The sequence below is a fragment of the Tenrec ecaudatus genome, unplaced genomic scaffold (assembly GCF_050624435.1).
Source record: "Tenrec ecaudatus isolate mTenEca1 unplaced genomic scaffold, mTenEca1.hap1 Scaffold_146, whole genome shotgun sequence".
Lineage (NCBI taxonomy): Eukaryota > Metazoa > Chordata > Mammalia > Afrosoricida > Tenrecidae > Tenrec > Tenrec ecaudatus.
Window position 1 is genome coordinate 47,555 of NW_027457943.1, and position 144,179 is coordinate 191,733.

Here is a 144,179-nt window from a genome sequence, read left to right on the forward strand (position 1 = left end):
TTTTTCCTTGGTAGGTTTTTGATGACACTCTCTATTTCTTCCTTCGCTATGGGTTTGTTGAGGTTCTTGATCTCTGTCTCAGATAATCTAGGGATAGATTGTTTTTCTAAATATTTATCCATGTCTTCCAGGTTTCCGAATTCATTAGAATACAAACCTTCATAGTACTTTGTGATTATCCTTTTTATCTCATTGGGGTCTGTTGTTATTGCCCCCGATTCATCCCTTATCCTGGCTATTGATGATTGTTCCTTTCTATCTTTGGTAAGCTTTGCCAGGGGAGTGTCAATTTTATTAATTCGTTCATAAAACCAGCTTCTAGTTGCGTTAATCCTTTGCATTGTTCTTTTGTCTTCCCACTGGTTTAACTCCGCCCTGATTTTTATTATTTCTTTTCTCTTGCTATTGGAGGGGTAGTTCTGTTGACTCTGTTCTAGTTGTTGGAGGTTTTGTGTTAACATATCTGTCATACGCCTTTCTTCTTTTTTCATGTATGCATTCAGTGATATCAAGCTACCTCTGATAACTGCCTTTGCAGTGTCCCATAAGTTTTGATATGTTGTATGCTCGTTCTCATTAGTTTCTAGAAATTTCCTGATATCCTCTCTGATCTGGACCTTAACCCATTCATGTCGCAGGAGATCGTTGTTTATTCTCCAATTGGTGACCCTTGCTTTTCTGGGTGCCCTCCTATTAATCTCCAGCTTTATGGCATGGTGGTCTGAGAAAGACGTCTGGATAATATCTATGTGTTTGAATTTACTCAGGCTGGCCTTGTGCCCCAGCATGTGATCTATTCTTGAGAAAGATCCGTGTGGATTGGAGAAGAATGTGAAACCTTTTGCTTTTGGATGAAAGGCTCTATAGATGTCTATCAGGCCCTGTTGCCTAATTACATTGTTTAGCTCTCTGGCCTCTTTGCTGAGCTTCTTTCCCTGTGACCTGTCTTTCTCTGATAGTGCAGTGTTGAAGTCCCCCACTATTATTGTTGTTTCCGTGATTTCTTCTGTCATTTTTTTAATAGTTTGTTTGACGAAATTTGCCGCACCATTATTAGGTGCGTAAATATTCAGTATGCTTATTGCTTCCTGGTTTACTGAGCCTTTGAGCATTATGTAATGTCCCTCTTTGTCTCTTTTTATGTTTTGGATCTTGAGATCCATTTTGTCAGAGATTAAGATAGCCACTTAAACTTTCTGCCAGCCCTTTATTCTCAGCATATGCTTGTCTGCTTGCTTAAGGTGTGTCTCTTGCAGGCAGCAGATTGATGGGTTATGTTTTCTAATCCAATCCTCCAGCCTCTTTCTTTTAACATATGAATTGAGCCCATTTGTATTCAAAGTGATTATTACAATCTCTGGCTTCATGGTTGCCATATTCTGTTTTGTGTTTTGGGTCTTTGCCTATCTTCCTTCATATCAGTGTACTGCGTTTGAGTGGAGGGTTTCTATCCTGTCCTCTTTTCCATCTGAGACCGTGTTGTCCTGGTACGTGTTGCTGGCATGTTGGCTTCTAGATGGAGATGGGCTATATGGTGGTCTCCTGGAGGTTCTAGTTGGAGCTTGATCTTCTGGCCATAGTGAGTCAGCCAGTATGTTCTGCAGGGTCGGGTGACTTGCAGTATATTTTTTGAGTTCTTCCTTGTCCTGGAAGACCCTTATCTTACCCTCTATCTTAATGGATAACTTGGCAGGGTATAGGATTCTGGGGGAGGCATTTTCATCTTTCAGTTTTTGGAAGATGTTGCTCCATTCTCTCCTCCTCTTCATGGTTTCAGCTGATAAGTCTGAGCATAACCTTACCTGCGCTCCTTTGTATGTGACTGTCTTCCTTTCTGTTGATGCTCGTAGAATTTTCTCTTTTTCCTCTAAGTTGGATAATTTTACAATTATATGCCTTGGCGTGTTCTTCTTGGTGTTTAGCTTAGCCGGCGTCCTCTCTGCTTCCTGTATGAGAGTCGGATTCTCCTTTGTTAGGTTGGGGAAATTTTCTTCCAGGAATTCCTTTGCTATCTTGACGGTCAATTTGTGTGTTATGTTGTGTTCCGGTAGACCGATTATTCGAATATTATTCCTCTTCATAGCATCTGTCATTGATCTCAGGCTGTCTTCTGTTTCTTTAATTTTCCTATCTGATTGTTTTTCTCGCTTGCTTCGTTTGGTTTCAGCGTCCTCGAGTTCACTGATACGGTTCTCAGCCTCCTCAAGCCTAGATATAGCTTCTGTGACCTTTTGTGTGGCCTCTGCTACCTCCTCTGTTAGTTTCTGCAGTTCCTTTTGGTGGATAGTATTCATCCCCTCTATTGTGGACTTCATCCCCTCTATTGTGCATTTCATCCCTTCTATCGTTGCATCCTTATTTTGGTTTGCTTCTCTTAGCTCCTGTATTACTGCAAGCAGAGTTCTGAAGATTTCCTTTTGTGGCTGATCTATATCTGTTTCTTCTATGAGTGACGTTAGGTCTGTTAAAGTGCCTCGTTTTTCTGATTTTTTTGTTGGGAGTGATGTGGTCTGTTGATTTTTCCTTGATCCTTTAATAGGCCCCATGCTTCTGGGAGACAGGAGTAACCTTATTGTGTGGAGGCTCAGGCCACTGTGCCGTCTCCTGGGGTGGCTGGGGCGGGCTGCGGCAGGCTTAGGGCTGGCACTGGGGACCCAACAGGGCCCCAGGTGGTGAGAGCTGGCTGGAGCTCACTGACGGCTCCTCAGGGACTGCAAAGCCGAGACCCAGGCTCCACTGCAGGTGGAGTGTTTGATCTGCCCGGGCTGTGAGCGGGCGCGGGGAGGCCCCTTGGATAGCTGCTCAGGCAGCTGCGGGACACTGCAGGGAACAATGGTGTTCGCTCTCGGCCCTTTTGGCGCGAAACCGCAGGGGGCAATGGCGCACTTCCTATGCTCAGGCTCAGAGTCGGGGCCGCCAGGGTCCCCGCAGCACCCTGGGGAGGGCACCTACTCTTGTGCCTTGCGCAGGGGGTGGCCCTTGGTGGGCAGACTCAACAGCGCGGGGCGCGGCGCTCCGCGGAAGCTCAGGGTCTGGGACAGGCGCGGGTTGGGCTATGGCTCCTGTTGGCGGGAAGTGCTCAGCGCAGGGTCCCCTACAGGAGTGGAGCTGGCGCTAGGCTGCCAGGGGCTGGCGGGGGCGGGCGGGGGTGGGAGGCCAGCGCACGGAGGGCAGGTGGAGAGGTCCGCGGCAGCGGTGCGGGTGGATGGTCCCCCGTGGGGGTCGCCAGACAATCCGCGGGTCCGCTCCCCTGAGCTTGGATGAATGGAGGGAGGGACGTGGGCCCGAGGGCAGATCGCTGCCCTGCGGGGAGAGGGGAACTGCGGGAGAGGAAAGCTTCTCTCCCAGTGGAGATCCGCGAGTGGGGAGTGGGGAGTGGGCCGCTGGAGTAGGCAGGGCAAGCGAGCGGCTCTGGGCTGGCGTCCGGTTTGGGGATGGAGCCTAAGCCGGTCGCCAGTGAGCTCACGGCAGCTTAGTGGCCAGAGATGTCCCACTAGTCCGGTCCTCTTTCACCTAGACCCCTGCTCCGGACAAATACGTGGGGTAGGACTGGGGTGCTGTCCCAGGGGGATATTTCACTCACCAGACTCTTACTATTCAGCTACCTGGTCGCCAATCCCGCTTTGTTTGGAGGAGCTCTCAGAGTATGCGGGTGTCCCTGTCGGCCATCTTCCCCCTCTCCGACTTTCAGTTTTCTTACACATTACTCCCCACTCTATCTAGGATCATGTACCATGATCCCTTTCAGAGCAGCTGTTTGTGATAGGCAGGCACCATTTAGTTCTTCTGACCTTAGCATCATAGAGGCTGAGGTACGCATAGTCCATTACTGATTTGGACTAATTGTTGCCAGGCATCTTGAGCTTCTTCAACGTTATTTGCTCCAGACAGGGTGCAATAGTTTATTGTGCCAGCCTGGCCGATAAACACAAGTAGGATTAATCGAAGTGCAGAGGGATAAATGGCTTCGTGAGCCTCACCTTGCTTGTTCTGTGCCTCAATTTAAAGGGGTACACTGTCTGTGGGATGCCTAGCTTGTGGACTGTGTCGCTGTAAGTTGAGGTCCATTTAATCCCACAGGATTGTAATGTTCGTCTCTGGAGCTGGGGACCGACAGTTGGTGACAGTTGGTGACTTGCCTTGCTGTTTGCTGCCTGGGTATATATAACCCAACTCTCTCTACAGAAAGGGACTGGCAACTGGCGGCTCTCAGCCTTAAAGGACTGCTAGTGCCTCACTGTTTTATAATTTAACTGTTAGTTTCTTGTGTTATCTATCTGTATATAATTTAGTGGTTCATTTCTTGTATTGAATATCTAGCTTTATAAATATATTTATATATAATTACTAGCAATATGGTTTTGTCTCTCTAGAGAACCCTGTCCAACACATAGGGTGAGACCAAGAACCGACTTTTAGTTTGCTACTCACTAGCTTTTGAAGACCCCAGTCACTTCCCTGATGGATACAGAACATTGTCTTTGTGAGCTAGTTTGTACCAATTGACCTTGGGGTCTCTCAGAGCTATGTTCCTGATCCCCGATATTTAGGACACGCTCCCTCAAGGGGTTTTGTTCTAGCTAAGACATTTTCATAACTATGCCTCCTGGATGCACTATTATATTCATGGTCATATTTGTAGTATATGCTAATATGTATATAGAACTATTCTCTGGCAAACCTATATTTATTCATGGGGCTAGTCCCATTCTCCTTCCCACAACTGCTCAGATTTTGTGGTTTTTCTATCTATCTATTTATCTCTCTATCTATCCTTGTATGTTATTGTTATTATTGGAGTATTTATCTCTGTTGCCTTTAATGCTTGTAGTCTACTGAGAAAGGATAGTGTTTTGATGTTCCAAATATTTCCCCATTTTCTGGGTTACATGACACAAACCAATAGAAGAAGAGAAAAGAAAAAAAATTTAACCCAAGTAATAACACCAACAATAAAACCAATTTAATCTTTTGGTTAAGAATTAGTCAGACTTTCCCACTCCTTGGCTAACCCTTGAAAGAAAACGAATGAGACAAAAGACCATAGGGAGGAAGAAAGGAGAGTGGGAGGCAAGGGAATAAAGAAAGCAGGTGGCAGGGTTGTGTGAACAATTAATGTGGACCTTCTTTGATGTGTATTAAAAATAATATTGACTGGTTTTTTCAATACTCACCAAAAATTATTTATATCAATCAAGAAAACCTCACTACCCTGGAATCAATTCTGACATATAGCAACCCTTTGGACAGAGTATAGAACTGCCCCTGTGGGTTTCCAAGGCTGTAAATCTTTACAGGAGTAGAAAATCTCATCTTTCTCTTAGGGAGTGGGGGTGGGGGGAGTTTCGAACTTCTGATCTTGCAGTTAGAAGTCCAACTCATAATCTACCTCACCAACAGGGCTCCTCCTTTCATCATTAATCTAGACTGTTTGACCTTCTTGGCTTACTGGGTTTGATTTTCTCGCTTTGGAAGACATGGTACCAAAATACACACCATTTCCTAGCCCCCCCAAAAAATCAAAAGTAAGCAAAACAAAACAGGAAAAACTAGCAACCCAATCCAAACCAACTAACCTATTTAGCCATATAGATAAACGATACTTTTAGCCAACCTCTGTGTTGGGGGCAATAGGGATAGATGGGGACTGTGGTTAACAGGCACGTGTCAGCTCATCCACAGGGGACATTCAAATTCTAGCTCCAGACTGTTGTTGCCTTGGGGATATGCAAGGATTTTAAGGCCTGATTTTCTGTTTGTAACTGAGATGCTGAGAATATAAAATTCGATGTGAAATCGTCAACTTTTCAAATATTGGATCACATTAGTTAAAACCACTTTTCAGGCTGCTCATCATCATACTAGCACATCATTAGGCTAAAATCATATCAAAGACGTCTGGTTTGTCCCTTGTGCCCTTTAAGGACAACTGAAACATAAGGACGGGAATGGGACATTCATTCTTCCTCTAGACCCTCACCCTTTGCCTCCATCGGCTGGCGTTCATAGAAGAGGCAGACGGTTTTGTTCAACTTCAGCATAATCAGAGTCCTGAGAGTTAAACACAATACATATATAATTTCATACTAGTCGTTTTAATATTAGCCCAAACAAAACCATCAAAAACCCAACCCGTTGCTGTTATGTTGGTTCTGGTTCCTGAGGACCCCCTGGGTGCCAGGGAGAAACTACACATCACAGGATTCTCAAGCCTGTGGGCTTCTAGAAGCAGGCCATTAGTTATTTCTTCTGAGGGGTGCAACTGCCCACCTCTTGATACGTTGAGTCCTTAACCATTTGTGCCACCCAGGGTTTCCCAGTCTTCGTATGTGACCCCCAAATTCCTTGACAGGCTACCTATAGGAAGGTAGAGTCTATGCCCTTTGCCCTTAAATTGGGATGTTTCATGACCTCTGTGACCAATAGATTATGGAGAAGATGACACAGTGACATCTAGTTTGGGCAACCCCCTTCCCTCCCACAAAGTGCTTCACAGCTTCTGAAAAATCCCTTCAAAGACTTCTTCTTGAGTGCTCACCCTTAGAATGTCCAGCCTCCACGTGCTACCTCTCAGGACACTTCTCAGCACCCGGACACTATGCTGAAAGAAGCCTGAGCTGCCTGGAAAGGTCACGTGGAGACACTCCAACCAACAACCCAGCTAAGCACCCAGCTAACGGCCAGCTTCAGCTGCCAGCCCTCTGAATGCACGTGTAGGCACTGGAGTCACCAGAGGCCCCTGAACCAGCTCCCATGTGACTGCCAACTCATGGGAGACTCCAAGCACGACGCAGTGGCCTCCCAGCAACCACAAGATGATGGTCCTTGTTTGAAGCCACTGCGTTTGGGGAGGGGGCGTTTCTTGCCCAGCCACAGGGATGAGAACCTGCATCTCAACAACATGCAGGTGGTTGAGGGGGCCGTCTTTCAAGCAAGGCAGCCTCCCTTCTTGTCAACTGCTGGGGATTTTTGTTGTTCTTGCCATTGCTGCCCCAATTCCCCAGGAGCTAGTGGAAGGCAGTCAGCAGGCCTCAGGTGGCCAGGAGGCAAGAGCCTCTGTGGGATGCAGTTACAATGGGAGACATAACCTTAAAGGCAGGAGCCTGACTTTACCTTTGCCTCCTGGAGATTTGGGATGCAGTACACCTGTCAAATCCCATCTTCTGTCCAACCATGATCATATGTCTGTCTTATGTTTGCACACAGGACGCAGACTTGTGAACACCCAAAGAACAGGGTCTGGTGCCAAGAAACCAGCGCCACAAGGAACTGATGTTTCTCCTGCAATGGGGATGGGTGGGATGAGAGGAAGAAAGGAGTACAAATCACTGGATCAAAACAAGGTGGGGAAAAGAAGGAGCAAAGGGAGAGAGTGAAGGAGGGAGACTGGGAGGCTGAAGGGAAAAGGCAGAGAAGGAAAGGAGAAAGGTGGCAGTGGGGAGAGAGGAGCGAAGAAGAAATGGAGGAGTGTGGGAGGGAAGATGGAAGGTGAAGGCAGGCAGGAAGACGTGAGCAAAGGGAGGGAAGGAAGAAAAGAGAAAGAGAAGGGCAAGAAGAAGAAAGGAAGGTAGGGAAGAAAGGAAGAAAATGAGAAACCTAATGTCAATGGCACCCTCTATGTTTTTATTTCCTGTTTTTCTGAGGTAGCCTCTTCAGCAGAAGCAAATGGGCTGAATCGCCTGAAACTCCACCTAGGTAGTAAGCACGGGTTTCATTTCGCCAGAGCCTGTGAAAATGTTTGAACTGAGCAGCATTAACACGGAGACAGCGATTACCCCACGTGGCTGTTGCGCTCTGATGATACCAAGGCAACGGGAATGGGGGGCTCATTATTTCACCAGGTGACAAAAAATTGTATTTTGACGTTTAACCCTGGACGTGGGGAAGGGGTGCGTGGGGGAGGAATCAGGGGCTCTTTGTGGAGTCTCCTCTTGCCATTGTGATGCCCCTTGGCCTGCCAACAACCTGAGGTCCTGCACGCTGCCAGTGAGGGGCTTGGCTGCAGGCCCTAGCCCAGCATTTCTTATCAGATTTACTGTGACAAGTGATGGGAGAAAAGCAAGATGCTGTTAACAGCGCATCCGTTCAGACCCTGCTATTTAGAAATTTGGATTTATATTTTGTCAGCTAGAAGTAGCACTGATGTTAATCTTTGCACTACCCTTGGAAAAGAATCATTCATAATCTTATAACAATAATCCATAGCATTTGAGGAGCTCTGAGAACCAAGGGATGGTCAGAAGCATTTTTAGACAGATGTCTCATTTCATCTTCAAAGCAACCCAGTGAGGAATAAGAAAAGTTGGCTTATGACTTCCCTTTTGGAAAGTGAATCTTTGGAAGCACAGAGAGGTCCAGGTTTGCCCAAGGTCACATAGTCAATAAGTTAGAGAGCCTGGATTTGAACCTGAGCGGTCTGCTGCCAGAGGTACTTTTTTTGCTCGTGTTTATTAAGGCAACTTGGAGCTATGGCAAGGATTCAGATAGAATTGAGGATAATTTTTTTAACAATTTATTAGGGGCTCATACAACTCTTATCACAGTTCATACATATACATACATCAATTTTATAAAGCACATCTGTACAGTCTTTGCCCTAATCATTCTTTTCTCCTCTTTTCTTTTTTTACATTTTATTAGGGACTCATACAACTCTTATCACAATCCATACATATTCATACATCAATTGTATAAAGCACATCCATACATTCCCTACCCCAATCATTCTCAAAGCATCAGGTCCTCTTTTTTCCCCCTCCCTCCCCTTTCCCCCCTCCCTCATGTGCCCTTGGTAATTTATACATCGTTATTTTGTCATATCTTGCCCTATCCAGAGTCTCCCTTCCCCGGTTCTCTGCTGTCCCTCTCCCAGGGAAGAGGTCACATGTGGATCCTTGTAATCAGTTCCCCCTTTCCAGCCCACTCACCCTCCACTCTCCCTGCATCGCCCCTCACACCCTTGGTCCTGAAGGTATCGTCCACCCTGGATTCCCTGTACCTCCAGCCCTCATATATACCAGTGTACAGCCTCTGCCCTATCCAGCCCTAACAGTGCTTCTCTCTATCCTTGTGGAGCCCTGGTGATGGGCTGGGCAGCTAAGTAGTAGCTTAAAGAGGCTTTCCCCTCCTGTGAAAAGTTACACTCTCGGGAAACTCACGGGTGCCAGTTCTACCCTGTCGTCCAGGGTTGTTCTGAATCAATGTCAACTCAATGGCAGTGAGTTTGGCTTTTTAATGTCTCTCCCTGTTGTTGTTGTTGTTGTTGTTGTTGTTGTTGTTGTTAGTTTGCCATCCAGTTGGTTCTGGTCCATGGCAAACCTATTCACAGCAGAATGTAACAATAACAGCACCTCCTCCATCCACCCAAGTGTTCCTATGCTCAGTCCTCTTGTTGTAGTCACTGTGTCAATCCAGCTCTTCTAGGGCCTTCAACCTTTTTTCACAGCCCTTCCATTTTTCTAAGCATGATGCCTCTCCAGGGACTGGTCTCCACTGACAACATGTCCAAAGTCTCACCATATTTACTTCTAATGGGAATTCTGGCCGTACTTCCAAGACAGATTTTGTTTGTTCTTTTGGCAGTCCATGGTACTTTCAGTATTCTTTGCCAGTACCATGGTTCAAATTCATACAGTTTACCTGGGTCTTCTTCACTCAATGGCAAGCTTTTCACATGCAGATGAGGCAAATGAAAATACCATGTTTTGGATCAGGTGTACTTCCTGCTTAAAGTAACATCCTAACTTTTCAACATTCTAAAGAGCTCTTATGCAGCAGATCTACCCAGTGCAATGTATCTTTTCATCTCTTGACTGCTGCTTCCAGGAGCATTGCTTGTGGATCCAGACAAGACAAAATCCTTGACAACTTCAAGTTTTTCTCGATTTATCATCATGTTACCTATTGGTTCAGTTGTGAGGATTTTGGTTTTCTTTGTGTTGAGTTGTATCCCACATTGAAGGCTGCAATCCTTGATCTTCACCAGCAAGTGCTTCAAGTCCCCCATCCTTGTCACCAAGCCAAACTGTGTCGTCTGCATATAGCAGGTTGTTAATAATATTTCCTCCAAATCTGATTCTGTGTTCTTCTTCATATAATTTGGCTTCCCTGATTATTTGTTCACCATACAGATTGAAAAAGTTTAATAAGCGGGTGCAACCTGGATGCACACCTTTCTTGATTCTTAAACCGTGCAATCTACCCTTGTTCTATTTGTGCTACTGCTTCTTAATCCATGTACAAGGTTCACATGAGCAAGACAAAGTGTTCTGCAATTCCCTTCTCAAAACTATCCATGTTTTCTTATGATCCACACAGTCAGATAGCTTGGGTGTTAATAAAACATAAGTAAACATCTTTAGGGTATTCACTGCTTTCAGGCAAGATCCATCTGATATCTGATATCCTTTGTTCCACATCCTCTTCTGAATCTGGCTTAAATCTCTGGGAAACCAAACTCACTGCCTTGTAGTTGATGACAACTCATCCTGACCCTATAGTGTAGGGTAGAACTAACTGCCCCTGTGAGTTTCTGAGACTGTAACTCATTATGGGAGTAGAAAACCTTGCCTTTCTCCCACGGAGTGACTGGTGGTTTTGAACTTCTGACCTTGGGGTTTGCAATTCAACCTGTAACCACTGTGCCACGATGGCTCTTGAATGCTGAATATGGTAACTTTCTGTCAATGAATTAATGCAACTGTTGTTGTATTAGCTTCAGTACAATTTGACTCACATGTGATGCCAATGATAGTGTTACATTATTTGACCATTCCGTTGGTCTCCCTTCTTTGATATGTATACACATATGGATCTCTTCCAGACTGTAAGCCAAGTAGCTGTATTCCAAATTTCCTGACATAGATGAGTGAGTGCTGCCAGTGCTTTATCAGCTTGTGGAAACATTTCAATAGATATTCCAGCAATTCCTGGCATCTTGTTTTGGGCTAGTGCTTTCCATGCATCTTGAATTTCTTCTTTCCTGACCATTGGTTCTTGCTCATATGTTACCTCCTGAAATGGTTGAATGTTGGTCTATTCTTTTTGATACAGTGACTCCATATTGTTTCCATCTTCCTCAGATGTTTCTTTCATCATTCAATATTTTGCCCATAGAATTTTTTAATATTGCACCTCGAGACTTGACATTTTTCTTCAGTTCTTTCAGTTTAAGATATGCTGAATATGTTCTGTTTTGGTTTTCTAACTCTAGGCCTTTGCACATTTTGTGATAATATTTTACTTTGTATTCTCAAGTTGTCCTTTGAAATTTTCTTTTTAGCTCTTTACTTCATCATTTCTTCCATTTGCCTTAGCTACTCTCTGATTAAGAGTAAGTTTCAGAGTCTCTTCTGACATGCACTTGTATCTTTTCTTTATTTCCATTTTTTAAATGATACTGTGCTTTATTCAGAGATGTTCTCAAAATTTGGTGGGTTATTATCAAGGTTGTATATTGACTCTCGTGTACTTGTTTGCATTTTCTTGAGCTCACATATGAACAATTGCTGATCTGTTCCACAATCAGTCCCTGGACTGGTTTCAGTTGCTGATATTGAGCTTCTTTTATTGTCTCTTCCCACAGGTGTAGTCAATTTGATTTCCGTGTATTCCATCTGGAGAAGTCCACATTTATGGTCACATTTTTTGTTGTTGATCAAATGTTTGAAGAAATCATTAATCATGCAAAATTCTAACATACAATCAAGATAAATTGGTAATTATTGGTGATTGGAGTGCAAATGTTGGAACCAAAGAGGAAAGAACAGAAGTTGGAAAATATAGTATATGCTATCAGCAATTTATTGGTTTGCAAACTCTGTCATGCGATCTCCAGCTTGGTTTCTATCACCAAGACCATATTTTTCAACTACTGATCCTTCCTCTTTGTTTTCAACTTTTGCATTCCAATAGCATTTTGATAGCAAGTCTGACAAATTTGGGACTGAATATGGTGGTAGAATTATTCAATTTCTGCATCACCAGCTTTGGGTGGTTGGTGCATAAATTTGAACAATAGTTGTATTGATTGTTTCTCCTTGAAGGGGGCTAGATAGCATCCTATCAAAGATAGCATTGTACATTAAAATAGATCTTAAAATGTCCTTTTGATGATGAATGCAATGTTGGTTCTCTTGATTATGTCATTCCCATCAGAGTAAACCATAAGATTTTCTGTTTCAAAATGGTCAATATCAGTCCATTTCAGCTAACTAATGCTTACAATATCAATCTTTATGTATTCCATTACATTTTTAATGACTTTCAAGGTCCCTAGATTCATATTACATACATCACAAGTTTCAATTATTAATGACGATTTGAACTGTTTCTCCTCATTTTGAGTTGTGCCCCATCAGCAAATGAAGGTCCTGATGGCTATACTCGATTTGCATCATTATGGTCGACTTGCCTATGAAAAGTCAGCTCTTCCTCTTCCTCAGCCGTATTTTGAGTACTTTCCAAGTTGAAGAGCTCATCTTCTGGCACACGTTCTGACAATGTTCTTCTGTTGTTCATGGGGGGTCTAGTAACTGACAGTGTTGCTGCTATCCATAGGGTTTTCAATGGCTCATTCTTCCCATGCAGGCAGCCAATTCCTTCTTCATTGTCTGTTCTTTGTCTGGAAGCTCTTTGGGTGACCCTGCTGGTATATGAAATGCCAATCACATAGCTCCCTGTATCTCACAAAACAAAAGTCACCACAGTACCACAAAATGCCAGACAAGTGATGGACCTCTATTTTTAGTGAGGCGTGGCCTGGTGGGAGGAGTGTGTCCTTAGGTGGTTCTGATCCACTTACTGGAACACATACTGTTAGTTCTTATTTAATAAATGTGAAATGCATAAAAGAGACCCCCCCAAAATATCCTCCAATTCAGACTTTCTGCCTTTTAAAAGAGGATAACCCACTCTGATTCAAAGTCATTGAGGTGTTTTGTTTTCCCCTCCCTCTGAGACTAGACTAGACTAATCACAGCTGTGGTGGAGCGACTGAAATGACTTAAAGCACCAGCTAGACTGGCTTTCAGAAGCAGCTACAGTCAACAGCTACAGACTGACAGAGCTGCTCAGCCAAGAGCTGAGGGTCCTCAACTCCCACTTCTACTGATGGGCACAGCCAGTGGCCTCTGGGAGTTGACTGGAACCCAGCAGCCAGCTGTGAGGAGCAAGCTAATTCATCTCAGCCTGGCCCAGGTCATCAAGTCACTGAAGGAGTACCGGGAAAGAGGGAAGAAATTTGGGGTCCCACATTTGGCCACAGACAAAAGTTGTTCTGTGTTTAGACAGTAGTTCTGGGCCTGAGTTTGGGGCAAGTGTGATGAAGGAAAGTCGGCTCCTTCTCTGCATCTAGGAACAGATGGTGGGGCTGCCCTGGAAACAGCAGGCCAGTCAGCTGGAGCAAAAAAGGCTCGGCCTCTAAAGCCCTGGCAGGGCAGACTGAAGCTACCTGGACTGTTTTTTCTTAACCCAATGGCTCCTGCTACCCTCACCACCCCCAACTAGGTAAAAGGGAAGAAAGATGCATTTTCTTTACAGAGGCAACTTTCTAGAAAGGAGACCAGCCCACCAGCTGTGAAAGGTCCCCTTAAACCATTTTACTTTGAGCATGGGGAAGAAATGTTGAGATACCTAGAGCCACGTGGAATTGTGGATCCTCTAGTTTAGATTCCAGTGATGCCAGATCGATTTTTCTAGAGAACGTCAAAATTCCTGTTTTCTTAAAAAGCTCCTGATTTTTTCAAAGGCGATTCAATAACATTGGATGGAAGCCAAGTAGGCCAAAGGGCCCTGATGGCATAGTGGGTTATGTGTTGGGCAGCTAACTAGAAGGTCAGTAGTTTGAAACCACCAGTCACACTGGGGGAGCGGGGGGTGGGGGATAGGGTGGGGGGCTGTGCAGAGATGAGACCTTCTAGTCCATATAGAATTTCAGCCTCAGAAACCCACAGGGGCAGTTCCGCTCGGTCTTACAGGGTCACTGTGAGTTGGAATCTTCTAGATGGCAGTGAATAAGCAGGCCAACCAGAGTCCACACAGGTCCTCATTTGGCCATGGGAGTCCCCAGTCTGTGACCCTCACAGAATCGACCTTTGTGTATCGATGTTAAAAGTGAGATCCAGAGAGGGGAGCGCCTGTCCCCTTGAGGAGCACCGAGTTGACTTTCCAGTCTCCAATCTGTAGCAGACATTCCGGGTGCTCCTTCTCTTCATTCCCAAATTCCTGATTCCGTGTACTCGCCTCAGTCAGCAAGGGCCAGCTCTGAAGGTCCCTTTTCTGGTGCTGGCTGAATGTGCTGAGGAACATATGCCCCTGGGAACAGCCCTGACCAGGCCCCTCACTCCTTGGATGGCAAAACTCTGAGAGGCGTGTGCTACACCTACCCCTGGAGACTTCCTAAGTGATTAAGCAGCAGGTTCCCAGGTTTGTAATTGGATTCACAATCTATTTGTTATCGGTGGCCTTCCCTCCACTGGCTCACAATGCCACATCATTACCTGCATGCTCAGAGTTTCCTAAATAAGCTCATTGCCTTTAAGTCTTTGGCCAGGGTCTGCTTCAGTGAGAACCCAAACTAAGCCCAGGTCTGAATCGTTATGTGTCCTTCTTGCCATCCAGTTGATGCCGACTCATGGCGAATCTATAGGATAGTGTAGAACTGCACCTGAGAGTTTCTCTGACTGGAACACTTTTTTTTTTTTAAACATTTTATTAGGGGCTCATACAACTCTTATTACAATCCATACATATACCTACATCAATTGTATAAAGCATATCCGTACATTCTTTGCCCTAATCACTCTCAAAGCATTTGCTCTCCACTTAAGCCCTTTGCATCAGGTCCTCTTTTTTTTTACCCTCCCTCCCGCTCCCCACTCCCTCATGAGCCCTTGATAATCCACAGATTGTTATTTTGTCATATCTTTCCCTCTCCGGAGTCTCCCTCCCCCCGTTCTCTGCCGTCTGTCTCCCAGGGAGGAGGTTACATGTGGATCCTTGTAATCTGTTCCCCGTTTCCAACCCACTCACCCTCTACTCTCCCAGTATCGCCCCTCACACTCCTGGTCCTGAAGGTATCATCCACCCTGGATTCCCTGTGCCTCCAGCTCCTATATGTACCAGTGTACAACCTCTGCCCTAACCAGTCCTGCAAGGTAGAATACGGCGCATGGTAGTTGGGGGGAGGAAGCATCCAGGATCTGGGGGAAAGCTGTGTTTTTCATCGGTACTACATCGCACACTGACTGACCCATCTCCTCTCCTAAACCCCTCTGTGAGGGGATCTCCAGTGGCCAGCAAATGGGCTTTGGGTCTCCACTCTGCACTTCCCCCTTCATTCACTATTATGTGTATATATATATCATATATATACCATATATATACCATATATATCGTATATATATATATTTTTCATAATGCCTTATACCTGGTCCCTTTGGCACCTTGTGATCGCACAGGCTGGTGTGCTTCTTCCATGTGGGCTTTTTTGCTTCTGAGCTAGATGGCCGCTTGTTCAACTTCAAGCCTTTAAGACCCCAGACACTATCTCTTTTGATAGCCGGGCACCATCAGCATTCTTCGCCACATTTGCTTATGCACAAGTTTGTCTTTGGCAATCGTATCATGGAGGTGTGCAGCCAATGCTGTGATTTTTTTTATTTTTCGATGCCGGATAACTGATCCCTTCGGGACCTCGTGATCACACAGGCTGGTGTGCTCTTCCATGTGGGCTTTGTTGCTTCTGAGCTAGATGGCCTCTTGTTTATCTTCAAGTCTTTAAGATCCCATACACTATCTCTTTTGATAGCCGGGCACCATCAGCTTTCTTCACCACATTTACTTGTTCAACCAGCTTTGGCTTCAGCAGTTGTGTCTGGAGGATGAGCATTGTAGAGTGCCAATTTAATAAAAGAAAGTATTCATGCATTGAGGGAGTGCTTGAGTTAAGGCCCAAGGTCCTGCCGCCACCTTAATACTAAACCTATAAATTTAGACACATAGATCTATTTCCCCATCCATATATATATATATATATATCCATATATATATTTGCATGCACATGTCTTTGTCTAGACCTCTATAAATGCACTTTGACTCCTAGCTCTTTCCTCCATCTCCCTTGACTTTCCTCCTGTCCCACTACCATGCTCCGTCCCCACCTGGGTTACAGCTATACCTCTTCTTTACGTAACCTTACCCTTGATCATTCCCTACCAGGCCTGCCACTTCCCCCTCACTACCATTTCGAGTCCCATGTTGTTCCCTTGTCCCTGTGTTTGTTAACACCACTTCCTTACCTCCCGCACCTCCCCCTATCCCAAGTGCCCCCGGAACTGTCGGTCCTGTTGTTTTTCCTCCAGATAGTTCATCCAGCCTCTCTTATTTAGACAGACCTGTGGAGACACTAACATGCACGAAAACAAGACAGAGGAAAACAAAGCAACAGTATACAACCAGACAACAAAACAACAAAAACTAACCACTGACAAAGAACAAAACAAAACACATCAAGAAAGAAGAGCTTGTAGTTAGTTCAAGGATCATTTGTTGGACCTTAGGAGTGTTTTCCAATCCAGTCTGTTGAGGCACCACAACCTGGCCCCAAACTCCACTTTCAGCATTCCCTGGGGACCTTGCCACTCCATTCCCTTGCTGTTCCACTGCACTCCACCACACTTTGCCTCGGTGTGGTGGAATCAGGTTAGGTGCAATTCGCACACTGTGTCTCCAGTGCTGTCCCCTGTATCACCCTTGGTAACTGAGGGGCATCTTGTCTCATAGTGGGGCCAGCCATGTTGTTCTCTTTGTGGACTGGCTGCTCTGAGACTGGAACTCTTTAGGGGAGTAGAAAGCCTCATCTTTCTCCCTTGGAGTGGCTTGGGATTTCAAATTTTCCATTTCAGACATTGCGTTTAGCAGCCCAACACATAACCCCTATACCCCACCATAGCTACAGAAAACAATAAAGAAACAAAATCCAACAACACTCATTGCCATTGGGTGCATAACAATCCAATCGAGAAAAAATACTGCGGCCTCCTGGGTTTCCAAGATTATAACTCTTTGTAAAAATAAAATTGTGTTATGTTTTCAGTGAAAATTTACATAACCGATTAGATTTTCATTTAACAAATTCTCTACTTGTTTAGTGACATTAGTTAATTTTTCAATAAAAAGGAAAGCAGAAAATTAAAAAAAGAACAAATGAAAAACGTGTTAAGAGTAAAGACAAATGATAAGATGTTAATTTTTAACCTAATCATATCTGCAACAATACACTTTCTGATGTACTGATGTTGAGCAGGGTTTAATCCCATCCCTGGTGAATGGTCCCAGGGGATTTAATGGAGGCTTATTCTCTGTGGAATCTCTGCCAATGCATTTTGAGTTTTTATACTCATCTAAGGTTATAACTCTTTATGGGAGAAGAAAGCCTCATCTTTCTCCAAAGGAGCGACTGGTGAATTCCAACTGCTGACCTTGCAGTTAATAGCCCAACACATAACCCATTATGCCACCAGAAGAGAGATTTGTATCTGGGTGCCTTCCAATTAAAGCACTACAATTATGCAAGGAGGATATTTTTTCTGTACTGGAGCCAGGTCAAGTCAGAACCAGTGTGTCCATGGTTTGCAGCGAAGTCAGAGGAAGAAGAGGGTAGACTGTCTATAACTTCTCATAGCCCAGGGAAATACTAGGCCTGGAAGGGGGCATGTGGCTCAACCATATTCAGAAAATCTGCACACTAACCTCCCCGGCTCAAATAATTACCAGCACCATGTCTCTGAATATCACCTGAAAGCAAAATAGTGAAAGCACCATTTCCATTTCATAATACTTTTATTAAAAGTAAAGTTCAATTCAGTGATGTGAAGAAGCTGGGAAAATTATCTTTTCATTTCTTTCTTTTTCTTTCCCTCCCTTTCCCCTTCTTCTCCACAGAACTGAGAGGCAGAAGGAATAAAGGCAGCATGGCACCAGCTGGAGGACACCGTGGGGTCAGGGTCACCATTTAACTCATGCTACTCCAGTTTGGAGGGGCAACTGGATGTCCTCATTTGTGAATTTGCTTATTAATCTTTTTGAGTTAACAAGGTCATGGTAAAAAATGATTGTTGGTGTTTTTGTTAGGAACCTTCTAGTCCAGTCCAACTCATAGTGACTCAATGCATCAGTGCCGAGCTCTCTAGACCAATGGTTCTCAACCTGTGGGACCCTTGCAAAGGGTGACTGTAACAAAATTACAGTTATGAAGCAGCAATGAGAATATTTTTATAGTTGTGGAGGTCACCACAACATGAGGAACTGTATGAAAGGGTTGTGGCATTAGGAAGTTTGAGAACCACTGCTCTAGGCTTTTCTATGCTGTAATCTTTACAAGAATGAGTTGCCTGGTTTTTCTTCCAAGAACAGAGCCACTGGTGGGTTCAAACCTTCAACCTTTTGGATAGCAGCTGAGCACTTAACCATTGTGCCTCCAGGGCTCTTTGATAAACTCTATCAGAGGGTCTTAACCATTGCAACCCCATGGATCCTTTTGGCATTTAGGAAAGGCTATGGAACACCTGCCCACTCCCCAGAATAATATTTCCAAATACCTCCAATGAAATACAGAATCACAAAGGCACAAATTGTATTGAAATGCAGTGATAAAAATAAGACATTGGATTTGTGGCAAATATACATGTTAATAAATACATTAAATATGATCTGATGGTGGGTCTAATAAACCAAACCCACACCATTGAGTTGATCCTGACTCACTGTGACCCTATATAAAATTCCTCAGGCTAAATCTTGACAGGAGCAGATCATCTCACCTTCCTCTCAGAGAACAACTGGTGTCTTTGAACTGCCAACCTTGAGGTTACCTGCCCAACGGCTCACCCACAGCGTCACCGTGAGTTCTAGATAGTGATGAGCATGAACTGTACTCAACGATGGCTGCAACGACTAGCATGGGGTGTGAAAGCATGTAGAATTTCTCTCGGTGGTAATCGCATGGCTATTCAGAACACAGCTGTGGACATGCTAAACTGCTCTAGGAGCTTAGGGGAACTAACTCAACCAGGATTGTCCCTCATCCAATTTGACATTGCTCCCCAGCCTGCTGGGGCTCAGTGGTTCAGTGTTAGGGTCCCTTGTCTAGATACCAGGGCTGGCATGGAGAAAGTCATTCCTCTGCAGCCTTCTAGTGTGTGTGGGAAGATATTAGTATTAAGACTTGGCAGGAAATTGCTGGATTTTCCTGGCAGCCATATTCTTAATAACCATTTACTGGATACTTATTATATTCTGAGGGTAAATTGTGGTTCAGTTGTAGAATTCTCCTTTTTCATGTGGGAGATCTGGGTTTGAGTCCAAGACAATGCAACTCATGTGCATCCAACACTCATTTGTCAGGGGGATGCTTGGTTATTGCTGTGGTACTGAACTGATTTCTGTATTGCTATGATACTGAAATGGGGAAGCTTGGTTGGGTGCGGCTATGAGACTGAACCTGTTTCTGTGATGTGTCCAGACTAAGATGAGCGATGAAGAAGAGCCTGGTATTCTACTTCTGAAAACCAATTAACGAAAACCCCTGTGAATCACAATCTGATGCACAACCAAAGAGATGGTGCAGGACCAGGGAGAATATTGCCCATGGAGTCACTGGGAGCTGGTTGTCACAGTGAGTTGGACTGGAGGCTGACTCAACAGCAGCTAACAACCATTGTGTTCCAGGCACTCGATTTGCTTTAAAAATCTAGCTCAGCCTTCTGGTACAGGGAAGTGATTAATCATGCCTACTTTATAGCACACAGTGAACCCTGATCAATGTCAGGCCCTGCTTGTGTTTTGTCCCTCCTTTTCCACATTCACATCACTTCCATTCCCCTCTTCAGACAAGTACCCCCTGCTGGGTGCTTGGTGTGTGTGTGTCCTTATAGGCATACAGCCATGTGCACTAGACCATGCTGCTTGGTGAATGGGCTTTCAGCTTCCATGAATGGTACTGCAATATAAATCTCATTCAATTTCTGACCTTTTCAACTCCTTGCAATGTCATTAAGAGTTATTGCCATGCTGCATATCAATTGCATGTGCTGCTGCGTGCCACTTGGTCATGAGCAATCATCATCTTTCTTTTTTTTCCTTCTTCAGTTGTCTGTTGATTGGCATCCAATTCGGCTCCAACTCTTCTCTACTGCAGGTATCAGCGTGGTGACCATTCTTTTAAAAATGCCCCAAGGGCCCTGTGAATTGGATAAATAGCTTGGCCTATATACCCAGGAATTATGCGTTGGGCTGCTAACCCCAAGGTGAGCAGTTCCAACCCACCAGCTATTCCATGGAGCAAAGAGAGGCTGTCTGCTGTCGTAAGAATTTAGTTTTGTAAACCTATAGCAGCAATTCTACTGTGCCTTGTAGGGTTGCTAATGAGGAAGAATCAACTGGGGTTTTGTTTGCTTTTATACATCCAGGAGAGAGCTTTGATGGGGGAGATATTAAGTGCTTGGCTGCTAACACAAAGGTCAGTAGTTTGAAGCCGTCTTCCACACACTGTGGGATAAAGGCATGGCTGTCTACTTCCCAATAGAAGCCTTGAAAACATCATGGGACCATTCAGCTTTGTTTGATAGGGTCATGAGGAATGAAAGTCAACTCAGTGATTGCGCTTCTTTGGTTGTACGCCCAGGAGGGGCTCACTAGGTCCTAGGGTACATTCAATGGGCTTTCACTAAGCTCTGCCAGATTGATGTGCTGCAAACCTGCATCATTAGCAGTGTTTCTCTGCTTTCCCCGGATCTCCAATGACACTTGGTATGTTTGTCTTTCTAACTGTTGCCCGTTTGATGGTTTTAAAAGGTCAAGCACAATAAACTCATCTATCCCAGGCACTTTCTGGTTCTGTAGCAGATTCTTAGGATTGTCATGCCACATTCCTTTGACCCATCTCTGACACCATCTCACTGCCTTCCAGTCAATACCGACTCATAGTGATCCTGTGGGACAGTGTACAATTTCCCCCTGCGAGTTTCAAACACTACAACTCTTTTTTTTTTTTAACAATTTATTGGGGCTGATACAATTCTTTTCACAGTTCATACATATACATACATCAATTGTATAAAGCACATCTGTACAGTCTTTGCCCTAATCATTTTTTTTCTCTTTTCTTCTTTTACATTTTATTAGGGACTCCAACAACTCTTACCACAATCCATACATATACATACATCAATTGTATAAAGCACATCCATACATTCCCTGCCCCAATCATTCTCAAGGCATTTGCTCTCCACTTAAGCCCCTTGCATCAGGTCCTCTTTTTTTTTCCCCCCTCCCTCCCATTTCCCCCCTCCCTCATATGCCCTTGGTCATTTATACCTCGTTATTTTGTCATATCTTGCCCTATTCGGGGTCTCCCTTCCCCCCTTCTCTGCTGTCCCTCTCCCAGGGAAGAGGTCACATGTGGCTCCTTGTAATCAGTTCCCCCTTTCCAACCCACTCACCCTCCACTCTCCCAGCATCGTCTCTCACGCCCTTGGTCCTGAAGGTATCATTCACCCTGGATTCCCTGTACCTCCAACCCTCATATGTACCAGTGTACAGCCTCTGTCCTATCCAGCCCTGCAAGGTAGAATTCAGATCATGGTAGTTGGGGGGAGGAAGCATCCAGGATCTGGGGGAAAGCTGTGTTCTTCATCGATACTACCTCACACCCTAGTTAACCCATCTCCTTTCCTAAGCCCCTCTATGAGGGGATCTCCATTGGCCGACACTTGGGCCTTGGGTCTCCACTCTGCACTTCCCCCTTCATTTAATATAATATATATATACACATACATATATACATATACACATATATACACATACATACACACACTTATATCTTTTTTTTTTTTGCATGATGCCTTATATCTGGTCCCTTGGGCACCTCGTGATCGCACTGGCCGGTGTGCTTCTTCCATGTGGGCTTATTTGTTTCTGAGCGAGATGGCCGCTTGTTCACCTTCAAGCCTTTTTTTTTTTTTTGGGGGTCTTTTTTTTTTAATTTTAACAATTTATTGGGGCTCATACAATTCTTTTCACAGTTCATACATATACATGCATCAATTGTATAAAGCACATCTGTACAGTCTTTGCCCTAATCATTTTTTTCTCTTTTCTTCTTTTACATTTTATTAGGGACTCATACAACTCTTACCACAATCCATACATATACATACATCAATTGTATAAAGCACATCCATACATTCCCTGCCCCAATAATTCTCAAGGCATTTGCTCTCCACTTAAGCCCCTTGCATCAGGTCCTCTTTTTTTTCCCCTCCTCCCTCCCCCTTCCCCCCTCCCTCATATGCCCTTGGTCATTTATACATCGTTGTTTTGTCATATCTTGCCCTATCCGGAGTCTCCCTTCCCCCCTTCTCTGCTGTCCCTCTCCCAGGGAAGAGGTCACATGTGGATCCTTGTAATCAGTTCCCCCTTTCCAACCCACTCACCCTCCACTCTCCCAGCATCGTCCCTCACACCCTTGGTCCTGAAGGTATCATCCACCCTGGATTCCCTGTACCTCCAACCCTCATATGCACCAGTGTACAGCCTCTGTCCTATCCAGCCCTGCAAGGTAGAATTCGGATCATGGTAGTTGGGGGGAGGAAGCATCCAGGATCCGGGGGAAAGCTGTGTTCTTCATCGATACTACCTCACACCCTAATTAACCCATCTCCTTTCCTAAACCCCTCTATGAGGGGATCTCCATTGGTCGACACTTGGGCCTTGGGTCTCCACTCTGCACTTCCCCCTTCATTTAATATGATATATATATACACATACATATATACATATACACATATATACACATACATACACACACTTATATCTTTTTTTTTTTGCATGATGCCTTATACCTGCTCCCTTGGGCACCTCGTGATCGCACTGGCCGGGGTGCTTCTTCCATGTGGGCTTATTTGCTTCTGAGCTAGATGGCCGCTTGTTCACCTTCAAGCCTTTAAGACCCCAGACACTATCTCGTTTGATAGCCGGGCACCATCAGCTTTCTTCACCACATTTGCTTGTGCACCCATTTGTCTTCAGCGATCCTATCATGGAGGTGTGTAGTCTATGATATGATTTTTTGTTCTTTGATGCCTGGTAACTGATCCCTTTGGGACCACTCGATCACACAGGCTGGTGTGTTCTTCCATGTGGACTTTGTGGCTTCTGGGCTAGATGGCCGCTTGTTTATCTTCAAGCCTTTAAGACCCCAGTCACTATCTCTTTTGATAGCCGGGCACCATCAGCTTTCTTCACCACATTTACTTGTTCACCCACTTTGGCTCCAGCCGTTGTGTCGGGAGAGTGAGCATCATAGAGTTCCAATTTAATAAAAGAAGATATTCATGCATAGAGGGAGTGTTTGAGTAGAGGCCCAAGGTCCTTCCGCCACCTTAATACTTGACCTATAAATATCGACACAAAGATCTATTTCCCCAACCTCCTATATATATTTGCATGTACATGTCTTTGTCTAGACCTCCATGAATGCCCTTTGACTCCTAGCTCTTTCCTCCATCTCCCTTGACCTTCCTCCTGCCCTACTACCATGCTTCATCGCCACCTGGGCTAGAGTATACCTCTTCTCTAAGCAACCTTACCCTTGATCATTTCCCATCAGGCCTGCCACTCCCCCTTCTCTACCCTTTGGGGTCCCATGTTTTTCCCTTGTCCCTGGGTTTGTTAACACAACTTCCTTACCCCCCCCTACCCCCCACCCCAAGTCCCCCCGGAACTGTCGGTCCCATTGTTTTTCATCCAGATAGTTCATCCAGCCTGTCCTATTCAGACAGACCTGTGGAGTCACTAACATGCACGAAAACTGGACAGAGGAACACAAAGCAACAGTATACAACCAGACAACAAAACAACCAAAACAAACCACTGAAAAAGAACAGAACAAAACAGTTCACAAGAGAAAAGCTTGTAGTTAGTTCAGGGATCTTTGCTGGCCCTTAGGAGCGTTTTCCAGTCCAGTCTGTTGGGGCACCACGCCCTGGCCCCAAAGTCCACTTTCAGCATTCCCTGGGGACCTTGCCACTCCATTCCCTTGCTGTTCCGCTGCACTCCCCCAGTGCTTTGCCTCGGTGTGGTGGGATCAGGTCAGGTGCAATTCCCACACTGTGTCTCCGGTGCTGTCCCCTGTATCGCCCTTAGTCACTGAGGGGCATCATGTCTCATAGTAGGGCCAGCCATGTTGTTCTCTCTGTGGACTGGCTGCTCTACTCAGGAACATCATCATCACGGCCTGGTGTGCCAGGCTGTGCTCCACTCTCTCTTCCTGCCCCTTCATCTGCTCCCGTGTGCTCTGATCAAATATGTCCATCTCCCATAGCTGCAGGGTCAATGTCGTCCTTTGGAACAAGTTCTTTTCGGGGGAGGGGCAGGAATCCACTTAATTTATGGTGCTGGGGCCAGCCTCCCAGACCTCTCCACCGGTTCCGTCCTCCACGCCGGGATATTGCATTCACACCTTGCGACACTGGGTTGAAGTCTGGTTCCACTTTCCCTGTGGAGATATAAACCATACCCTCCCCTTGGGTGGATTAATGCCCCATTTCTGTCATGCTGATTGTACTTACCTCAGGGGACTCATGTTGTACCTGTCCCTTTGGGTCTGGCTTACCTCGCTTAACATAATTCCTTCCAGCTCTTCCCATGAAATAACGTGTTTCATGTGCTCATCGGTGCTTTTTAGTGCTGCATAATACTCCATTGTGTGTATGTGCCAAAGTTTGCTAATCCACTCGTCTATCGATGGAAACTTAGGCTGTTTCCAAGTCTTTGCTATTGTGAATTGTGCCGCAATAAACATTGGAGCGCATATGACTGGTCGTGTTTTATTTGCTGCTTCAACCGGGTATATGCCCAGTAGAGGGATGGCTGGGTCGTAAGGTAGATCAATTTCCATTTTCTTTAGGTATCGCCAGATTGCTTTCCACAGTGTCTGTACAAATCTGCACGACCACCAGCAGTGGAGGAGGGTTCCTATTTCACCACATCCCCTCCAACACTTGTTGCTCTCTGATTTACTGATCTGAGCTAGCCTGAGGGGTGTTAGGTGGTATCTCATGGTTGTTTTGATTTGCATTTCTCTTATGGCAAGGGACTTCGAGCACTTTCTCATATATTTATTGGCCATATTGATCTCCTCTCTAGTGAAAGTTCTTCTCATTTCTTTTGCCCACTTCCTTAGGGGGTTAACTGTTTTCCTCTTTTTGCAGGTCATGATGGTGTTGTAGATTTTAGTAATGAGCCCTTTGTCTGACGTGTCATTACTAAAAATCTTCTCCCAGTCTGTGGGTTGCCTTGTCACCCTCTTGGCAAAGTCTTTCGAGGTGCACAGGTGTTTTATTCTTATTAGATCCCATTTGTCGATTTCCAGATCACCTGTGTGTGTCCCCTTCCCTGTTGCAGTGAGCCTATGTGCTCCCTGGGCCAGTGCTCTGAGATTAGTCCTGATTCCCTCCTTAATGGTCCTGATGGTTTGGGGTTTGACTTCTAGATCTGTGATCCAGCTTGAGTGTATTCTTGTGCATGGGGTGAGGTAGACGTCTTGTTTCAACTTTCTACATGTGGATATCCATTGTTTCCAGCACCACTTATTAAAGAGGGCATCTGCTTCCCACTTGACGTTTTTGGGACCCTTGTCGAAGATCAGTTGTCTATATGCTAATGATTTTACTCCTGGGCTTTCTATTCTTTTCCACTGGTCTGAGTGTCTATCATTGTGCCAGTACCATGCTGTTTTGACCACTGTAGCTATGTAGTAGGCATTAAAATCTGGTAGGGCGAGTCCTCCAATTGTGTCCTTCTTCTTGAGGAGTTCTCTGCTAATTCTGGGTTTCTTCCCTCTCCAAATGAAGTTGGTGGTCAGTTTTTCCAATTCTTTGAAGAAGGTTGATGGTAATTGGATTGGTATAGCATTGAACTTGTAGAGTGCTTTAGGAAGAACTGTCATCTTTACTATGTTCAGCCTACCTAACCATGAGCAGGGGAGCTTCATCCATTTGTGAAGGTCACTTTTGGTTTCCTGTAATAGGGTTTTATAATTATGCTTATATAGGTCTTTAGTATTTTTTGTTAAGTATATTCCTAGGTATTTCAGTTTGTTCTTGGCTACTGTGAAGGGTACTTCCCTCTTAATCGCCTCTTCCATGGCCCTGTCCGATGTGTATAGAAACCCTACCGACTTCTGTTTATTGATCTTGTATCCTGCTACCCTCCCGTATTCCTCTATTGCTGTAAGTATTCCAACTGTGGAGTTTTGGGGGTCTTCAATGTATAGGATCATGTCATCTGCAAATAACGATAGTTTCACCTCCTCCTCTCCCAACTGGATCCCTTTGATGTCCTTCCGCTGTCTTATGTTGTTAGCCAGAACCTTCAAAACGATATTGAATAGAAGAGGGGACAGGGGGCATCCTTGTCTTGTACCCTTTTTCAGTGGTATTGTTCTTGTCTTTTCTCCATTGACTATGATGTTGGCTGTTGGTCTTTCATAGATAGCTTGTATGAGCTTGAGGAACTTACCTTCCAATCCTATCTTCATGAGTGTTTTGCTTAGGAATGGGTGCTGGATGTTGTCAAATGCTTTTTCTGCATCTATGGATATTATCATATGGTTTTTATCCTTTTTCTTCTCGATGTGGTGTATGATATTGATGGATTTTCGGATGTTAAACCATCCCTGCATCGCTGGGATGAATCCTACTTGGTCGTGGTGAATGATATGTTTGATGTTCCTTTGTATTCTATTGGCCAATATTTTGTTAAGGATTTTTGCATCTATGTTCATTAGAGATATTGGTCTATAATTCTCTACACCTGTGGGGTCTTTTCCCTGTTTGGGTATCAAAGTAATGCTGGCTTCGTAAAATGAGTTTGGGAGCTTGCCGTTCTTTTCTATGTTCTGGAATACTTTGTGGAGGATCGGTGTCAGCTCTTCCCTGAATGTTTGGTAAAATTCTGCTGTGTAGCCATCTGGCCCTGGGGCCTTTTTCCTTGGTAGGTTTTTGATGACACTCTCTATTTCTTCCTTCGCTATGGGTTTGTTGAGGTTCTTGATCTCTGTCTCAGATAATCTAGGGATAGATTGTTTTTCTAAATATTTATCCATGTCTTCCAGGTTTCCGAATTCATTAGAATACAAACCTTCATAGTACTTTGTGATTATCCTTTTTATCTCATTGGGGTCTGTTGTTATTGCCCCCGATTCATCCCTTATCCTGGCTATTGATGATTGTTCCTTTCTATCTTTGGTAAGCTTTGCCAGGGGAGTGTCAATTTTATTAATTCGTTCATAAAACCAGCTTCTAGTTGCGTTAATCCTTTGCATTGTTCTTTTGTCTTCCCACTGGTTTAACTCCGCCCTGATTTTTATTATTTCTTTTCTCTTGCTATTGGAGGGGTAGTTCTGTTGACTCTGTTCTAGTTGTTGGAGGTTTTGTGTTAACATATCTGTCATACGCCTTTCTTCTTTTTTCATGTATGCATTCAGTGATATCAAGCTACCTCTGATAACTGCCTTTGCAGTGTCCCATAAGTTTTGATATGTTGTATGCTCGTTCTCATTAGTTTCTAGAAATTTCCTGATATCCTCTCTGATCTGGACCTTAACCCATTCATGTCGCAGGAGATCGTTGTTTATTCTCCAATTGGTGACCCTTGCTTTTCTGGGTGCCCTCCTATTAATCTCCAGCTTTATGGCATGGTGGTCTGAGAAAGACGTCTGGATAATATCTATGTGTTTGAATTTACTCAGGCTGGCCTTGTGCCCCAGCATGTGATCTATTCTTGAGAAAGATCCGTGTGGATTGGAGAAGAATGTGAAACCTTTTGCTTTTGGATGAAAGGCTCTATAGATGTCTATCAGGCCCTGTTGCCTAATTACATTGTTTAGCTCTCTGGCCTCTTTGCTGAGCTTCTTTCCCTGTGACCTGTCTTTCTCTGATAGTGCAGTGTTGAAGTCCCCCACTATTATTGTTGTTTCCGTGATTTCTTCTGTCATTTTTTTAATAGTTTGTTTGACGAAATTTGCCGCACCATTATTAGGTGCGTAAATATTCAGTATGCTTATTGCTTCCTGGTTTACTGAGCCTTTGAGCATTATGTAATGTCCCTCTTTGTCTCTTTTTATGTTTTGGATCTTGAGATCCATTTTGTCAGAGATTAAGATAGCCACTTAAACTTTCTGCCAGCCCTTTATTCTCAGCATATGCTTGTCTGCTTGCTTAAGGTGTGTCTCTTGCAGGCAGCAGATTGATGGGTTATGTTTTCTAATCCAATCCTCCAGCCTCTTTCTTTTAACATATGAATTGAGCCCATTTGTATTCAAAGTGATTATTACAATCTCTGGCTTCATGGTTGCCATATTCTGTTTTGTGTTTTGGGTCTTTGCCTATCTTCCTTCATATCAGTGTACTGCGTTTGAGTGGAGGGTTTCTATCCTGTCCTCTTTTCCATCTGAGACCGTGTTGTCCTGGTACGTGTTGCTGGCATGTTGGCTTCTAGATGGAGATGGGCTATATGGTGGTCTCCTGGAGGTTCTAGTTGGAGCTTGATCTTCTGGCCATAGTGAGTCAGCCAGTATGTTCTGCAGGGTCGGGTGACTTGCAGTATATTTTTTGAGTTCTTCCTTGTCCTGGAAGACCCTTATCTTACCCTCTATCTTAATGGATAACTTGGCAGGGTATAGGATTCTGGGGGAGGCATTTTCATCTTTCAGTTTTTGGAAGATGTTGCTCCATTCTCTCCTCCTCTTCATGGTTTCAGCTGATAAGTCTGAGCATAACCTTACCTGCGCTCCTTTGTATGTGACTGTCTTCCTTTCTGTTGATGCTCGTAGAATTTTCTCTTTTTCCTCTAAGTTGGATAATTTTACAATTATATGCCTTGGCGTGTTCTTCTTGGTGTTTAGCTTAGCCGGCGTCCTCTCTGCTTCCTGTATGAGAGTCGGATTCTCCTTTGTTAGGTTGGGGAAATTTTCTTCCAGGAATTCCTTTGCTATCTTGACGGTCGATTTGTGTGTTATGTTGTGTTCAATTAGACCGATTATTCGAATATTATTCCTCTTGATAGCATCTGTCATTGATCTCAGGCTGTCTTCTGTTTCTTTAATTTTCCTATCTGATTGTTTTTCTCGCTTGCTTCGTTTGGTTTCAGCGTCCTCGAGTTCACTGATACGGTTCTCAGCCTCCTCAAGCCTAGATATAGCTTCTGTGACCTTTTGTGTGGCCTCTGCTACCTCCTCTGTTAGTTTCTGCAGTTCCTTTTGGTGGATAGTATTCATCCCCTCTATTGTGGACTTCATCCCCTCTATTGTGCATTTCATCCCTTCTATCGTTGCATCCTTATTTTGGTTTGCTTCTCTTAGCTCCTGTATTACTGCAAGCAGAGTTCTGAAGATTTCCTTTTGTGGCTGATCTATATCTGTTTCTTCTATGAGTGACGTTAGGTCTGTTAAAGTGCCTCGTTTTTCTGATTTTTTTGTTGGGAGTGATGTGGTCTGTTGATTTTTCCTTGATCCTTTAATAGGCCCCATGCTTCTGGGAGACAGGAGTAACCTTATTGTGTGGAGGCTCAGGCCACTGTGCCGTCTCCTGGGGTGGCTGGGGCGGGCTGCGGCAGGCTTAGGGCTGGCACTGGGGACCCAACAGGGCCCCAGGTGGTGAGAGCTGGCTGGAGCTCACTGACGGCTCCTCAGGGACTGCAAAGCCGAGACCCAGGCTCCACTGCAGGTGGAGTGTTTGATCTGCCCGGGCTGTGAGCGGGCGCGGGGAGGCCCCTTGGATAGCTGCTCAGGCAGCTGCGGGACACTGCAGGGAACAATGGTGTTCGCTCTCGGCCCTTTTGGCGCGAAACCGCAGGGGGTAATGGCGCCGGCAAAGGAGGCTTGGCGCGAAACCGCAGGGGGCAATGGCGCACTTCCTATGCTCAGGCTCAGAGTCGGGGCCGCCAGGGTCCCCGCAGCACCCTGGGGAGGGCACCTACTCTTGTGCCTTGCGCAGGGGGGGGCCCTTGGTGGGCAGACTCAACAGCGCGGGGCGCGGCGCTCCGCGGAAGCTCAGGGTCTGGGACAGGCGCGGGTTGAGCTATGGCTCCTGTTGGCGGGAAGTGCTCAGCGCAGGGTCCCCTACAGGAGTGGAGCTGGCACTAGGCTGCCAGGGGCTGGCGGGGGCGGGCAGGGGTGGGAGGCCAGCGCACAGAGGGCAGGTGGAGAGGTCCGCGGCAGCGGTGCGGGTGGATGGTCCCCCGTGGGGGTCGCCAGACAACCCACGGGTCCGCTCCCCTGAGTTTGGATGAATGGAGGGAGGGACGTGGGCCCGAGGGCAGATTGCTGCCCTGCGGGAAAAAGGAACTGCGGGAGAGGAAAGCTTCTCTCCCAGGGAGATCCGCAAGTGGGGAGTGGGGAGTGGGCCGCTGGAGTAGGCAGGGAAGGCAAGCGGCTCTGGGCTGGCGTCGGGTTTGGGGATGGAGCCTAAGCCGGTCGCCAGTGAGCTCACGGCAGCTTAGTGGCCAGAGATGTCCCACTAGTCCGGTCCTCTTTCACCTAGACCCCTGCTCCGGACAAATACGTGGGGTAGGACTAGGGTGCTGTCCCAGGGGGATATTTCACTCACCAGACTCTTACTATTCAGCTACCTGGTCGCCAATCCCGCTTTGTTTGGAGGAGTTCTCAGAGTATGCGGGTGTCCCTGTCGGCCATCTTCCCCCTCTCTCCACTACAACTCTTTATTGGAGTAGAAAACCCCATCTTTCTTCCTTGGAGCTAGTAGTTTTGAATTGCTGACCTTGAAGTTAGCAAACCAACTTGTAACCACTGCACTTCCAGGGCTCCTCCTGATATCCATCATAGCAGTGACGAACGGCTCTATGTAAGTGCAGGCTCCTGCTGAAATGGTGTCTTATCACAACTGTGCAGCACGCAGCTCTCCATGTCCTTCTGCCTCGAAGCCTTTTCAAAGGCATGGAAAGCCAAACCCAGGAAGGTAGGAGAGGTCACCTTACTAGGAGGAATGCTCAACACCACTACAGGCGAAGAAGAGCCCAGCCTCCTGTTTCTGGTAGACAATTCTAGGACAGAACCCATGTTGCTCAGAAGTCCTGGGGGAATCAAGCCCCTGTATCCTAAATTAAAAGCCTCAACACCCCGTTCCCATTGTGATTGCTTCTCCCCCTAACTCAGTCTTGCGTCTGCTTTCCTATTCCCACTCCCTGCCATCAGATCTCAAATAGACTCCCTGCACCCAGGCCTGAGGAATAAGCTCGGCATGCAAGGGCACTCAATCCAAGACACACACATTACTCTGAATCTCCAAAACAACCCTGTGTGCTACGTGTGTAATCCCCAGTTCACAGATGAGAAATGGATTGAAAAACAGTGACACACCCAAGATCACTCAGGCCAGGGTTCAAGTCTGTGTCTATCAGTTATTCTTTTATTCAAGTATGCCAGAGAAGACTGGGTCTTAACACTTGAGCAATCTTCTTGGAAGAATAAGGCAAACTACAGAAAACACAAAATGAATATCGCTTTTGTTCGTTTATCCATTTGCAAAAGACATAATACCTATAGTGCTAAGAATAGTATTCAAAGTATCTATTACTACCCCCTCAAAGCTTACATACTAGTCACCAAACTCAAACAAATACAATGCTATTAAGTTGATTACAACTTATAGCAACCCCATATAGGGCTTCCAAGACTGTAAATCTTTACAGAAGCAGGGAGCTTCACTTTTCTCCCCCTGAGTGACTGGTGCATTTGAACTACTGACCTTGTGGTTAGCAGCCCATTGCTAAATGATTAGTTCCATAATCATTACGCTTACTTAACTCTACATTCTTTTAATTATTTCTCTATCAGTCCAAATTGCATCTGGCTACATGGGAAAAAACAAACCGACACTAGTGGTCTAATCACAAAAGCTTCATTTTTCTTATATTAACACCAAAAATACCAAACCAGTTGCCACTGAATTGATTCTGATTTACAGTTACCCCATATGATTCAGGGTAGAACTGTGCCCCATGAGGTTTTCAAGGGCTGAATTTTTAAATGTAGATTGCCAGGTTTTTCTTCCAAGGCATCTTTGTCTTAGCAGTGAATTGTGTTAACCCTTTGCACCACACAGGGTTTTGTCTTATACAATAGTAAGTCTTGAAATAGGTAGCCTAGGTCTGGCGTATTTGCTCAGGGACTCATCTTGGATATAGGAGAATGCATGCTTTTTGGTCTGCCAAACTCATGTAACCTATGTGACTCTCTCATCTTTCAATATTCTGACTAGGGAGCATGACAGCAGAAGAGCCAAGGACAAAAATGAAATGGGTTATGCCAGACAAGTGTTTTGCCTTAAACAACAACAAAAACTTTCTTGGGAGTCCTACTCAGTATCTTTAACCTACACATATTTGGCCCAAACTGGGTCAAATGCTTATGCATAGCTGCAAGGGAGCCTAGGAGGGAGCGATTTAAGTAGGTACATTATCACCCTAAACAAAATTGAGCTTCTATTAGTAGTAAGAATGAGAAAAATGGATACTGTTTAGGCATATAGCAGGGTTGGGTAGAATTCTATTTTGTGTCTTAATTTACATTTTGAATGAACTCAGAAAAAGTCATAGAGAGTAGAACAAAGGGATGGATGCGCATCCAACCACCTCAACTACTCATTTCTTTTCATGCTCTCCCTCTAGCTTCCCTGAATAGTTCTTGGTTACACATTGGGCTGCAAATTGCACGGTCGGTATTTTGAAATCACCGGCTGCCCTTCAGGAGAAAGATGGGACTCTACTCTGTAAAGAGGTACAGTCTCAGAACCTCACAGGTACAATTTTACCCATGTCCTGTAGGGTTGATATGAGTTAGCATTGATTCAATGGCAGTGAGCTTGGTTTGGATAGATATGTGGAATCTTAGGATGGAATAGTTTGAATACACAGAAAAAAATTCAGTGGAATCATAACCCTCTAAATAATTACCCTCTAAAGCCACAAAGATCAACTGTGTCCAGCATGGTGACACTTTAGCATATGCCATGGGCACATTGCTCATATCCCAGTGTTGTTAATCAACAAAAACTCACGCACTGCCACTTATAGTGACCCTATGCACAATAGAATAAAAGCCTTTCTAGTCCTGTGACATCCTCACAATGGTCATATTTTAGCCTATTGTTACAGCCACTGTGTTGATCCATCTCATTCAGGGCTTACCTGTTTTTTGACGATGCTCTACCAAGTATTTTGTCCTTTTCTAGGGACTAATTTCTCCTGATACCATGTTCAAAGTATATGAAATGGAGTTTTACCATCCTCACTTCTAAAATACATTCTGGCTGTACTTCTTCCGGCTGTACTTCTTCCGGGATAGACCTCTTTGTTCTGCTGGGCATTCATGGTATATTCAATATTATTTGCAACATCATATTTTAAAGGCATCATATTTTCTTCAGTCTTCCTTATTTATGGTCCATCTTTCACATGCATATGTCAAACATTACCATCAAGTCTATTCTTATTCATAGTGACCATATAGGGTTTCCAAGGCTGTAAATCTTTACAGGGTCAAATAGCTTCCTCTTTCTTCTGTGGAGCAGCAAATGGGTTGAACCACCAACCTTGCTGTTAGTCATTCAACCCATACCAGACACTGAAATTAAGACTCCTTTCACATGCATCTAAGGTGATTAAAAATATCAAGGCTAAAAGCAGGCATAATTTGCTAATCCCCAGAGTAAAACATTTGCTCTTTCACATTTTAAAGAGGTCTTTTACAACAGATTTTTCCAATGAAATACGTTGATTTATTGACTGCTGCTTCTGTGAGTATTGATTGTGGGTCCAAGTAAAATAGAGTTTAGCTACATTTCTCTATTTGTAATGATGTTGTGTGTTTATATTTGTCAAGTTGAGAAGACATTTGTATTCTTAGTGTTGAAGACTAATTCATACTGAAGGTGTACTATATGAGCTTTATCAGTAAGTACTTCAAGGCCTATTGACTTTCAGCCAGCAAGATTGGGTCATCTGCATAATACAGGTTGTTAATGATTCTTCCTCCAAACCAGATGCCTCAACTTCTTCATACAGAGCAGCTTCTCAGATTATTTGAATAAGTATAGTGTGATAGATAGGTAGGTTTATAGTGCCAACCTGGCCAATAAGAACATGTGGGATTAATAAGTTCGCAGTTTGATTCGTGGGCAAAGAGATAAATGGCTCAGCAAGCCACACCTATCTCTCAGTTGCTCTCTGGTGATCAGACCAGTGTGTGGCTGCCTTACCTAGTTCTGCAGTTTGCTGCCTGGCTGTACTGCCATATTTACTGTTGCATGGAAGTGAGTTAAACTGAGTCCTTTGTACTGCTATGTGGACTAATTAGCTGTTATATTCCTTCGTGTTCTATCTATCTATCAAATCATAAATGTCCTGGTTTTGTTTCTCTAGAGAACCCTGTCTAACACATATGGTGAAAGGATATAACCACAACACACACTCTCCTGATTTTAAACCACGCACTATCCACTTGTTCTATTCGAACCACTTCCTGTTGGTTTGTGTACAGGTACCACAGGAGCACAATTAAATGTACGGGAATTCCCATTGTTCTCATATGTATTCATATGCTACCCAAAGTTTGTTATGATACACAGTAAAATCCTCTGCATAGTCAATAGTACATAAGTAAGCATTTTCCTTGTATCCTCTGTTTTCAGCCAAGGTCCATCTGAAACCAGCATTGATATACCTTGCCTCATGCCCTCTTTTAATACAGCCTGGATTTCTGGCAGCTTCCTGTTGACATATTGCTATAACTACTTTTAAAGGTATCGTCAATAAAATTGTACTTGCATGTCATATTAATGTTATTTTAAATTAATTTGCAGATTTTGTTGCGTCATATTTCTTTAGAATGGACACAAATATTAATCACTTCCAGTTGGTTGGCCAGATAGCTATCTTCCAAATTTCTTGACATGGACTATCACTGCATGAGCGTGTTGAAATATTTCCATTCCTATCCCTTCCTTGCTTTTCACTAATGCTTACATTGCAGCTTCAACTTCCTCTTGGCCTTTTGAACTAGTAGAACCTCAACTAATTCTTGGGAACAGAGACTCTGTACACTCCGTCCATATTCTTTGGATTCTCCTTACATCATTCAATAGTTTGATAAATAATCCTTGAACATTGTAATCTGAGGCTTGGATTTTTTCTTCTGTTCTTTCAATTTATGATATGCTGACTGTACTCATTCCTTTTGCTTTCCTAATTCCAGGTCTTTACACGTTACAATATAATTCTTTACTTTATCTTCTCAATCTGGCCTTTCAAATTTTTCTGTTCAACTCTTTTATTTCATCATTTCTTCCATTTGCTTTAACTGCTTTAGGTTCAAGAGCAAGTTTCCCAGTCTCCTCTGATATCCACTGTAGTATTTTCTTTCTTTCCTGTATTATTAATGATCTTTTTGAGGAGCCCCCAATAAAATGATTTATGATAAATAAATAAATAGCCACAGGTGACATGACAAAAAAAAAAAAGATTGATGACCTTTATGCTATTTCACAAGTCTTCTGGTAGCTGATCATTAATGTTCAATATGTCCGAACCATTCTTGATATAGGCTCTAAATTCAGGTGAGATATTGTGATAGTAAGGTTTCGTGTCAATTTAGCTTGACTAGGATCTTCAGAAGGTGCAGCTCACACTCTCCTTGGGGGTATGACCTATTTCATAGCTATAAGTAGACTGTGGAGAATGGGCTCACTCTTTTTCTTCCTGATGAAATGACCCTGGACCCTACGTCTGGCTTCTTGGGATGGCAATCACCATGAGACCTGCTGACCCTAAGAGCTGTCTGTGGCCTGCCAACTGCCTGTTGACATTGGATTCTCCCAACTCTGCTTCCACCAACCTGTGGTTTTCCTGTTTCTTGGGCTATTCCTCCAACAGCTTCAGGAGTCTGGAAGGGCCTCTAGTTTGCATCTGATTTATGGGCTGGAGTTGGACTGGGGTTTCTTGTTGTGTGGACTTCTTAATGTAAAATTCTTTATTGATATAAATTTCCTTCTTCTACATGTATCAGTATCACTGGTTTGTTTCTCTAGAAACCCCAACCGACCACAGATATAATATAGACTGTATTTGGGCTCTTTTGCGTTCTTATTTTAATTTTCTTCAGGTTTGATTTGAACTTGCATATTGGAAATTGATAGTCTTTTACATAGTTGGCCCCCGGTCTTGTTTTGTCTCAATGATATTGAGTTTCTCTATCATGTCTTCCCACAGATTTAATCAATTCCATTCCTGTGTTTTCCACATGTATATATGCCGCTCCTGTTGTTGAATAAAGGTGTTTGCAATGAGGAAGTTATTGCTCTTTCAGAATTCTTTCATGCAGTCTTCTGCTTCTTTTCGATCCCCAAAGCCATAGTTTCTAATTACTCTTCCTTCCTTTTTGTTTCCATGTGTGCATTCCAATTGTCAGCAATTATTAATGCATTTTCAGTACATGTGTGGTCAATTTCAGACTAAAGAAGTTGGTACAATTGTTCATTGGCTTTAGTGGTTTGTGAGAAAATTTGAATAATGGTTCTATTAACCGGCCTTCCTTGTGTATGAAGATAAATATTATTCTGTCACAGGCAGCATTGCACTTCAAGATAGATCTAAAAATGCTCTTTTTGAGGATGAAAGAGACATTCTTTTGAATTTGTCATTGTCAGCATAGTCATTCTTATCATTTTAAGATTCAAAGGGACTATTTCAACTCACCAATGCCTAGGATATTGATCTTTATAGGTCAGATTCCGTTTTTTTATGATTTCCAATTTTCCTAGATTCTTATTTTGCACGTTTCATGTTCTGATTATTAATGAATGGTTGCAATGATTTTTCTCATTTTGAATTATAATCCATTAGCAAATGAAGGTGCCAGAAGAAGCTTTAGTACACTTTGTTGCTAGATGCCTTCAAGTCAGTTCTGTCTCATAATAATGCCTACACAACAGAATGAAACATTGCCTGGTCCTGCCCCATACTCAAAAATTTTGTTATATTTGAGTCCATTGTTGTAGGAATTGTCTCGATCCATTTGATCGGGTGTCTTCCTCTTTTTGCCACCCCTCCACTGTAATGTGTATGATGTCCTCCAGGGACTGGTCTGTCCTGATAACATCTGCAAAGTACATGAGATGAAGTCTCGCCATCCTATCTGCCAAGGAACATTTAGCTGCACTTCTTCTCAGACAGATTTGTTTGTTCTTCTCTCCACCCATGGTACTTTCAGTATTTTTTTGTCAGTACCTTAATTCAAATGCACCAGTTCTCCTTCAGTCGTTCTCATTCAATGTTCAAATTTCACATGCATAAGGTGTGGCGGAAAATGCCATGCCTTGGGCCAGGCGCAACTTAATCCTAAGTGAAATTCTTGATCTTCAGTACTTTAAAGTGGTTATGTGCAGTAGATTTGCCTAATGCAATATGTTATTTGGTTTTTTTGATTGTTGTTTCCATGAGCATTAGCTGTGAATCTAAGCAAGACGAAATCCTTGATAACTTCAATATTTTCTCCATTTATTAGGATGTTATCTACAGCTCCTGTTGTGAGGTTTTGATTTATCATTAAGGTGGACTCTACTTTGAGGAAGCTCTCTTTCTCGGTGATATTTTGATTGTTTTGCAATCTGACGGACTCATTTTCTGGCATTATGTCAGACAATATTTTACTGTTATGCATAAAGTTTTCAATGGTGAATCCCTCAGAAGTGGACTGATTGTTTTGTCGTCCTGTCAGTTCTTAGTCTGGAAGCTGTGTTGAAATCTGTTCACCGTGGGTGATCCTGCCTGGTATTTGAAGTACTAGTGGACTAACTCCCAGCATCACAGCAAAGCACAAGCTACCACAGTGCAGCAAATTGACAGATGGGGCGCGGGAGGGGAGTTGTCATTGTTAGACACTGTTAATTTGGCTCTAACTCATAGCACCCACAGCCTGTTTCCTCACAGTTAATGTTGGAGACCATTTTTGCAACCAGTATGCCAATTCATCCCATTGAGGACCTTCTTCTTTTTTTCACCACTCCACTTTACCAAGTATGATATCCTTCTCTAGGGACTATGCTCAGCTGTTAACATGTCCAAAGTATGTGATATGAAGTCTTGCCATTCTCACGTCTAGGAAGCATTCTGGCTCTACTTACGCCAAGAAAGATTTGTTCCTTCTTCTGAAAGTCCATGGAATATTCAATATTCTTCACCAGCATCATAATTCAAAGACATCAACTTTTATTTTATCTTTCATAATTATTGTCCATTTTCAAGTACATATGAGGTGATTGAAAATGCCATAGTATGATAGTTATATAATTTTATGTCAGTTTGAAGATATGTAAAAGTGTAAGGTTGGTATCCAATCTGTCAATCACACCATAGCCTGATGGTGCCTCTTTGTGACCATGGCCTTCTCATAAGGAGGGCCCTGGGAACCTCCCCTTCTTTTTGCATTCACCTGACTGCTTCCTGCCCACGTTGAGAGCTGCCAGAGTCTTGCCATGCTTCCATCGACCTTGGGTCCACACGACATTGCAATCACTGGCCTTTGCCATCCCTGCATTCTGCATCATTGCATGTAACTGCGTAAGTTGGAAAGGAACTTATGGGCTAGTGTTGGACTTATGGACTTGAGTTGGACTGGCCTGGGATATTTCCTTGAAATAGAAATACTATAATGACTTCTTGATAGAAAACTATTTATTGCACATATATGAGTGTCACTTGATTTGTGTCTCTAGTCAGCCTGGCTTACATCCAGTTCACTGCCATCAAGTTGATTCCAACCCTTAGCAACTCTATAGGACAGGGGAGAGATATCCCTGTGGGTTTCCAATACTGGAACTTTGTATGGGAGCAGAACTGCTGATCTTGTGTTGAGCAACCCAAATGGGTTGGTTCTGACGCATTATGTTTGTAACCACTATACCACTAGGGCTCAGCTGTGCCTTATTCCTCAAAGTGACATCTTTTAACACTGGAAATTGGTCTTCAGCAAGATCTACCAGTGTACTCGGTCATATGACTTATTTTCTTTTTACACTGTTTTGATTGTGATGTGAGGGAAAATCTACAGAGTAAATTGATTTTCTTTACAATTCATGCAATGTTTTATGATATTGATTGCAATACCTACAATGCAATACTACTTTTCCTATTCCCTCCCTTTGTTTGCCGTTTCCATTGGTCTTTCGTTCCCATGCCTTCCTGCCTTCTGAGTAACTCCCTGACAAATGCTGGGCTCTGAATTGTACATCGTTGACAGTATAGGTCTCCTATTTGGGGGCTGAAAGTTGAGCCATGGAGGTGAGGTCAGGTGTCAAATGGGAATTCCACTAGTGCCTATCATATCCTAAGGTTAGTCTTCTTATTTTGAGTTCTACATTTTCCCCAGTTGATCCAGGGCCTACTACTGTGAGCACTTTCAGAGCAATCTGCAGTGACAACCCTATGCTATCTTGGTCTTCTGGACTCAGCGCTGTGGTGCCTGGGCTTCATGTGGTCAGTGAATGCCTTTCATCTTCTTTTGATGCTATCTGTGTAATTCTGTATTTTGAATTTCTCTTCAATTTTTTCAGCTAGTGAAATGCACATGCTTTTCATTTTTGCTGTCCTAATTCCAGGTCTTTGCACCTTTTCATATAATTCTTTATTCCATCTTTTTTAATTCCCCTTTGAAATTTTATGTTCAGCTTCTTTATTCAGCGTCTTTACTTCATCAATTATTTCTATATTTCTCTCTCTCTCTTTTTCGTACTTCATCATTTCTTTCATTGGCTTCAGCTACTCCACATTCAAGGTGACATCCGTTTTGTCTTTTCTTTAGTTTCTATCTTTTTAATTATCTTTGAATTTCTTTATTTATGATGTTCTTGATATTATTGCAGAACTCGTATCATCTCAGGTGAATTGTGTTCAATGTGTCAACTTTCTTCTTGAAGTATCCTCTAATTTAGATGAGATATACTCAAATTCATACTTTGACTCTTGGGGACTTGTTTTAATTTTGTTGGAATTCGAATTGAATTTGCCATTGATGGTTTGTTCCACAGTTCGTCTCCAGTCGCGTGACTGATGATATTGAACTTCTTTATACCGTAAATACTTGAGTATAAGCCGAGGTTTTTTCAGCACATTTTTTATGCTGAAAAAGCACCCCAGCTTTGGGGGGTAAAATTAGTTGCCTTGGGTTATACTCGAGTATGTATAGTAGTTTATTTCAACAGATATAGTTGATTTAATTCGTGTGTATTTCTATCGAATATACATGATCCATGTCTATGGTTACTGTTTACATCCCTGAAAAATAAATCTTCAATCAATAAGCCATCCTTATTGGAAAATTCTATCATGAGATCTCCCATGTGGCTTCCATCCCCATGGCCATATTTTCTAACTAGTGATCCTCCTCCTTAGTTTCCAATTTTTGCATTCAAGTCATCAGTAATCTTGATTGCATGTTTCATCAATTTCAGACTGAAAAGGTTGGTAAAAATCCTCAATGGCTTTATTGTTAGCATTAGTGGTTGGTGTGTAAATTTGAATAATAACTTTATTAATTATTCATCCTTGTAGGTGTAATATATCCTACACCTAACAATGGTGAACATTGGAATCGATGTTGAAACATTCTCATTTTTAACATGAAAGTCATCCATTCCTTTCAAATTTGTTACTCTGGTATGTAAACCATATTATTGTGACATTCAAAATGGCCAATACCAGTCTATTTCAGTTCAATAACACCTAGAGTGTTTGATCTTTATGTGTTCCATTTTTTCATGGCTTCCAATTTTTCTAGATCCATATTTCATGCATCCCATCTTCTTGTTAGTGGTTATTGCAGTACTGCTGTTTCTTCTCATTTTGAGTCATTGCCACATCAACAAATATAGGTCCTGAAAACTTTATATCACTAAGGTCAACTCTACTTTGAGGAGACAGCTCTTCCCCAATTATATTTTGAGTGTCTTCCAACTTGAGGGGTTCATCATCCTGCACTATATGAAACAATATTCCACTGCTATCAATGTGCTCCACAAACACCACTATTTTTTTCAGATGTAGATTGGCAGGTTATTCTTTCTAGTCTATTTAGCTTGTAAGCTTTTCTGAAAATTTTCCACCACGGGTAACTATGCTTGTGTTTGAAATACCAGTGGTATATCTCACAGGATCATGATGACTTTCAAGTTATGATAGTTCAAGAACCTGACATGTCTGACAACTTGGCATGCTAGCCTAATTCCGAATGGCCAGCACATCTCTCTTCTTGCTTTCTCTAGTTTCTGTAGACCACTGTACCTGAGCATGCATGGCTTAGGAGGTTGTGGAGTTAATTCTTGCTTCCTGGAGTAACCCTTAACCAATGACCCATAGGAGTTGTTGGACAAATAGCCACACTCCCTCACATTCTGGGCAGAATAACTAGTGGATTTTCTACAGTGTCTCCAGTAAGATTAACCTCCAGTTGCTCACAATTTTAAATTGTTTGATAATGTACTTTTCATTGGCTGCCTTCTTTCTCTTTTCTATTTCCCATTTCCTTATTGATATCTCCCCAGAAAATGGCTTAATTAAAACCTTTGTCTCAGGATCCAATCCTATGGGGAACCCAAACTCAATCACACAAGACATTTGTCAAATCATGGACTTAGTGGTTATATCTATTATATGTGTAGGTCATGGAAGAGGAGAATTCATACCATCACTTTGAATAGTCATTCGGAGTGCCAACTGGGTCCCCAGCATAGATCCTGGACATCAAAACTCACTGTTTCCTGTATCATAACACTTCCTTATAGACTTTAGTCATTCAAAAAACTCAACAAATAGCTTGCTGTCTTACTTCAAATTTTGTAGTGTGCAAATATGGCTATGTTTTCATTGTGTGTTTAGCCCTGGACAAATCAGCTTTGACTAGGAAGGTGAAGTCATGTGGAAAAACAAACCAAAAATACTAGCAGCTGTGTGTTTTGGAAGAAAACCCTGTGGATGAAGTGCAATTTTTAGGGAACAAAGACCAGTAAGATAAACCAATAAGTGTCCACTGTTCTGATGTTAAGGAGAACCCTGGTGAGGCAGTAATTAAGCACTTAAGGGCTAATCAATCAGCAGTTCAAACCCACAATCTTCCCCAAGGAAGAGTTACGATGTGGCAGTCTGACCCCCTTAAGATTTACATTGATTACCACTACCAACTGATCTGAGAGGGATAGCATTAGGGGAGGCTGGATCGCATTCTTAAAGAGCTCTAATGGCAGAGTGGACTCCTCATTGATCTCCTAACCACAAGGAAAGTGGTTCTAACCTATCAGTTGGTCCATGTGAGAAATAGGAGTTTGTCTGCTCTGGTAAAGATTTAAGCCTTGGAAAATCAAAGGGTGAAGTTCTATTCTATCTTGTAGGGTCTCTATGAGTCAGCTTCAACACAATGATAATGAGTTTGCTTTGGAATTTTGGGATAGAATAGGAGAAATATGTGCAACAAAGTTTAAACTTATTTTAAATGTTCAGTGGTATTGCTCAGCGAGAGATTCTTGGAACCCACAAGAATGTTGTCCTTAGGCACCTTCAGATCTGGAACTGAACTCACTCCCTTGGCTCAATCTTCAGCCAAACAATAGGTAGATCTATAAGGTAAAAAGTAACACTAATCAACTCTTTGAATCAAAAGGATATAATTTATTCAAAGATAAAGTTCAGAAAGGTCAGGAAAGAAGGGGGAATGGAAACAGGAAATACAAGGAGGAAGTGCGATAAGTGATATTACGTTGAGCAGATTGCAGTCAATATCATGAAGCAAAATATGTGTGAACTGTCAAATGGAAAACAGATGTATTCTGTAAACCTTCACCCAACTCACAATAAAGATATTTTTTTTCAGCCTTGGAAACCTATGAGGCAATACTATTCTGTCCTATAGGGTACCACTGAGTTGAAATCAACCCAGTGGCAATGGGATATTGATGCTGATGCTTTCTGCCGATTCTAAAAAATAGGGTTATTAGCAATTATTGTGGAAATAGCATGAATGAGACTATATAAATGGGGTTGGTTACAGATAAATTCTTGTAAATGTTAAAGGATAAGTGATTGAGGATGGACTTGCCCAAAAAGAGAAAATTATTGCAAGATTTTGTTCCAGCGATAAAATAAAAATAGTTTTCCTGTGGGTAAGACTTAAGCCTATAGATATGGAATTTAAGGAACTGGTAATCCATGATGGTCACCTTTCCGACACAATCACTAAAGACAAAAAGTGGGTGTATAAACAAATGTGCTGAAGAAAGCTTATGGAGCCTAGCTATCAAAAGATAAAGAGTCTAGGGTTTTAAAGACTAGAAGGTTCACAAGTGGCCATCTAACTCAGAAGCAATAAAACGCACATGAAAGAAGCACACCAGCCTGTGTGATCACAAGTTGTAGAAGGGATCAGGTATCAGGCATCAAAGAACAAAAAAATCATATCATTGTGAATGAGGGGGGGGGTACCGTTAGGGGATCCAAGATCTATCTGTAGGCAACTGGACAACCCCTTACAGAAGGGTCGCTGGGAGGAGATGAGCCAGTCAGGATGCAGTGTAGCAACGATGAAACATATAACTTTCCTCTCATTCCTAAATGCTACCGCGCCCACTCTCATGATCCCAATTCTACCTTACAAACCTGGCTAGACCAGAGAATATACACTGGTCCATATAGGAACTGGAAACACAGGGAAACCAGGACAGATGACCCCTTCAGGACCAGTGCTGAGAGTAGCAATAACAGGAGGATGGAGGAAAGGTGGGGTAGAAAGAGGGATCTGATTACAAGGATCTACATATAACCTCCTCCATGAGGGAGGGACAACAAAAAAGTGGGTGAAGATAGATGTCGGACAGTGTAAGATAGGACATAATAATAATTTATAAATTATCAAGGGTCCATGAGGGAGGGGAAGGGGAAAGGAGGGGAAATGAGGAGCTACTACCAAGGGCTCAAGTAGAAAGCAAATGTTTTGAGAATGATGATGGCAACAAATGTATGCAGTGGATGTATGTATAGATTGTGATAAGAGTTGTAGGAGCCCCCAATAAAATGATGCTTTTTAAAAACCTCAAAGAGCAAAACACACTATGGTTTATTGTACATCAATGATACTTCAATAAAATTACATAAAAAAGGGGAAAAAGAAATGGAATTTAAGGTAAAGAAAGTATTCCCTTTGAGGACCATATTGTAAATATATATTTAGGCAGGCAATTAGATAAAGACATTTTAGTCTGGGCTTCTATACCTGCCATCTGTCTGTTATGAAAAGTATAATTAGCAACTAGAATCTCTCATACAAAATCAACTCAATATGATCTTTCTGGTCTGACCTCCGTGGTGTTCTACTCTGCTTTGATGGAGCTCATCATATCATGACTCTATAACAAGATTGAGGAGTTATTTGCATTCTTATGTGGAAGGTAAATCTGTTTGGCCATTCTGTTAGACTAGTTCATTTTCTTTCCTACCATCCCATCTGCCATATTAATTCAAAACAAGGAGAAAAGCATGTATGTGCCTTTTGAGGAAGGAGAAGATTTTGGTGTGGAAGAAATTCTCTTCTAGACTGCAAGGTAAGTATTTACCCCCTCTAGCCCTGTTGGAGGAGGGGAAAAGGAAGAGAGACAAGGCAAAGAGAACAACATAGTTAGTTTCATGCCTCCTTACTTGACCTGGGGATTGAGGGGAATATCAGTGACTATGGACCTGTTGTGCTCCCCATTTGGAAGCATGAAGAATAGAGGCTGCCAGGCAGAGCAGCCCTCTGGGAAGTCACTGAAGACAAACATATAGAGAGTGCCATCAAGTCTACTGTGATCCATGGAGACCTTATATGAAATGGAATGGAGTGCTGTCTGATCTTGCACCATTGTCACACATTCCTGAATGTTGAAGTCCATTGTTGCAGCGATTAGGTCAATCTCCCTCAATAAGGATCTTCCATGTCCCTCTATTTCATCAAATATGATGTCTTCCTCTAGCAATTGTCCACTGATAGTGTGTCCAAAACACATTAGTCAGTCAGTGTTCTCTTGTGATCCATAAGGTTTTCTTTCAGTAATTTTTGGAAGTGGACTAGCAGGCCCCTCTTCCTTGTCTGTCTTAGTCTAGAAGCTTCACTGAAACCTGTCCACCATGGGCAATCCTGCTGGTATTTGAAATTCTGGGAACAGAGCTTCCAGCACCATAACAATACACAAACCATTATAGTACAACCAACTGACAGATGAGTGGAGGATATCTATATCTATATATGGAGAGAGAGAGAGTAAAATTGGCAATGCAGTCTGATTAGGCAGTATTCTGATAATCTGCTGCTAACAGAAAGTATCCCCACAAATAACATCTTAAAGTAATGATGATATCAATTTTGCTCACAAATCTGCAATCTGGGCAGAGCTCAGTGAGGACACTAGTTTTGGCTTCATCAAGCATTAGCTGGGGTAGCTCAAAGGACAGAGGCTGCAGCTCTCTTAAGACTCACTCCCTCACACGACTGATACTTCTATTGGTTGGAGCTCAAGAAGAACCCTATATGTGACATTTTCATTTGGCTTGGTCTTCCTTGCAACATCCTGACAGGGTCCCAATGGTGAACAACCCAATACGACCAGGTGGAAGTCACAGAGCAACACTTCTGCCATAGTCAAAGGCCTGCCAAGATGCAAGGAAGAGGGAAAGCAGGCCCTGTTTCTGGAAAAATGAACACAAACTCATCTTGTAACAAAGAATGTGCGATGTGCAACATTAGGACAGTCATCTTTGAAGGACACAACCTGCCATGAGCCAAGATACAGAGACAGATTTCTACGAAAGCGAAAGGGCAGGACTTAGACTTAAAGATAAAGCCACAGACTTCATAGGACAAGAGCAATAGGGAGACAAGCAAAGGAAAGCTCTAGGACGCATGCCTAACATGGCTAACGATAGGGACAATGTCAGGACTGAACTGGAAGCAAGCAGACACCTGTGCAAGGCAGAACCCGTGAAGTTGTGAGTGCCTTCAAAGCTAAGTCAAAGTACCTTGGGGCGTGAGAAGGGAAGGAGCAGGAGAAGGAATTAATGGGTAGGTTTATGGAATTTGTAAGTCTGGAGACAGAGCATCAGGAATAGCTGGGTTCTGGCACTCAGTTGATACCATCAGAGTTTGAACCTTTTCCTTTCAGAGCTGTTTCCTTTTGAGTTTCACGCAGGCTTCCTGATGACAGCTGTAGTTTTATCTAGAAGCTCAGGAATTCTATTAGAGAGAGGCTCTTTTCCTTTCTAATCATTGGTGGTACTATCAGGTAAGCATTGGATTGCTAACTGCAAGGTTGGCAGTGCTACCCTACCAGCTACCTCATAGGGAAAAAGATGGAACTTTCTGCTCACATAAATATTTACAGTCTGAGAAACCCCACAGGGACCTTCTATGATTCAAAATGGACTCATTGGCAATGGGGCAATTGTTTCTGGGGCATTTTTTAGGGTTAGATATCATTAACCTAGCATGAGTCTCATACTGAGTCTGACCCAGTCCATTTGGACAGAGGAAAGTCATGCCCTGACTAGGCAGGCCTGGAGCTGGCAGATTGGGTCAATGCCAGCAGAAGCATGGAGATGGAGCATGGTGGAAGAGTGATCCCAAAGATACAAGCCATGTGCTGTGAGTGGAAGAAGGGCAAATGAATGCTGCATTAATTAACCAGTCATTGACAAAATGAGGTTGCATGACAAATGGCTCCAAAACCCAGCAGTTCAACAAACAGCCCAACCCCTTCCCTCCCACACACACAGTTCTTAAAATTCAGGATCAGGGAGATTAACTGGAACTTTGAACTTGGCACTTCAGGGCTTGGAAGAGGTGACAGTGCATGTAAAGGCCTTGGGGCAGGAGAGATCTTGGTGTGACTGAAAGCCCAGAAGAAGACTAATTTGGGGGAGGTGAGATAATAGGAATGGAGTTTTCAGTGAGCATTTCCTTGAGAGCCTTCAAGCAAAAGCGATTTTTCTATATTCATGTTTTAGAAGTAGATCTCCACCCATTGTGTAAAGCTTTGGGTATTGGATTGGTGTCGGTATGCAGGGAAAAAATAAATGGGCTTGTTATGGATTAGGAGCCTGTGGTAGTCACCTAATCTTGTGTCAAGTTAAGGATTAGGAGTGTAGGTGTGGAGTTTAGGCTGCCAATCTGGAGATAGTCAGTGAGATTTTTATGTGGGCATAGCCTCCTTCTGAGAACTCTGAGAAATCTGGTACTTCCTCCTTGGAGGTGGAAGACACCTCTCTCTCTCTCTCTCTCTCTCTCTCTCTCTCTCTCTCTCTCTCTCTCTCTCTCTCTCTCTCTCTCTGCTACTCCTTGGGAGACATTGCAGAAGGCAAGCCAAATGGATGCGACCAGACCTCTGAAGCCAAAGAAGCCTCAGAGAGATCGCAGCCAGCACTGAGATGCTTACAATGCCACTGGATCCACAAGACTTTCCACCCATTGGCCTGTGATTATCCTGCATTCAGCATCACTGCACATGTTTTATGGGTCTGAAAAGGAATTTATAGATTGGTATCAGACATATGGGCTAATACCAGAGTTATGGATTTGATGTGCACTGGGCTGGGACGTTTGCTTAATGTACAATTACTGTTTGATATAAAACTCTCTCTCTGGTATTATAAGGTAGAATTAGACCAGAACATGTACTCTGGTACAGAAAGGAGCTGGAAACACAGGGAATCCATGACAGATGATCCCTTCAGGACCAGTGGTGAGAGTGGCAATACCAGGAGGGTGGAGGGAAGGTGGGGTAGAAAGGGTGAATCGATTACAAGGATCTACTTAAAATCTCTGCCCTGGGGGACGGACAACAGAAAAGTGGGGGAAGTGAGATGTTTGACGTGTAAGATATGACAAAATAATTTATATATTACCAAGGATTTATGAGGGAGGGGGAGGAGGATGGAAGTGGGGAAATGAGGAGCTGATACGAAGTGCTCAAGTAGAAAGCAAATGTTTTGAGAAGGATGAGGGCAACACATGTACAAATGTACTTGACACACAATGGGTGGATGGATGGATGGATGGATGGATGGATGGATGGATGGATGGATGGATAGAATGACTGTGATAAGAGTTGTATGAGCCCCCAATAAAATTATCAAGGGTTCATAAGGAGGGGGGAGTGGGGAGGGAGGAGAAAAATGAGGAGCAGGTGCCAGGGGCTTATGTGGAGAGCAAATGTTTTGACAATGATGAGGGCAATGAATGTATAAATGTGCTTTATAATGGATGGATGGATGGATTGTGAAAAGAGTTGTATAAATCCCTAATATAATGATTAAATAATAGGGAAATGATTTTTAAAAACCACCAACTCTCTCTCATACACATGAGTCTCCCTCGATTTTCCTCTAGCATACCCAGACTAATACCCAGTTCGCCCCTGTCCTATAGGGCCGCTATGAGTTGGCATGGACTTGAGGGCAGTGGGTTTGTTAGGGCTTTGGAGTTCAGCAGGCCTTTGTTGGTGTGTTTGAGTCTATTTTTGTAGCTGTTGTTTGCAGGTCAGTGGCTCATCTTCCAGCACTCTATAGGACCATATTTTGTTGTGACCCATAAGGCTTTCATTTGTTAATATTTGGAAGTAGATCACCAGGTCTTTCTTCCTAGTCTGCCTTAGGCTAGAGCAGTGGTTCTCAATCTGTGGGTTGTGACCCCTTTTGGGGTCCAGCGACCTTTTAACACGAGTCACCCGATTCATGGCAGTAGCAACATTACAGTTATGAAGTAGCAAGGAAAATGATTTTATGGTTGGGGGTCACCACAACATGAGGAATTGTATTAAAGGAAGGTTGAGCACCACAGGGCTCGAGGTTCCACTGAAGCCTGCCCATCATTGCTGACCCTTCTGGGGTTTGTCATATCGGTGGCACAGCTTCCAATTTCACAGCAGCACTCTAGCTACCACTGCACCACGAACTGATAGACAGGTGGTGGACTGTTCTTAAAAGCCACCTGATTTACGATGCTTTGTTTTGACAGTCCTGGAAAATGGATACAGAATCTAGTTTCATAGTCAATGCAAGACACACCTTGGGGCAGTAGGGATGGCATGAAGTGAATAGATTCAAAGTATATTTTAGGGAGAGGAAGGATGACAGTTAATGCCTGGGGGTGTGCAAGAAGAAAGGAAGCAGAGACACCATTGATATTAAGTGCCTGAGTTAAGACAGGAATTTCCAGGGAAGCTGGTGGGTCATGATGGGAGAATTTCACACTCCCCGGGGACAGGGGGAGCATTGATTAGTTCATATGTCTGCGCATCTTCTCAGACAATAGAGGCTTTGTCATCCTCAAATGAAGCATGCAGTTGGAGTTCAGAGAGGGCATGCAGTGCAAATGAAGACTGGGTTGGTTGAGATGGGTGGACCAGGGCCACTAGTCAATTCTGAGGAGCTTCAGAAAACCTGCCCAGTGTCTCTTGGAGAGTGGGCATGTCTCATGGCCACAGAGGGCCTTTTAATGTTTCACCTCCCACTGCAGCAGCGAGAGGCTCTATCAGCTCATCCTGGAAAGGAAACATACTACCTGCCATCAGGTTCATTTCTTCAAAAAGGATGGAAGAATACAAATGAAAGACTACAGTTTGAAGGGGTCTTAGGCAGACTATCAGGCTCATTAAAGCTTCATTTATTAAAACTTCATTATTCAGAGACATTCTCCCAATAGGATGTATGCTGGGGTGGGGGTGGGCATGAGGAGGAAGGCTTGGAGCAGGGTAGGGGAACAACCCCACACCCCCAAAAAATACCTTCCCAAGAAGCAATTCCAGTGGGCACAGATTAGATAGAAGTTTCATCCTCTGGTCACTTGATGTTTGTCCCTCTCTTTTATCTGAATGCTCTTTCCACATTGCTCAGATGAATCATCAAATTTATATTAAAATGCAAGTTAGGAAGCATCATCCCCAACCAACCTTGTTCATCAAAATGGTAGTGCTCTCTCCGGGTACCCTGAGTTCAGTTTGTCAACAAGCTGAAGCAGTTGAGCTGGGGCTCTGTGAGGCCCAGGAGCATGAGTTCATTAATATCCGACCCATAATGCCTTGCTGGGTTTATGCCAACAAAGCCCTGTCACTCCTTACCTTAGGATTTACTCACTCTTTGAAACAGGCATTTATTTACACACAGTTTGACCTCATGATGGTGTTCAGCAGATGTGGATCTTACTTATTTGCATTGTTCTGTGACAGTTGCAAAATTCGTTAGTGGCTCAGGGATCAATCCTCTGTGGACTGCCCCGAAGCTAGATGAAGCAAGCGGGTTCTCCCTGATTCATCCTCCCTCCTTAGCAATGCTTGCTAGTCAGGATAACATAGTGCCCATTAAAGAAACTGCCTGTGTCACTTTAAATTTGTGACCTGGGCGGGAGGGAGGGTCATGATCACAAGTGACAGAAACTGACGCTTGACTAACTTAGGGAAAAAGGCCTAATGGTGGATAAATGTTGGGAAGACAAGAAAATGTGGCAAATGCCTGGGCAATCTCAGGGCTGTGAAGCAGGTAATGGCGAAACACTCCTCCTGAGGCCAAAGCGTGCCCTCTGTAGTACATTAAATCACATTCACACACACCCATTCATGTTCACATGGGACCTGAGGCTATGGCCTTACTTGGAGAGGAGGTCTTGGCAGATGTGCTTAGATAAGTATTTCAAGAGCTCCATCTTTCTGGGTTTAGATTTCAGATGGATACTACATGCACTGATTGGTGTGTTCTTATAAGAAGGGGAGTGGGCACACAGAGACCCCGTGTGAAGACACTGGCAGAGATTGGATCAGTGCATCTATAAGCCAAGAAATATCAAGGATTAGCAGCAGTGACCAGAAGCAGAGAGAGGCTACTTTGATTCTCCTTCAGAGCTCTCAGAAGGAATGAATCTTGCCCACACCTTAATTTTAACCCTTTGTCCTTCAGAAAAGTGAGAGAACAAATGCCTGCTGTTTAAGTCACTCGATTGGTAGCCAGTTGTTACAGCTACCCAAAAGAACCATTATGGATTGATCTGTAGCCCCCTCAAAATATGTGAGAAATTTGAACCTTGGTGGACATGATCCTGTTTGAAAAGAAGGGAGTTCTTTTGTAATATAAATGAGGCCGTATGGCCACTGGAGATCCCTTCATAGAGGGGTTTAGAAGAGGAGATGGGTCAGTCACGGTGTGAGGTAGTACCGAGGAAGAACACAGCTTTCCCCCAGATCCTGTATGCTTCCTCCTCCCAACTACCATAATCCAAATTCTACCTTGCAGGGCTGGATAGGGCAGAGGTTGTACACTGGTGCATATGGGGGCTGGAGGCACAGGGAATCCAGGGTGGATGATACCTTCAGGACCAAAGGTGTGAGGGGCGATGCTGGGAGAGTGGAGGGTGAGTGGGTTGGAAAGGGGGAACTGATTACGAGGATCCACATGTGACCTCCTCCCTGGGAGATGGACAGCAGAGAAAGGGGGAAGGGAGACTCGGGATAGAGCAAGATATGACAAAATAACAATGTATAAATTACCAAGGGTACATGAGGGAGGGGGGAGCGGGGAGGGAGTGGACAAAAAAAAGAGGACCTGATGCAAAGTGCATAAGTGGAGAGCAAATGCTTTGAGAATGATTGGGGCAGGGAATGTGCGGATGTGCTTTATATAATTGATGTATGTATATGTATGGATTGTGATAAGAGTTGTATGAGCCCCTAATAAAACGTAAAAAAAAGAAAATGATTAAGGCAAAGAATGTACAGATGTGCTTTATACAATTGATATATGTATATGTATGGATTGTGATAAGAGTTGTATGAGTCCCTAATAAAATGTTTAAAAAAATGAGGCCATATGAGAATAGGCTTGAGCCTAAACCTAAACACTTCTGAGTTAAAGGCCAGGATAGACCCAGTAACACACAGTACGGGGAGAAAGATAGCGAGGAATGCCAAGGAACTTTCTGGTATCCACAAAGAAGGACCCTGACCTAGAGTCGCACCCCAGATTTGAACCTGTAAGCTCCAAAGCAGGGGGAAAAGTGTTTTAAGGCTACTGACTTGTTGGATAATTTTTGGTTAAGGAGATTAAGACAGAAACTTAAGACATCCTCCAATCCTTCCTCTGGCTTCGTTCCATTTTTCTCACATTCAAGAGTCCTCCTAGAGGATTCAGTCAGGTTGTTGTTGTTGTTGTTGTTCAGTGTCATAGTGAGGGTTTGGATTCATTGTGACCATACATACAACATAATCATACACTGCCCGGTCCTGTACCATTCTCACAGTTGTTCTTAAGTTTGAGCCCATTGTTGCAGCCACTGTGTCAATCCCATTTGTTGAGGGCTTTCCTCTTTTTCATTGCCCCTCTACTTTCCAGAACACGATGTCCTGCTCCAGGGACTGATCTCTCCGGACAACATATCAAAGTTAAGGCGAAGTCTCATTATCCTTGCCCTGAGGAACATTCTGGCTGTACTTCATCCAAGTTAGATGGGTTTGTTCTTTTGGCAGTCCATGGTACATTCATTACTCTTTTACATCACTACTAATCAAATATATCTATTCTTCTTTGGTCTTCCTTATTCAGTGTTCAACTTTCACATGAATATGAGACAGTTGAAAATACCATGGCCTGGGTCAACCCGCCCCAGTCCTCAAAGTAATCTCTTACTTTTCAACACTTTAAAGAGGTCTCGTGCAGCAGATTTGACTAGTGAAATGTGTCATTTGTTCTCTTCTCTGCTGCTTCCATGAGAATTGATTGTGGATTCAAGCAAGACAAAATCCTTGACAATTTCGATCTTTCCTCCATTTATCATGATGTTATCAATAGGTCCAGTTGTGAGGGTCTGGGCTTTCTTTACATTGAGTCATAATCCAAACTGAAGGCTTTAATCAAGCCTTCATCTTCATCAGCAAGTGAATCAAGTCCTTCTCATTTTCAGCAAAATTGTGTCATCTGTATAATGCAGGTTGTTAATAGGCCTTCCTCCAACCTGATGCTCCATCAGGCACTGCCCCTTAATGAGTTTAGGTCATGAAGGATAGTCCTCCATAGGCACATTGATTATTACACTACCACCCTCACATAATAAATTCAGAGAGAGAAAATTTCCCCAAAGCAATGGAAAGCTTACTAGAGAAGTGGAGGGTGCTAAAAGCCAAAGGTGACACAAACCGGAAATCAATGCTAGTTTTCAATACCTGCAGTCATCTAATAGTTTACTGCACTATCTAAGGAAAGGTGAGGAGAACTGGGGCAATTCCATTAAAAAAAGACAATGCAGGGTATATAAGTCCGTCATTCCTCTGGAGAAGAAAAACACATAGTTGGGTTGTAGAGCTTTGTTTGCTAATCAACCGAATGTAGTTGTAAGGCAGGGGTGTGCGTGTATGCGTGTGTGTGTGTGCGTGCGTGTGTGTGTGTGTTGAAGGGAGGGGCTTGCCATTCTATTTCATAGCCAGGAGAAAGATGAGCCTCTTCCCATATCTTTTGCTCTGTGGCAAGTTACTGATCTACAAGGAACTTTTATTTGACAAGGACATTGCCGAGAAAAAAACGGGAAGCTTGTGTTCATCTCTGCTGAGAGGTGGAGTCAAAGAGATGGGCTTTATGACAGACACCCTGATCGTGCAACCAAACTATGAAATGGCCTCATACATTCAACACACATTTGCTGCACCTCCCCAGTGTGCTGCCCAGATATTACCAGGCAGAGTGTTTTATGGGCAGCATTTTAGAGTTAGGCAGGCAGAGGGAGTGTCTTTGTGGGTGTTGCCTTTACCAGTCCTTGGATTGTTCTGGGACAGGCATGTCTTTTTCCTCTAAAGTAACTGATCGCGTGTAAAGAAGGAGTCTCCTCAGTAAGACGGGTTGAACCAAACCCAACCTATGACAATCATCTCAATTGGAACACATAGCGACCCTATACAAATACCCGTAGGGTTTCCAAGTTTGTAACTCTTTTGGGGGGTCAACTACCATATCCTTCTCTTGCAGAACCACTACAGAGTGGACCGTTGTGTTAGCAGCTGAATGCTTAATCACTGTGCCCATTTTGTTTGCTGAGCCGCCCTCAAAACACTGAACAGTTTTTCTGGGTACCAAGTATGTCCACTTCTATATCTGGCCTAGGGTGTTTTCTCCAAGTTGATAGGATGTGCAAATCAGTTACTAGGGGTTTGGCTGAGTCAGTATGGAAACTGGGAGGGTGTGTGAAATTTGAACCAGAGTAGAACAATTCCAAGACACTTCCTAGGGATTCCTGGCATATAATATGCAAATGATAGTCAAGATATACAACTGTGTCTCTGTTCTTGGTTCTGTCAGTACCTGGTGTGGCCACAAAGGAGAAACCTGGTCTCCTGCTATTTTGAGCATCTAGTGTGAATGACAGGAGATAAGTCACATGCTAATGAACCCTGGTGGTGTAGTAGTTAAGCATCATGGTGCCCGGCTATCAAAGCATATAGCGTCTGGGGTCTTAAAGGCTGGAAGATAAACAGGGGGCCATGTAGCTAAGAAACAACAAAGTCCACATGGAAAAAGCACACCAGCCTACACCAACATGATCGCTGAAGACAAAGCGGGTGCATAAGCACATGTGAGCATGTTTTCTTGATGTGCACTCACCCTTTATATACAACTCTCTTATACATACGTGTTTCTGTGGATTTGTTTCTCGAATGCACCCAGACTAACATAAGCAGCGTGGAACGCATTTAAGAAGCCTAGACAAGGGCAGGGCAGGATATTCGGAGGGACTGGATCCAGAATTTGAGAGGAAGGAGCCCTGGTGGCAAAACGGGCTGCTAGCTCGCTGTCCCAGGGGGGACAATGAGACTGCTGGCTCCCATGAAAATTTACAGTCTTGAAAACTCCATATAGGGTCACTGTGGTTGGAATCCACTGGACGGCAGTGACCTTTTGGGATTGAAGGTGGAAGCCACCAATGACTTCCTGCCATTGAGCCAAGGAGCCTCAGGAGAGTGTGTGAACTTCTGGAATGCAGTGAACAACCTCTGCACATCTGCTTTTCGTGCTGCCCAAGTCATGCCCTTGGCCTTTGCTTAAACATATTCATCCAGAAGTGAACCATCACAGCTGCTCCCTCGGGAAGCTGGGGGCTGAGCTCTCTGGTTCCACTCTGTCAGCATTTCTGGTCCGGGTACCTCCCCTCTTCCCCGGCACAGGCAATGTGCTTTTGGAAGCAGTGCTCCCTGGGTAGTGGGTGTGATTTGCCTCCTCTGGCCTAACATGATGAATGCTGAGAGGGGGTGGGTCCTAGGGGGGTAAACTCCCTGAACTTTACCTAGCCCAGGGGAAAACTTATTATTTAAAGTAAGCTTTAGACAGAATCTTTAGAAAGAGAAATGGTTAACTTTATGTACACAATTACTCCCCAACACATAGGCTCAACCTCATAGGCTGTGGATGACCTTGAGAAGGTGCTCAGTCACAATGGTTTTCTATCAGGATTGAGAGTTCAGCTCTCTCAACTCTCCAACTGGTTATTAGCACCATAGTCTCGTTTCTATTTTTGTATTTACTTTGTTTTTAGGGGAAAAAGACTCCCAATCCAACTATATTTTATTAGGAACTCCTTTGCTAAGTTTTACACAAGAAAAAGGCACAAACTGCTGTTCTGGATGAAGGAGAGCATCCGCATGAGGCCACAGTGGTGTTGGAAGGACCCACAGCCACAGTGACTTAAATAAAATGACACCCATTCTGTCCTGCTGACTCTGACTCATAGTGACTCTGTGTAGGGATCCTGAAGTTGCTACCTTTACAGGAAGCAATAACCTCATCTTTCTCCTGTGGAATGACTAGTGGCTTTGAACCAGCGACCTTGCTCTTAATAGTCCAACACTATCCAGCATTACCACCTGGGCTCCTGAAAACTTAAATAAGACATAGAAAACAAACAACTTTGTCACAAAATTGTGACTGAAGACAGATGAATTCCTGGAGTTTCAGGAGGGCCTGTGAGAGCATGAGCGGGACCTTCATTGGGATGTCCACACTACCGTATGTCGTTGAGTGTGGCCCGGGGAGTGGACGCAAGCACACTGCCTGAGGGACAAGCTTTCCACTGCCAGTCAGAGTAGGAAAGAACTCAATGGCGGCTGAATCTGTGGCCCCTCAAAATGGATGTAGGGTCTCCACATAGACTCTCACTGTGAGCCACAGCCTATTGCTCAAAATTTAAGCTCAATTATGACTTAAACGCCAAACATTCTGTTTCCTTAAAATAGGGTACTTCCAGGATCAGCTAGAAGTCTGCATGACCTATCAGATCTCAACGCCGATCTCAAATCACTTCACATGATCCATTCTACCAGTCATGTCAAGGACAACTAGAGGTCTGCATGAGCGAGCCCAAATCGCCTCCTCACTTACCCATTCCAGAGGCTGTGCCTGTATAACCTATCGACTAACACATTCCCATATGCCGTGGTTATGAAACCAACCATCATGCTGGAATAAGGACCAATCACGATGCAAGGGTCAGGATCAATGGGAAAGCAAAATACGGGCTGAGGGGAGCCAAGAGGGGTCGCTTCACTCAATCCCTAAACCTGATCTAATGTCACTAGACTGGGGTCTTCCTCACATCTCAAGGGCACCCGATTCATGATTGAAGTGAATTGTGCTTATTCAATCTTTGTTCTGCTTGCTGTCCTGCTGTGCTGCATCCTCTTCTTGCTTTTTTGTGCATGGCTCCCTCTGTTGTGGTGACAAATGGCTTGAGAGGGATTTGACATAGGGAGAAAGCCCACCCACATCAACTGTCACCAGAAGCAGACACTAAGTCCATTTCTCTCACCTCACAGAACTATGCACACCAGACACTGGTAGGGCTGCCTGGGAGGGGAACCCTTAGTGCAGTGGTTCTCAACCTGTGGGTTGCGACCCCTTTGGGAGTCATATGACCCTTTCACAGGGCTCACCCAATTCATAACTGTAGGAAAATTACAGTGATGAAGTAGCAAGAAAATCATTTAATGGTTGGGGGAGGGGGGCATCACCACAACAAGAGGACCTGTATTAGGAAGGTTGAGAACCACTGCCCTAGTGTGTTTAGGACTTTGCTGCCCTCAAGGTCATCAGATATTCCTGAAGGCAGAGCCACTGCAGGAAGCCCTTCTGGGAAATGCCCTGAAGACAGGTCTCAACCAACTCCACCCTCACCCTCTGAGATCCTAATCATAGGACGCATGGAAATGCTCCCTGCCACTTCGAAGGCTGTAAGTCCATGGGAGCAGAAAGCCTCCTCTTTCTCCCTTGGAGTGGTGGCTGGTGAGTTCAAACTGCTCACTTTCTGGCTAACATAACCCACAGACCAGCTCCCCCTGAGCTCAGTTTGGTTTGCCGCAAGCACACATTGTTTGGAACCTTCTGAAATAGCTATGCACATGTGCAGGTTGGGGGGATTTCGCACAAGATGCAGTTTTCCACCCTCTCTTGGCAAAAATAATTTTTGCAAAAGGCTTGTATTCTCTTCTGGATCTGAGTAGCAGCTACTCTCATGAAGTCATAGCACATACATTCATGCTACAGTCCTCCCAACTCCCTAATATCTTACGCCGAGTCTGCTCCATGCTTTTCTGTGTCCTACATGGCAGCTGTAGGCACCCAAGGCATGGGCTCTGTAGCCTGGGTCCAAATCTCTCCTTCCCACTTCCTCACTGTGTGTTCCTAGGCTCATGACTTTATCATTCTGTGCCACTGATTTTTCATCTGTAAAAGGAGGCCAAATAGAGTCCACACATAGGCTTGTTAAGTGGAATAATTTAATTATTATACACAAAAAGCTTAGAACGGTGCTTGGCATCTTGCAAATACTATTAGGTGGTTTAGCATAGGGACTGGGTCATCCATTACATATGCTCAGGTTCAAACTTCCGGCCAGGAAGGGGTGGTACACCTAGGTGGGCATTACACCTGGATTGGCCCATCTGGGCCAGGTGAATTCAATCCAGCCCTTGGGGTTGACCATGACCGTCAACCATGCCTCCCTATGGAGGAATTGAAAAGGCAGGATCTTGACCGCTCCGATGTCTCCCTTCACCCACTTTTCTGTTGTCCGTCCCCCAGAGAGGAGGTCACATGTAGATACTTGTAATCAGTTCCCTCTTTCCAATCCACCCTCCCACAACCCTCTCAGTATCACCACTCACAAATTATCAAGGTTTCTTGAGGGATGGGGGAGCGGGGAGGGAGGGGAGAAATGAGGACTTGATGCCAGGGGCTTAAGTGGAGAGCAAATGTTTTGAGAATAATGAGGGCAATGAATGTACAAATGTGCTTTACACAATTGATGTATATATGGATTGTGATAAGAGTTGTATGAGCCCCTAATAAAACGATTTTTAAAAAAAGAAAAAAAGGCAGGATCCCGGAGCCCACTGAGTGACTTTCTCTCCAGCAGCTTCTAGGTAGGCTGTGCCCCGTGAGGGGCCCCGAGGTGCCTGTGTAAACCTGAAACTTCTTCTCTCAAAAAACCCACTTGGATCACAATCCAGGCTTCGAATTGAATTCTTTCTCGCGCGAAGCCAAGGCCTGAGGTATATCTCTCCCAGGAGAGATCTAACAATAGTATCTCTTATTATAGCATTAGGAGCCCAGGTGGTGTAGTGGACTGTGCATTAAGCTGCTAATCGCAAGGTCGGGGGTTTGAACTGACTAGCCCGTCCGTGGGAGAAATATGAGGTTGTCTATTTCTGTAAGGCAGTGGTTCTCAACCTTCATAATGCCCCCACCCTTTAATACAGTTCATGTTGTGGTCACTTGCAACCATAAAATTATTTTCATTGCTACTTCATAACTGTAATTTTGCTATTGTTATGAAATGGTTCACCCCTGTGAAAGGGTTATTTGATCCCCAGAGGGGTCGCGACCCACAGGTTGAGAACCGCTACTGTAAGGATTTAAAGTCTCAGAACCCCAAAGGGGCAGTTCTTTGTCCTATTGGGCCGGTATGAGTGGGAGTCAATAAAATGGTAGTTAGGTTTTTTTCTGCATCAGTATCAGATTCTGGTGGCAATCTTAGTCATCACGCATTGTGGTCTGGTTTGAACTCTGGTAGATCTGTGGGAAATGACTGCCCTGGTTTGAGGTGAGGGCCACGGTGCTTCAGTGGTAGATCTCTCATCGTCTTTCACCGGGAAGACCCGGGTTCGATTTGCAGCCAATGTGCCCCAGACTGTCAGTGAAAGTTTGTGTGTTGCTATGACACTGAGCAGGCTTCAGGGATGTTTCCAGACTGAAATAGAATAAGGACGAAAGACCTGATTATCTCCATCCACACATCGACCTATGGCCCTCCACGGTTGGCTTCCCTTCCCAGCCCTGGTGATAGCACAGACTGGCATAGTTTGCTCCGCTTCCCATGAGGTGTCCATGAGAGGCTGACTCGACAACCACGGTCAAGATCAACAGCTTGAACTCCTTTCTGGGTCTACAGAAACAAGAACAACCTTCTGAAAGGAGGTCACATTGCTATTTGGGACTGGGAGAATGCCTTTGTGACAAGGATTGTGCTCTGGATCCCAAAGGCGACTTTTAAACACAGCCACATAGCAACTCCGGAAATTGCCATAGTAGAAGCCAGGTTTAAAAAAAAAAAAAAAAAGTTCTACTGGCTTGCTCAAAGGAGGCCAGAGTTGGATGGGGGTGGGGTGGGGTGGGAGACTCCTCTAAAAATGAACAAATTTGTTTGCTTACATATTTGTCATGTCTTTTGGGCCTGAAAGAAAGGGTGGGGGGAAAGCAGACGAGAGGAGGAAACGGCGACTGACAGTCATCTTGTTGGTATTCCCACAGCATCCCCTCCTTAGGCACTTGCTGCCATCTCATCCAACTCCACTCAGTATATTTTCACCCAGCAATGATGCAGAAATGTCTGTGTACTCCAGTGTTATTGTAGTCGGGCAGCGTTTACGGGTTTGACTTTCAACTCAGCGTGGCAGGACGTCTAGAAGCAATTATAACCAGCACCTGCTCTGTCTGTGCGGTGGGCAGGCAGTGACGGATCCCCAGCTTCCAGAACACTAGTGCCCCCTCCCAGCTCAGGATAATGACGGTGACACTCGGCCTCCTTGTTGTCTGGGGGAGCTCTAGGAGCTCTCCTCTGAAACCTCATATTATTGGCATTTCTTTGAGTGAACACATCAAATTAGTGACTGTAAAGGAAGGTGTAGGAGATGATTATTGGTGACAAGACAAGCTTCAACCATCTCCAGAGAGCATGTCTCCTAAGTGCAAAGTATGGAGAGGGAGGAAACAATTGACCACAAATGGAACAGGCTCTGAGTCTCGCCACACAATGTATGTGCATGGTCACTGAGGCGCCAACATTATGGCTGGAGGACGGATATGGTTTGTGCAGCCGTGATTGCCATCCAGAACGTGCCGTGCTATTGTGAAAAACGATTTTTTTATTCTGAGCAAATCTCTGCTTCCACTTGCTTTAATGCTTCGCCAGAGAGCCAGGGACTCTGGGAGGGGTGGGGACGCACAGGGTTGGGCTGACCTCAGGAACTCATGTGTAAAGGGCTTTTTCTCACTTGGAAGCAGGCTGGGTTCACAGCTGTTCTTTCTGGTAAAGCTTGTTTCTGAACCTTGCCACGTCTGAGTCCGAAGAGGGAAATGAAGGTGACAAATGCTGCGAGGAGCCCTGGGCACATCTTGGCTATGGTCCTGCTTAAGTCTGTTTCATTTGAATCCCAGTTTTACCTTTCCTCCTTTCTGGGTTCCGAAGCATCAGATGGGTGCCAAACGCTTCCACGGACAACTAAAGCTGAACAAGGTGCAGGCAGATGAAGAGCAACGGGAGGTTGGTGTTTGGGAGAATGAATACTTGGGCTTCCTAGGCCAGTCCAGCTGGTGGTTAGAGCCCTGTTTCAGATTCCACTGAAATCTCCTAGTGTCCAAGGACCAAGTGGCTCCTAAGTCCAGAATTTCTGTTACATGTCTCACCAAGGAGAAGCTGGGCCAAAATGCATTGAAGAATAAAGCAGGAGCTTGGCTTGTGAATCCACTCTCTGATTCTGAAATTTCAAAGGCTCCGTGCACAGACATTTCAACACTGAAAGCACAGCAGGGAAAATCAAAGACTTGGTCTTCCTCCTTGGCCCTCTTTTAGGGCTTTTATGGTTTTCCAAGGCGCCTCCCAGAGCCGAGTGTTGTATAGGTCATGTTTAAAAATGTCGTAGTTCTGAGGGACTTGCTGTTCTGCTTTCTTTTGCAAGGAGACCCGGTTTCTTGTCTTGTGGCCAAACACAGAGCACAGATGTCTGTGGGCCCCCTCCCTTTCCCCTGACCTTTGCTCTCTTCTCTGGATACCCTACTGACCTGTTCTCCCTTACAAGATCTGAACTGCTCACACACTTCGTTAAATTCTCATCCTAGCGAGAAGCATCTGAGCATCTTATTAGAGCCTGTAGGGGTTCTGTTCTGTATGCCTATTTGTGTAACTTCAGGTCTCTGGCATGGAAACGTCCCATGCCCACAGACCCACACAGGTAATATAAACTCCAACAGTAGTTTAAGGTTTAAGGTGGTCACAGGGAACACTGGGGCCCGTGTCTCCTGGTGAACCCCTCAGGCTGTCTAAAGGGGCTAGTTCCATCTCAATGTAGCCATGCAGGAATGTAGACCGGTTAGGTAGCAAGACAAGGGGTTGTTCCTCTCCATGCTTAGGGGGCCCCCTACAGGAGGTTGGAAGCCAATGCGGGCTAAGCCCAAGCCAGGAGAGCTTAATTGATGCCTCCCAGCTGAAAGCCCTTAAAAGGCTGGAATCTGGAGACCACCGCCCCTTCCCTTCAGCTGCTTCTCTGCCTTCCACTCAGCAGGGCTGAGTGTGCAGTGTCATGAGGGTACCCGTGTTCAGTTTAGTGTAACGCCGGAACCTTCTTCTCTCATGTCTATAAACCCACTCGGATTACCACCCAGGCTTTGGTGTGAATTTCTTTCCAGTGTGTAGCCAAGGACCGAGACATTTCCCACCCGAGAAACCTAACAGACCCAGACTTACAATAAACCCATATTTGTATTTATAAGGCAAGAGGTGACCAGGTCTAGACAATAATGGTGAAGAGGGCCCTGGGTTTGAGAAAGATTCTGAAGTAGAATCCATAACCCTTAGAAATGTATTGGCCTTAGGGGAGGGGCAAAGAGGGCTGGATTGAGAAAGTCTCTGGCATCCAGTTCTGACTTGACTTCTGGATCCTGAATCCTTCAGGGCCATGACCTTGCCCTCCAGACAGACCTTCCAATAGCCATCTTCTCAGAGCCTTGTTAAGTTCTCATAATACATTACACCTGCCATCCTGTGAGCAGCTACCAAACCCAGGCACTTTTTTCAAAGACAAGCTCGCTCTCTCTACCCCTAAGAGCAGGTAGTTTGGGGATGATGGATATGAGATACCACAGAAGACAAATCTGTTATCTTCCATGGTGCACAGAACATGCTGTCACAACCAGGACTCGTGACAATCCCTCAGTTTCCTAAATTGCTTCACTGCTACTTTTAATTAAGCCTCATTAGGTTGTCATATCTTGATAAGAGGGATGACCCTGAACTAGATGCATAAATTAAAGCTATCCTCATCCTGTGCTTTTATATGAATGTGTTAATTATTTTTGTGATTAGGGAGAATAATGGAGGGATGGAGCAATACCAAACGGAGTTTGACAAAGTGTTGGTGTTTGCTGCGGCAAACGTGGTGCGTGTCAGATACAATCCGTCACCCAGTGAGTCTGCCATTAACACCAAGGGACAAAGGTAGGATTCCCTGTAATAAATAACCTACCTCCCAGATGCTAATGGAGACCCAGCAGGACCCACTGTTGTGTTGTCGCAGTTGTACACGGGCCCTTAGAGGAGACAGAGCTGGTGTTTGAAACGAGTCTTGTTTGCCCCCAGTTGGCTCACACATTTGTTTTTTAAATGGCATAATCACTAACATTTAAACACAGGGTGATGTCACGTAACAATCTGCAGCTTCTGAGAAATGGAGAGGCCCGACTTTGCTGGTTGACAGTGCAGAGGGACTGGGGGAGCAGTCAGATATGGTGATCAGAGTTTAGAATCCTTGCTTTCCAAGTACATGTGTCAAGGAGTTCAAGGGTTCAGAAATTTAGGAGGGAAGTTCCAGAAGACAAGTTTGTGTGGTCGATAATAAACCAATATAGGGGTTGAGATTTCAATCTGTTGGCTATTTATTTTGTGCTTGGTAGCCAACCAGCCCAGAATTCCTGACCTCGCCGACCTGTGAAACAAGGACCATTCCAGAATGAAATAGAAGCAAGCACGGAAGCGAGGGCATCCATTACCCCAAATGCATAGGGGTCAGGAACTAAGTGCTTTCTGTAGAACAGCTCCAGAAGGCAGACGTTTGGCTGGAAAACCTGTTAGGGAGCTAGCATAGGGACTGGCAGGCCTATTACACATGCTCAGAGGTCCGAGCTACCGGCTCATGAAGCAGTGGCTCACTGCATGCTCAGCAGTTCAGGTTTCCAGCCAGGAGGGGGAGCTATGCCTGGGTGGGGCTGTACCTGCATTGGCTCACCTAGGCCAGGTGAATTCAATTCAACAATTCAGCCAATGGGGTCGACCCACGTCATCGACCACGCCTCCCTAACCACTCATAAAACTCACGGGGATCCCAAACCAGGCCTCGGCGTGAGCTGTTTCTCACGTGGAGCCAAGGACCGAGGCACACCTGTCCCCGGAGAGGTCGAAAAGAAGCGGTGCTGTGTGATTCGGAGCTATGAGGTAAGCCGGCCCCAGGAGTGGGCCCTCCCATGTTGGTTTCACGGATTGGGGGCTCCTCTGGGCTCCTTTTACCTCACCACCCTCGGGAGAATTGTTGGGTTGAATTCACGGTGTCCGTCTTTGCGCCGTTTCTTGCTGGTGTCCGTCTTTGCGCCATTTCTTGCTGGTGTCCGTCTTTGTGCAGTTTCTTGCTGGTGTCTGTCTTTGCGCCGTTTCTTGCTGGTGTGCGAGACTTGACGTGCCTGCTTTCCCGGGAACTCGCCTGCCTTCCCGGGCTGCACTTGTGAGGGGGCTGGGACGCTGCTGCCTGGAGGCTGGGAGGATTTTGACTCCTAAAGCCTTCTCAAGGCTCAGTGTATAAGGTTTATTTGGACGTGAAAACAGAATCAAAGATGCAATTAATGAAGTTTTAGAAGCAGGCTTTATTGAGAAGCTTGCGGGTGGGTTCAGCAACTCAGGGTATTGAGCTATTGAAGCCACACAGGGGGAAAAAATCCTGGCAGCGTTTTTATGCCCACTGCTGGCAGGCACAGCTGGGGAGGATCAAAGCTGGGGAGGATCTGCGCACACAGGTGCTTCAGAAGGGAGAAGTTCATTAATCTTACCTATATGTCAGGGACACGTGGAGTGACCATATCTTCAGAAAACATTCTGGCATTGGGACGAGCTGCTTCCAGGAATTTGGCATTGAGCAGGGGAGGGGAGGTCGATTAGGGGTCAGCCTTGAGAGCTAAGATGGAGGTGCAGGACTCAAAATGGAGTCTGTTGTGCCAAGACCGGACATTTTAGACTGTGCCCTATAGGGAAAAGGGATGAGGTTAGTCCGTTTCTGTAACTGCTTCCTGTGGGTAGTGGGTAAAAAGCAAGGGGAGGGGCTTTTCAGGCAGAGTACTGACAGTTGCGGCCTAGCACAGGGTGGAGAGGTTGGTATTGCTGGTGAACTGCTATACGGGTAATTTAGCGGAGTCGACTTTTCAGGAGCTGGATGAGACAAGGAGCAATTAAGAGCAAAATTATAACTAAAATTATGGGTCCTAGTATGGGGGCTAGGAAGGAGTAGAGAGAAGAGTTCCACCAGGAGGAAGATCCATCTGTTCTGAATCTGTTGTTTTGCAGCTCTCGGTTTAGCTTGTTGAGGGTCTGGACTCTAGTTTCCACAATCCCCAGTTTATTGATATAATAACAGCCTTCCTCCTGGAGGAAGAGGCAGGTTCCTCCTTTTTCAGCCGTGATGAGGTGTAAAGCGCGGTGGTTCTGCAAGGCAACTTGGGCAACAGAGGTTATTTGTCTTTGCAGGGAGGCTAGAGACTTGGCAGAGGCATCGACTGCCAGCTGGAAGCATGCGGTTAACTTGTCTGCTGTGATGATAGTGTCCAAGGGCTCCGCCGCTGAGTCCTACTGCAATTGCTGCTGAGGCGAAGGAGATTCTCACTGCTATCGGGAGAAAAACTGCTCTTTTAGTTTGATGACTGTATACTTGGATGTATTTGTCCTGGAACTCAGCCGGAGTGTATATAGGGAGCTGCGGAAACAGAGTGACGGGTAGAGGTAGAACTGATGTTTATATGCTTAGTGAGTGTATGGTTGCACCAAAAGAAAATTTTTTCTGGCCCTGTTAGTGGTTTGGAGGGGATTTGGGTGACATTACATGTCTTTGTCAATGGATTGGAGTAGCAAAAGGGCACTCGAGTGTTTTCTGGTTGGATGTACAGAGGGACATTGGGGATGGTTATGGCTTTTGTGGTCTTTACGTTGGATGAAAATGACAGGGCAGGACCTGGTACTGCTACCAGAGGAGGGCGTTCTAGGGCCGCACACATGAAGCAGGTGGAGAGGTTGCCTAGTCCAGCAAAGTGGCGATGGCCAGTCCCTGCTGTAGCAGGGTGAGCCAGGAGAAGGGAGACTCAGAAGGTTTAGAAATTTAGTTAGTGAGTTGAAGGTCTTGGATCTGAATATTACGGTGGATGGTGGATTGGACCTGGAGTAGCAACCTCCATACATACAGTTTGGCGTCCAGAAATTTCTCTCGGCGAGTGGTGCACTAGGCTCCTGGAACCGGAGACGTCCACCGGCTATCCCAGGGGTCTGGGATTGTGGGAGTGTATTTAGATTGATGGTAGTAGAATCATCCCTGGGAACGAAGGGAAAGGTAATGTATCTGGCAGGAAGACCAAGGACACCCTACATTTTTCTGCATTCACTTTTTTTGCACATTGGGTAGTTGCCTTCTGGTCATACAGGAAGCGTTTTAAAATCAGTGAAATTTAAGTATATGGGTGCTCTGCCCCCTGTGGGTGGGCAGTTAGCGGTGGCCAGCAAATAATCATAACACTTAGTGCAGGCGTAATTGGTATAGTTTTCAGTCAACTAAAATCGCCAGGCAAAAGGGGAAATTATACTAGGTTTCGCTGGCTGGCTTGGTGAGGTGAGTGAGGCAGAGAGACATAGGACCAGTAGTAGACTGAGCAGACCACTGGGAGCCATGGTCAGAGTTTACTGCCATCTGGACTCGGGACAAATGTACCCAGGAATCTAGTCTAAGAACCTTGATTGCTGAGGGAGTGGTAAGGGACAATGTAAGGGCCTTTCCACCGGGGTGCTAAGGGTTTGGGTGCAAGGGATTTAATTAACACAGCATCTCCAGGATGCACTGGTTTTTGGTGATCAGCAGAGGTCAGAGAGGGTTCAGGGATGGCAGAGTTGGCGTGTTGTCTAAGAAGGTTGTGGAGCAAGTACAAGTATGGAAGGTAAAAAGCTAGCAGAGGGCAATCGGTTGCAGGAAGAGGCGAGAAAAGGAAAGGTTGTCTGTAGAGTATTTTGAAAGGACTGAGGCCGGACGGCTCCTGAGGGGCTGCGCCAAGGCGAGTATAAGAGCAAAGGGTAATAGTTGAGGCCAAGAAAGTTGCAGTTCTAGGGAGAGTTTGGCGAGCTGTTGTTTTATGAGACCGTTAGCTTGTACAACCTAACCAGAAGACTGGGGGTGGTAGGCTGCGTGGAGTTTCCAGCAGATGCCCAGTGAGGCGCAAACTGCCTGCTGCACCATAGATATGAAGTCTGGACCGTTGTCCGACTGAATTGAAGCAGGCTGGTCAAAATGAGTAATGATGTCTTGAAGAAGGTGAGTGGCGCCTATGCTTGCACTCTCAGAGGAGGTGGGAAAGGCTTTGATCCATCCTGAAATGTGTTCACCATAGTGAGGAGATATTTAAACCGCTTATGCTTTGGCATGTGGATAACGTTTATCTGGCAGTCCTGTCCCAGTAGGTGCCCTTACATCTGGTGGAGCTGTTTATGAGGGTGTTGAGCTTTCTGGCTATTGGAGAGGGCACCGATGTTGCATTTTGCATGTACTGTGTTGATAGTACTCCATAGTCCAGTGGGGTGAAATATGGGGTTAGAAACATGTAGAGAGCTTTTGGCCCGATGTGTGGAGAATTGTGAATATTGGTGATGATTGTTTCCTGTTGTAACTTTGGGAGAATGAGTAAGTTCTATTTGTGTACCCACCATTTTTGTTGAGGACGAGAGCAATACTGGGTGTTTTCCTGATCAGTGTAAGTTGGAGTGTAAGTGGGAGGTAAAAAGCATACTGAGCTAGGAGCGGGAAAGTTGTTGGGCTAAGTCAGTAACAGGATCTGCAGAGTGGGAGGGGGGCCTGTCTATTCCCATAACCGAGACCAGGGAAGGGGAAGTAGGGCCTGAGTGAGAGGGCGAAATGGAGAAGGTAGTCCGCTACCTGGAGCACAACCCTGGGCTGGGCGAGGGTTACCGGAGTCGAGGAGCCAGGGCCTCTTCAGTCCATGAACCCCAGCAGCTCCATACCTTGCAGCTATGTGTCTGGAGTTTCCAGGATCTCGGCACCTCTGCTTTGCAGAGCCCGTGGCAGAGCCAGGGTCGGGCAGTTCGACTTCCAGTGGCCTGGCTGTTTGCACTGCAGGCAGGGCTTGGTAGGAGGCTTGGGATTGGGGCAAACTTTTGCCCAGTGGCCGACCCGGCCACATTTGAAGCAGGCTCCTGGCGGTAGGTGCCGGCTCCCCTGGGGAGCGCGGCAATGGACGGGATTGCCTGCCGGCCTTAGGGCTGCTACCAGGGCTTGGGAATGGAGGCTAACCATCTGTTGGACCCTCACCTGGCAAGTGGCCTCAGCCGGCTCCTCCCAAGCGTTGAAAACTTTAAATGCCATTTTTACCAGATCCTGTATAGGGGTTTCAGGGCCCTCCTAAGCCTTCTTTAGCTTTTTTTCTGATGTCAGGGGCTGACTGGAAGGTGAAGTGAGAGGCCAAAATAGAGGCCCCACTTTTTAGACCCTGGGTCTAAACGAGTGTACTTTGTGAGTGCCTCCTGGAGGCGGTTAAGAAAAAGAGCAGTAACTTCTCTCAGTTTGTCATAGTTGACAGCCTTGTTGGAGACTGTTTCCAGACCTCTAATGAGGTACCTGAGCATGAGGTTTCTATAAGGAAGATCAGACGCCCGGCCGGGCTGGTAACACCAACTGGGGTTCTCTATTGAGATGGCATGCGCCCCCAAGGGGGCATTTGGGTCGATAGCGTGGTTTTTGTCTGTGTACGTTCCTCGGCAGTAACGGTAGAAGCAAGGATCACTTGGATGTCATGCCAGGTTAAATCATACGTTTGGGAAATGTTGGTAAATTCTTTAATAAACTTAGACGGGTCTGCTGAGAAAGAGCCCAGGCGGGTCTCTATCTGCGACAGGTCCTTTAAGGAAAAAGGGACGTGGACTTGAACGAGTCCCTATACACCTGCAACCTCTCTTAATGGACAAAGGGCAGATGGAGGGTTGTGGGAGGGGGTATGAGAGGCAAGCGGTGAGGACAGGAGAGAGCGATGGGGTGGCGCAGCGGGCGGGGGAGACTGATAGGGCAGCGGGAGAGGCGCACTGAGGAGCTTGGCTGGCTCTTCTGGGGTTTGAATGGCAGGTTCTTTCTGCTGAGGAGATAGAGCTAACCGTATTTGTCGGGCGGAACAATGGCTACAGAGGTCAGGGCAGGAACGCAAGTCCCAAAAAGCCTGCACATAGGGGACTTCAGAATCCTTACCAGTCCTCCTGCAGAAATTGTCCAGGTCCTGTAGAACGTTGAAATCAAAAATGCCCGTCGGAAGCCAAAGTGCGTGCTTGTTAAGCTGGGACTGGGGCCAGGCAACTTGGGAGAGAAAAACAAGTCTTTTCTTTCACAAGGTCTGAGTGAGAGGGAGAGACTCATCAGGGCAGCTGTAGACTGATTTTGAACGTAGGCAAGTGCCGCGCCTAAAGGTCCTGGAGATTTGGGGAAGATGGGTGGCTCTTAGGGGACCCCAAAAGAAGTGGGGAGCCACACACCTATCCCGGGTTTTTGGCACCAAAACACAAGGTCTATTTGGATGTGAAAACAGAATGAAAGACCCAATTAACGAAGTTTTAGAAGCAGGCTTTATTGAGAAGCTTGCGGGCGGCTTCAGCAACTCAGGATATTGAGCTATTGAAGCTGCGCCAGGGGAAAAAATCCTGGCGGCGTTTTTATGCCCACTGTTGGCAGGCACAGCTGTGGAGGATCATAGCTGGGTAGGTTCTGCACACACAGGTGCTTCAGAAGGGAGACGGTCGTTAATCTTATCTATAAGTCAAGGAAGGATGGAGTGACCATATCTTCAGAAAACATTCTGGCTTTGGGACGAGCTGGATCCAGGAATTTGGGGTTGAGCAGGGGAGGGGAGGTCGGTTAGGGTTCAGCCTTGAGAGCTAAGATGGAGGTGCAGGACTCAAAATGGAGTCTCTTGTGCCAAGACTGGGACACAGTGTTGTGCCGCGGCTCCGGCAAGCAGCAGTCCTGGGGGCGCCTGCGTCCACCCTGTTGGTTTGGGCAGGACTCTGGCTGGGTGGCCGGCTCCATGCTGGCTTTCGGCTAGGCCGCAACCTGCAGCCTCCATTTTCCCAGCCACGTGACTCCACTCTCAGGCAGAATGGCACCACCTATGTCTGTTGTAGCTACACTCCATTCCCAGACAGCAAACCGCCCAGACTGCCGGAAAGTTCAGCAGAACACGTTTCATTTCCTGCGCAGGGACCAGAACATCAGCTCTCTTGAGGGGAGACTGAGAGGCCCCCCAGTCTAATTTTCCAAAGGTTTTTATACTTTTGCAATGTGCAGGTGTGCAAGCAGGCAGAGCTCAGAAGCGGGGTATTGTGGTTAGCCATTCTTAGTTGAACCAAAACTGCTCTGGTCCTTCTCGCAAGCCTTCTGAACATCCATTTCCTTCTGTACGTTGCCTTGGGCTACGTCTGCACAGCCTAACTCCCCAGTATCAGCTAGTTCATTGGCAGTTCATAGCTAGTTTATTTAGCATTCATAATGGCTTCTGAAAGCTCAAAATGACTTCTCTTGTCAAGGCTATTTAAGCTTTGCCCAGAGCTGCTATATTCTCTCCTGTTCTTAGCCAAGTTCAAATCATTGAAACTTCAGTAGCCAGCCCAGTGTATGGTGGGCTCAGCACTAAGAGTTTTGTGGCTTGTACTTTCTGTGTAAGGAATGCCACTAGCTTGTTGGTTATTACTGGGCCAAATGTGAGGCTTAGCAGGAGGAGGATTAAGGGCCAGCTAGGGCCGTTCATAGGGTAGTTAGCCAGGCTGACCAATTAAGTAGCTTTTCAAACCAATTGGTTCCTCCATTTCTTTTCTTGACTCTTTGTTCTAATCCTTTCCTAACCAGGGCTCATCTATCTTTGTTGATTCCCGAATGCTTTGCATAGAATTAGTTTCTCCCAATGCTGTGCACAGCATTCCTTGTTTCCAAAAGAGCAAGTCAAGCCCTCGGCGGGTTTGCAACACAACTGCTACAAGGGAGTCTAGGGATCTTTCTAAATGGGAGACAGGTTTTTTTTAATCCCTGTAGATCTAAAGCAATTTGCTGACTAAGAGTCTGATAGTTTAAGTTTCCTTTTATTAAAGCAACTGACCCGACTGCAGCTAATCCCATAATCCCAAGCCCTGTTACCAGTGGGACCAATACTGGGGCTCTTTGAACTCATCCGGAAATTCCAAAGTTATCCCTACACCTCCTTCACCAGAACACAGGTACACTTGAGGAGTAACATGCACTAGCACACAAATACCCGGGGAAAAGAGACAGGGTTTTTGTCCTGTGGAACAAGTAAAGCAAGTACTCATTGGAGCAGATAACAAATTAGGATCAACATTTGGTTCAATGGGAACAGCTTGAAGGCAAAAATCTCGATATCTTGATATATTAAAGGGATACTTAGATGAATAAAAACACAGTCTTGCCCTTGCAAATCTTTTAAAGTGAGCTTAGACTTGAGTCCATACTAACATCACCTATAGACTGCTGCTTCGTGTAATCCTTTTTACTAACATTTCTAATTGGATTACACTCTGTACCAATAGTGCTATTTGTACCTGTGCCTACATAGTAAGGGGAAGCAGGGTTCAGACAAAGCCAACAATCAGCTGTGAGGTGAGGATTTGAGTTCATACATTGGAATACAGCATCCCGAGAATCAAACACAGAACATTGAGGTGGCTCCTGAATGAGAAGGGCCCTGTGAGTTGGGCTGGTAGTGAACGGGAAAGTTACTGGAGAGTCTGGAGGGTGCGGCAAAGGAATCTTAATGACACCAGCTGTGGCTCTTCAGGATTTATCCCGAGGTTTGGGCCTTTGTATAGATGGCAGGTTGCCATATTTTACTTTGCTTGATAGAAAAGGTTGTCCGGGATTTCTATCATTTACATAATGTTGAATTCCTCATGTTTTCCCAGTGAACCCAATAACGCTTGAATCCAATTCCTATTGGGTTATATTTGGAAACCATACACATAGTGGAATCAAACCCTTCCGACTTGAGTCTCATTCTTGTAAAAATAATAGGGTCATCTTTAACAAGTTTCCACCCTGAAAATGATAGTTTCACAACCCCAAGCTGCACAATAGTAATGTCCCTCCCCTTAGCAGTTAGGGAGTCCATGAGCCGGGCATATATAGACATGGTTTGTTTGGAGCCTTCTTTCTATAGAGGGTATTCCGCACCCATAGGACGGGATTCGAGTATAGGTCCCATTGTGCCCTTTACCTTTAAGGGATCCAGAATGCCAATTCTTTCCAAGCAAATCAAACAAATCAAAATGAAAACAGGGGGTCATACCAAGCGGGTTCTTGGAGTATGTAGGTTACCTAGCGGGCTGTTGGACTATCTAGGTTACCTACCAGGCATTGGACTATCTAGGTTAACTAACGTGCACTTGGACTATGTAGGTTCCCTATCGGGCACTTGGACTAGGTAGGTTCCCTAGCGGGCACTTGGTCTATCAAGGTTAACTAGCGGGCACTTGGACTATCTAGGTTAACTAGCGAGCACTTGGACTATGTACATTCCTTAGGGGGCACTTGGACTATCTATGTTATCTAGCGGGCACTTGGACTATGTACGTTTCCTAGCGGGTACTTGGACTAGATAGGTTCCGTAGTGGGCACTTGGTCTATCTAGGTTAACTAGCGAGCACTTGGACTATCTAGGTTAACGAACGGGCACTTGGACTATGTAGGTTACCTAGCGGGCATTTGGACTATTAGGGTCCCTAGCGGGCATTTGGACTATATTGGTTACCTAGCAGGCATTTGGACTATGTAGGTTAACGAACGGGCACTTGGACTATGTAGGTAACCTAGTGGTCACTTGAACTGTCTAGGTTACCTAGCGGGCACCTGGACTACGTAGGTTAACTAGCGGGCCCTTGGACTATGTAGGTTAACTAGCGGGCCCTTGGACTATGTAGGTTACCTAGCGGGCACTTGGACGATCTAGGTTAACTAGCGGGTACTTGGACTATGTAGGTTAAATAGCGGGCCCTTGGACTATGTAGATTAACTAGCGGCACTTGGACTATCTACGTTAACTAGCGGGCCCTTGGACTATGTAGATTCACTAGAGGGCACTTGGACTATGTATGTTCCAGCGCGGGCACTTGGACTATGTAGGTTCCAGAGCGGGCACTTGGACTAACTAGATTCCCGAGTGGGCACTTGTACTATGTATATTAACTAGCGGACACTTGGACGATCTAGGTTAACTAGCGGGTAATTGGACTATGTAGGTTAACTAGTGGGCCCTTCAACTATGTAGATTAACTAGCGGAACATGGACTATCTACGTTAACTAGTGGGCCCTTGGACTATGTAAATTCCCTAGCGGGAACTTGGACTATGTATGTTCCCTAGCGGGCACTTGGGCTATGTATATTCCGTATGGACTCTTGAACTATGTAAGTTAACTACCGGGCACTTGGACTATGTAGGTTAACTAGCGGGCTCTTGGACTATCTAGGTTACCTAGCGGGCACTTGGACAGTCTAGGTTACCTAGCGGGCACTTGGAGTTCTAGGATAACAAACGGGCACTTGGACTATGTATGTTGCATAGCGGGCAATTGGACTATCTAGGTTAGGTAACGGGCACTTGGACTATTTGGTTACCTAGCGGGAACTTGGACTATGTAGGCTACCTAGCGGGCACTTGGACTATCTAGGTCAACTAGCGGGCCCTTGTAGTATGTAGGTTAACTAGCGAGCACTTGGACTATGTAGGTTAACTAGCGGGCACTTGGATGATCAATGTTAACTAGCGGGCACTTGGACTATCTAGGTTAGCTAACGGGCACTTGGACTAAGTACGTCCCCTAGTGGGCACTTGGACACTCTAGGTTAACTAACGGGCACTAGGACTATCTAGGTTAACTAGCGGGCACTTGGACGATCTAGGTTAACTAGCGGGCACTTGGACTATCAAAGTTAACAAGTGAGCCCTTGGACTATGTAGGTTAACTAGCCGGCCCATGGACTATCTAGGTTACCTAGCGGGCACTTGGACTATATAGGTTACCTAAAGGGCACTTGGACTATGTAGGTTGCTTAGCGGGCACTTGGACTATCTAGGTTAGCTAACTGCATTTTGAGTATCTAGATTACCTAGCGGGAACGTGGACAATGTAAGTTACCTAGCGGGCACTTGGACTATCTAGGTTACCTAACGGGAACTTTGACTATCTAGGTTACATAGCGGGCACTTGGACTATGTAGGTTAACTATCGAGCACTTGGACTCTAGGTTACCTAGCGGGCACTTGGACTATCTAGGTTACCTAGCGGGCCCTTGGACTATGTAGGTTTCCTAGCGGGCACTTGGACAATCTAGGTTAACGAACGGGCACTTGGACTATGTAGGTTACCTAGCGGGCACTTGGACTATGTAGGATCCCTATCGGACATTTGGACTACTTGGGTTGCCTAGCGGGCACTTGGACTATCTAGGTTAACTAGCGGGCACTTGGACTATGTAGGTAACCAAGCGGGCACTTGGACAGTCTAGGTTACCTAGCGGGCACTTGGACTTCTAGGTTAACAAACGGGCACTTGGACTATGTATGTTGCATAGCGGGCAATTGGACTATCTAGGTTAGGTAACGGGCACTTGGACTATCTAGGTTACCTAGCGGGAACTTGGACTATGTAGGTTCCCTATCGGGCACTTGGAGAATGTAGGTTAACTAGGGGGCACTAGGACAATGTAGGTTACCTAGCAGGCCCTTGGACTATCTAGGTTACCTAGGGGGAACCTGGACTATGTAGGTTAACTAGTGGGCATTTGGACTATCTAGGTTACCTAGCAGTCACTTGGACTATGTACGTTCCCTAGCAGGCCCTTGGACTATTTACGTTACCTAGCGGGCACTTAGACTATGTACGTTACCTAGCGGGCACTTGGACTATGTACGTTTCATAGCGGGTACTTGGACCAAATAGGTTCCCTAGCGGGCACTTGGTCTATCTAGGTTAACTAGCGGGCACTTGGACTATCCAGGTTAACTAGCGGACATTTGGATGATTAGGGCCCCTAGCGGGCATTTGGACTATATTGGTTACCTAGCGGGCACTTGGACTATGTAGGTTAATGAAAGGGCACTTGGACTATCTAGGTTAACTAGCAGGCCCTTGGACGATGTAGGTTAACTAGCGGGCCCTTGGACTATGTAGGTTAACTAGCGGGCCCTTGCACTATGTAGGTTACATAGTGGGCACTTGGACTATCTATGTTAACTAGCGGGCACTTAGAATATGTAGGTTAACTAGCGGACACTTGCACTATGTAGGTTACCTAGCAGGCACTTGGACTATCTAGGTTAACTAGCGGGCACTTGGACTATCAACAATAACTAGCGTGCAATTGGACTATGTAGGTTCCTTAGCGGGCACTTGGACTATCTAGGTTGCCTAGCGGGCACTTAGACTATATAGGTTAACTAGCGTGCCCTTGGAATATCTAGGTTACATAGCGGGCACTTGGTATATAGGTTAACTAGCGGGCACTTTGACTATGTAGGTTGACTAGAGGACACTTTGACTATCTAGGGTAACTAGTGGGCCCTTGGACTATGTAGGTTAACTAGCGGGTACTTGGACAATCTAGGTTAACTAGCGGGCACTTGGAAGATATAGGTTAACTAGCGGGCACTTGGACTATCAAAGTGAACAAGTGAGCCCTCGGACTATGTAGGTTAACTAGCGGGCCCTTGGACTATCTAGGTTACCTAGCGGGCACTTGGACTATATACTTTACCTAACGGGCACTTGGACTATGTAGGTTACCTAGTGGGTACTTGGACTATCTAGGTTAACGAATGGGCACTTGGAATATGCAGGTAACCTAGCGGGCACTTGGACTGTCTAGGTTACCTAGGGGGCACTTGGACTTCTAGGTTAAAGAACGGGCTCTTGGACTATGTAGGTTGCCTAGCGGGCACTTGGACTATCTAGGTTAGGTAACGGGCACTTTGACTATCTAGGTTACCTAGCAGGAACTTGGACAATGTAAGTTACCTAGCAGGAACTTGGACAATCTAGGTTACCTATCGGGCACTTTGACTATCTAGGATACATAGCGGGCACTTGGACTATGTAGGTTAACTAGCGAGCACTTGGACTCTAGGTTATCTAGCGGACACTTGGAATATCTAGGTTACCTAGCGGGCCCTTGGACTATGTAGGTATCCTAGCGGGCACTTGGACTATCTAGGTTAACGAACGGGCACTTGGACAATGTAGGTTACCTAGCGGGCACTTGGACTATGTAGGATCCCTATCGGATATTTGGACTACTTAGGTTACCTAGCGGGCAGTTGGACTATCTAGGTTAACTAGCGAGCACTTGGACTATCTAGGTTAACTAGCAGACCTTTGGACTATGTAGGTTAACTAGCGGGCACATGGACGATCTAGGTAAACTAGAGGGCCCTTGGACGCTCTAGGTTAACTAGCGGGCACTTGAATGATAAATGTTAACTAGCGGGCACTTGGACTATCTAGGTTAGCTAATGGGCACATGGACTAAGTATGTCCCCTAGTGGGCACTTGGACTATCTAGCTTAACTAACGTGCACTTGGACTATCTAGGTTAAATAGCAGGCCCTTGGACTATGAAGGTTCCCTAGGGGGCACTTGGATTATCTAGGTTACCCAGCGGGCACTTGGACTATGTAGGTCAACTAGCGGGCCCTTGGACTATTCAGGTTAGCTAACTGGCACGTGGACTATGTAGGTTAACTAGCGGACACTTGCATGATCTAGGTTAACTAGAGGGCTCTTGCACTATGTAGGTTAACTAGCGGGCCCATTGACTATGTAGGTTAACTCGCGGGCACTTGGACGATCTAGGTTAACTTGCGGGTACTTGGACCATATAGGTTAACTAGCGGGCACTTGGATTATCTAGGTTACCTAGCGGGCCCTTGGACTATGTAGGTTCCTAGCGGGCAATTGGACTATCTAGGTTAAGGAACGGGCACTTGGACTATGTAGGTAACCTAGCGGGCACTTGGACAGTCTATGTTACCTAGCGGGCACTTGGACTATCTAGGTTAACGAACGGGAACTTCGACAATGTAGGTCACCTAGCGGGCACTTGGACTATGTAGGATTCCTATCTGATATTTGGACTACTTAGGTTACCTAGCGGGCACTTGGACTATCTAGGTTAACTAGTGGGCCCTTGAACTATGTAGGTTAACTACCGAGCACTTGGACTATCTAGGTTAACTAGCGGACCTTGGACTATGTAGGTTGACTAGCGGGCCTTTGGACTATGTAGGTTAACTAGCGGGCACGTGGACGATCTAGGTTAAGTAGAGGGCACTTGGACTATCGAGGTTAACTAGCGGGCAGTTGGACTATCTAGGTTACCTAATGGGGACATGGACTAAGTACGTCCCCTAGTGGTCACTTGGACTATCTAGCTTAACTAACGGGCACTTGGACTATCTAGGTTACCTAGCAGGCACGTGGACTATGAAGGTTCCCTAGCGGTCACTTGGATTTTCTAGGTTACCCAGCGGGCACTTGTACTATGTAGGTCAACTAGTGGGCCCTTGACAATTTAGGTTAGCTAACAGCACGTGGAATATGTAGGTTAACTAGCGGACACTTGCATGATCTAGGTTTAACTAGCGGGATCTTGTACTATGTAGGTTAACTAGCGGGAACTTGGACGATCTAGGTTAACTAGCGGGCATTTGGACGATATAGGTTAACTAGCGGGCACTTGGATTATCTAGGTTAGCTAGTGGGCTCTTACACTATGTAGGTTAACTAGCGGGCCCATTTTGCTATGTAGGTTAACTAGCGGGCACTTGGACGATCTAGGTTAACTAGCGGGCACGTGGACTATCTAGGTCAACTAGTGGGCCCTTGTACTATGTAGGTTAACTAGCGAGCACTTGGACTATCTAGGTTAACTAGCGGACCTTGGACTACGTAGGTTAACTAGCGGGCCCTTGGACTATGTAGGTTAACTAGCGGGCACTTGGATGATCAATGTTAACTAGCGTGCACTTGGACTATCTAGGTTAGCTAACGGGCACTTGGACTAAGTACGTCCCCTAGTGGGCACTTGGACACTCTAGGTTAACTAACAGGCACTAGGACTATCTAGGTTAACTAGCGGGCACTTGGACGATCTAGGTTAACTAGCGGGCACTTGGACTATCAAAGTTAACAAGTGAGCCCTTGGACTATGTAGGTTAACTAGCCGGCCCATGGACTATCTAGGTTACCTAGCGGGCACTTGGACTATATAGGTTACCTAAAGGGCACTTGGACTATGTAGGTTGCTTAGCGGGCACTTGGACTATCTAGGTTAGCTAACTGCATTTTGAGTATCTAGATTACCTAGCGGGAACGTGGACAATGTAAGTTACCTAGCGGGCACTTGGACTATCTAGGTTACCTAACGGGAACTTTGACTATCTAGGTTACATAGCGGGCACTTGGACTATGTAGGTTAACTATCGAGCACTTGGACTCTAGGTTACCTAGCGGGCACTTGGACTATCTAGGTTACCTAGCGGGCCCTTGGACTATGTAGGTTTCCTAGCGGGCACTTGGACAATCTAGGTTAACGAACGGGCACTTGGACTATGTAGGTTACCTAGCGGGCACTTGGACTATGTAGGATCCCTATCGGACATTTGGACTACTTGGGTTGCCTAGCGGGCACTTGGACTATCTAGGTTAACTAGCGGGCACTTGGACTATGTAGGTAACCAAGCGGGCACTTGGACAGTCTAGGTTACCTAGCGGGCACTTGGACTTCTAGGTTAACAAACGGGCACTTGGACTATGTATGTTGCATAGCGGGCAATTGGACTATCTAGGTTAGGTAACGGGCACTTGGACTATCTAGGTTACCTAGCGGGAACTTGGACTATGTAGGTTCCCTATCGGGCACTTGGAGAATGTAGGTTAACTAGGGGGCACTAGGACAATGTAGGTTACCTAGCAGGCCCTTGGACTATCTAGGTTACCTAGGGGGAACCTGGACTATGTAGGTTAACTAGTGGGCATTTGGACTATCTAGGTTACCTAGCAGTCACTTGGACTATGTACATTCCCTAGCAGGCCCTTGGACTATTTACGTTACCTAGCGGGCACTTAGACTATGTACGTTACCTAGCGGGCACTTGGACTATGTACGTTTCATAGCGGGTACTTGGACCAAATAGGTTCCCTAGCGGGCACTTGGTCTATCTAGGTTAACTAGCGGGCACTTGGACTATCCAGGTTAACTAGCGGACATTTGGACGATTAGGGCCCCTAGCGGGCATTTGGACTATATTGGTTACCTAGCGGGCACTTGGACTATGTAGGTTAATGAAAGGGCACTTGGACTATCTAGGTTAACTAGCAGGCCCTTGGACGATGTAGGTTAACTAGCGGGCCCTTGGACTATGTAGGTTAACTAGCGGGCCCTTGCACTATGTAGGTTACATAGTGGGCACTTGGACTATCTATGTTAACTAGCGGGCACTTAGAATATGTAGGTTAACTAGCGGACACTTGCACTATGTAGGTTACCTAGCAGGCACTTGGACTATCTAGGTTAACTAGCGGGCACTTGGACTATCAACAATAACTAGCGTGCAATTGGACTATGTAGGTTCCTTAGCGGGCACTTGGACTATCTAGGTTGCCTAGCGGGCACTTAGACTATATAGGTTAACTAGCGTGCCCTTGGAATATCTAGGTTACATAGCGGGCACTTGGTATATAGGTTAACTAGCGGGCACTTTGACTATGTAGGTTGACTAGAGGACACTTTGACTATCTAGGGTAACTAGTGGGCCCTTGGACTATGTAGGTTAACTAGCGGGTACTTGGACAATCTAGGTTAACTAGCGGGCACTTGGAAGATATAGGTTAACTAGCGGGCACTTGGACTATCAAAGTGAACAAGTGAGCCCTCGGACTATGTAGGTTAACTAGCGGGCCCTTGGACTATCTAGGTTACCTAGCGGGCACTTGGACTATATACTTTACCTAACGGGCACTTGGACTATGTAGGTTACCTAGTGGGTACTTGGACTATCTAGGTTAACGAATGGGCACTTGGAATATGCAGGTAACCTAGCGGGCACTTGGACTGTCTAGGTTACCTAGGGGGCACTTGGACTTCTAGGTTAAAGAACGGGCTCTTGGACTATGTAGGTTGCCTAGCGGGCACTTGGACTATCTAGGTTAGGTAACGGGCACTTTGACTATCTAGGTTACCTAGCAGGAACTTGGACAATGTAAGTTACCTAGCAGGAACTTGGACAATCTAGGTTACCTATCGGGCACTTTGACTATCTAGGATACATAGCGGGCACTTGGACTATGTAGGTTAACTAGCGAGCACTTGGACTCTAGGTTATCTAGCGGACACTTGGAATATCTAGGTTACCTAGCGGGCCCTTGGACTATGTAGGTATCCTAGCGGGCACTTGGACTATCTAGGTTAACGAACGGGCACTTGGACAATGTAGGTTACCTAGCGGGCACTTGGACTATGTAGGATCCCTATCGGATATTTGGACTACTTAGGTTACCTAGCGGGCAGTTGGACTATCTAGGTTAACTAGCGAGCACTTGGACTATCTAGGTTAACTAGCAGACCTTTGGACTATGTAGGTTAACTAGCGGGCACATGGACGATCTAGGTAAACTAGAGGGCCCTTGGACGCTCTAGGTTAACTAGCGGGCACTTGAATGATAAATGTTAACTAGCGGGCACTTGGACTATCTAGGTTAGCTAATGGGCACATGGACTAAGTATGTCCCCTAGTGGGCACTTGGACTATCTAGCTTAACTAACGTGCACTTGGACTATCTAGGTTAAATAGCAGGCCCTTGGACTATGAAGGTTCCCTAGGGGGCACTTGGATTATCTATGTTACCCAGCGGGCACTTGGACTATGTAGGTCAACTAGCGGGCCCTTGGACTATTCAGGTTAGCTAACTGGCACGTGGACTATGTAGGTTAACTAGCGGACACTTGCATGATCTAGGTTAACTAGAGGGCTCTTGCACTATGTAGGTTAACTAGCGGGCCCATTGACTATGTAGGTTAACTCGCGGGCACTTGGACGATCTAGGTTAACTTGCGGGTACTTGGACCATATAGGTTAACTAGCGGGCACTTGGATTATCTAGGTTACCTAGCGGGCCCTTGGACTATGTAGGTTCCTAGCGGGCAATTGGACTATCTAGGTTAAGGAACGGGCACTTGGACTATGTAGGTAACCTAGCGGGCACTTGGACAGTCTATGTTACCTAGCGGGCACTTGGACTATCTAGGTTAACGAACGGGAACTTCGACAATGTAGGTCACCTAGCGGGCACTTGGACTATGTAGGATTCCTATCTGATATTTGGACTACTTAGGTTACCTAGCGGGCACTTGGACTATCTAGGTTAACTAGTGGGCCCTTGAACTATGTAGGTTAACTACCGAGCACTTGGACTATCTAGGTTAACTAGCGGACCTTGGACTATGTAGGTTGACTAGCGGGCCTTTGGACTATGTAGGTTAACTAGCGGGCACGTGGACGATCTAGGTTAAGTAGAGGGCACTTGGACTATCGAGGTTAACTAGCGGGCAGTTGGACTATCTAGGTTACCTAATGGGGACATGGACTAAGTACGTCCCCTAGTGGTCACTTGGACTATCTAGCTTAACTAACGGGCACTTGGACTATCTAGGTTACCTAGCAGGCACGTGGACTATGAAGGTTCCCTAGCGGTCACTTGGATTTTCTAGGTTACCCAGCGGGCACTTGTACTATGTAGGTCAACTAGTGGGCCCTTGACAATTTAGGTTAGCTAACAGCACGTGGAATATGTAGGTTAACTAGCGGACAATTGCATGATCTAGGTTTAACTAGCGGGATCTTGTACTATGTAGGTTAACTAGCGGGAACTTGGACGATCTAGGTTAACTAGCGGGCATTTGGACGATATAGGTTAACTAGCGGGCACTTGGATTATCTAGGTTAGCTAGTGGGCTCTTACACTATGTAGGTTAACTAGCGGGCCCATTTTGCTATGTAGGTTAACTAGCGGGCACTTGGACGATCTAGGTTAACTAGCGGGCACATGGACTATCTAGGTCAACTAGTGGGCCCTTGTACTATGTAGGTTAACTAGCGAGCACTTGGACTATCTAGGTTAACTAGCGGACCTTGGACTACGTAGGTTAACTAGCGGGCCCTTGGACTATGTAGGTTAACTAGCGGGCACTTGGATGATCAATGTTAACTAGCGTGCACTTGGACTATCTAGGTTAGCTAACGGGCACTTGGACTAAGTACGTCCCCTAGTGGGCACTTGGACACTCTAGGTTAACTAACGGGCACTAGGACTATCTAGGTTAACTAGCGGGCACTTGGACGATCTAGGTTAACTAGCGGGCACTTGGACTATCAAAGTTAACAAGTGAGCCCTTGGACTATGTAGGTTAACTAGCCGGCCCATGGACTATCTAGGTTACCTAGCGGGCACTTGGACTATATAGGTTACCTAAAGGGCACTTGGACTATGTAGGTTGCTTAGCGGGCACTTGGACTATCTAGGTTAGCTAACTGCATTTTGAGTATCTAGATTACCTAGCGGGAACGTGGACAATGTAAGTTACCTAGCGGGCACTTGGACTATCTAGGTTACCTAACGGGAACTTTGACTATCTAGGTTACATAGCGGGCACTTGGACTATGTAGGTTAACTATCGAGCACTTGGACTCTAGGTTACCTAGCGGGCACTTGGACTATCTAGGTTACCTAGCGGGCCCTTGGACTATGTAGGTTTCCTAGCGGGCACTTGGACAATCTAGGTTAACGAACGGGCACTTGGACTATGTAGGTTACCTAGCGGGCACTTGGACTATGTAGGATCCCTATCGGACATTTGGACTACTTGGGTTGCCTAGCGGGCACTTGGACTATCTAGGTTAACTAGCGGGCACTTGGACTATGTAGGTAACCAAGCGGGCACTTGGACAGTCTAGGTTACCTAGCGGGCACTTGGACTTCTAGGTTAACAAACGGGCACTTGGACTATGTATGTTGCATAGCGGGCAATTGGACTATCTAGGTTAGGTAACGGGCACTTGGACTATCTAGGTTACCTAGCGGGAACTTGGACTATGTAGGTTCCCTATCGGGCACTTGGAGAATGTAGGTTAACTAGGGGGCACTAGGACAATGTAGGTTACCTAGCAGGCCCTTGGACTATCTAGGTTACCTAGGGGGAACCTGGACTATGTAGGTTAACTAGTGGGCATTTGGACTATCTAGGTTACCTAGCAGTCACTTGGACTATGTACGTTCCCTAGCAGGCCCTTGGACTATTTACGTTACCTAGCGGGCACTTAGACTATGTACGTTACCTAGCGGGCACTTGGACTATGTACGTTTCATAGCGGGTACTTGGACCAAATAGGTTCCCTAGCGGGCACTTGGTCTATCTAGGTTAACTAGCGGGCACTTGGACTATCCAGGTTAACTAGCGGACATTTGGACGATTAGGGCCCCTAGCGGGCATTTGGACTATATTGGTTACCTAGCGGGCACTTGGACTATGTAGGTTAATGAAAGGGCACTTGGACTATCTAGGTTAACTAGCAGGCCCTTGGACGATGTAGGTTAACTAGCGGGCCCTTGGACTATGTAGGTTAACTAGCGGGCCCTTGCACTATGTAGGTTACATAGTGGGCACTTGGACTATCTATGTTAACTAGCGGGCACTTAGAATATGTAGGTTAACTAGCGGACACTTGCACTATGTAGGTTACCTAGCAGGCACTTGGACTATCTAGGTTAACTAGCGGGCACTTGGACTATCAACAATAACTAGCGTGCAATTGGACTATGTAGGCTCCTTAGCGGGCACTTGGACTATCTAGGTTGCCTAGCGGGCACTTAGACTATATAGGTTAACTAGCGTGCCCTTGGAATATCTAGGTTACATAGCGGGCACTTGGTATATAGGTTAACTAGCGGGCACTTTGACTATGTAGGTTGACTAGAGGACACTTTGACTATCTAGGGTAACTAGTGGGCCCTTGGACTATGTAGGTTAACTAGCGGGTACTTGGACAATCTAGGTTAACTAGCGGGCACTTGGAAGATATAGGTTAACTAGCGGGCACTTGGACTATCAAAGTGAACAAGTGAGCCCTCGGACTATGTAGGTTAACTAGCGGGCCCTTGGACTATCTAGGTTACCTAGCGGGCACTTGGACTATATACTTTACCTAACGGGCACTTGGACTATGTAGGTTACCTAGTGGGTACTTGGACTATCTAGGTTAACGAATGGGCACTTGGAATATGCAGGTAACCTAGCGGGCACTTGGACTGTCTAGGTTACCTAGGGGGCACTTGGACTTCTAGGTTAAAGAACGGGCTCTTGGACTATGTAGGTTGCCTAGCGGGCACTTGGACTATCTAGGTTAGGTAACGGGCACTTTGACTATCTAGGTTACCTAGCAGGAACTTGGACAATGTAAGTTACCTAGCAGGAACTTGGACAATCTAGGTTACCTATCGGGCACTTTGACTATCTAGGATACATAGCGGGCACTTGGACTATGTAGGTTAACTAGCGAGCACTTGGACTCTAGGTTATCTAGCGGACACTTGGAATATCTAGGTTACCTAGCGGGCCCTTGGACTATGTAGGTATCCTAGCGGGCACTTGGACTATCTAGGTTAACGAACGGGCACTTGGACAATGTAGGTTACCTAGCGGGCACTTGGACTATGTAGGATCCCTATCGGATATTTGGACTACTTAGGTTACCTAGCGGGCAGTTGGACTATCTAGGTTAACTAGCGAGCACTTGGACTATCTAGGTTAACTAGCAGACCTTTGGACTATGTAGGTTAACTAGCGATCTAGGTAAACTAGAGGGCCCTTGGACGCTCTAGGTTAACTAGCGGGCACTTGAATGATAAATGTTAACTAGCGGGCACTTGGACTATCTAGGTTAGCTAATGGGCACATGGACTAAGTATGTCCCCTAGTGGGCACTTGGACTATCTAGCTTAACTAACGTGCACTTGGACTATCTAGGTTAAATAGCAGGCCCTTGGACTATGAAGGTTCCCTAGGGGGCACTTGGATTATCTAGGTTACCCAGCGGGCACTTGGACTATGTAGGTCAACTAGCGGGCCCTTGGACTATTCAGGTTAGCTAACTGGCACGTGGACTATGTAGGTTAACTAGCGGACACTTGCATGATCTAGGTTAACTAGAGGGCTCTTGCACTATGTAGGTTAACTAGCGGGCCCATTGACTATGTAGGTTAACTCGCGGGCACTTGGACGATCTAGGTTAACTTGCGGGTACTTGGACCATATAGGTTAACTAGCGGGCACTTGGATTATCTAGGTTACCTAGCGGGCCCTTGGACTATGTAGGTTCCTAGCGGGCAATTGGACTATCTAGGTTAAGGAACGGGCACTTGGACTATGTAGGTAACCTAGCGGGCACTTGGACAGTCTATGTTACCTAGCGGGCACTTGGACTATCTAGGTTAACGAACGGGAACTTCGACAATGTAGGTCACCTAGCGGGCACTTGGACTATGTAGGATTCCTATCTGATATTTGGACTACTTAGGTTACCTAGCGGGCACTTGGACTATCTAGGTTAACTAGTGGGCCCTTGAACTATGTAGGTTAACTACCGAGCACTTGGACTATCTAGGTTAACTAGCGGACCTTGGACTATGTAGGTTGACTAGCGGGCCTTTGGACTATGTAGGTTAACTAGCGGGCACGTGGACGATCTAGGTTAAGTAGAGGGCACTTGGACTATCGAGGTTAACTAGCGGGCAGTTGGACTATCTAGGTTACCTAATGGGGACATGGACTAAGTACGTCCCCTAGTGGTCACTTGGACTATCTAGCTTAACTAACGGGCACTTGGACTATCTAGGTTACCTAGCAGGCACGTGGACTATGAAGGTTCCCTAGCGGTCACTTGGATTTTCTAGGTTACCCAGCGGGCACTTGTACTATGTAGGTCAACTAGTGGGCCCTTGACAATTTAGGTTAGCTAACAGCACGTGGAATATGTAGGTTAACTAGCGGACACTTGCATGATCTAGGTTTAACTAGCGGGATCTTGTACTATGTAGGTTAACTAGCGGGAACTTGGACGATCTAGGTTAACTAGCGGGCATTTGGACGATATAGGTTAACTAGCGGGCACTTGGATTATCTAGGTTAGCTAGTGGGCTCTTACACTATGTAGGTTAACTAGCGGGCCCATTTTGCTATGTAGGTTAACTAGCGGGCACTTGGACGATCTAGGTTAACTAGCGGGCACATGGACTATCTAGGTCAACTAGTGGGCCCTTGTACTATGTAGGTTAACTAGCGAGCACTTGGACTATCTAGGTTAACTAGCGGACCTTGGACTACGTAGGTTAACTAGCGGGCCCTTGGACTATGTAGGTTAACTAGCGGGCACTTGGATGATCAATGTTAACTAGCGTGCACTTGGACTATCTAGGTTAGCTAACGGGCACTTGGACTAAGTACGTCCCCTAGTGGGCACTTGGACACTCTAGGTTAACTAACGGGCACTAGGACTATCTACGTTAACTAGCGGGCACTTGGACTATCTAGGTTACCTAGCTGGCACTAGGACTATGAAGGTTCCCTAGCGGGCACTAGGATTATCTAGGTTACCTAGCGGGCACTTGGACTATGTAGGTCAACTAGCGGGCACTTGGATTATGTAGGTTCCCTATCGGGCACTTGGACTATGTAGGTTAACTAGAGGGCATTTGGACTATGTAGGTTACCTAGCGGGCACTTGGACTATGTAGGTTACCTATCGGGCACTTGGAAAATGTAGTTTAACTAGGGGGCACTAGGACTATGTAGGTTACCTAGCGGGCCCTTAGACAATCTAGGTTACCTAGCGGGCATTTGGACTTTGTGGGCTCCCTAGCGGTTATTTGGACTATATAGATTACTTAGCGGGCACTTAGAATTTGTAGGTTACCTAGCGGGCACTTGGACTATCTAGGTTACCTAGCAGGCACTTGAACTATCTACGTTACCTAGCGGGTACTTGGAGTATGTAGGTTACCTAGCGGGCTGTTGGACTATCTAGGTTACCTAGCGGGCACTTGGACTATCTAGGTTAACTAACGGGCAGTTGGACTATGTAGGTTCCCTAGCGGGCAGTTGGATTATGTAGGTTCCTTATCGGGCACTTGGACTATGTAGGTTAACTAGCGGGCATTTGGACCATGTGGGTTACCTAGCGGGCACTTGGACTATGTAGGTTCCCTATCGGGCACTTGGAGAATGTAGGTTAACTAGGGGGCACTAGGACAATGTAGGTTACCTAGCAGGCCCTTGGACTATCTAGGTTACCTAGGGGGAACCTGGACTATGTAGGTTAACTATTGGGCATTTGGACTATCTAGGTTACCTAGCAGTCACTTGGACTATGTACGTTCCCTAGCAGGCCCTTGGACTATTTACGTTACCTAGCGGGCACTTAGACTATGTACGTTACCTAGCGGGCACTTGGACTATGTACGTTTCATAGCGGGTACTTGGACCAAATAGGTTCCCTAGAGGGCACTTGGTCTATCTAGGTTAACTAGCGGGCACTTGGACTATCCAGGTTAACTAGCGGACATTTGGACAATTAGGGCCCCTAGCGGGCATTTGGACTATATTGGTTACCTAGCGGGCACTTGGACTATGTAGGTTAATGAAAGGGCACTTGGACTATCTAGGTTAACTAGCAGGCCCTTGGACGATGTAGGTTAACTAGCGGGCCCTTGGACTATGTAGGTTAATTAGCGGGCCCTTGCACTATGTAGGTTACATAGTGGGCACTTGGACTATCTATGTTAACTAGCGGGCACTTAGAATATGTAGGTTAACTAGCGGACACTTGCACTATGTAGGTTACCTAGCAGGCACTTGGACTATCTAGGTTAACTAGCGGGCACTTGGACTATCAACAATAACTAGCGTGCAATTGGACTATGTAGGTTCCTTAGCGGGCACTTGGACTATCTAGGTTGCCTAGCGGGCACTTAGACTATATAGGTTAACTAGCGTGCCCTTGGAATATCTAGGTTACATAGCGGGCACTTGGTATATAGGTTAACTAGCGGGCACTTTGACTATGTAGGTTGACTAGAGGACACTTTGACTATCTAGGGTAACTAGTGGGCCCTTGGACTATGTAGGTTAACTAGCGGGTACTTGGACAATCTAGGTTAACTAGCGGGCACTTGGAAGATATAGGTTAACTAGCGGGCACTTGGACTATCAAAGTGAACAAGTGAGCCCTCGGACTATGTAGGTTAACTAGCGGGCCCTTGGACTATCTAGGTTACCTAGCGGGCACTTGGACTATATACTTTACCTAACGGGCACTTGGACTATGTAGGTTACCTAGTGGGTACTTGGACTATCTAGGTTAACGAATGGGTACTTGGAATATTCAGGTAACCTAGCGGGCACTTGGACTGTCTAGGTTACCTAGGGGGCACTTGGACTTCTAGGTTAAAGAACGGGCTCTTGGACTATGTAGGTTGCCTAGCGGGCACTTGGACTATCTAGGTTAGGTAACGGGCACTTTGACTATCTAGGTTACCTAGCAGGAACTTGGACAATGTAAGTTACCTAGCAGGAACTTGGACAATCTAGGTTACCTATCGGGCACTTTGACTATCTAGGATACATAGCGGGCACTTGGACTATGTAGGTTAACTAGCGAGCACTTGGACTCTAGGTTATCTAGCAGACACTTGGAATATCTAGGTTACCTAGCGGGCCCTTGGACTATGTAGGTATCCTAGCGGGCACTTGGACTATCTAGGTTAACGAACGGGCACTTGGACAATGTAGGTTACCTAGCGGGCACTTGGACTATGTAGGATCCCTATCGGATATTTGGACTACTTAGGTTACCTAGCGGGCAGTTGGACTATCTAGGTTAACTAGCGAGCACTTGGACTATCTAGGTTAACTAGCGGACCTTTGGACTATGTAGGTTAACTAGCGGGCACATGGACGATCTAGGTAAACTAGAGGGCCCTTGGACGCTCTAGGTTAACTAGCGGGCACTTGAATGATAAATGTTAACTAGCGGGCACTTGGACTATCTAGGTTAGCTAATGGGCACATGGACTAAGTATGTCCCCTAGTGGGCACTTGGACTATCTAGCTTAACTAACGTGCACTTGGACTATCTAGGTTAAATAGCAGGCCCTTGGACTATGAAGGTTCCCTAGGGGGCACTTGGATTATCTAGGTTACCCAGCGGGCACTTGGACTATGTAGGTCAACTAGCGGGCCCTTGGACTATTCAGGTTAGCTAACTGGCACGTGGACTATGTAGGTTAACTAGCGGACACTTGCATGATCTAGGTTAACTAGAGGGCTCTTGCACTATGTAGGTTAACTAGCGGGCCCATTGACTATGTAGGTTAACTCGCGGGCACTTGGACGATCTAGGTTAACTTGCGGGTACTTGGACCATATAGGTTAACTAGCCGGCACTTGGATTATCTAGGTTACCTAGCGGGCCCTTGGACTATGTAGGTTCCTAGCGGGCAATTGGACTATCTAGGTTAAGGAACGGGCACTTGGACTATGTAGGTAACCTAGCGGGCACTTGGACAGTCTATGTTACCTAGCGGGCACTTGGACTATCTAGGTTAACGAACGGGAACTTCGACAATGTAGGTCACCTAGCGGGCACTTGGACTATGTAGGATTCCTATCTGATATTTGGACTACTTAAGTTACCTAGCGGGCACTTGGACTATCTAGGTTAACTAGTGGGCCCTTGAACTATGTAGGTTAACTACCGAGCACTTGGACTATCTAGGTTAACTAGCGGACCTTGGACTATGTAGGTTAACTAGCGGGCCTTTGGACTATGTAGGTTAACTAGCTTGCACGTGGACGATCTAGGTTAAGTAGAGGGCACTTGGACTATCGAGGTTAACTAGCGGGCAGTTGGACTATCTAGGTTACCTAATGGGCACATGGACTAAGTACGTCCCCTAGTGGTCACTTGGACTATCTAGCTTAACTAACGGGCACTTGGACTATCTAGGTTACCTAGCAGGCACGTGGACTATGAAGGTTCCCTAGCGGTCACTTGGATTTTCTAGGTTACCCAGCGGGCACTTGTACTATGTAGGTCAACTAGTGGGCCCTTGACAATTTAGGTTAGCTAACAGCACGTGGAATATGTAGGTTAACTAGCGGACACTTGCATGATCTAGGTTTAACTAGCGGGCTCTTGTACTATGTAGGTTAACTAGCGGGAACTTGGACGATCTAGGTTAACTAGCGGGCATTTGGACGATATAGGTTAACTAGCGCGCACTTGGATTATCTAGGTTAACTAGCAGGCTCTTACACTATGTAGGTTAACTAGCGGGCCCATTTTGCTATGTAGGTTAACTAGCGGGCACTTGGACGATCTAGGTTAACTAGCGGGCACTTGGACGATATAGGTTAACTAGCGGGCACTTGGATTATCTAGGTTACCTAGCGGGCACTTGGACTATGTAGGTTCCCTAGTGGGCATTTGGACTATATACATAACCTAGCGGGCACTTAGACTTTGTAGGTTCCCTAGCGGGCTGTTGGACTATCTAGGTTACCTAGCAGGCATTAGACTATCTAGGTTAACTAACGGGCATTGGACTATGTAGGTTCCCTAGCGGGCCCTTGGACTATGTAAGTTCCCTATCGGGCACTTGGACTAGGTAGGTTCCCTAGCGGGCACTTGGTCTATCTAGGTTAACTAGCGAGCACTTGGACTATCTAGGATAACTAGCGGGCACTTGGACTATTAGGGTCCCTAGCGGGCAGTTGGACTATATAGGTTGCCTAGCGGGCACTTGGACTATGTAGGTTAACTAGCGGGCACTTGGACGATGTAGGTTAACTAGCGGGCACTTGGACGATATAGGTTAACTAGCGGGCACTTGGATTATGTAGGTTAGCTAGCGGGCTCTTGCACTATGTAGGTTAACTAGCGGGCCCATTTTGCTATGTAGGTTAACTAGCGGGCACTTGGACGATCTAGGTTAACTAGCGGGCACTTGGACGATCTAGGTTAACTAGCGGGCCCTTGGATTATCTACGTTACCTAGCGGGCACTTGGACTATGTAGGTTCCCTATTGGGTATTTGGACTATATACATAACCTAGCGGGCACTTGGACTATCTAGGTTACCTAGCTGGCACTTGAACTATCTACGTTGCCTAGTGGGTTCTTGGAGTATGTAGGTTCCCTAGCGGGCTGTTGGACTATCTAGGTTACCTAGCAGGCATTGGACAATCTAGGTTAACTAACGGGCACTTGGACTATGTAGGTTCCCTAGCGGGCCCTTGGACTATGTAAGTTCCCTATCGGGCACTTGGACTAGGTAGGTTCCCTAGCGGGCACTTGGTCTATCTAGGTTAACTAGCGAGCACTTGGACTATCTAGGATAACTAGGGGCACTTGGACTATTAGGGTCCCTAGCGGGCAGTTGGACTATATAGGTTACCTAGCGGGCACTTGGACTATGTAGGTTAACGAACAGGCACTTGGACTATGTAGGTAACCTAGTGGTCACTTGAACTGTCTAGGTTACCTAGCGGGCACTTGGACTATGTAGGTTAACTAGCGGGCACTTGGACTATCTAGGTTAACTAGTGGGCCCTTGGACGATGTAGGTTAACTAGCGGGCCCTTGGACTATGTAGATTAACTAGCAGCACTTGGACTATCTAGGTTACCTAGCGGGCACTTGGACTATGTAGGCTAACTATGGGGCCCTTGGACGATCTAGGTTACCTAGCGGGCACTTGCAGTATCTAGGTTACCTAGCGGGCACTTGGACTATGTACATTCCCTAGCGGGCACTTGGACTATCTATGTTAACTAGCGGGCACTTGGAATATGTAGGTGAACTAGCGGACACTTGCACTATGTAGGTTACCTAGCAGGCACTTGGAATATCTAGGTTAACTAGCGGGCACTTGGACTATCTAGGATAACTAGCGTGCACTTGGACTATGTAGGTTCCTTAGCGGGCACTTGTACTATCTAGGTTGCCTAACTGGCACTTGGACGATATAGTTTAACTAGCGTGCCCTTGGAATATCTAGGTTACGTAGCAGGCACTTGGTATATAGGTTAACTAGCGGGTACTTGGACTATGTAGGTTAACTAGAGGACATTTGGACTATCTAGGATAACTAGTGGGCCCTTGGACTATGTAGGTTAACTAGCGGGCACTTGGACAATCTAGGTTAACTAGCAGGCACTTGGAAGATCTAGGTTAACTATTGGGCACTTGGACTATCAAAGTGAACAAGTGAGCCCTTGGACGATGTAGGTTAACTAGCGGGCCCTTGGACTATCTGGGTTACCTAGCGGGCACTTGGACTATGTAGGTTACCTAGCGGGCACTTGGACTATGTAGGTTAACTAGTGGGCACTTGGACTATCTAGGTTAACGAATGGGCACTTGGAATATGCAGGTAACATAGCGGGCACTTGGACTGTCAAGGTTACCTAGCGGGCACTTGGACTATCTAGGTTACCTAGCAGGCACGTGGACTATGAAGGTTCCCTAGCGGGCACTTGGATTTTCTAGGTTACCCAGCGGGCACTTGGACTATGTAGGTCAACTAGTGGGCCCTTGACAATTTAGGTTAGCTAACTGGCACGTGGACTATGTAGGTTAACTAGCGGACACTTGCATGATCTAGTTTAACTAGCGGGCTCTTGCACTATGTAGGTGAACTAGCGGGCACTTGGACGATCTAGGTTAACTAGCGGGCACTTGGACGATATAGGTTAACTAGCGGGCACGTGGATTATCTAGGTTAGCTAGCGAGCTCTTGCACTATGTAAGTTAACTAGGGGGCACTTGGACGATATAGGTTAACTAGCAGGCACTTGGATTATCTAAGTTACCTAGCGGGCACTTGGGCTATGTAGGTTCCCTAGCGGGCATTTACACTATATAGATAACCTAGCAGGCACTTAGACTTTGTAGGTTACCTAGCGGGCACGTGGACTATCTAGGATAATTAGCGGGCACTTGGACTATTAGGTTCCTTAGCGGGCATTTGGACTATATAGGGTACCTAGCGGGCACTTGGACTATGTAGGTTAACGAACAGGCACTTGGACTATGTAGGTAACCAAGGGGGCACTTGAACAGTCTATTTTACCTAGCGGGCACTTGGACTATCTAGGTTAACGAACGGGCACTTGGACAATGTGGGTTACCTAGCGGGCACTTGGACTATGTAGGATCCCTATGGGACATTTGGACTACTTAGGTTACCTAGCGGGCACTTGGACTATCTAGGTCAACTATTGGGCCCTTGTACTATGTAGGTTAACTAGAGAGCACTTGGACTATCTAGGTTAACTAGCGGACCTTGGACTATGTAGGTTAACTAGCGGGCCTTTGGACTATGTAGGTGAACTAGCGGGCACTTGGACGATCTAGGTTAACTACAGGGCACTTGGACTATCTAGGTTAACTAGCGTGCACGTGGACTATCTAGGTTAAGTAGCGGGCACTTGGATGATCAATGTTAACTAGCGGGCACTTGGACTATGTAGGTTAACGAACAGGCTCTTGGATTATGTAGGTAACCTAGTGGTCACTTGAACTGTCTAGGTTACCTAGCGGGCACTTGGACTATGTAGGTTAACTAGCGGGCACTTGGACTATCTAGGTTAACTAGTGGGCCCTTGGACGATGTAGGTTTACTAGCGGGCCCTTGGACTATGTAGGTTAACTAGCGGGCCCTTGGACTATGTAGGTTAACAAGCGTGCACTTGGAAGATCTAGGTAAACTAGCGGGTACTTGGAATATGTAGGTTAACTAGCGGGCCTTTGGACTATGTAGATTAACTAGCGGCACTTGGACTATCTACGTTAACTAGAGGGCCCTTGGACTATGTAGATTCCCTTGCGGGCACTTGGACTATGTATGTTCCAGAGCGGGCACTTGGACTATCTAGGTTCCCTAGCGGGCACTTGGACTATGTAGGTTAACTAGCGGACACTTGGATGATCTAGGTTAACTAGCAGGTACTTGGATTATGTAGGTTAACTAGCGGGCCCTTATACTATGTAGATTAACTAGCAGCACTTGGACTATCTACGTTAACTAGGGGGCCTTGGACTATGAAGATTCTCTAGCGGGCACTTGGACTAAGTAGGTTCTCTAGCGGGCAATTGGACTATGTATGTTCCCTACCGGGCACTTGGACTATGTATGTTCCCTACGGACACTTGAACTATGTAAGTTAACTACCGGGCCCTTGGACTATGTATGTTAACTAGCGGGCCCTTGGACTACTTAGGTTAACTAGCGGACACTTGCACTATATAGGTTACCTAGCGGGCACTTGGACTATCTAGGTTACCTAGCAGACACTTGCACTATGTAGGTTACCTAGCGGGCTCTTGGACTATGTAGGCTAACTAGAGGACACTTGGACGATCTAGGTTAACTAGTGGGCCCTTGGACTATGTAGGTTAACTAGCCAGTACTTGGACGATCTAGGTTAACTAGCGGGCACTTGGACTATCAAAGTTAACAAGCGATCCCTTGGACTATGTAGGTTAACTAGCGGACCCTTGGACTATCTAGGTTACCTAGATAGCACTTGGACTATATAGGTTCCCTAGCGGGCACTTGGACTATCTATGTTAACGAACGGGCACTTGGACTATGCAGGTAACCTAGCAGGCACTTGGACTGTCTAGGTTACATAGCGGGCACTTGGACTGTCTAGGTAACATAGCGGGCACTTTGACTTCTAGGTTAACAAATGGGCACTTGGACTATGTAGGTTGCCTAGAGGGCACTTGGACTATCTAGGTTAGGTAACGGGCACTTGGACTATCTAGGTTACCTAGCGGGAACTTGGACTATGTAGGTTAACAAGCGTGCACTTGGAAGATCTAGGTAAACTAGCGGGTACTTGGAATATGTAGGTTAACTAGCGGGCCTTTGGACTATGTAGATTAACTAGCGGCACTTGGACTATCTACGTTAATTAGCGGGCCCTTGGACTATGTAGATTCCCTAGCGGGCACTTGGACTATGTATGTTCCAGAGCGGGCACTTCGACTATGTAGGTTCCCTAGCAGGCACTTGGACTATGTAAGTTCCCTATCGGGCACTTGGACTAGGTAGGTTCCCTAGCGGGCACTTGGTCTATCTAGGTTAACTAGCAGGCACTTAGACTATCTAGGTTAACTAGCGAGCAGTTGGACTATCTAGGATAACTAGCGGGCACTTGGACTATTAGGGTCCCTAGCGGGCATTTGGACTATATAGGTTACCTAGCGGGCACTTGGACTATGTAGGTTAACGAAAAGGCACTTGGACTATGTAGGTAACCTAGTGGTCACTTGAACTGTCTAGGTTACCTAGCGGGCACTTGGACTATGTAGGTTAACTAGCGGGCACTTGGACTATCTAGGTTAACTAGTGGGCCCTTGGACGATGTAGGTTTACTAGCGGGCCCTTGGACTATGTAGGTTAACTAGCGGGCCCTTGGACTATGTAGGTTAACAAGCGTGCACTTGGAAGATCTAGGTAAACTAGCGGGTACTTGGAATATGTAGGTTAACTAGCGGGCCTTTGGACTATGTAGATTAACTAGCGGCACTTGGACTATCTACGTTAACTAGCTGGCCCTTGGACTATGTAGATTCCCTTGCGGGCACTTGGACTATGTATGTTCCAGAGCGGGCACTTGGACTATCTAGGTTCCCTAGCGGGCACTTGGACTATGTAGGTTAACTAGCGGACACTTGGATGATCTAGGTTAACTAGCAGGTACTTGGATTATGTAGGTTAACTAGCGGGCCCTTATACTATGTAGATTAACTAGCAGCACTTGGACTATCTACGTTAACTAGGGGGCCTTGGACTATGAAGATTCTCTAGCGGGCACTTGGACTAAGTAGGTTCTCTAGCGGGCACTTGGACTATGTATGTTCCCTACCGGGCACTTGGACTATGTATGTTCCCTACGGACACTTGAACTATGTAAGTTAACTACCGGGCCCTTGGACTATGTATGTTAACTAGCGGGCCCTTGGACTACTTAGGTTAACTAGCGGACACTTGCACTATATAGGTTACCTAGCGGGCACTTGGACTATCTAGGTTACCTAGCAGACACTTGCACTATGTAGGTTACCTAGCGGGCTCTTGGACTATGTAGGCTAACTAGAGGACACTTGGACGATCTAGGTTAACTAGTGGGCCCTTGGACTATGTAGGTTAACTAGCCAGTACTTGGACGATCTAGGTTAACTAGCGGGCACTTGGACTATCAAAGTTAACAAGCGATCCCTTGGACTATGTAGGTTAACTAGCGGGCCCTTGGACTATCTAGGTTACCTAGATAGCACTTGGACTATATAGGTTCCCTAGCGGGCACTTGGACTATCTATGTTAACGAACGGGCACTTGGACTATGCAGGTAACCTAGCAGGCACTTGGACTGTCTAGGTTACATAGCGGGCACTTGGACTGTCTAGGTAACATAGCGGGCACTTTGACTTCTAGGTTAACAAATGGGCACTTGGACTATGTAGGTTGCCTAGAGGGCACTTGGAGTATCTAGGTTAGGTAACGGGCACTTGGACTATCTAGGTTACCTAGCGGGAACTTGGACTATGTAGGTTAACAAGCGTGCACTTGGAAGATCTAGGTAAACTAGCGGGTACTTGGAATATGTAGGTTAACTAGCGGGCCTTTGGACTATGTAGATTAACTAGCGGCACTTGGACTATCTACGTTAATTAGCGGGCCCTTGGACTATGTAGATTCCCTAGCGGGCACTTGGACTATGTATGTTCCAGAGCGGGCACTTCGACTATGTAGGTTCCCTAGCAGGCACTTGGACTATGTAAGTTCCCTATCGGGCACTTGGACTAGGTAGGTTCCCTAGCGGGCACTTGGTCTATCTAGGTTAACTAGCAGGCACTTAGACTATCTAGGTTAACTAGCGAGCAGTTGGACTATCTAGGATAACTAGCGGGCACTTGGACTATTAGGGTCCCTAGCGGGCATTTGGACTATATAGGTTACCTAGCGGGCACTTGGACTATGTAGGTTAACGAAAAGGCACTTGGACTATGTAGGTAACCTAGTGGTCACTTGAACTGTCTAGGTTACCTAGCGGGCACTTGGACTATGTAGGTTAACTAGCGGGCACTTGGACTATCTAGGTTAACTAGTGGGCCCTTGGACGATGTAGGTTTACTAGCGGGCCCTTGGACTATGTAGGTTAACTAGCGGGCCCTTGGACTATGTAGGTTAACAAGCGTGCACTTGGAAGATCTAGGTAAACTAGCGGGTACTTGGAATATGTAGGTTAACTAGCGGGCCTTTGGACTATGTAGATTAACTAGCGGCACTTGGACTATCTACGTTAACTAGCTGGCCCTTGGACTATGTAGATTCCCTTGCGGGCACTTGGACTATGTATGTTCCAGAGCGGGCACTTGGACTATCTAGGTTCCCTAGCGGGCACTTGGACTATGTAGGTTAACTAGCGGACACTTGGATGATCTAGGTTAACTAGCAGGTACTTGGATTATGTAGGTTAACTAGCGGGCCCTTATACTATGTAGATTAACTAGCAGCACTTGGACTATCTACGTTAACTAGGGGGCCTTGGACTATGAAGATTCTCTAGCGGGCACTTGGACTAAGTAGGTTCTCTAGCGGGCACTTGGACTATGTATGTTCCCTACCGGGCACTTGGACTATGTATGTTCCCTACGGACACTTGAACTATGTAAGTTAACTACCGGGCCCTTGGACTATGTATGTTAACTAGCGGGCCCTTGGACTACTTAGGTTAACTAGCGGACACTTGCACTATATAGGTTACCTAGCGGGCACTTGGACTATCTAGGTTACCTAGCAGACACTTGCACTATGTAGGTTACCTAGCGGGCTCTTGGACTATGTAGGCTAACTAGAGGACACTTGGACGATCTAGGTTAACTAGTGGGCCCTTGGACTATGTAGGTTAACTAGCCAGTACTTGGACGATCTAGGTTAACTAGCGGGCACTTGGACTATCAAAGTTAACAAGCGATCCCTTGGACTATGTAGGTTAACTAGCGGGCCCTTGGACTATCTAGGTTACCTAGATAGCACTTGGACTATATAGGTTCCCTAGCGGGCACTTGGACTATCTATGTTAACGAACGGGCACTTGGACTATGCAGGTAACCTAGCAGGCACTTGGACTGTCTAGGTTACATAGCGGGCACTTGGACTGTCTAGGTAACATAGCGGGCACTTTGACTTCTAGGTTAACAAATGGGCACTTGGACTATGTAGGTTGCCTAGAGGGCACTTGGACTATCTAGGTTAGGTAACGGGCACTTGGACTATCTAGGTTACCTAGCGGGAACTTGGACTATGTAGGTTAACAAGCGTGCACTTGGAAGATCTAGGTAAACTAGCGGGTACTTGGAATATGTAGGTTAACTAGCGGGCCTTTGGACTATGTAGATTAACTAGCGGCACTTGGACTATCTACGTTAATTAGCGGGCCCTTGGACTATGTAGATTCCCTAGCGGGCACTTGGACTATGTATGTTCCAGAGCGGGCACTTCGACTATGTAGGTTCCCTAGCAGGCACTTGGACTATGTAAGTTCCCTATCGGGCACTTGGACTAGGTAGGTTCCCTAGCGGGCACTTGGTCTATCTAGGTTAACTAGCAGGCACTTAGACTATCTAGGTTAACTAGCGAGCAGTTGGACTATCTAGGATAACTAGCGGGCACTTGGACTATTAGGGTCCCTAGCGGGCATTTGGACTATATAGGTTACCTAGCGGGCACTTGGACTATGTAGGTTAACGAAAAGGCACTTGGACTATGTAGGTAACCTAGTGGTCACTTGAACTGTCTAGGTTACCTAGCGGGCACTTGGACTATGTAGGTTAACTAGCGGGCACTTGGACTATCTAGGTTAACTAGTGGGCCCTTGGACGATGTAGGTTTACTAGCGGGCCCTTGGACTATGTAGGTTAACTAGCGGGCCCTTGGACTATGTAGGTTAACAAGCGTGCACTTGGAAGATCTAGGTAAACTAGCGGGTACTTGGAATATGTAGGTTAACTAGCGGGCCTTTGGACTATGTAGATTAACTAGCGGCACTTGGACTATCTACGTTAACTAGCTGGCCCTTGGACTATGTAGATTCCCTTGCGGGCACTTGGACTATGTATGTTCCAGAGCGGGCACTTGGACTATCTAGGTTCCCTAGCGGGCACTTGGACTATGTAGGTTAACTAGCGGACACTTGGATGATCTAGGTTAACTAGCAGGTACTTGGATTATGTAGGTTAACTAGCGGGCCCTTATACTATGTAGATTAACTAGCAGCACTTGGACTATCTACGTTAACTAGGGGGCCTTGGACTATGAAGATTCTCTAGCGGGCACTTGGACTAAGTAGGTTCTCTAGCGGGCACTTGGACTATGTATGTTCCCTACCGGGCACTTGGACTATGTATGTTCCCTACGGACACTTGAACTATGTAAGTTAACTACCGGGCCCTTGGACTATGTATGTTAACTAGCGGGCCCTTGGACTACTTAGGTTAACTAGCGGACACTTGCACTATATAGGTTACCTAGCGGGCACTTGGACTATCTAGGTTAACTAGCAGACACTTGCACTATGTAGGTTACCTAGCGGGCTCTTGGACTATGTAGGCTAACTAGAGGACACTTGGACGATCTAGGTTAACTAGTGGGCCCTTGGACTATGTAGGTTAACTAGCCAGTACTTGGACGATCTAGGTTAACTAGCGGGCACTTGGACTATCAAAGTTAACAAGCGATCCCTTGGACTATGTAGGTTAACTAGCGGGCCCTAGGACTATCTAGGTTACCTAGATAGCACTTGGACTATATAGGTTCCCTAGCGGGCACTTGGACTATCTATGTTAACGAACGGGCACTTGGACTATGCAGGTAACCTAGCAGGCACTTGGACTGTCTAGGTTACATAGCGGGCACTTGGACTGTCTAGGTAACATAGCGGGCACTTTGACTTCTAGGTTAACAAATGGGCACTTGGACTATGTAGGTTGCCTAGAGGGCACTTGGACTATCTAGGTTAGGTAACGGGCACTTGGACTATCTAGGTTACCTAGCGGGAACTTGGACTATCTAGGTTGCCTAGCAGGCACTTGGATTATGAAGGATCCCTAGCGGGCACTTTGACTATCTAGGTTACCTAGTGCGGAACTTGGACTATGTACGTCCCCTAGTGGGCACTTGGACTATCTAGGTTAACTAACGCGCACTAGGACTATCTAGGTTAACTAGCGGGCACTTGGACTATCTAGGTTACCTAGCAGGCACTTGGATTATGAAGGATCCCTAGCGGGCAGTTGGACTATCTAGGTTACCTAGCGGCAACTTGGACTATGTAGGTTAACTAGCGGACACTTGCACTATGTAGGTTAACTAGCGAGCCCATGGATTATGTAGGTTTACTAGCAGGCACTTGGACTATGTATGTTCCCTAGCGGGCACTTGGATTATGTATGTTCCCTACGGACACTTGAACTATGTTAGTTAACTACCGGGCACTTGGACTATGTATGTTAACTAGCGGGCCCTTGGACTATCTAGGTTAACTAGCGGGCACTTGGACTATGTAGTTTCCCTAGCGGGCATTTGGAATATTTAGGTTACCAAACGGGCACTTGGACTATGTAGGTTACCTAGCGAGCACTTGGACTATCTAGGTTACCTAGCAGGCACTTTGACTATCTAGGTTAACTAACGGGCACTTGGACTATGTAGGTTGCCTAGCGGGCACTTGGACTATGTAGGTTTCCTAGCGGGCACTTGGATTATGTAGGTTAATTAGCGGGCACTTGGACTATCTGGTTAACAAGCGGACCTTGGACTATGTAGGTTAACTAGTGGTCCCATGGACTATGTAGGTTAACTAGCATGCACTTGGAATATCTAGGGTAACTAGCGGGCACTTGGATGATCAATGTTAACTAGCGGGCACTTGGACTATCTAGTTTAGCTAACGGGCACTTGGACTAAGTACGTCCCCTAGTGGGCACTTGGACACTCTAGGTTATCTAACGGGCACTAGGACTATCTAGGTTAACTAGCGGGCACTTGGACTTTCTAGGTTACCTAGCGGGCACTTGGACTATGTACGTCCCCTAGTGGGCACTTGGACTATCTAGGTTATCTAGCAGAGACTTGCACTATGTAGGTTACCTAGCGGGCTCTTGGACTATGTAGGCTAACTAGAGGACACTTGGACGATCTAGGTTAACTAGTGGGCCCTTGGACTATGTAGGTTAACTAGCCAGTACTTGGACGATCTAGGTTAACTAGCGGGCACTTGGACTATCAAAGTTAACAAGCGATCCCTTGGACTATGTAGGTTAACTAGCGGGCCCTTGGACTATCTAGGTTACCTAGATAGCACTTGGACTATATAGGTTCCCTAGCGGGCACTTGGACTATCTATGTTAACGAATGGGCACTTGGACTATGCAGGTAACCTAGCAGGCACTTGGACTGTCTAGGTTACATAGCGGGCACTTGGACTGTCTAGGTAACATAGCGGGCACTTTGACTTCTAGGTTAACAAATGGGCACTTGGACTATGTAGGTTGCCTAGAGGGCACTTGGACTATCTAGGTTAGGTAACGGGCACTTGGACTATCTAGGTTACCTAGCAGGAACTTGGACTATCTAGGTTGCCTAGCAGGCACATGGATTATGAAGGATCCCTAGCGGGCACTTTGACTATCTAGGTTACCTAGTGCGGAACTTGGACTATGTACGTCCCCTAGTGGGCACTTGGACTATCTAGGTTAACTAACGCGCACTAGGACTATCTAGGTTAACTAGCGGGCACTTGGACTATCTAGGTTACCTAGCAGGCACTTGGATTATGAAGGATCCCTAGTGGGCAGTTGGACTATCTAGGTTACCTAGCGGCAACTTGGACTATGTAGGTTAACTAGCGGACACTTGCACGATCTAGGTTAACTAGCGGGCCCTTGCACTATGTAGGTTAACTAGCGAGCCCATGGATTATGTAGGTTTACTAGCAGGCACTTGGACTATGTATGTTCCCTAGCGGGCACTTGGATTATGTATGTTCCCTACGGACACTTGAACTATGTTAGTTAACTACCGGGCACTTGGACTATGTATGTTAACTAGCGGGCCCTTGGACTATCTAGGTTAACTAGCGGGCACTTGGACTATGTAGTTTCCCTAGCGGGCATTTGGAATATTTAGGTTACCAAGCGGGCACTTGGACTATGTAGGTTACCTAGCGAGCACTTGGACTATCTAGGTTACCTAGCAGGCACTTTGACTATCTAGGTTAACTAACGGGCACTTGGACTATGTAGGTTGCCTAGCGGGCACTTGGACTATGTAGGTTTCCTAGCGGGCACTTGGATTATGTAGGTTAATTACCGGGCACTTGGACTATCTGGTTAACAAGCGGACCTTGGACTATGTAGGTTAACTAGTGGTCCCATGGACTATGTAGGTTAACTAGCATGCACTTGGACTATCTAGGGTAACTAGCGGGCACTTGGATGATCAATGTTAACTAGCGGGCACTTGGACTATCTAGTTTAGCTAACGGGCACTTGGACTAAGTACGTCCCCTAGTGGGCACTTGGACACTCTAGGTTATCTAACGGGCACTAGGACTATCTAGGTTAACTAGCGGGCACTTGGACTATCTAGGTTACCTAGCGGGCACTTGGACTATGTACGTCCCCTAGTGGGCACTTGGACTATCTAGGTTAACTAACGCGCACTCGGACTATCTAGGTTAACTAGCGGGCACTTGGACTATCTAGGTTACCTAGCAGGCACTTGGATTATGAAGGATCCCGAGCGGGCCATTGGTAGCGGCAACTTGGACTGTGTAGGTTAACTAGCGGACACTTGCACGATCTAGGTTAACTAGCGGGCCCTTGCACTATGTAGGTTAACTAGCGAGCCCATGGATTATGTAGGTTTACTAGCAGGCACTTGGACTATGTATGTTCCCTAGCGGGCACTTGGACTATGTATGTTCCCTACGGACTCTTGAACTATGTTAGTTATCTACCGGGCACTTGGACTATGTATGTTAACTAGCGGGCCCTTGGACTATCTAGGTTAACTAGCGGGCACTTGGACTATGTAGTTTCCCTAGCGGGCATTTGGAATATTTAGGTTACCAAGCGGGCACTTGGACTATGTAGGTTACCTAGCGAGCACTTGGACTATCTAGGTTACCTAGCAGGCACTTTGACTATCTAGGTTAACTAACGGGCACTTGGACTATGTAGGTTGCCTAGCGGGCACTTGGACTATGTAGGTTCCCTAGCGGGCACTTGGATTATGTAGGTTACCTAGCGGGTACTTGGACTATCTAGGTTAACAAGCGGACCTTGGACTATGTAGGTTAACTAGCGGTCCCTTGGACTATGTAGGTTAACTAGCATGCACTTGGACTATCTAGGTTAACTAGCGGGCACTTGGATGATCAATGTTAACTAGCGGGCACTTGGACTATCTAGGTTAGCTAACGTGCACTTGGACTAAGTACGTCCCCTAGTGGGCACTTGGACACTCTAGATTATCTAACAGGCACTAGGACTATCTATGTTAACTAGCGGGCACTTGGACTCTCTAGGTTACCTAGCTGGCACTAGGACTGTGAAGGTTCCCTAGCGGCACTAGGATTATCTAGGTTACCTAGCGGTCACTTGGACTATGTAGATCAACTAGCGGGCACTTCGATTATGTAGGTTCCCTATCGGGCACTTGGACTATGTAGGTTAACTAGCGGGCATTTGGACTCTGTAGGTTATCTAGCGGGCACTTGGACTATGCAGGTTCCCTATGGGGCACTTGGAAAATGTAGGTTAACTAGCGAGCACTTGGACTATCTAGGTTAACTAGCGGACCTTGGACTATGTAGGTTAACTAGCGGGCCTTTGGACTATGTAGGTGAACTAGCGGGCACTTGGACGATCTAGGTTAACTAGAGGGCACTTGGACTATCTAGGTTAACTAGCGTGCACTTGGACTATCTAGGTTAAGTAGCGGGCACTTGGATGATCAATGTTAACTAGCGGGCACTTGGACTATTTAGGTTAGCTAATGGGCACATGGACTAAGTACGTCCCCTAGTGGGCACATGGTCTATATAGGTTAACTAACGGGCACTTGAACTATGTAGGTCAACTAGCGGTCCCTTGGACTATCTAGGTTAGCTAACTGGCACGTGGACTATGTAGGTTAACTAGCGGACACTTGGACGATCTAGGTTAACTAGCGGGCACTTGTACGATATAGGTTAACTAGCGGGCACTTGGATTATCTAGTTTACCTAGCGGGCACTTGGACTATGTAGGTTCCTTAGCGGGCATTTGGACTATATAGATAACCTAGCAGGCACTTAGACTTTGTAGGTTACCTAGCGGGCACTTGGACTATCTACGTTGCCTAGCGGGTTCTTGGAGTATGTAGGTTACCTAGCGGGCTGTTGGACTATCTAGGTTACCTAGCAGGCATTGGACTATCTAGGTTAACTAACGGGCATTTGGACTATATAGGTCCCCTAGCGGGCCCTTGGACTATATAAGTTCCCTATCGGGCACTTGGACTAGGTAGGTTCCCTAGCGGGCACTTGGTCTATCTAGGTTAACTAGCGGGCACTTGGACTATCTAGGTTAACTAGTGAGCACTTGGACTATCTAGGATAACTAGCGGGCACTTGGACTATTAGGGTCCCTAGCGGGCATTTGGACTATATAGGTTACCTAGCGGGCACTTGGACTATGTAGGTTAACGAACAGGCACTTGGACTATGTAGGTAACCTAGTGGTAACTTGAACTGTCTAGGTTACCTAGCGGGCACTTGGTCTATGTAGGTTAAATAGCGGGCACTTGGACTATCTAGGTTAACTAGTGGGCCCTTGGACTATGTAGGTTAACTAGCGGGCCCTTGGACTATGTAGGTTAACAAGCGTGCACTTGGAAGATCTAGGTAAACTAGAGGGTACTTGGATTATGTAGGTTAACAAGCGGGCCTTTGGACTATGTAGATTAACTAGCGGCACTTGGACTATCTACGTTAACTAGCGGGCCTTGGACTATGTAGATTCCCTAGCGGGCACTTGGACTATGTATGTTCCAGAGTGAGCATTTGGACTATCTAGGTTCCCTAGCCGGCACTTGGAATATGTAGGTTAACTAGCGGACACTTGCACTATGTAGGTTACCTAGCAGGCACTTAGACTATCTAGGTTAACTAGCGGGCACTTGGATGATCAATGTTAACTAGCGGGCACTTGGACTATCTAGGTTAGCTAATGGGCACATGGACTAAGTACGTCCCCTAGTGGGCACATGGACTATCTAGCTTAACTAACGGGCACTTGGACTATCTAGGTTACCTAGCAGGCACTTGGACTATGAAGGTTCCCTAGCGGGCACTTGGATTATCTAGGTTACCCAGCGGGCTCTTGTACTATGTAGGTCAACTAGTGGGCCCTTGGACAATTTAGGTTAGCTAACTGGCACGTGGACTCTGTAGGTTAACGAGCGGACACTTGCATGATCTAGGTTAACTAGCGGGCTCTTGCACTATGTAGGTTAACTAGCGGGCACTTGGACGATCTAGGTTAACTAGCAGGCACTTAGACGATATAGGTTAACTAGCGGGCACTTGGATTATCTAGGTTACCTAGCGGGCATTTGGACTATATAGATAACCTAGAGGAAACTTAGATTTTGTAGGTTACCTAGCGGGCACTTGGACTATCTAGGTTACCTAGCTGGCACTTGAATTATCTACGTTGCCTAACGGGTTCTTGGAGTATGTAGGTTACCTAGAGGGCTGTTGGACTATCTAGGTTACCAAGCAGGCATTGGACTATCTTGGTTAACTAACGGGCACTTGGACTATGTAGGTTCCCTAGCGGGCCCTTGGACTATGTAAGTTCCCTATCGGGCACTTGGACGAGGTAGGTTCCCTAGCGGGCACTTGGTCTATCTAGGTTAACTAGCAGGCACTTAGACTATCTAGGTTAACTAGCGAGCACTTGGACTATCTAGGATAACTAGCGGGCACTTGGACTATTAGGGTCCCTAGCGGGCATTTGGACTATATAGATTACCTAGCGGGCACTTGGACTATGTAGGTTAACGAAAAGGCACTTGGACTATGTAGGTAATCTAGTGGTCACTTGAACTGTCTAGGTTACCTAGCGGGCACTTGGACTATGTAGGTTAACTAGCGGGCACTTGGACTATCTAGGTTAACTAGCGGGTCCTTGGACGATGTAGGTTAACTAGCGGGCCCTTGGACTATGTAGGTTAACTAGCGGGCCCTTGGACTATGTAGGTTAACTAGCGGGCCCTTGGACTATGTAGGTTAACAAGCGTGCACTTGGAAGATCTAGGTAAACTAGCGGGTACTTGGACTATGTAGGTTAACTAGCGGGCCTTTGGACTATGTAGATTAACTAGCGGCACTTGGACTATCTACGTTAACTAGCGGGCTCTTGGACTATGTAGATTCCCTAGCGGGCACATGGACTATGTATGTTCCAGAGCGGGCACTTCGACTATGTAGGTTCCCTAGCAGGCACTTGGACTATGTAGGTTCCAGAGCGGGCACTTGGACTATCTAGGTTCCTTAGCGGGCACTTGGACTATGTAGGTTAACTAGCGGACACTTGGACGATCTAGGTTAACCAGCAGGTACTTGGATTACGTAGGTTAACTAGCGGGCCCTTGGACTATGTAGATTAACTAGCAGCACTTGGACTATCTACGTTAACTAGGGGGCCTTGGACTATGTAGATTCTCTAGCGGGCACTTGGACTAAGTAGGTTCTCTAGCGGGCACTTGGACTATGTATGTTCCCTACCGGGCACTTGGACTATGTATGTTCCCTACGGACACTTGAACTATGTAAGTTAACTACCGGGCCCTTGGACTATGTATGTTAACTAGCGGGCCCTTGGACTACTTAGGTTAACTAGCGGACACTTGCACTATGTAGGTTACCTAGCGGGCACTTGGACTATCTAGGTTACCTAGCAGACACTTGCACTATGTAGGTTACCTAGCGGGCTCTTGGACTATGTAGGCTAACTAGAGGACACTTGGACGATCTAGGTTAACTAGTGGGCCCTTGGACTATGTAGGTTAACTAGCCAGTACTTGGACGATCTAGGTTAACTAGCGGGCACTTGGACTATCAAAGTTAACAAGCGATCCCTTGGACTATGCATGTTAACTAGCGGGTTCTTGGACTATCTAGGTTACCTAGATAGCACTTGGACTATATAGGTTCTCTAGCGGGCAATTGGACTATCTATGTTAACGAACGGGCACTTGGACTATGCAGGTAACCTAGCGGGCACTTGGACTGTCTAGGTTACATAGCGGGCACTTGGACTGTCTAGGTTACATAGCGGCCACTTTGACTTCTAGGTTAACAAACGGGCACTTGGACTATGTAGGATGCCTAGAGGGCACTTGGACTATCTAGTTTAGGTAACAGGCACTTGGACTATCTAGGTTACCTAGCGGGAACTTGGACTATGTAGGTTAACTAGCGGGCCTTTGGACTATGTAGGTTAACTAGCGGGCACGTGGACGATCTAGGTTAACTACAGGGCACTTGGACTATCTAGGTTAACTAGCGTGCACTTGGACTATCTAGGTTAACTAGCGGGCACTTGGATGATCAATGTTAACTAGCGGGCACTTGGACTATCTAGGTTAGCTAATGGGCACATGGACTAAGTACGTCCCCTAGTGGGCACATGGACTATCTAGCTTAACTAACGGGCACTTGGACTATCTAGGTTACCTAGCAGGCACATGGACTATGAAGGTTCCCTAGCGGGCAATTGGATTATCTAGGTTAACCAGCGGGCACTTGGACTATGTAGGTCAACTAGTGGGCCCTTGGACAATTTAGGTTAGCTAACTGGCACGTGGACTCTGTAGGTTAACGAGCGGACACTTGCATGATCTAGGTTAACTAGCGGGCTCTTGCACTATGTAGGTTAACTAGCGGGCACTTGGACGATCTAGGTTAACTAGCAGGCACTTAGACGATATAGGTTAACTAGCGGGCACTTGGATAATCTAGGTTACCTAGCGGGAACTCGGGCTATGTAGGTTCCCTAGCGGGCATTTGGACTATATAGATAACCTAGCGGAAACTTAGATATTGTAGGTTACCTAGCGGGCACTTGGACTATCTAGGTTACCTAGCTGGCACTTGAATTATCTACGTTGCCTAACGGGTTCTTGGAGTATGTAGGTTACCTAGCGGGCTGTTGGACTATCTAGGTTACCAAGCAGGCATTGGACTATCTAGGTTAACTAACGGGCACTTGGACTATGTAGGTTCCCTATCGGGCACTTGGACTAGGTAGGTTCCCTAGCGGGCACTTGGTCTATCTAGGTTAACTAGCAGGCACTTAGACTATCCAGGTTAACTAGCGAGCAGTTGGACTATCTAGGATAACTAGCGGGCACTTGGACTATTAGGGTCCCTAGCGGGCATTTGGACTATATAGGTTACCTAGCGGGCACTTGGACTATGTAGGTTAACGAAAAGGCACTTGGACTATGTAGGTAACCTAGTGGTCACTTGAACTGTCTAGGTTACCTTGCGGGCACTTGGACTATGTAGGTTAACTAGCGGGCACTTGGACTATCTAGGTTAACTAGCGGGCCCTTGGACGATGTAGGTTAACTAGCGGGCCCTTGGACTATGTAGGTTAACTATCGGGCCCTTGGACTATGTAGGTTAGCAAGCGTGCACTTGGAAGATCTAGGTAAACTAGCGGGTACTTGGACTATGTAGGTTAACTAGCGGGCCTTTGGACTATGTAGATTAACTAGCGGCACTTGGACTATCTACGTTAACTAGCGGGCCCTTGGACTATGTAGATTCCCTAGCGGGCACTTGGACTATGTATGTTCCAGAGCGGGCACTTCGACTATGTAGGTTCCCTAGCAGGCACTTGGACTATGTAGGTTCCAGAGCGGGCACTTGGACTATCTAGGTTCCCTAGCGGGCACTTGGACTATGTAGGTTAACTAGCGGACACTTGGACGATCTAGGTTAACTAGCAGGTATTTGGATTACGTAGGTTAACAAGCGGGCCCTTGGACTATGTAGATTAACTAGCAGCACTAGGACTATCTACGTTAACTAGGGGGCCTTGGACTATGTAGATTCTCTAGCGGGCACTTGGACTAAGTAGGTTCTCTAGCGGGCACTTGGACTATGTATGTTCCCTACCGGGCACTTGGATTATGTATGTTACCTACGGACACTTGAACTATGTAAGTTAACTACCGGGCCCTTGGACTATGTATGTTAACTAGCGGGCCCTTGGACTACTTAGGTTAACTAGCGGACACTTGCACTATGTAGGTTACCTAGCGGGCACTTGGACTATCTAGGTTACCTAGCAGACACTTGCACTATGTAGGTTACCTAGCGGGCTCTTGGACTATGTAGGCTAACTAGAGGACACTTGGACGATCTAGGTTAACTAGTGGGCCCTTGGACTATGTAGGTTAACTAGCCAATACTTGGACGATCTAGGTTAACTAGCGGGCACTTGGACTATCAAAGTTAACAAGTGATCCCTTGGACTATGTAGGTTAACTAGCGGGCCCTTGAACTATCTAGGTTACCTAGATAGCACTTGGACTATATAGGTTCCCTAGCGGGCACTTGGACTATCTATGTTAACGAACGGGCACTTGGACTAAGCAGGTAACCTAGCGGGCACTTGGACTGTCTAGGTTACATAGCGGGCACTTGGACTGTCTAGGTTACATAGCGGGCACTTTGACTTCTAGGTTAACGAACGGGCACTTGGACTATGTAGGTTGCCTAGAGGGCACTTGGACTATCTAGGTTATGTAACGGGCATTTGGACTATCTAGTTTACCTAGCGGGAACTTGGACAATGTAGGTTACCTAACGGGCACCTTGACTATCTAGGTTACATCGCGGGCACTTGGACTATGTAGGTTAACTAGCGAGAAATTGGACTCTAGTTTATCTAGCGGACACTTGGACTATCTAGGTTACCTAGCGGGCCCTTGGACTACGTAGGTTTCCTAGCGGGCACTTGGACTAGCTGGGTTAACGAACGGGCACTTGGACTATGTAGGTAACCTAGCGGGCACTTGGACAGTCTAGGTTACCTAGCGGGCACTTGGACTATCTAGGTTAACGAACGGGCACTTGGACTATGCAGGTAACCAACGGGCACTTGGACTGTCTAGGTTACATAGCGGGCACTTGAACTGTCTAGGTTACATAGCGGCCACTTTGACTTCTAGGTTAACAAACGGGCACTTGGACTATGTAGGTTGCCTAGAGGGCACTTGGAGTATCTAGTTTAGGTAACGGGCACTTGGACTATCTAGGTTACATAGTGGGAACTTGGACTATCTAGGTTGCCTAGCAGGCACTTGGATTATGAAGGATCCCTAACGGGCACTTGGACTATCTAGGTTACCTAGCGGGCACTTGGACTATGTATGTCCCCTAGTGGGCACTTGGACTATCTAGGTTAACTAACGCGCACTAGGACTATCTAGATTAACTAGCGGGCACTTGGACTATCTAGGTTACCTAGCAGGCACTTGGATTATGAAGGATCCCTAGCGGGCAGTTGGACTATCTAGGTTACCTAGGGGGCACTTGGACTATGTAGGTTAACTAGCGGACACTTGCACGATCTAGGTTAACTAGCGGGCCCTTGCACTATGGAGGTTAACTAGCGAGCCCATGGATTATGTAGGTTTACTAGCAGGCACTTAGACTATGTATGTTCCCTAGCGGGCACATGGACTATGTATGTTCCCTACGGACACTTGAACTATGTAAGTTAACTACCGGGCACTTGGACTATCTAGGTTAACTAGCGGGCACTTGGACTATGTAGTTTCCCTAGCGGGCATATGGAATATTTAGGTTACCAAGCGGGCACTTGGACTATGTAGGTTACCTAGCGAGCACTTGGACTATCTAGGTTACCTAGCAGGCACTTTGACTATCTAGGTTAACTAACGGGCACTTGGACTATGTAGGTTGCCTAGCGGGCACTTGGACTATGTAGGTTCCCTGGCGGGCACTTGGATTATGTAGGTTAACTAGCGGGCACTTGGACTATCTAGGTTAACTAGCGGGCACTTGGACTATGTAGGTTAACTAGCGAGCACTTGGACTATGTAGGTTAACTAGCATGCACTTGGACTATCTAGGTTAACTAGCGGGCACTTGGACTATCTAGGTTAGCTAACGGGCACTTGGACTAAGTACGTTCCCTAGTGGGCACTTGGACACTCTAGGTTAACTAACGGGCACTAGGACTATCTATGTTAACTAGCGGGCACTTGGACTATGAAGGTTCCCTAGCGGGCACTAGGATTATCTAGGTTACCTAGCGGGCACTTGGACTATGTAGGTCAACTAGCGGGCACTTTGATTATGTAGGTTCCCTATCGGGCACTTGGACTATGTAGGTTAACTAGAGGGCATTTGGACTATGTAGGTTATCTAGCGGGCACTTGGACTATGTAGGTTCCCTATGGGGCACTTGGAAAATGTAGGTTAACTAGGGGGCAATAGGACTATGTAGGTTACCTAGCGGGCATTTGGACTATGTAGGCTCCCTAGCGGTTATTTGGACTATATAGATTACTTAGCGGGCACTTTGACTTTGTAGGTTACCTAGCGGGCACTTGGACTATCTAGGTTACTTGGCAGGCACTTGAACTATCTACGTTACCTAGCGGGTACTTGGAGTATGTAGGTTACCTACCGGGCTGTTGGACTATCTAGGTTACCTAGCGGGCACTTGGACTATCTAAGTTAACTAACGGGCACTTGGAATATGTAGGTTCCCTAGTGGGCCCTTGGACTATGTAAGTTCCCTAGCGGGCACTTGGACTATGTGGGTTCCCTTGCGGGCATTTGGACTATCTAGGTTACCTAACGGGCACTTGGACTATGTAGGTTCCCTATCGGGCACTTGGAGAATGTAGGTTAACTAGGGGGTACTAGGACAATATAGGTTACCTAGCGGGCCCTTGTACTATCTCAGTTACCTAGGGGGAACCTGGACTATGTAGGTTAACTAGTGGGCACTTGGACTATCTAGGTTACCTAGCAGGCCTTTGGACTATGTACGTTTCCTAGCGGGTAATTGGACTAGATAGGTTCCCTAGCGGGCACTTGGTCTATCTAGGTTAACTAGCGGGCACTTGGACTATCTAGGTTAACTAGCGAGCACTTGGACTATCTAGGTTAACTAGCGGGCATTTGGACTATTAGGGCCCCAGCGGGCATTTGGACTATATTGGTTACCTAGCGGGCACTTGGACTATGTAGGTTAACTAACGGGCAATTGGACTATGTAGGTAACCTAGTGGTCACTTGAAATGTCTAGGTTACCTCGCGGGCAATTGGACTATGTAGGTTAACTAGCGGGCACTTGGACTATCTAGGTTAACTAGCGGGCCCTAGGACTATGTAGGTTAACTAGCGGGCCCTTGGACTATGTAGGTTACCAAGTGGCAATTGGACGATCTAGGTTAACTAGCGGGTACTTGGAATATGTAGGTTAACTAGCGGGCACTTGGACTATGTAGGTTAACTAGCGGGCACTTGGACTATCTAGGTTAACTAGCGGGCCCTTGGACGATGTAGGTTAACTAGCGGGCCCTTGGACTATGTAGGTTAACAAGCGTGCACTTGGAAGATCTAGGTAAACTAGCGGGTACTTGGACTATGTCGTTTAACTAGCGGGCCTTTGGACTTTGTAGATTAACTAGCGGCACTTGGACTATCTACGTTAACTAGCGGGCCCTTGGACTATGTAGATTCCCTAGCGGGCACTTGGACTATGTAGGTCAACTAGTGGGCCCTTGGACAATTTAGGTTAGCTAACTGGCACGTGGACTCTGTAGGTTAACGAGCGGACACTTGCATGATCTAGGTTAACTAGCGGGCTCTTGCACTATGTAGGTTAACTAGCGGGCACTTGGACGATCTAGGTTAACTAGCAGGCACTTAGACGATATAGGTTAACTAGCGGGCACTTGGATTATCTAGGTTACCTAGCGGGCACTCGGGCTATGTAGGTTCCCTAGCGGGCATTTGGACTATATAGATAACCTAGCGGGCACTTAGATTTTGTAGGTTACCTAGCGGGCACTTGGACTATCTACGTTACCTAGCTGGCACTTGAATTATCTACGTTGCCTAACGGGTTCTTGGAGTATGTAGGTTACCTAGCGGGCTGTTGGACTATCTAGGTTACCAAGCAGGCATTGGACTATCTAGGTTAACTAATGGGCACTTGGACTATGTAGGTTCCCTAGCGGGCCCTTGGACTATGTAAGTTCCCTATCAGGCACTTGGACTAGGTAGGTTCCCTAAGGGGCACTTGGTCTACCTAGGTTAACTAGCGGGCACTTAGACTATCTAGGTTAACTAGCGAGCCCTTGGACTATCTAGGATAACTAGCGGACACTTGGACTATTAGGGTCCCTAGCGGGCATTTGGACTATATAGGTTACCTAGCGGGCACTTGGACTATGTAGGTTAACAAAAAGGCACTTGGACTATGTAGGTAACCTAGTGGTCACTTGAACTGTCTAGGTTACCTAGCGGGCACTTGGACTATGTAGGTTAACTAGCGGGCACTTGGACTATCTAGGTTAACTAGCGGGCCCTTGGACGATTTAGGTTAACTAGCGGGCCCTTGGACTATGTAGGTTAACTATCGGGCCCTTGGACTATGTAGGTTAACAAGCGTGCACTTGGAAGATCTAGGTAAACTAGCGGGTACTTGGACTATGTAGGTTAACTAGCGGGCCTTTGGACTATGTAGATTAACTAGCGGCACTTGGACTATCTACGTTAACTAGCGGGCTCTTGGACTATGTAGATTCCCTAGCGGGCACTTGGACTATATATGTTCCAGAGCGGGCACTTCGACTATGTAGGTTCCCTAGCAGGCACTTGGACTATGTAGGTTCCAGAGCGGGCACTTGGACTATCTAGGTTCCCTAGCGGGCACTTGGACTATGTAGGTTAACTAGCGGACACTTGGACGATCTAGGTTAACTAGCAGGTACTTGGATTATGTAGGTTAACAAGCGGGCCCTTGGACTATGTAGATTAACTAGCAGCACTTGGACTATCTACATTAACTAGGGGGCCTTGGACTATGTAGATTCTCTAGCGGGCACTTGGACTAAGTAGGTTCTCTAGCGGGCACTTGGACTATGTATGTTCCCTACCGGGCACTTGGACTATGTATGTTCCCTATGGACACTTGAACTATGTAAGTTAACTACCGGGCCCTTGGACTATGTATGTTAACTAGCGGGCCCTTGGACTACTTAGGTTAACTAGCGGACACTTGCACTATGTAGGTTACCTAGCGGGCACTTGGACTATCTAGGTTACCTAGCAGACACTTGCACTATGTAGGTTACCTAGCGGGCTCTTGGACTATGTAGGCTAACTAGAGGACACTTGGACGATCTAGGTTAACTAGTGGGCCCTTGGACTATGTAGGTTAACTAGCCAGTACTTGGACGATCTAGGTTAACTAGCGGGCACATGGACTATCAAAGTTAACAAGCGATCCCTTGGACTATGTAGGTTAACTAGCGGGCCCTTGGACTATCTAGGTTACCTAGATAGCACTTGGACTATATAGGTTCCCTAGCGGGCGCTTGGACTATCTATGTTAATGAACGGGCACTTGGACTATGCAGGTAACCTAGCGGGCACTTGGACTGTCTAGGTTACATAGCGGGCACTTGGACTGTCTAGGTTACATAGCGGGCACTTTGACTTCTAGGTTAACAAACGGGCACTTGGACTATGTAGGTTGCCTAGAGGGCACTTGGACTATCTAGGTTAGGTAACGGGCACTTGGACTATCTAGGTTACCTAGCGGGAACTTGGACTATCTAGGTTGCCTAGCAGGCACTTGGATTATGAAGGATCCCTAGCGGGCACTTTGACTATCTAGGTTACCTAGTGGGCACTTGGACTATGTACGTCCCCTAGTGGGCACTTGGACTATCTAGTTTAACTTACGCGCACTAGGACTATCTAGGTTAACTAGCGGGCACTTGGACTATCTAGGTTACCTAGCAGGCACTTGGATTATGAAGAATCCCTAGCGGGGAGTTGGACTATCTAGGTTACATCGCGGGCACTTGGACTATGTAGGTTAACTAGCGAGCACTTGGACTCTAGTTTATCTAGCAGACACTTGGACTATCTAGGTTACCTAGCGGGCCCTTGGACTACGTAGGTTTCCTAGCGGGCACTTGGACTATCTGGGTTAACGAACGGGCACTTGGACTATGTAGGTAACCTAGCGGGCACTTGGACAGTCTAGGTTACCTAGCGGGCACTTGGACTATCTAGGTTAACCAACGGGCACTTGGACAATGTAGGTTACCTCGCAGGCACTTGGACTATGTAGGATCCCTATCGGATATTTGGACTACTTAGGTTACCTAGCGGGCACTTGGACTATCTAGGTTAACTAGTGGGCCCTTGTACTATGTAGGTTAACTACCGAGCACTTGGACTATCTAGGTTAACTAGCGGACCTTGGACTATGTAGGTTAACTAGCGGGCCTTTGGACTATGTAGGTTAACTAGCGGGCACGTGGACGATCTAGGTTAAGTAGAGGGCACTTGGACTATCTAGGTTAACTAGCGTGCACTTGGACTATCTAGGTTAACTAGCGGGCACTTGGACTATCTAGGTTAACTAGCGGGCACTTGGATGATCAATGTTAACTAGCGGGCACTTGGACTATCTAGGTTAGCTAATGGGCACATGGACTAAGTACGTCCCCTAGTGGGCACATGGACTATCTAGCTTAACTAACGGGCACTTGGACTATCTAGGTTACCTAGCAGGCACTTGGACTATGAAGGTTCCCTAGCGGGCAATTGGATTATCTAGGTTAACCAGCGGGCACTTGGACTATGTAGGTCAACTAGTGGGCCATTGGACAATTTAGGTTAGCTAACTGGCACGTGGACTCTGTAGGTTAACTAGCGGACACTTGCATGATCTAGGTTAACTAGCGGGCTCTTGCACTATGTAGGTTAACTAGCGGGCACTTGGACGATCTAGGTTAACTAGCAGGCACTTAGACGATATAGGTTAACTAGCGGGCACTTGGATTATCTAGGTTACCTAGCGGGCACTCGGGCTATGTAGGTTCCCTAGCGGGCATTTGGACTATATAGATAACCTAGCGGGCACTTAGATTTTGTAGGTTACCTAGCGGGCACTTGGACTATCTACGTTACCTAGCTGGCACTTGAATTATCTACGTTGCCTAACGGGTTCTTGGAGTATGTAGGTTACCTAGCGGGCTGTTGGACTATCTAGGTTACCAAGCAGGCATTGGACTATCTAGGTTAACTAATGGGCACTTGGACTATGTAGGTTCCCTAGCGGGCCCTTGGACTATGTAAGTTCCCTATCAGGCACTTGGACTAGGTAGGTTCCCTAAGGGGCACTTGGTCTACCTAGGTTAACTAGCGGGCACTTAGACTATCTAGGTTAACTAGCGAGCCCTTGGACTATCTAGGATAACTAGCGGACACTTGGACTATTAGGGTCCCTAGCGGGCATTTGGACTATATAGGTTACCTAGCGGGCACTTGGACTATGTAGGTTAACAAAAAGGCACTTGGACTATGTAGGTAACCTAGTGGTCACTTGAACTGTCTAGGTTACCTAGCGGGCACTTGGACTATGTAGGTTAACTAGCGGGCACTTGGACTATCTAGGTTAACTAGCGGGCCCTTGGACGATGTAGGTTAACTAGCGGGCCCTTGGACTATGTAGGTTAACTATCGGGCCCTTGGACTATGTAGGTTAACAAGCGTGCACTTGGAAGATCTAAGTAAACTAGCGGGTACTTGGACTATGTAGGTTAACTAGCGGGCCTTTGGACTATGTAGATTAACTAGCGGCACTTGGACTATCTACGTTAACTAGCGGGCTCTTGGACTATGTAGATTCCCTAGCGGGCACTTGGACTATGTATGTTCCAGAGCGGGCACTTCGACTATGTAGGTTCCCTAGCAGGCACTTGGACTATGTAGGTTCCAGAGCGGGCACTTGGACTATCTAGGTTCCCTAGCGGGCACTTGGACTATGTAGGTTAACTAGCGGACACTTGGACGATCTAGGTTAACTAGCAGGTACTTGGATTATGTAGGTTAACAAGCGGGCCCTTGGACTATGTAGATTAACTAGCAGCACTTGGACTATCTACGTTAACTAGGGGGCCTTGGACTATGTAGATTCTCCAGCGGGCACTTGGACTAAGTAGGTTCTCTAGCGGGCACTTGGACTATGTATGTTCCCTACCGGGCACTTGGACTATGTATGTTCCCTATGGACACTTGAACTATGTAAGTTAACTACCGGGCCCTTGGACTATGTATGTTAACTAGCGGGCCCTTGGACTACTTAGGTTAACTAGCGGACACTTGCACTATGTAGGTTACCTAGCGGGCACTTGGACTATCTAGGTTACCTAGCAGACACTTGCACTATGTAGGTTACCTAGCGGGCTCTTGGACTATGTAGGCTAACTAGAGGACACATGGACGATCTAGGTTAACTAGTGGGCCCTTGGACTATGTAGGTTAACTAGCCAGTACTTGGACGATCTAGGTTAACTAGCGGGCACTTGGACTATCAAAGTTAACAAGCGATCCCTTGGACTATGTAGGTTAACTAGCGGGCCCTTGGACTATCTAGGTTACCTAGATAGCACTTGGACTATATAGGTTCCCTAGCGGGCACTTGGACTATCTATGTTAAAGAACGGGCACTTGGACTATCTAGGTTACCTAGCAGACACTTGCACTATGTAGGTTACCTAGCGGGCTCTTGGACTATGTAGGCTAACTAGAGGACACTTGGACGATCTAGGTTAACTAGTGGGCCCTTGGACTATGTAGGTTAACTAGCCAGTACTTGGACGATCTAGGTTAACTAGCGGGCACATGGACTATCAAAGTTAACAAGCGATCCCTTGGACTATGTAGGTTAACTAGCGGGCCCTTGGACTATCTAGGTTACCTAGATAGCACTTGGACTATATAGGTTCCCTAGCGGGCACTTGGACTATCTATGTTAATGAACGGGCACTTGGACTATGCAGGTAACCTAGCGGGCACTTGGACTGTCTAGGTTACATAGCGGGCACTTGGACTGTCTAGGTTACATAGCGGCCACTTTGACTTCTAGGTTAACAAACGGGCACTTGGACTATGTAGGTTGCCTAGAGGGCACTTGGACTATCTAGTTTAGGTAACGGGCACTTGGACTATCTAGGTTACCTAGCGGGAACTTGGACTATCTAGGTTGCCTAGCAGGCACTTGGATTATGAAGGATCCCTAGCGGGCACTTGGACTATCCAGGTTACCTAGCGGGCACTTGGACTATGTATGTCCCCTAGTGGGCACTTGGACTATCTAAGTTAACTAACGCGCACTAGGACTATCTAGGTTAACTAGCGGGCACTTGGACTATCTAGGTTGCTTAGCAGGCACTTGGATTATGAAGGATTCCTAGCGGGCACTTGGACTATCTAGGTTACCTCGCGGGCACTTGGACTATGTATGTCCCCTAGTGGGCACTTGGACTATCTAGGTTAACTAACGCGCACTAGGACTATCTAGGTTAACTAGCGGGCACTTGGACTATCTAGGTTACCTAGCAGGCACTTGGATTATGAAGGATCCCTAGCGGGCACTTGGACTATCTAGGTTACCTAGGGGGCACTTGGACTATGTAGGTTAACTAGCGGACACTTGCACGATCTAGGTTAACTAGCGGGCCCTTGCACTATGGAGGTTAACTAGCGAGCCCATGGATTATGTAGGTTTACTAGCAGGCACTTGGACTATGTATGTTCCCTAGCGGGCACTTGGACTATGTATGTTCCCTACGGACACTTGAACTATGTAAGTTAACTACCGGGCACTTGGACTATCTAGGTTAACTAGCGGGCACTTGGACTATGTAGTTTCCCTAGCGAGCACTTGGACTATCTAGGTTACCTAGCAGGCACTTTGACTATCTAGGTTAACTAACGGGCACTTGGACTACGTGGGTTGCCTAGCGGGCACTTGGACTATGTAGGTTCCCTAGCGGGCACTTGGATTATATAGGTTAACTAGCGGGCACATGGACTAACTAGGTTAACTAGCGGGCACTTGGACTATGTAGGTTAACTAGCGAGCACTTGGAGTATCTAGGTTAACAAGCGGACCTTGGTCTATGTAGGTTAACTAGCGGTCCCTTGGACTATGTAGGTTAACTAGCATGCACTTGGACTATCTAGGTTAACTAGCGGGCACTTGGACTATCTAGGTTAGCTAACGGGCACTTGGACTAAGTACGTTCCCTAGTGGGCACTTGGACACTCTAGGTTAACTAACGGGCACTAGGACTATCTATGTTAACTAGCGGGCACTTGGACTATGTAGGTCAACTAGCGGGCACTTTGATTATGTAGGTTCCCTATCGGGCACTTGGACTATGTAGGTTAACTAGAGGGCATTTGGACTATGTAGGTTATCTAGCGGGCACTTGGACTATGTAGGTTCCCTATGGGGCACTTGGAAAATGTAGGTTAACTAGGGGGCACTAGGACTATGTAGGTTACCTAGCGGGCATTTGGACTATGTAGGCTCCCTAGCGGTTATTTGGACTATATAGATTACTTAGCGGGCACTTTGACTTTGTAGGTTACCTAGCGGGCACTTGGACTATCTAGGTTACCTGGCAGGCACTTGAACTATCTACGTTACCTAGCGGGTACTTGGAGTATGTAGGTTACCTACCGGGCTGTTGGACTATCTAGGTTACCTGGCGGGCACTTGGACTATCTAGGTTAACTAACGGGCACTTGGACTATGTAGGTTCCCTAGTGGGCCCTTGGACTATGTAAGTTCCCTAGTGGGCACTTGGACTATGTGGGTTCCCTAGCGGGCATTTGGACTATCTAGGTTACCTAACGGGCACTTGGACTATGTAGGTTCCCTAGCGGGCACTTGGAGAATGTATGTTAACTAGGGGGCACTAAGACAATGTAGGTTACCTAGCGGGCCCTTGGACTATCTCAGTTACCTAGGGGGAACCTGGACTATGTAGGTTAACTAGTGGGCACTTGGACTATCTAGGTTACCTAGCAGGCCTTTGGACTATGTACGTTTCCTAGCGGGTAATTGGACTAGATAGGTTCCCTAGCGGGCACTTGGTCTATCTAGGTTAACTAGCGGGCACTTGGACTATCTAGGTTAACTAGCGAGCACTTGGACTATCTAGGTTAACTAGCGGGCATTTGGACTATTATGGCCCCAGCGGGCACTTGGACTATGTAGGTTAACTAGCGGGCACGTGGACTATCTAGGTTAACTAGCGGGCCCTTGGACTATGTAGGTTAACTAGCGGGCCCTTGGACTATGTAGGTTACCAAGTGGCAATTGGACGATCTAGGTTAACTAGCGGGTACTTGGAATATGAAGGTTAACTAGCGGGCACTTGGACTATGTAGGTTAACTCGCGGGCACTTGGACTATCTAGGTTAACTAGCGGGCCCTTGGACGATGTAGGTTAACTAGCGGACCCTTGGACTATGTAGGTTAACTAGCGGGCCCTTGGACTATGTAGGTTAACAAGCGTGCACTTGGAAGATCTAGGTAAACTAGCGGGTACTTGGACTATGTAGGTTAACTAGCGGGCCTATGGACTATGTAAATTAACTAGCGGCACTTGGACTATCTACGTTAACTAGCGGGCCCTTGGACTATGTAGATTCCCTAGCGGGCACTTGGACTATGTATGTTCCAGAGCGGGCACTTCGACTATGTAGGTTCCCTAGCAGGCACTTGGACTATGTATGTTCCAGAGCGGGCACTTGGACTATCTAGGTTCCCTAGCGGGCACTTGGACTATGTAGGTTAACTAGCGGACACTTGGACGATCTAGGTTAACTAGCAGGTACTTGGATTATGTAGGTTAACTAGCGGGCCCTTGGACTATGTAGATTAACTAGCAGCACTTGGACTATCTACGTTAACTAGGGGGCCTTGGACTATGTAGATTCTCTAGCGGGCACTTGGACTAAGTAGGTTCTCTAGCGGGCACTTGGACTATGTATGTTCCCTACCGGGCACTTGGACTATGTATGTTCCCTACGGACACTTGAACTATGTAAGTTAACTACCGGGCCCTTGGACTATGTATGTTAACTAGCGGGCCCTTGGACTACTTAGGTTAACTAGCGGACACTTGCACTATGTAGGTTACCTAGCGGGCACTTGGACTATCTAGGTTACCTAGCAGACACTTGCACTATGTAGGTTACCTAGCGGGCTCTTGGACTATGTAGGCTAACTAGAGGACACTTGGACGATCTAGGTTAACTAGTGGGCCCTTGGACTATGTAGGTTAACTAGCCAGTACTTGGACGATCTAGGTTAACCAGCGGGCACTTGGACTATCAAAGTTAACAAGCGATCCCTTGGACTATGTAGGTTAACTAGCGGGCCCTTGGACTATCTAGGTTACCTAGATAGCACTTGGACTATATAGGTTCCCTAGCGGGCACTTGGACTATCTATGTTAACGAACGGGCACTTGGACTATGCAGGTAACCTAGCGGGCACTTGGACTGTCTAGGTTACATAGCGGGCACTTGGACTGTCTAGGTTACATAGCGGGCACTTTGACTTCTAGGTTAACAAACGGGCACTTGGACTATGTAGGTTGCCTAGAGGGCACTTGGACTATCTAGGTTAGGTAACGGGCACTTGGACTATCTAGGTTACCTAGCGGGAACTTGGACTATCTAGGTTGCCTAGCAGGCACTTGGATTATGAAGGATCCCTAGCGGGCACTTTGACTATCTAGGTTACCTAGCGGGCACTTGGACTATGTACGTCCCCTAGTGGGCACTTGGACTATCTAGGTTAACTAACGCGCACTAGGACTATCTAGGTTAACTAGCGGGCACTTGGACTATCTAGGTTACCTAGCAGGCACTTGGATTATGAAGGATCCCTAGCGGGCAGTTGGACTATCTAGGTTACCTAGCGGCCACTTGGACTATGTAGGTTAACTAGCGGACACTTGCACGATCTAGGTTAACTAGTGGGCCTTTGCACTATGGAGGTTAACTAGCGAGCCCATGGATTACGTAGGTTTACTAGCAGGCACTTGGACTATGTATGTTCCCTAGAGGGCACATGGACTATGTATGTTCCCTACGGACACTTGAACTATGTAAGTTAACTACCAGGCACTTGGACTATCTAGGTTAACTAGCGGGCACTTGGACTATGTAGTTTCCCTAGCGGGCATTTGGAATATTTAGGTTACCAAGCGGGCACTTGGACTATGTAGGTTACCTAGCGAGCACTTGGACTATCTAGGTTACCTAGCAGGCACTTTGACTATCTAGGTTAACTAACGGGCACTTGGACTATGTAGGTTGCCTAGCGGGCACTTGGACTATGTAGGTTCCCTGGCGGGCACTTGGATTATGTAGGTTAACTAGCGGGCACTTGGACTATCTAGGTTAACTAGCGGGCACTTGGATTATGTAGGTTAACTAGCGAGCACTTGGACTATCTAGGTTAACAAGCGGACCTTGGACTATGTAGGTTAAGTAGCGGTCCCTTGGACTATGTAGGTTAACTAGCATGCACTTGGACTATCTAGGTTAACTAGCGGGCACTTGGATGATCAATGTTAACTAGTGGGCACTTGGACTATCTAGGTTAGCTAACGGGCACTTGACTAAGTACGTCCCCTAGTGGGCACTTGGACACTCTAGGTTTACTAACGGGCACTAGGACTATCTATGTTAACTAGCGGGCACTTGGACTATCCAGGTTACCTAGCTGGCACTAGGACTATGAAGGTTCCCTAGCGGGCACTAGGATTATCTAGGTTACCTAGCGGGCACTTGGACTATGTAGGTCAACTAGCGGGCACTTGGATTATGTAGGTTACCTAGCGGGCACTTGGACTATCTAGGTTACCTAGCAGACACTTGCACTATGTAGGTTACCTAGCGGGCTCTTGGACTATGTAGGCTAACTAGAGGACACTTGGACGATCTAGGTTAACTAGTGGGCCCTTGGACTATGTAGGTTAACTAGCCAGTACTTGGACGATCTAGGTTAACTAGCGGGCACTTGGACTATCAAAGTTAACAAGCGATCCCTTGGACTATGTAGGTTAACTAGCGGGCCCTTGGACTATCTAGGTTACCTAGATAGCACTTGGACTATATAGGTTCCCTAGCGGGCACTTGGACTATCTATGTTAATGAACGGGCACTTGGACTATGCAGGTAACCTAGCGGGCACTTGGACTGTCTAGGTTACATAGCGGGCACTTGGACAGTCTAGGTTACATAGCGGGCACTTTGACTTCTAGGTTAACAAACGGGCACTTGGACTATGTAGGTTGCCTAGAGGGCACTTGGACTATCTAGGTTAGGTAACGGGCACTTGGACTATCTAGGTTACCTAGCGGGAACTTGGACTATCTAGGTTGCCTAGCAGGCACTTGGATTATGAAGGTTCCCTAGCGGGCACTTTGACTATCTAGGTTACCTAGCGGGCACTTGGACTATGTACGTCCCCTAGTGGGCACTTGGACTATCTAGGTTAACTAACGCGCACTAGGACTATCTAGGTTAACTAGCGGGCACTTGGACTATCTAGGTTACCTAGCAGGCACTTGGATTATGAAGGATCCCTAGCGGGCAGTTGGACTATCTAGGTTACCTAGCGGCCACTTGGACTATGTAGGTTAACTAGCGGACACTTGCACGATCTAGGTTAACTAGCGGGCCTTTGCACTATGGAGGTTAACTAGCGAGCCCATGGATTATGTAGGTTTACTAGCAGGCACTTGGACTATGTATGTTCCCTAGCGGGCACATGGACTATGTATGTTCCCTACGGACACTTGAACTAAGTAAGTTAACTACCAGGCACTTGGACTATCTAGGTTAACTAGCGGGCACTTGGACTATGTAGTTTCCCTAGCGGGCATTTGGAATATTTAGGTTACCAAGCGGGCACTTGGACTATGTAGGTTACCTAGCGAGCACTTGGACTATCTAGGTTACCTAGCAGGCACTTTGACTATCTAGGTTAACTAACGGGCACTTGGACTATGTAGGTTGCCTAGCGGGCACTTGGACTATGTAGGTTCCCTGGCGGGCACTTGGATTATGTAGGTTAACTAGCGGGCACTTGGACTATCTAGGTTAACTAGCGGGCACTTGGATTATGTAGGTTAACTAGCGAGCACTTGGACTATCTAGGTTAACAAGCGGACCTTGGACTATGTAGGTTAACTAGCGGTCCCTTGGACTATGTAGGTTAACTAGCGGGCACGTGGACTATCTAGGTTAACTAGCGGGCCCTTGGACTATGTAGGTTAACTAGCGGGCCCTTGGACTATGTAGGTTACCAAGTGGCAATTGGACGATCTAGGTTAACTAGCGGGTACTTGGAATATGAAGGTTAACTAGCGGGCCCTTGGACTATGTAGGTTAACTAGCGGACCCTTGGACTATGTAGGTTAACTAGCGGGCCCTTGGACTATGTAGGTTAACAAGCGTGCACTTGGAAGATCTAGGTAAACTAGCGGGTACTTGGACTATGTAGGTTAACTAGCGGGCCTATGGACTATGTAAATTAACTAGCGGCACTTGGACTATCTACGTTAACTAGCGGGCCCTTGGACTATGTAGATTCCCTAGCGGGCACTTGGACTATGTATGTTCCAGAGCGGGCACTTCGACTATGTAGGTTCCCTAGCAGGCACTTGGACTATGTATGTTCCAGAGCGGGCACTTGGACTATCTAGGTTCCCTAGCGGGCACTTGGACTATGTAGGTTAACTAGCGGACACTTGGACGATCTAGGTTAACTAGCAGGTACTTGGATTATGTAGGTTAACTAGCGGGCCCTTGGACTATGTAGATTAACTAGCAGCACTTGGACTATCTACGTTAACTAGGGGGCCTTGGACTATGTAGATTCTCTAGCGGGCACTTGGACTAAGTAGGTTCTCTAGCGGGCACTTGGACTATGTATGTTCCCTACCGGGCACTTGGACTATGTATGTTCCCTACGGACACTTGAACTATGTAAGTTAACTACCGGGCCCTTGGACTATGTATGTTAACTAGCGGGCCCTTGGACTACTTAGGTTAACTAGCGGACACTTGCACTATGTAGGTTACCTAGCGGGCACTTGGACTATCTAGGTTACCTAGCAGACACTTGCACTATGTAGGTTACCTAGCGGGCTCTTGGACTATGTAGGCTAACTAGAGGACACTTGGACGATCTAGGTTAACTAGTGGGCCCTTGGACTATGTAGGTTAACTAGCCAGTACTTGGACGATCTAGGTTAACTAGCGGGCACTTGGACTATCAAAGTTAACAAGCGATCCCTTGGACTATGTAGGTTAACTAGCGGGCCCTTGGACTATCTAGGTTACCTAGATAGCACTTGGACTATATAGGTTCCCTAGCGGGCACTTGGACTATCTATGTTAACGAACGGGCACTTGGACTATGCAGGTAACCTAGCGGGCACTTGGACTGTCTAGGTTACATAGCGGGCACTTGGACTGTCTAGGTTACATAGCGGGCACTTTGACTTCTAGGTTAACAAACGGGCACTTGGACTATGTAGGTTGCCTAGAGGGCACTTGGACTATCTAGGTTAGGTAACGGGCACTTGGACTATCTAGGTTACCTAGCGGGAACTTGGACTATCTAGGTTGCCTAGCAGGCACTTGGATTATGAAGGATCCCTAGCGGGCACTTTGACTATCTAGGTTACCTAGCGGGCACTTGGACTATGTACGTCCCCTAGTGGGCACTTGGACTATCTAGGTTAACTAACGCGCACTAGGACTATCTAGGTTAACTAGCGGGCACTTGGACTATCTAGGTTACCTAGCAGGCACTTGGATTATGAAGGATCCCTAGCGGGCAGTTGGACTATCTAGGTTACCTAGCGGCCACTTGGACTATGTAGGTTAACTAGCGGACACTTGCACGATCTAGGTTAACTAGCGGGCCTTTGCACTATGGAGGTTAACTAGCGAGCCCATGGATTATGTAGGTTTACTAGCAGGCACTTGGACTATGTATGTTCCCTAGAGGGCACATGGACTATGTATGTTCCCTACGGACACTTGAACTATGTAAGTTAACTACCAGGCACTTGGACTATCTAGGTTAACTAGCGGGCACTTGGACTATGTAGTTTCCCTAGCGGGCATTTGGAATATTTAGGTTACCAAGCGGGCACTTGGACTATGTAGGTTACCTAGCGAGCACTTGGACTATCTAGGTTACCTAGCAGGCACTTTGACTATCTAGGTTAACTAACGGGCACTTGGACTATGTAGGTTGCCTAGCGGGCACTTGGACTATGTAGGTTCCCTGGCGGGCACTTGGATTATGTAGGTTAACTAGCGGGCACTTGGACTATCTAGGTTAACTAGCGGGCACTTGGATTATGTAGGTTAACTAGCGAGCACTTGGACTATCTAGGTTAACAAGCGGACCTTGGACTATGTAGGTTAAGTAGCGGTCCCTTGGACTATGTAGGTTAACTAGCATGCACTTGGACTATCTAGGTTAACTAGCGGGCACTTGGATGATCAATGTTAACTAGTGGGCACTTGGACTATCTAGGTTAGCTAACGGGCACTTGACTAAGTACGTCCCCTAGTGGGCACTTGGACACTCTAGGTTTACTAACGGGCACTAGGACTATCTATGTTAACTAGCGGGCACTTGGACTATCCAGGTTACCTAGCTGGCACTAGGACTATGAAGGTTCCCTAGCGGGCACTAGGATTATCTAGGTTACCTAGCGGGCACTTGGACTATGTAGGTCAACTAGCGGGCACTTGGATTATGTAGGTTACCTAGCGGGCACTTGGACTATCTAGGTTACCTAGCAGACACTTGCACTATGTAGGTTACCTAGCGGGCTCTTGGACTATGTAGGCTAACTAGAGGACACTTGGACGATCTAGGTTAACTAGTGGGCCCTTGGACTATGTAGGTTAACTAGCCAGTACTTGGACGATCTAGGTTAACTAGCGGGCACTTGGACTATCAAAGTTAACAAGCGATCCCTTGGACTATGTAGGTTAACTAGCGGGCCCTTGGACTATCTAGGTTACCTAGATAGCACTTGGACTATATAGGTTCCCTAGCGGGCACTTGGACTATCTATGTTAATGAACGGGCACTTGGACTATGCAGGTAACCTAGCGGGCACTTGGACTGTCTAGGTTACATAGCGGGCACTTGGACAGTCTAGGTTACATAGCGGGCACTTTGACTTCTAGGTTAACAAACGGGCACTTGGACTATGTAGGTTGCCTAGAGGGCACTTGGACTATCTAGGTTAGGTAACGGGCACTTGGACTATCTAGGTTACCTAGCGGGAACTTGGACTATCTAGGTTGCCTAGCAGGCACTTGGATTATGAAGGTTCCCTAGCGGGCACTTTGACTATCTAGGTTACCTAGCGGGCACTTGGACTATGTACGTCCCCTAGTGGGCACTTGGACTATCTAGGTTAACTAACGCGCACTAGGACTATCTAGGTTAACTAGCGGGCACTTGGACTATCTAGGTTACCTAGCAGGCACTTGGATTATGAAGGATCCCTAGCGGGCAGTTGGACTATCTAGGTTACCTAGCGGCCACTTGGACTATGTAGGTTAACTAGCGGACACTTGCACGATCTAGGTTAACTAGCGGGCCTTTGCACTATGGAGGTTAACTAGCGAGCCCATGGATTATGTAGGTTTACTAGCAGGCACTTGGACTATGTATGTTCCCTAGCGGGCACATGGACTATGTATGTTCCCTACGGACACTTGAACTAAGTAAGTTAACTACCAGGCACTTGGACTATCTAGGTTAACTAGCGGGCACTTGGACTATGTAGTTTCCCTAGCGGGCATTTGGAATATTTAGGTTACCAAGCGGGCACTTGGACTATGTAGGTTACCTAGCGAGCACTTGGACTATCTAGGTTACCTAGCAGGCACTTTGACTATCTAGGTTAACTAACGGGCACTTGGACTATGTAGGTTGCCTAGCGGGCACTTGGACTATGTAGGTTCCCTGGCGGGCACTTGGATTATGTAGGTTAACTAGCGGGCACTTGGACTATCTAGGTTAACTAGCGGGCACTTGGATTATGTAGGTTAACTAGCGAGCACTTGGACTATCTAGGTTAACAAGCGGACCTTGGACTATGTAGGTTAACTAGCGGTCCCTTGGACTATGTAGGTTAACTAGCATGCACTTGGACTATCTAGGTTAACTAGCGGGCACTTGGATGATCAATGTTAACTAGTGGGCACTTGTCTATCTAGGTTAGCTAACGGGCACTTGACTAAGTACGTCCCCTAGTGGGCACTTGGACACTCTAGGTTAACTAACGGGCACTAGGACTATCTATGTTAACTAGCGGGCACTTGGACTATCCAGGTTACCTAGCTGGCACTAGGACTATGAAGGTTCCCTAGCGGGCACTAGGATTATCTAGGTTACCTAGCGGGCACTTGGACTATGTAGGTCAACTAGCGGGCACTTGGATTATGTAGGTTCCCTATCGGGCACTTGGACTATGTAGATTAACTAGAGGGCATTTGGACTATGTAGGTTATCTAGCGGGCACTTGGACCATGTAGGTTCCCTATGGGGCACTTGGAAAATGTAGGTTAACTAGGGGGCACTAGGACTATGTAGGTTACCTAGCGGGCATTTGGACTATGTAGGCTCCCTAGCGGTTATTTGGACTATATAGATTACTTAGCGGGCACTTTGACTTTGTAGGTTACCTAGCGGGCACTTGGACTATCTAGGTTACCTGGCAGGCACTTGAACTATCTACGTTACCTAGCGGGTACTTGGAGTATGTAGGTTACCTACCGGGCTGTTGGACTATCTAGGTTACCTAGCGGGCACTTGGACTATCTAGGTTAACTAACGGGCACTTGGACTATGTAGGTTCCCTAGTGGGCCCTTGGGCTATGTAAGTTCCCTAGCGGGCACTTGGACTATATGGGTTCCCTAGCGGGCATTTGGACTATCTAGGTTACCTAACGGGCACTTGGACTATGTAGGTTCCCTAGCGGGCACTTGAATTATGTAGGTTCCCTATCGGGCACTTGGACTATGTAGGTTCACTAGCGGGCATTTGGACCATGTAGGTTACCTAGCGGGCACTTGGACTATGTAGGTTCCCTATCGCAAACTTGGAGAATGTAGATTAACTAGGGGGCACTAGGACAATGTAGGTTACCTAGCGGGCCCTTGGACTATCTAAGTTAACTAGGGGGAACCTGGACTATGTAGGTTAACTAGTGGGCACTTGGACTATCTAGGCTACCTAGCAGGCCTTTGGACTATGTACGTTTCCTAGCGGGTAATTGGACTAGATAGGTTCCCTAGCGGGCACTTGGTCTATCTAGGTTAACTAGCAGGCACTTGGACTATCTAGGTTAACTAGCGAGCACTTAGACTATCTAGGTTAACTAGCGGGCAATTGGACTATTATGGCCCCTAGCGGGCATTTGGACTATTTTGGTTACCTAGCGGGCACTTGGACTATGTAGGTTAACGAACGGGCACTTGGACTATGTAGGTAACCTAGTGGTCACTTGAAATGTCTAGGTTACCTCGCGGGCACTTGGACTATATAGGTTAACTAGCGGGCACTTGGTCTATCTAGGTTAACTAGCGGGCCCTTTGACTATGTAGGTTAACTAGCGGGCCCTTGGACTATGTAGTTTACCAAGTGGCAATTGGACGATCTAGGTTAACTAGCGGGTACTTGGAATATGTAGGTTAACTAGCGGGCACTTGGACTATGTAGGTTAACTAGCGGGCCCTTGGACTATGTAGGTTAACTAGCGGGCCCTTGGACGATGTAGGTTAACTAGCGGGCCCTTGGACTATGAAGGTTAACTAGCGGGACCTTGGACTATGTAGGTTAACAAGCGTGCACTTGGAAGATCTAGGTAAACTAGCGGGTACTTGGACTATGTAGGTTAACTAGCGGGCCTTTGGACTATGTAGATTAACTACCGGCACTTGGACTATCTACGTTAACTAGCGGGCCCTTGGACTATGTAGATTCCCTAGCGGGCACTTGGACTATGTATGTTCCAGAGCGGGCACTTCGACTATGTAGGTTCCCTAGCAGGCACTTGGACTATGTATGTTCCAGAGCGGGCACTTGGACTATCTAGGTTCCCTAGCGGGCACTTGGACTATGTAGGTTAACTAGCGGACACTTGGACGATCTAGGTTAACTAGCAGGTACTTGGATTATGTAGGTTAACTAGCGGGCCCTTGGACTATGTAGATTAACTAGCAGCACTTGGACTATCTACGTTAACTAGGGGGCCTTGGACTATGTAGATTCTCTAGCGGGCACTTGGACTAAGTAGTTTCTCTAGCGGGCACTTGGACTATGTATGTTCCCTACCGGGCACTTGGACTATGTATGTTCCCTACGGACACTTGAACTATGTAAGTTAACTACCGGGCCCTTGGACTATGTATGTTAACTAGCGGGCCCTTGGACTACTTAGGTTAACTAGCGGACACTTGCACTATATAGGTTACCTAGCGGGCACTTGGACTATCTAGGTTACCTAGAAGACACTTGCACTATGTAGGTTACCTAGCGGGCTCTTGGACTATGTAGGCTAACTAGAGGACACTTGGACGATCTAGGTTAACTAGTGGGCCCTTGGACTATGTAGGTTAACTAGCCAGTACTTGGACGATCTAGGTTAACTAGCGGGCACTTGGACTATCAAAGTTAACAAGCGATCCCTTGGACTATGTAGGTTAACTAGCGGGCCCTTGGACTATCTAGGTTACCTAGATAGCACTTGGACTATATAGGTTCCCTAGCGGGCACTTGGACTATCTATGTTAACGAACGGGCACTTGGACTATGCAGGTAACCTAGCGGGCACTTGGACTGTCTAGGTTACATAGCGGGCACTTGGACTGTCTAGGTTACATAGCGGGCACTTTGACTTCTAGGTTAACAAACGGGCACTTGGACTATGTAGGATGCCTAGAGGGCACTTGGACTATCTAGGTTGGTAACGGGCACTTGGACTATCTAGGTTACCTAGCGGGAACTTGGACTATCTAGGTTGCCTAGCAGGCACTTGGATTATGAAGGATCCCTAGCGGGCACTTTGACTAGCTAGGTTACCTAGCGGGCACTTGGACTATGTACGTCCCCTAGTGGGCACTTGGACTATCTAGGTTAACTAACGCGCACTAGGACTATCTAGGTTAACTAGCGGACAGTTGGACTATCTAGGTTACCTAGCTGCCACTTGGACTATGTAGGTTAACTAGCGGACACTTGCACGATCTAGGTTAACTAGCGGGCCCTTGCACTATGTAGGTTAACTAGCGCGCCCATGGATTATGTAGGTTTACTAGCAGGCACTTGGACTATGTATGTTCCCTAGCGGGCACTTGGACTATGTAAGTTGACTACCAGGCACTTGGACTATCTAGGTTAACTAGCGGGCACTTGGACTATGTAGTTTCCCTAGCGGGCATTTGGAATATTTAGGTTACCAAGCGGGCACTTGGACTATGTAGGTTACCTAGCGAGCACTTGGACAATCTAGGTTACCTAGCAGGCACTTTGACTATCTAGGTTAACTAACGGGCACTTGGACTATGTAGGTTACCTAGCAGGCCTTTGGACTATGTACGTTTCCTAGCGGGTAATTGGACTAGATAGGTTCCCTAGCGGGCACTTGGTCTATCTAGGTTAACTAGCGAGCACTTGGACTATCTAGGTTAACAAGCGGACCTTGGACTATATAGGTTAACTTGCGGTCCCTTGGACTATGTAGGTTAACTAGCATGCACTTGGACTATCTAGGTTAACTAGCGGGCACTTGGATGATCAATGTTAACTAGCGGGCACTTGGACTATCTAGGTTAGCTAACGGGCACTTGGACTAAGTACGTCCCCTAGTGGGCACTTGGACACTCTAGGTTAACTAACGGGCACTAGGACTATCTATGTTAACTAGCGGGCACTTGGACTATCTAGGTTACCTAGCTGGCACTAGGACTATGAAGGTTCCCTAGCGGGCACTAGGATTATCTATGTTACCTAGCGGGCACTTGGACTATGTAGGTCAACTAGCGGGCACTTGGATTATGTAGGTTCCCTATCGGGCACTTGGACTATGTAGGTTAACTAGGGGGCACTAGGACTATGTAGGTTACCTAGCGGGCCCTTAGACTATCTAGGTTACCTAGCGGGCATTTGGACTATGTAGGCTCCCTAGCGGTTATTTGGACTATATAGATTACTTAGCGGGCACTTTGACTTTGTAGGTTACCTAGCGGGCACTTGGACTATCTAGGTTACCTGGCAGGCACTTGAACTATCTACATTACCTAGCGGGTACTTGGAGTACGTAGGTTACGTACCGGGCTGTTGGACTATCTAGGTTACCTAGCGGGCACTTGGACTATGTACGTTTCCTAGCGGGTAATTGGACTAGATAGGTTCCCTAGCGGGCACTTGGTCTATCTAGGTTAACTAGCGGGCACTTGGACTATCTAGGTTAACTAGCGGGCATTTGGACTATTAGGGCCCCTAGCGGGCATTTGGACTATATTGGTTACCTAGCGGGCACTTGGACTATGTAGGTTAACGAACGGGCACTTGGACTATGTAGGTAACCTAGTGGTCATTTGAAATGTCTAGGTTACCTCGCGGGCACTTGGACTATGTAGGTTAACTAGCGGGCACTTGGACTATCTAGGTAAACTAGCGGGCCCTTGGACTATGTAGGTTAACTAGCGGGCCCTTGGACTATGTAGTTTACCAAGTGGCAATTGGACGATCTAGGTTAACTAGCGGGTACTTGGAATATGTAGGTTAACTAGCGGGCACTTGGACTATGTAGGTTAACTAGCGGGCACTTGGACTATCTAGGTTAACTAGCGGGCCCTTGGACGATGTAGGTTAACTTGCGGGCCCTTGGACTAAGTAGGTTCTCTAGCGGGCACTTGGACTATGTATGTTCCCTACGGACACTTGAACTATGTAAGTTAACTACCGGGCCCTTGGACTATGTATGTTATCTAGTGGGCCCTTGGACTACTTAGGTTAACTAGCAGACACTTGCACTATATAGGTTACCTACGGGCATTTGGACTATCTAGGTTACCTAGCAGACACTTGCACTATGTAGGTTACCTAGCGGGCTCTTGGACTATGTAGGCTAACTAGAGGACACTTGGACGATCTATGTTAACTAGTGGGCCCTTGGACGATGTAGGTTAACTAGAGGGCCCTTGGACGATCTAGGTTAACTAGCGGGCACTTGGACTATCAAAGTTAACAAGCGATCCCTTGGACTATGTAGGTTAACTAGCGGGCCCTTGGACTATCTAGGTTACCTAGATAGCACTTGGACTATATAGGTTCCCTAGCGGGCACTTGGACTATCTATGTTAACGAACGGGCACTTGGACTATGCAGGTAACCTAGCGGGCACTTGGACTGTCTAGGTTACATAGCGGGCACTTGGACTGTCTAGGTTACATAGCGGGCACTTTGACTTCTAGGTTAACAAACGGGCACTTGGACTATGTAGGTTGCCTAGAGGGCACTTGGACTATCTAGGTTAGGTAACGGGCACTTGGACTATCTAGGTTACCTAGCGGGAACTTGGACTATCTAGGTTGACTAGCAGGCACTTGGATTATGAAGGATCCCTAGCGGGCACGTTGACTATCTAGGTTACCTAGCGGGCACTTGGACTATGTACGTCCCCTAGTGGGCACTTGGACTATCTAGGTTAACTAACGCGCACGAGGACTATCTAGGTTAACTAGCGGGCACTTGGACTATCTAGGTAAACTAGCGGGCCCTTGGACTATGTAGGTTAACTAGCGGGCCCTTGGACTATGTAGTTTACCAAGTGGCAATTGGACGATCTAGGTTAACTAGCGGGTACTTGGAATATGTAGGTTATCTAGCGGGCACTTGGACTATGTAGGTTAACTAGCGGGCACTTGGACTATCTAGGTTAACTAGCGGGCCCTTGGACGATGTAGGTTAACTTGCGGGCCCTTGGACTATGTAGGTTAACTAGCGGGCCCTTGGACTATGTAGGTTAACAAGCGTGCACTTGGAAGATCTAGGTAAACTAGCGGGTACTTGGACTATGTAGGTTTACTAGCGGGCCTTTGGACTATGTAGATTAACTAGTGGCACTTGGACTATCTACGTTAACTAGCGGGCCCTTGGACTATGTAGATTCCCTAGCGGGCACTTGGACTATGAATGTTCCAGAGCGGGCACTTCGACTATGTAGGTTCCCTAGCAGGCACTTGGACTATGTAGGTTCCAGAGCGGGCACTTGGACTATCTAGGTTCCCTAGCGGGCACTTGGACTATGTAGGTTAACTAGCGGACACTTGGTCGATCTAGATTAACTAGCAGCACTTGGACTATCTACGTTAACTAGGGGGCCTTGGACTATGTAGATTCTCTAGCGGGCACTTGGACTAAGTAGGTTCTCTAGGGGGCACTTGGACTATGTATGTTCCCTACGGACACTTGAACTATGTAAGTTAACTACCGGGCCCTTGGACTATGTATGTTAACTAGCGGGCCCTTGGACTACTTAGGTTAACTAGCGGACACTTGCACTATATAGGTTACCTACGGGCACTTGGACTATCTAAGTTACCTAGCAGACACTTGCACTATGTAGGTTACCTAGCGGGCTCTTGGACTTTGTAGGCTAACTAGAGGACACTTGGACGATCTATGTTAACTAGTGGGCCCTTGGACGATGTAGGTTAACTAGAGGGCCCTTGGACGATCTAGGTTAACTAGCGGGCACTTGGACTATCAAAGTTAACAAGCGATCCCTTGGACTATGTAGGTTAACTAGCGGGCCCTTCGACTATCTAGGTTACCTAGATAGCACTTGGACTATATAGGTTTCCTAGCGGGCACTTGGACTATCTATGTTAACGAACGGGCACTTGGACTATGCAGGTAAACTAGCGGGCACTTGGACTGTCTAGGTTACATAGCGGGCACTTGGACTGTCTAGGTTACATAGTGGGCACTTTGACTTCTAGGTTAACAAACGGGCACTTGGACTATGTAGGTTGCCTAGAGGGCACTTGGACTATCTAGGTTAGGTAACGGGCACTTGGACTATCTAGGTTACCTAGCGGGAACTTGGACTATCTAGGTTGCCTAGCAGGCACTTGGATTATGAAGGATCCCTAGCGGGCACTTTGACTATCTAGGTTACCTAGCGGGCACTTGGACTATGTACGTCCCCTAGTGGGCACTTGGACTATCTAGGTTAACTAACGCGCACTAGGACTATCTAGGTTAACTAGCGGGCACTTGGACTATCTAGGTAAACTAGCGGGCCCTTGGACTATATAGGTTAACTAGCGGGCCCTTGGACTATGTAGTTTACCAAGTGGCAATTGGACGATCTAGGTTAACTAGCGGGTACTTGGAATATGTAGGTTAACTAGCGGGCACTTGGACTATGTAGGTTAACTAGCGGGCACTTGGACTATCTAGGTTAACTAGCGGGCCCTTGGACGATGTAGGTTAACTTGCGGGCCCTTGGACTATGTAGGTTAACTAGCGGGCCCTTGGACTATGTAGGTTAACAAGCGTGCACTTGGAAGATCTAGGTAAACTAGCGGGTACTTGGACTATGTAGGTTTACTAGCGGGCCTTTGGACTATGTAGATTAACTAGTGGCACTTGGACTATCTACGTTAACTAGCGGGCCCTTGGACTATGTAGATTCCCTAGCGGGCACTTGGACTATGTATGTTCCAGAGCGGGCGCTTCGAATATGTAGGTTCCCTAGCAGGCACTTGGACTATGTAGGTTCCAGAGCGGGCACTTGGACTATCTAGGTTCCCTAGCGGGCACTTGGACTATGTAGGTTAACTAGCGGACACTTGGTCGATCTAGATTAACTAGCAGCACTTGGACTATCTACGTTAACTAGGGGGCCTTGGACTATGTAGATTCTCTAGCGGGCACTTGGACTAAGTAGGTTCTCTAGCGGGCACTTGGACTATGTATGTTCCCTACGGACACTTGAACTATGTAAGTTAACTACCGGACCCTTGGACTATGTATGTTAACTAGCGGGCCCTTGGACTACTTAGGTTAACTAGCGGACACTTGCACTATATAGGTTACCTACGGGCACTTGGACTATCTAAGTTACCTAGCAGACACTTGCACTATGTAGGTTACCTAGCGGGCTCTTGGACTTTGTAGGCTAACTAGAGGACACTTGGACGATCTATGTTAACTAGTGGGCCCTTGGACGATGTAGGTTAACTAGAGGGCCCTTGGACGATCTAGGTTAACTAGCGGGCACTTGGACTATCAAAGTTAACAAGCGATCCCTTGGACTATGTAGGTTAACTAGTGGGCCCTTGGACTATCTAGGTTACCTAGATAGCACTTGGACTATATAGGTTTCCTAGCGGGCACTTGGACTATCTATGTTAACGAACGGGCACTTGGACTATGCAGGTAACCTAGCGGGCACTTGGACTGTCTAGGTTACATAGCGGGCACTTGGACTGTCTAGGTTACATAGCGGGCACTTTGACTTCTAGGTTAACAAACGGGCACTTGGACTATGTAGGTTGCCTAGAGGGCACTTGGACTATCTAGGTTAGGTAACGGGCACTTGGACTATCTAGGTTACCTAGCGGGAACTTGGACTATCTAGGTTGCCTAGCAGGCACTTGGATTATGAAGGATCCCTAGCGGGCACTTTGACTATCTAGGTTACCTAGCGGGCACTTGGACTATGTACGTCCCCTAGTGGGCACTTGGACTATCTAGGTTAACTAACGCGCACTAGGACTATCTAGGTTAACTAGCGGGCACTTGGACTATCTAGGTAAACTAGCGGGCCCTTGGACTATATAGGTTAACTAGCGGGCCCTTGGACTATGTAGTTTACCAAGTGGCAATTGGACGATCTAGGTTAACTAGCGGGTACTTAGAATATGTAGGTTAACTAGCGGGCACTTGGACTATGTAGGTTAACTAGCGGGCACTTGGACTATCTAGGTTAACTAGCGGGCCCTTGGACGATGTAGGTTAACTTGCGGGCCCTTGGACTATGTAGGTTAACTAGCGGGCCCTTGGACTATGTAGGTTAACAAGCGTGCACTTGGAAGATCTAGGTAAACTAGCGGGTACTTGGACTATGTAGGTTAACTAGCGGGCCTTTGGACTATGTAGATTAACTAGCGGCACTTGGACTATCTACGTTAACTAGCGGGCCCTTGGACTATGTAGATTCCCTAGCGGGCACTTGGACTATGAATGTTCCAGAGCGGGCACTTCGACTATGTAGGTTCCCTAGCAGGCACTTGGACTATGTAGGTTCCAGAGCGGGCACTTGGACTATCTAGGTTCCTTAGCGGGCACTTGGACTATGAAGGTTAACTAGCGGACACTTAGACGATCTAGGTTAACTAGCAGGTACTTGGATTACGTAGGTTAACTAGCGGGCCCTTGGACTATGTAGATTAACTAGCGGGCCCTTGGACTATCTAGGTTACCTAGATAGCACTTGGACTATATAGGTTCCCTAGCGGGCACTTGGACTATCTATGTTAACGAACGGGCACTTGGACTATGCAGGTAACCTAGCGGGCACTTGGACTGTCTAGGTTACATAGCGGGCACTTGGACTGTCTAGGTTACATAGCGGGCACTTTGACTTCTAGGTTAACAAACGGGCACTTGGACTATGTAGGTTGCCTAGAGGGCACTTGGACTATCTAGGTTAGGTAACGGGCACTTGGACTATCTAGGTTACCTAGCGGGAACTTGGACTATCTAGGTTGCCTAGCAGGCACTTGGATTATGAAGGATCCCTAACGGGCACTTTGACTATCTAGGTTACCTAGCGGGCACTTGGACTATGTACGTTCCCTAGTGGGCACTTGGACTATCTAGGTTAACTAGCGGGCACTTGGACTATCTAGGTTACCTAGCAGGCACTTGGATTATGAAGGATCCCTAGCGGGCAGTTGGACTATCTACGTTACCTAGCGGCCACTTGGACTATGTAGGTTAACTAGCGGACACTTGCACGATCTAGGTTAACTAGCGGGCCCTTGCACTATGTAGGTTAACTAGCGAGCCCATGGATTATATAGGTTTACTAGCAGGCACTTGGACTATGTATGTTCCCTAGCGGGCACTTGGACTATGTATGTTCCCTACGGACACTTGAACTATGTAAGTTAACTACCGGGCACTTGGACTATCTAAGTTAACTAGCGGGCACTTGGACTATGTAGTTTCCCTAGCGGGCATTTGGAATATTTAGGTTACCAAGCGGGCACTTGGACTATGTAGGTTACCTAGCGAGCACTTGGACTATCTAGGTTACCTAGCAGGCACTTTGACTATCTAGGTTAACTAACGGGCACTTGGACTATGTAGGTTGCCCAGCGGGCACTTGGACTATGTAGGTTCCCTAGCGGGCACTTGGATTATGTAGGTTAACTAGCGGGCACTTGGACTATCTAGGTTAACTAGCGGGCACTTGGACTATGTAGGTTAACTAGCGAGCACTTGGACTATCTAGGTTAACAAGCGGACCTTGGACTATGTAGGTTAACTAGCGGTCCCTCGGACTATGTAGGTTAACTAGCATGCACTTGGACTATCTAGGTTAACTAGCGGGCACTTGGATGATCAATGTTAACTAGCGGGCACTTGGACTATCTAGGTTAGCTAACGGGCACTTGTACTAAGTCCGTCCCCAAGTGGGCACTTGGACACTCTAGGTTAACTAACGGGCACTAGGACTATCTATGTTAACTAGCGGGCACTTGGACTATCTAGGTTACCTAGCTGGCACTAGGACTATGAAGGTTCCCTAGCGGGCACTAGGATTATCTAGGTTACCTAGAGGGCACTTGGACTATGTAGGTCAACTAGCGGGCATTTGGACTATGTAGGTTATCTAGCGGGCACTTGGACTATGTAGGTTCCCTATGGGGCACTTGGAAAATGTAGGTTAACTAGGGGGCACTAGGACTATGTAGGTTATCTAGCGGGCCCTTAGACTATCTAGGTTACCTAGCGGGCATTTGGACTATGTAGGCTCCCTAGCGGTTATTTGGACTATATAGATTACTTAGCGGGCACTTTGACTTTGTAGGTTACCTAGCGGGCACTTGGACTATCTAGGTTACCTGGCAGGCACTTGAACTATCTACATTACCTAGCGGGTACTTGGAGTATGTAGGTTACCTACCGGGCTGTTGGACTATCTAGGTTACCTAGCGGGCACTTGGACTATCTAGGTTAACTAACGGGCACTTGGACTATGTAGGTTCCCTAGTGGGCCCTTGGACTATGTAAGTTCCCTAGCGGGCACTTGGACTATGTGGGTTCCCTAGCGGGCATTTGGACTATCTAGGTTACTTAACGGGCACTTGGACTATGTAGGTTCCCTAGCGGGCACTTGGATTATGTAGGTTCCCTATCGGGCACTTGGACTATGTAGGTTAACTAGCGGGCATTTGGACCATGTAGGTTACCTAGCGGGCACTTGGACTATGTAGGTTCCCTATCGGGCACTTGGAGAATGTAGGTTATCTAGGGGGCACTAGGACAATGTAGGTTACCTAGCGGGCCCTTGGACTATCTAAGTTACCTAGGGGGAACCTGGACTATGTAGGTTAACTAGTGGGCACTTGGACTATCTAGGTTACCTAGCAGGCATTTGGACTATGTACGTTTCCTAGCGGGTAATTGGACTAGATAGGTTCCCTAGCGGGCACTTGGTCTATCTAGGTTAACTAGCGGGCACTTGGACTATCTAGGTTAACTAGCGAGCACTTGGACTATCTAGGTTAACTAGCGGGCATTTGGACTATTAGGGCCCCTAGCGGGCATTTGGACTATATTGGTTACCTAGCGGGCACTTGCACTATGTAGGTTAACGAACGGGCACTTGGACTATGTAGGTAACCTAGTGGTCACTTGAAATGTCTAGGTTACCTCGCGGGCACTTGGACTATGTAGGTTAACTAGCGGGCACTTGGACTATGTAGGTTAACTAGCGGGCCCTTGGACTATGTAGGTTAACTAGCGGGCCCTTGGACTATGTAGGTTAACTAGCGGGCCCTTGGACTATGTAGTTTACCAAGTGGCAATTGGACTATCTAGGTTAACTAGCGGGTACTTGGAATATGTAGGTTAACTAGCGGGCACTTGGACTATGTAGGTTAACTATCGGGCACTTGGACTATCTAGGTTAACTAGCGGGCCCTTGGACGATGTAGGTTAACTAGTGGGCCCTTGGACGATGTAGGTTAACTAGCGGGCCCTTGGACTATGTAGGTTAGCAATCGTGCACTTGGAAGATCTAGGTAAACTAGCGGGTACTTGGACTATGTAGGTTAACTAGCGGGCCTTTGGACTATGTAGTTTAACTAGCGGCACTTGGACTATCTACGTTAACTAGCGGGCCCTTGGACTATGTAGATTCCCTAGCGGGCACTTGGACTATGTATGTTCCAGAGCGGGCACTTCGACTATGTAGGTTCCCTAGCAGGCACTTGGACTATGTAGGTTCCAGAGCGGGCACTTGGACTATCTAGGTTCCCTAGCGGGCACTTGGACTATGTAGGTTAAGTAGCGGACACTTGGACGATCTAGGTTAACTAGCAGGTACTTGGATTATGTAGGTTAACTAGCGGGCCCTTGGACTATGTAGATTAACTAGCAGCACTTGGACTATCTACGTTAACTAGGGGGCCTTGGACTATGTAGATTCTCTAGCGGGCACTTGGACTAAGTAGGTTCTCTAGCGGGCACTTGGACTATGTATGTTCCCTACGGACACTTGAACTATGTAAGTTAACTACCGGGCCCTTGGACTATGTATGTTAACTAGCGGGCCCTTGGACTACTTAGGTTAACTAGCGGACACTTGCACTATATAGGTTACCTACGGGCACTTGGACTATCTAGGTTACCTAGCAGACACTTGCACTATGTAGGTTACCTAGCAGGCTCTTGGACTATGTAGGCTAACTAAAGGACACTTGGACGAGCTAGGTTAACTAGTGGGCCCTTGGACTATGTAGGTTAACTAGCCAGTACTTGGACGATCTAGGTTAACTAGCGGGCACTTGGACTATCTAGGTTACCTAGATAGCACTTGGACTATATAGGTTCCCTAGCGGGCACTTGGACTAATTATGTTAACGAACGGGCACTTGGACTATGCAGGTAACCTAGCGGGCACTTGGACTGTCTAGGTTACATAGCGGGCACTTGGACTGTCTAGGTTACATAGCGGGCACTTTGACTTCTAGGTTAACAAACGGGCAATTGGACTATGTAGGTTGCCTAGAGGGCACTTGGACTATCTAGGTTAGGTAACGGGCACTTGGACTATCTAGGTTACCTAGCGGGAACTTGGACTATCTAGGTTGCCTAGCAGGCACTTGGATTATGAAGGATCCCTAGCGGGCACTTTGACTATCTAGGTTACCTAGCGGGCACTTGGACTATGTACGTTCCCTAGTGGGCACTTGGACTATCTAGGTTAACTAACGCGCACTAGGACTATCTAGGTTAACTAGCGGGCACTTGGACTATCTAGGTTACCTAGCAGGCACTTGGATTATGAAGGATCCCTAGCGGGCAGTTGGACTATCTACGTTACCTAGCGGCCACTTGGACTATGTAGGTTAACTAGCGGACACTTGCACGATCTAGGTTAACTAGCGGGCCCTTGCACTATGTAGGTTAACTAGCGAGCCCATGGATTATGTAGGTTTACTAGCAGGCACTTGGACTATGTATGTTCCTGAGCGGGCACTTGGACTATGTATGTTCCCTACGGACACTTGAACTATGTAAGTTAACTACCGGGCACTTGGACTATCTAAGTTAACTAGCGGGCACTTGGACTATGTAGTTTCCCTAGCGGGCATTTGGAATATTTAGGTTACCAAGCGGGCACTTGGACTATGTAGGTTACCTAGCGAGCACTTGGACTATCTAGGTTACCTAGCAGGCACTTTGACTATCTAGGTTAACTAACGGGCACTTGGACTATGTAGGTTGCCCAGCGGGCACTTGGACTATGTAGGTTCCCTAGCGGGCACTTGGATTATGTAGGTTAACTAGCGGGCACTTGGACTATCTAGGTTAACTAGCGGGCACTTGGACTATGTAGGTTAACTAGCGAGCACTTGGACTATCTAGGTTAACAAGCGGACCTTGGACTATGTAGGTTAACTAGCGGTCCCTCGGACTATGTAGGTTAACTAGCATGCACTTGGACTATCTAGGTTAACTAGCGGGCACTTGGATGATCAATGTTAACTAGCGGGCACTTGGACTATCTAGGTTAGCTAACGGGCACTTGGACTAAGTACGTCCCCTAGTGGGCACTTGGACACTCTAGGTTAACTAACGGGCACTAGGACTATCTATGTTAACTAGCGGGCACTTGGACTATCTAGGTTACCTAGCTGGCACTAGGACTATGAAGGTTCCCTAGCGGGCACTAGGATTATCTAGGTTACCTAGAGGGCACTTGGACTATGTAGGTCAACTAGCGGGCATTTGGACTATGTAGGTTATCTAGCGGGCACTTGGACTATGTAGGTTCCCTATGGGGCACTTGGAAAATGTAGGTTAACTAGGGGGTACTAGGACTATGTAGGTTATCTAGCGGGCCCTTAGACTATCTAGGTTACCTAGCGGGCATTTGGACTATGTAGGCTCCCTAGCGGTTATTTGGACTATATAGATTACTTAGCGGGCACTTTGACTTTGTAGGTTACCTAGCGGGCACTTGGACTATCTAGGTTACCTGGCAGGCACTTGAACTATCTACATTACCTAGCGGGTACTTGGAGTATGTAGGTTACCTACCGGGCTGTTGGACTATCTAGGTTACCTAGCGGGCACTTGGACTATCTAGGTTAACTAACGGGCACTTGGACTATGTAGGTTCCCTAGTGGGCCCTTGGACTATGTAAGTTCCCTAGCGGGCACTTGGACTATGTGGGTTCCCTAGCGGGCATTTGGAGTATCTAGGTTACCTAACGGGCACTTGGACTATGTAGGTTCCCTAGCGGGCACTTGGATTATGTAGGTTCCCTATCGGGCACTTGGACTATGTAGGTTAACTAGCGGGCATTTGGACCATGTAGGTTACCTAGCGGGCACTTGGACTATGTAGGTTCCCTATCGGGCACTTGGAGAATGTAGGTTATCTAGGGGGCACTAGGACAATGTAGGTTACCTAGCGGGCCCTTGGACTATCTAAGTTACCTAGGGGGAACCTGGACTATGTAGGTTAACTAGTGGGCACTTGGACTATCTAGGTTACCTAGCAGGCATTTGGACTATGTACGTTTCCTAGCGGGTAATTGGACTAGATAGGTTCCCTAGCGGGCACTTGGTCTATCTAGGTTAACTAGCGGGCACTTGGACTATCTAGGTTAACTAGCGAGCACTTGGACTATCTAGGTTAACTAGCGGGCATTTGGACTATTAGGGCCCCTAGCGGGCATTTGGACTATATTGGTTACCTAGCGGGCACTTGGACTATGTAGGTTAACGAACGGGCACTTGGACTATGTAGGTAACCTAGTGGTCACTTGAAATGTCTAGGTTACCTTGCGGGCACTTGGACTATGTAGGTTAACTAGCGGGCACTTGGACTATCTAGGTTAACTAGCGGGCCCTTGGACTATGTAGGTTAACTAGCGGGCCCTTGGACTATGTAGTTTACCAAGTGGCAATTGGACTATCTAGGTTAACTAGCGGGTACTTGGAATATGTAGGTTAACTAGCGGGCACTTGGACTATGTAGGTTAACTATCGGGCACTTGGACTATCTAGGTTAACTAGCGTGCCCTTGGACGATGTAGGTTAACTAGCGGGCCCTTGGACGATGTAGGTTAACTAGCGGGCCCTTGGACTATGTAGGTTAACAAGCGTGCACTTGGAAG